The sequence below is a fragment of the Mus caroli genome, unplaced genomic scaffold (genome assembly GCF_978045245.1).
Source record: "Mus caroli unplaced genomic scaffold, Mus_caroli_1 scaffold_8, whole genome shotgun sequence".
In the NCBI taxonomy this organism is placed as follows: Eukaryota; Metazoa; Chordata; class Mammalia; order Rodentia; family Muridae; genus Mus; species Mus caroli.
The window spans coordinates 121,263,757-121,406,332 of NW_028227263.1; the positions used below are offsets into that span (position 1 = coordinate 121,263,757).

General features: G+C 44.7%; 5 protein-coding genes and 1 pseudogene across 17 annotated transcripts in view; 2 read left to right on the forward strand and 4 right to left on the reverse strand.

The window, feature by feature from the left end:
- The first annotated feature begins 24,519 nt into the window (after nucleotides 1–24,519).
- On the forward strand, nucleotides 24,520–46,360 carry LOC110298163 (uncharacterized). 5 transcript variants are annotated; one of them, XR_015048000.1, is made up of 5 exons: nucleotides 25,566–25,641; nucleotides 29,169–29,295; nucleotides 32,609–34,623; nucleotides 45,134–45,191; nucleotides 45,373–45,958. XR_015048000.1 is itself a non-coding variant. In XM_085842037.1 (5 exons), exons 1-4 carry the CDS (start codon nucleotides 25,627–25,629, stop codon nucleotides 45,178–45,180), a joined length of 1,839 nt encoding a protein of 612 aa, XP_085698163.1. In that variant the 5' UTR covers nucleotides 25,566–25,626; the 3' UTR covers nucleotides 45,181–45,191; nucleotides 46,322–46,360. The 5 variants fall into 5 exon arrangements, 4 of the variants coding, with proteins under 4 accessions (XP_021022877.1, XP_085698163.1, XP_085698162.1 ...); XM_085842037.1 differs by lacking the exon at nucleotides 45,373–45,958 and adding an exon at nucleotides 46,322–46,360 and having other exon boundaries at nucleotides 32,609–34,258; XM_085842036.1 differs by having other exon boundaries at nucleotides 32,609–34,258.
- A 1,750-nt stretch (nucleotides 46,361–48,110) lies between these two features.
- LOC110298634 (elongin-B pseudogene) lies at nucleotides 48,111–48,558 on the forward strand (annotated as a pseudogene).
- A 4,078-nt stretch (nucleotides 48,559–52,636) lies between these two features.
- Nucleotides 52,637–93,423, reverse strand: LOC115031517 (uncharacterized). 3 transcript variants are annotated; one of them, XM_085842040.1, is made up of 4 exons: nucleotides 93,170–93,423; nucleotides 58,853–58,910; nucleotides 57,151–57,277; nucleotides 52,637–54,554 (listed from the first exon to the last, which is right to left on the reverse strand). In XM_085842040.1, the coding sequence occupies exons 2-4, from the start codon at nucleotides 58,865–58,867 to the stop codon at nucleotides 52,858–52,860; spliced, it is 1,839 nt and encodes a 612-aa protein (XP_085698166.1). In that variant the 5' UTR covers nucleotides 58,868–58,910; nucleotides 93,170–93,423; the 3' UTR covers nucleotides 52,637–52,857. The 3 variants fall into 3 exon arrangements, with proteins under 3 accessions (XP_085698166.1, XP_029335301.1, XP_029335300.1); XM_029479441.2 differs by lacking the exon at nucleotides 93,170–93,423 and adding an exon at nucleotides 59,872–59,960; XM_029479440.2 differs by lacking the exon at nucleotides 93,170–93,423 and having other exon boundaries at nucleotides 58,853–59,256.
- Nucleotides 84,244–93,308, reverse strand: Znf235 (zinc finger protein 235). 2 transcript variants are annotated; one of them, XM_085842038.1, is made up of 5 exons: nucleotides 93,170–93,200; nucleotides 92,345–92,403; nucleotides 91,048–91,130; nucleotides 90,281–90,407; nucleotides 84,244–87,186 (listed from the first exon to the last, which is right to left on the reverse strand). In XM_085842038.1, the coding sequence occupies exons 3-5, from the start codon at nucleotides 91,105–91,107 to the stop codon at nucleotides 85,220–85,222; spliced, it is 2,154 nt and encodes a 717-aa protein (XP_085698164.1). In that variant the 5' UTR covers nucleotides 91,108–91,130; nucleotides 92,345–92,403; nucleotides 93,170–93,200; the 3' UTR covers nucleotides 84,244–85,219. The 2 variants fall into 2 exon arrangements, with proteins under 2 accessions (XP_085698164.1, XP_085698165.1); XM_085842039.1 differs by lacking the exon at nucleotides 91,048–91,130 and having other exon boundaries at nucleotides 93,170–93,308.
- An 11,161-nt stretch (nucleotides 93,424–104,584) lies between the features above and the next one.
- Nucleotides 104,585–119,328, reverse strand: Znf112 (zinc finger protein 112). 2 transcript variants are annotated; one of them, XM_029479258.2, is made up of 5 exons: nucleotides 118,604–119,328; nucleotides 112,749–112,797; nucleotides 109,924–110,050; nucleotides 108,429–108,524; nucleotides 104,585–107,609 (listed from the first exon to the last, which is right to left on the reverse strand). In XM_029479258.2, exons 2-5 carry the CDS (start codon nucleotides 112,761–112,763, stop codon nucleotides 105,217–105,219), a joined length of 2,631 nt encoding a protein of 876 aa, XP_029335118.2. In that variant the 5' UTR covers nucleotides 112,764–112,797; nucleotides 118,604–119,328; the 3' UTR covers nucleotides 104,585–105,216. The 2 variants fall into 2 exon arrangements, with proteins under 2 accessions (XP_029335118.2, XP_085698168.1); XM_085842042.1 differs by lacking the exons at nucleotides 112,749–112,797; nucleotides 118,604–119,328 and having other exon boundaries at nucleotides 109,924–110,068.
- Nucleotides 119,329–122,696: 3,368 nt separating this feature from the next.
- Znf180 (zinc finger protein 180) overlaps nucleotides 122,697–142,576 on the reverse strand; it is a 27,615-nt gene continuing 7,735 nt past the window's right edge. For 2 of the 5 annotated variants that reach the window (XM_029479438.2, XM_029479439.2), the window contains exons 3-5: nucleotides 133,195–133,269; nucleotides 129,115–129,235; nucleotides 122,698–126,135 (exon numbers count right to left, since the gene is read on the reverse strand). In XM_029479438.2, the coding sequence (XP_029335298.2) occupies nucleotides 124,415–126,135; nucleotides 129,115–129,235; nucleotides 133,195–133,269 (1,917 nt within the window). In that variant the 3' untranslated portion in view covers nucleotides 122,698–124,414. Of the gene's footprint in view, nucleotides 126,136–129,114; nucleotides 129,236–133,194; nucleotides 133,272–142,576 lie in introns of those variants that run through there. The other 3 variants (XM_085842044.1, XM_085842045.1, XM_085842046.1) reach the window with 3 other exon arrangements.

Below are 142,576 nucleotides of genomic sequence, written 5' to 3' on the forward strand. Positions count from 1 at the left end.
TAAGCCTCTACTTTCACAATACACAGAGACTAGACAGCAAATATTACAGCTAGCTCTCATAAGACTGGCCAATATCTCTACTTACTCGGGCCTCCAAGAAAGGAAAGTGATGTCATAGCCAGCAGAAATCCATTTTAAGAGAATGATGCCCCATTTCCCAAAATGTGGCATGGGTGGTTACTGTTCATTGGGTGATTGTCATCAAAAGGGGGTTGGTTACGAGTTGCTAATGACCTTGATCAGGGAGAAGACAGGTATGGGAGATTAGACTCCTTATTTTTCTTATCTAATGTTAAGGGGAAAGGGCAGAGAATGTTTGAGAATGGAGGATATAGGAATAGTATAGAAATGATAGTCTTGAGGGTAGATTATTGAATCTCTTCTTAGACCAGAGAGGTACTACTAGCCATGCAGGAAGAACTTCAGGGAGCTCCCTGGAGAAGGCCCTCCATCTTGCTCATCTTTGATGGGTGTGCCCTGGTGAGGCATTGCCCCAAAGACTTCGTCTTAGGATTACTTTTTGTTATTGTACATATGTACATACATATGTTGATATATGTATATAAGTATGCATGTGCACTTGTGAAAATGATGAAATTGGTAGTCAGGCTAGCCAAGTAAGGTGTGTGTGTGTGTGAGAGAGAGACTTTCTACCTTTTTCTTTCTTGCTAGCCTCCTAAGAGTTAAAAGAGTTCAGAGCTTCTCACCAAGCATTCTTGCTGGCCCCAGATAATTAAGTTTTGTTATATCAGCACTTCTGATCTCGCAAATCACCCACTGCTTTCAGTGAGTGGCCCCGTAGCCTGCTATTAGCACCAATCCCAATTACCAGCACCATACCCCTCACTGCCTTCCTCAGTGACCTGAATGCTGGGTGGGCCCGGGCACATTGGTATTGATCTTTCTATACTGATGTGAAAGTAAGGTTATGTTTGGTTACAACATAATATGTATATATGTTACAATTTTCATTTAAAGTCTAGAACCTATGCAATTTATTTAAAAATACAATGAGAAGTTCCAGTCCTTGAAGGCTGCCATCACAAAGTGTTCAGGATAATTAAGAAATGCAAGTTTGTTGACAATCAAACTAATGGTCATGCTAGATACTAATTAATTATAGAAAGATATTTTCAAAGCCAAATAGGTAATAAATAGATAGAAACAATCAATGCTTGCCTATTCAGATATATTATAGATAAATAGTTGGCCTTTGCAAACCTCAGAGATACACATATGGCATTGAAAGATTTTTTTTTTTTTAATAAAAGTCTTTTCTGGCAGTGAGATGTGTCTGCTCCTGAGAGCATCCCCACTCAAAGAAGATGCTGAGCACCAAGGTCCCCTCTATGGGGTTTGTTTCAAAAGTGGCAAGACAGCCACTGGGCAAGAATCTGCTCTTGCTTCAACTGCAGACGAAATGTTCTTCAAACTGGACAACCTGGACACAGTGTAGTCGGTTGCTGAGCTTTGTCAGAACAAGGTAGACGAGTCCTTCATAACTCATGTGTCACAAAAATGTCCGTCATAAACCAGGGTAGAAGGCCACCGATGATCCTGCATCATTATAGAGAACTTCATTAGCTCTTCAGAAAGCCAGCTTTCCAGGTCATTTTATAGTTTTCAAAGCTGCCTGCCTGCACTTCCTATATACTCAGGTAATATTGATTCTTCTCAAGTCTCTGATGGGGCTAAAGACTAGATAGTTATAGTCTCACAGTTAAGTTTAAGTTGTTTAGGATTTAAAAATAAATTAAAGATATTTTTAGATCCAAGTAGAATTTTTTTTAGGTTGAGAAATGCAAGCTATTATAGAAAATCATTTAAGTGCAGAACTCTGAACTCACCAAGATAGGACAGAGAGTTGAGTACTTTCTCCAAAGTTGCCAATTACAAATGGACTGGACATTATTAATGAAATTCTTACCTGATAGTTTTCATAATTGTTTAATATATTTTCTTATTGTATATAGCTTATTATTATAGGAAAATGAGCCTTTTATTGGACTAAAAGAGGGTGATGTTGGAGAAGGGTCTTGTACACTGTGTATTCAGATGCTGATTTCTATCAACTGAGATCTGATTACAGTCTGGACATGGACATTGTCATGAATATTGTACCATTTACTGTATCAGTGTTGTATAAAGAATGCTTGCGGGCTGGTGAAATGGCTCAGTGGGTAAGAGCACCCGACTGCTCTTCCGAAGGTCCAGAGTTCAAATCCCAGCAACCACATGGTGGCTCACAACCATCCGTAACGAGATCTGGCGCCCTCTTCTGGAGTGTCTGAAGACAGCTACAGTGTACTTACATATAATAAATAAATAAATCTTAAAAAAAAAAAAAAAAAAGAATGCTTGCCCATGATCTCTGGTTAATCAAAAGCTGAACAGCCAGTGACTGGGCAGAGGAGATAGGAAAGCTGGGCTTGCAATCTGTGCAAGGGGTCTGAGAGAAAGGAGAAAGAGGAAGAAGGGGCCCATGGAGTAGGTAAAGAAGGAGGTGAAGGAGGAGGAAGAGGAAGAAAAGGAGGAAGAGGAAGAGAGGGAAGTAATTTGCCATGAGGTTGAGCCATGCCCCTTGGCACTGGAGAGAAGACTCAGTGGCTTAGAGCTCTTGCTGCTCTCACAGAAGACCCAGGTTGGGTTCCCAGTGCCCACAGTTTGTGGCTCCCAAGTGCTTGTAAGTACAGTTCCAGGATCTTATGCTCTGCCCTCCCTTGGCCTCTGAAGGTACTTCATGGAAAGCAATTATAAAAAGAAAAAGGTTCTTTGACTTCTATTGGCATTTGGCAGGTTGTAATATAGTCTGAATTTTAGGAAGGGAATAACTCTCTGTAGGTGAGGATGGGAGGTCAGTACCTTTTGGTGGAAATTACAGAGCTAACCATTACAGCATCCAAATAAAATCTTAAATACTAATTAAGTAGGCTCAAAAATATATTGGTGGTGGAACAGAAAACAAATGAGCTGGCAAACAGCATGGTAGAAATTACTCTATCCAAACCACAAAGTATAGACTGAAAAAGCACTACCAAACAACAGGTGGTGGCACACACCTTTAATCTCAGCAGTCAGACATCAAATGTAATGTTAATGTAACTGTAAATAGTAAACTCATACAGCTGCCATTTTATTGTATCATAGTTAGTTTTGCAATAAGGACAAAAAGATGAGGATTTATTTAAGACTTTACTTAAATACTTGGGCAGTCATTTGATCTATTTGAATCTCCTAAACTAATCTGGGTACCTCCCAGCTAAAATCCCTATAATACTTGCATTTAGGGGCTCCCATTCTCCAGCTGAACTCTCAAGACCTCCTTCCTCCTTCCTCCTCATGGCTCAATCTGTATCTCTTCATCTCTCTCTCTCTCTCTTCCCCTGCCTGGCAGAATCACACCGTATTCTGTTTTCTGCCCAGCCATTGGGTGATCAGCTTTTATTGACAAGGCAGAGAATAAATGGTAAGCATTGTTCACACAATCATGAGACAGGAGACTCTTGACATAAGCATTGCAATTGAGTGTCTGTATTGAAACAAGATATGATGGCAAAGAAATTAGCATTTGAATAACACAAGTTGTGAGCATGTGGAGGTGAACCTGGTGGAGGAGGTAATGGGATGGAGAGTGAACTCCCAGAGGACTCCTGATCTATATCTTACACAAGCCTTTAATCCCAGCATTCAGGAGACAGAGCCATGCAGACCTCAAGGTCAGTCTACAGAGCAAGTTCCAGCACAGTCAAGCTTAGGCAATGAAGGATTAATAGAACAAGGGGGCCATGTTCCAGCTCCAGCAAACAATGGAAGATGCTACCTCAGGGAATGAAAAATATTCCTACCATTTGCCAGGCATATGTTATAGGAGGGAGGCCCTGCGATTTGTAATAGATGATTGCCTTGTCTTCCATTAGATGGATGATAGCCTTATGGGTCATGCTGAATCCAAAGAAAATGGACCACTGTTAGTGCCACCTTGCAAAAATCTGGGTTGTGCATAGCAGCAGAAATGGTACAAATTCAGGAACCTTACCTATTTCTGGGTCACACCATTACAGGTGATATTATTAAACCTCAAAAGCTTCATGTCCCCATAGCTGCTACTCTGGAATCTATACAGAGCTTTATGGGAAATCTGGTCTGGATCCAACCCAGTTTGCCTATCACATCTGGGCAATACCCCTTCCCCACCCCTTTCAGCTCATAATGGGACATAAAAAGAGGCTAGAGAGGCCCTCACTATAGTCAAGCATAGTCTCCAGGAGGCCTGCCTTCACAAATTTGACCCTGCTCTACAACTCTGGGGGCTGGTTTTTCCCACCAAAGTCCTCCCCACCAGATCTCTCTTTCAGCCCCCTGACAGGATCCTCTATTGGATTCATCTTGCTTGCTCCTCTGCACCCACAACACTATTTATAGATGATATTTTTGCTACAGATTTTAAGGTCCTGAAATGGTCCTTACAATTCTTAACAGATCTCAAATGATAGCATTGCCACTTTCCCAGGACCTTCTGGCCTGGTGTCTAAGCTCCTATCTGCTGACTCAGGTATTTTAAACAAATTATCAGGGAAGATTGGACAATCATTTTCCAAGACATAAAGTCTTTTCCATTTTGCCCATGATGGACATGTCTATACAACACCAACTGTCAGAAAAGGCTGAAGCAGCTGTTGACTTTACAGATGCCTCTAAGTCTCCATTTGGGGGTATTATTCACCCCACAGGGAGCAAAAGGCCCATAATATTTAAGCAAGCTTTCACGAGGTCCATGCAATTAGAAGAATTGCTAGCCACCCTCTCACTCTTGAGAGGTTATCCAGACCCCATTAACATACTTAGTAATCGTCAATATGCAATTAATGTGACTAAATAATTACCTTTTGCTTCCCTCAAACCTACTGAGGGTCTCTCACTTTATTTTTTTTTTTGGCCATGACTTGGCTAAAGACCTTAATTGAGATACTCTCTAAGCTATTTTATATACAACATGTCTGGTCCCATGTTTACCTCCCTGGATGCCTCATTGGGGCAATGAGGAAATAGACTACCTAATGGCATCCTTTCTAGCCTCACCACTGTATCAGGCTGGAGCGCTTCACTCTCAATTCCATAATTTTGCCATTTCCCTGCACTAACTTCAGCCTCATTCAAGCATTTGGTCCATTCTTACATGGCCTGTGGACCATTGCTACCCATGGGGTTCCTCCAGCCATTTGGAGCGAACTCCTGTGTCCTGAGACCAAATGCTCTATGGCAAATGGATGTGACACATATTCCAGAATTCAGCTACCTCAAATATGTGCATACATGCATTGATACCTATTCCTCTCACATCTTCACATGGCACAAGCCAATGAAAATATAAGAATGATCATTGCATCTATGAAAATGGTCATGCTAGTGATGGGTGTGCCCTATGCCATAAAAATAGACCATGGACCTGCATATGCCAGTGGCAAATTTGCCTCTTTCTACAAAGAATGGGGAATAAACCACTCTACTGGAATACCTCAGCGCCTCCAAGGACAAGGCATCATTGAAGAAGCCTACTCCTCCCTGAAAAAAAAAAAGCGGGGGAATACAGGGTGTCTAAGGGCTAAGACATCAGGAAAAATTAATAGATGCCTTATTTACACTTAACTGTGACAAGGCCTATCCTTTACCTATAAGCACTGGAGCTCCGTGCTGCAGCATATTACCCATGGTTTATTGGAAGGATCTCCTAGCCCACACCTGGGTGGGACCAGACCGCTGCCAACCATAGAACGAGGGTTTGTGTTTTCCCAGAAGGAGTAGAAAAACTCATCTGGGTTCCTGGAGGATCTATCCCACTCCATATTACTAATGACCCAGATGAGACCATTGGAGCCACTGAAGACCACACTGCAGAACCTCTCACTGAGTGAATTTGATGGGGAAGAGAAACAACTGTCAGTTACAGAGCAATGCTCTCCCAACTATGGACCGACAGGGGGAGGCCCACAGCAACAACTACAGAAAGAGGACATCTTCAGCTATCTCCCCAGTGACTTGGGGCACCCTAAAGATTCTTGTAAACTAAGCCCAGAGAATGTCCCCTGAAGAGGCAGAGACAGGACCCTATACCCTATTCTTGCTTATGGATGCCATTATAACAACCAATTCACAGACACATGCTGCTCCACTTTTATGGGCAGTGGTGAGAAACCCACTGATCCTACTTCCTGTGAGTTGGGATCCCAGACTCCCTGTAATGTACAGTGATAACCGCTGTATCATGGGAGAGATCCCTTTTCCAGTTCAGCCCACCGTAAAGGCAGCCTTTTATGGCTCATACTCTCTTATGGAGGGATTCTGTCTGAAAGAAACTGTCCACTAGACTTCATGACTCTTTCCACTAACAGGTGATTTCTCTAATTGGATTGTTTGGTACTGTGAACCCCAGGGATGCTGGACCATTCCCAGTTATACCCCTTCTATAGGCTATGACCCCATGACTCATTTTCAGTACACTTTTGTTGGGAACTAAGGGGGGTGGGGGAAGGGGGGTGGGACAGCCCACATCCGGCCAGAGTTTCTCCTATGCTCTGGGCAGGCAGACGAAGGAGGGCTGCCAGAAGCTTTCCACTCAGCCCCGGGTGGGCATCTAAGCCACTGACCCCATTGGACGGGGGGTGGACAAGGGGGAGCCCCCAATACCAGGGTCCCCGGGGTGACACCCTTGGCCCTAGGGTTATGGGAGAGAGGGCTGAGGGGGAGAGGTTCCCACACAGGCAAGAGTTCTTAGTCTGGGCCTTGACATAGGAAGGCCTACCAATGGGAGATTAGAAATGGCTCATTAGGAGAAAGCCTATCCAACTGTCAAAGGGCAGCAGGCCTTGATAAACAGAGACAGTCTATGGTTTTAGAGCTTTATTGTAGAAAGGCAGGGAGAAAGGAGAGAATGTGGAAAGAGAGAGAGACTGGACATGGCCAAGAGGAGAGAAGGGGGAAAAGAAGAGAGAAAAGAAAGGCTAGAGTAAGAGGGAGAGAGTAAGAGAGTGAGAGGAGGGGATAAGGAGAGCGAGAGGAGAGTAAGGGGAGTAAGAGAGTGAGGAGGGGCCAAACATCCCCTCTTATGGTGAGCTGTTATCTTGTCGTTGCTAGGTAACTGGGAAGAGTCTAGTCTGAAGGTCAGAAGCTTGGGATATTGTCTACATGACTACTAGCCACACTTCTTCTGTGGGGGCTGAGGGAACAGTAACTTCAACAGGAGACAGGATTCCAGGAGACGTGATCAAACGCCTGCCGTCCCATGTAGGTGGGAATTACCTCCCATCAGGTTCTCCTGGGGTTCAAGATCTAGCCTCGACTGGAAACCAGGCTGTCTGTACATAGCCCAATGCCCCACACACTTTTATAAAGGGTACCATGGTGTGCAGTAATGGAACTTTTCCACTCTCCCCAAGTAGGTAAACTAAGCCTAGCACTTGAGAGGTGGAACCAGAAGTACTAGGTGTTTAGAGCTTTTCTTAACGACAGAGCAAGTTTGATGCTAGCCTGTCTACATATCATCCTGTTGTAAATTTTCTTAAAAAAGAAATCTGAAAATGTCTGACAAAAATACACATCCAAGAGTATGATAACATGGAGTCTAATATAGGATGGTTAGAAACTCATGGTGGAAAGCAGAGAGAGAGAGAGACAGAGACAGACAGAGACAGACACAGAGAGACAGAAAGCAGAGATATGAAAAAGGTATCTAAGGAATAAAGGCAGCAAACTTTCCAAAAGCAATAAAAGACCTTGCCTGCAATACTCAAGTAGGACACAAGCATAACATCAGGGCATTGTGGTATCAGCATTGAGGAGATGGGGCTGGAATCATTAGGAGTCCAAGGTTATCGCTAGGTATACAATGAATTCTAGTCTTTTGCTCCTTCTTCTTTTTTTTTTTTTTTTTTTTTTAATCAAAACACTCTTTATGAGAGTGAACTTTAGTAATCACACAGAATTTATACCAGGCTAGTTTGAGACTTCCTTTGCTAATGCAATTAACCTCAATCTCTTTACTTTAGCCTCAGGTAGACGCTCTGAACAAGGGCAAAAAGCAGCCACATTCATCGCTTAAATATCACAACAGTCTCTAGGCCATATACTAGCATTCTTCTATGAAACCTCTTGAGCCTGACCCTCACAGTTCAAATCACCCTCAGCATCAAGATTTTCCATATTCCTATTAGGATGACCCATTAAGCCCAACTTGAAGCACTTCACTGCTTTCCAAAGCCCCCAAATCCACATTACTCCAAAGAAAAGCACAATCAGGCCTATCACAACAATACCCCACTCCTTGTACCAACTTCTGTCTTAGTGTTTCATTGCTGTAAAGAGACATCATGGGATTATGGCTGTGCACCACTACTATCTGCCTTAGTTAGGGTTTCTATTGTTGCAACAAAACACCATGACCAGAAAGCAAGTTGGGGGCAAAAGAGGTTATTTCTTTCACACTTCCATATTGTGGTCCCTCATTGAGGGAAATCAGGACAGAAACTCAAGCAGAGCAGAAAGCTGGAGGCAGAAGCTGATGCAGAGGGCATGGAGGGTTGCTGCCTACTGACTTGCTCCATATGGCTTGTTCAACCTGCTTTCTTATAGAATTCAGAACCACCTGCCCAGGGGTGACCCAAACCATAATGATCTGTGCCTTCTCCCATCAATCAAAATGAAGAAAATGCCTTAAAGCTGGATCTTATGGAGGCATTTCCTCTTTCTTTCTTTCTTTCTTTCTTTCCTTTCTTTCCTTCCTTCCTTCCTTCCTTTCCTTCCTTTCCTTCCTTTCTTTCTTTCTTTCTTTCTTTCTTTCTTTCTTTCTTTCTTTCTTTCTTTCTTTCTTTCTTTCTTTCTAATGGAGGCATTTTCTCATTTAGTTGTTTCGGGTTTTTGTTGTTGTTGTTGTTTTGTTTTTGTTTTTGTTTTTCCAAGACAGGGTTTCTCCATGTAGCCAAGGCTGTCCTAGAACTCTCTCTGTAGATGAGAATGGCCTTGAACCAACAGATATCCACCTGCCTCTGCCTCCTGAGTGCTGGGATTAGACGCGTACACCACCATCACCAAGTTTAGGAGGTTCTATAAATAAGCGGGCTGGGCAAGCCATAATGAGCAATCTAATAAGCAGCACCCCTACATGACCTCAGCATCAGCTTGTGCCTCTAGGGCCCAGCCCTTGAGTTCCCATCCCAACTTCCTTCAGTAATGAACAGGAATATGGAAGTATAAGCCAAATAAAACCTTTTCTCCCAAACTTGCCTTTTGGCATCTAAAATAAGTGCAGCAATATAATATCTTTGGCAGGAAGAGGGTATTAGCAACCCATTCCAAGATACATATAGCAGAATACACATACCAAAGTTGAGAAAAATTAACAGATAACAAACATAAGTTGTCTAACACATAATGAGGAAAAGCATCAGGAATCATACATAGCATCACACAGTTATCAAGTGGCGTTTTTACATAAAATTTTATATACAGACCCAGTTTTAGTAGTTTTTTTTATATCCCTTGTATCCCCTGTGTTGGTCTTTCTGCTTGGATGGGAAGATGACCTGGGACTCAGAAGTCCAGGAGCCACACAACTCTGAGGTGTGACAGTGTCCCAGTGGGAAGGCATCGTGAGACATGTGTGGAGAGCTTTCGGGCTACTTGGCAGGAATCAGACATTGGCCAAGGACAAGGAAATGGGCTTCAGGCAGGAATCCGACATTAGGCCATGACAAGGAAGTAAGCTCAGGCAGGAATCTAATTTTAGGGTAGAACAAAGAAGTAGGTTTCAGGCAAGAATCTTATTTTGGGCTTGGACAGGGAATTAGGCTCAGATATTTTGGTCATCCTGATAAGCCCTTAGACACAGCAATCTCGGGAGTGACCAGGGGACTTTGCTTATTGCCTTGTTTGTTCCTTGACTTTCATGTTAATTAGAATGGTATAAAAGTGGATTGGGAAAAAATAAACCATCCTCAGCCTCAGAACTGGCTGGGGTCATGCTACAATATTGTCTAATTGTCTTTTTTTTTTTTTTTTCCATTTTAATCTTCATTCCTGCACTAGAAAACCTGTTGACTGAGTGAGCTGGCTTGGTTAGACATGGGATTTCAGGAGCCACCCAGCTCTGAGGTGGGACAGTGTCCCATTGGAAAGGCATCCTGGAACATAGGAGCTCAGGAAGCCCACAGGAGAGGAAGCCTCCTCAGCAGAGATGCTGCAGCTCCCAGGGGAGGGCATACCCAGCTGAACTGAGGAGCTGAGCCTAAACCCTGTTCCTTCTTTTTTTTTTTTTATTTTTTTTTTTAATATTTTTATTACATATTTTCCTCAATTACATTTCCAATACTATCCCAAAAGTCCCCCATAGCGCCCCCCACTTCCCTACCCACCCATTCCCATTCTTTTGGCCCTGGCATTCCCCTATATTGGGGCATATAAAGTTTGCAAGTCCAATGGGCCTCTCTTTCCATTGATGGCCGACTAGGCCATCTTTCAATACATATGCAGCTAGAGACAAGAGCTCCAGGGTTCTGGTTAGTACATCATGTTGTTCCAAAAATAGGGTTGCAGATCCCTTTAGCTCCTTGGGTACTTTCTCTAGCTTCTCCATTGGGAGCCCTGTGATACATCCAATAGCTGACTGTGAACATCCACTCCTGTGTTTGCTAGGCCCCGGCATCGTCTCACAAGAGACAGCTATATTTGGGTCCTTTCAGCAAGATCTTACTAGTGTATGCAATGGTGTCAGTGTTTAGAAGCTGATTATGGGACGGATCCCTGGATACAGCAGTCTCTAAATGGTCCATCCTTTCATCACAGCTACGAACTTTGTCTCTGTAACTCCTTCCCTGGGTGTTTTGTTCCCAATTCTAAGAAGGTGCACAATGTCCACACTTTGGTCTTCATTCTTCTTGAGTTTCATGCGTTTATCAAATTGTATCTTATATCTTGGGTATCCTAAGTTTTGGGCTAATATCCACTTATCAATGAATACATATTGTGTGAGTTCTTTTGTGATTGTGTTACTTCACTCAAGATGATGCCCTCCAGGTCCATCCATTTGGCTAGGAATTTCATAAATTCATTCTTTTTAATAGCTGAGTAGTACTCCATTGTGTAAATGTACCATAATTTCTGTATCCATTCCTCTGTTGAGGGACATCTGGGTTCTTTCCAGCTTCTGGCTATTATAAATAGGGCTGCTATGAACATAGTGGAGCATGTGTCCTTTTTACCGGTTGGGACATCTTCTGGATATATGCCCAGGAGAGGTATTGCTGGATCCTCCGGTAGTACTATGTCCAATTTTCTGAGGAACCGCTAGACTGATTTCCAGAGTGGTTGTACAAGCTTGCAATCCCACCAACAATGGAGGAGTGTTCCACTTTCTCCACATCCTCGCCAGCATCTGCTGTCACCTGAATTTTTGATCTTAGCCATTCTGACTGGTGTGAGGTGGAATCTCAGGGTTGTTTTGATTTGCATTTCCCTGATGATTAAGGATGTTGAACATTTTTTCAGGTGCTTCTCTGCCATTCGGTATTCCTCAGGTGAGAATTCTTTGTTCAGTTCTGAGCCCCATTTTTTAATGGGGTTATTTGACTTTCTGGAGTCCACCTTCTTGAGTTCTTTATATATATTGGATATTAGTCCCTTATCTGATTTAGGATAGGTGAAGATCCTTTCCCAATCTGTTGGTGGTTTTTTTGTCTTATTGATGGTGTCTTTAGCCTTGCAGAAGCTTTGTAGTTTCATGAGGTCCCACTTGTCAATTCTCGATCTTACAGCACAAGCCATTACTGTTCTATTCAGGAATTTTTCCCCTGTGCCCATATCTTCAAGGCTTTTCCCCACTTTCTCCTCTATAAGTTTCAGTGTCTCTGGTTTTATGTGAAGTTCCTTGATCCACTTAGACTTGACCTTAGTACAAGGAGATAGGAATGGATCGATTCGCATTCTTCTACATGTTAACAACCAGTTGTGCCAGCACCATTTGTTGAAAATGCTGTCTTTCTTCCACTGGATGTTTTTAGCTCCCTTGTCGAAGATCAAGTGACCATAGGTGTGTGGATTCATTTCTGGGTCTTCAATTCTATTCCATTGGTCTATTTGTCTGTCACTATACCAGTACCATGCAGTTTTTATCACAATTGCTCTGTAGTAGAGCTTTAGGTCCGGCATGGTGATTCCACCAGAGGTTCTTTTATCCTTGAGGAGAGTTTTTGCTATCCTAGGTTTTTTGTTATTCCAGATGAATTTGCAGATTGCACTTTCTAATTCGTTGAAGAATTGATTTGGAATTTTGATGGGGATTGCATTGAATCTGTAGATTGCTTTTGGCAAGATAGCCATTTTTACAATGTTGATCCTGCCAATCCATGAGCATGGGAGATCTTTCCATCTTCTGAGATCTTCTATAATTTCTTTCTTCAGAGACTTGAAGTTTTTATTATACAGATCTTTCACTTCCTTAGTTAGAGTCACGCCAAGATATTTTATATTATTTGTGACTATTGAGAAGGGTGTTGTTTCCCTAATTTCTTTCTCAGCCAGTTTATTCTTTGTGTAGAGAAAGGCCATTGATTTGTTTGAGTTAATTTTATATCCAGCTACTTCACCGAAGCTGTTTATCAGGCTTAGGAGTTCTCTGGTGGAATTTTTAGGGTCACTTATATATACTATCATATCATCTGCAAAAAGTGATATTTTGACTTCATCTTTTCCAATTTGTATCCCTTTGATCTCCTTTTGTTGTCGAATTGCTCTGGCTAGGACTTCAAGTACAATGTTGAATAGGTATGGAGAAAGTGGACAGCCTTGTCTAGTCCCTGATTTTAGAGGGATTGCTTCAAGCTTCTCACCATTTACTTTGATGTTGGCTACTGGTTTGCTGTAGATTGCTTTTATCATGTTTAGGTATGGGCCTTGAATTCCTGATCTTTCCAAGACTTTTATCATGAATGGGTGTTGGATCTTGTCAAATGCTTTTTCCGCATCTAACGAGATGACCATGTGGTTTTTGTCTTTGAGTTTGTTTATATACTGGATTACGTTGATGGATTTCCGTATATTGAACCATCCCTGCATCCCTGGGATGAAACCTACTTGGTCAGGATGGATGATTGTTTTGATGTGTTCTTGGATTCGGTTAGCAAGAACTTTATTGAGGATTTTTGCATCAATATTCATAAGGGATATTGGTCTGAAGTTTTCTATCTTTGTTGGGTCTTTTTGTGGTTTAGGTATCAGAGTAATTGTGGCTTCATAGAATGAGTTGGGTAGAGTACCTTCTGTTTCTATTTTGTGGAATAGTTTGTGAAGAACTGGGATTAGATCTTCTTTGAAGGTCTGATAGAACTCTGCACTAAACCCATCTGGTCCTGGGCTTTTTTTAGTTGGGAGACTATTAATGACTGCTTCTATTTCTTTGGGGGATATAGGGCTGTTTAGATCATTAACCTGATCTTGATTCAACTTTGGTACCTGGTATCTGTCTAGGAACTTCTCCATTTCATCCAGGTTCTCCAGTTTTGTTGAGTATAGCCTTTGGTAGAAGGATCTGATGGTGTTTTGGATGTCTTCAGGATCTGTTGTTATGTCTCCTTTTTCATTTCTGATTTTGTTAATTAGGATGCTTTCCCTGTGCCCTCTAGTGAGTCTGGCTAAGGGTTTATCTATCTTGTTGATTTTCTCAAAGAACCAGCTCCTTGATTGGTTGATTCTTTGAATAGTTTTTCTTGTTTCCACTTGGTTGATTTCACCCCTGAGTTTGATTATTTCCTGCCGTCTACTCCTCTTGGGTGAATTTGCTTCCTTTTGTTCTAGTGCTTTTAGGTGTGTTGTCAAGCTGCTAATGTGTGCTCTCTCTAGTTTCCTTTTGGAGGCACTCAGAGCTATGAGTTTTCCTCTTAGAAATGCTTTCATTGCGTCCCATAAGTTTGGGTATGTTGTGGCTTCATTTTCATTGAACTCTAAAAAGTCCTTAATTTCTTTCTTTATTCCTTCCTTGACCAAGGTATCATTGAGAAGAGTGTTGTTCAGTTTCCACGTGAAGGTTGGCTTTCTATTATTTATTTTGTTATTGAAGATCAGCCTTAGTCCATGGTGATCTGATAGGATGCATGGGACAATTTCAATAGTTTTATATCTGTTGAGGCCTGTTTTGTGACCAATTATGTGGTCAATTTTTGAGAAGGTACCATGAGGTGCTGAGAAGAAGGTATATCCTTTTGTTTTAGGATAGAATGTTCTGTAGATATCTGCCAGATCCATTTGATTCATAATTTCTGTTAGTTTCACTGTGTCCCTGTTCAGTTTCTGTTTCCATGATCTGTCCATTGGTGAAAGTGGTGTGTTGAAGTCTCCCACTATTATTGTATGAGGTGCAATGTGTGCTTTGAGCTTTACTAAAGTTTCTTTAATGAATGTGGCTGCCTTTGTATTTGGAGCGTAGATATTCAGGATTGATAGTTCCTCTTGGAGGATTTTACCTTTGATGAGTATGAAGTGTCCCTCCCTGTCTTTTTTAATGACTTTGGGTTGGAAGTCAATCTTGTCAGATATTAGAATGGCTACTCCAGCTTGTTTCTTCATGCCATTTGCTTGGAAAATTGTTTTCCAGCCTTTCATTCTGAGGTAGTGTCTATCCTTTTCTCTGAGATGAGTTTCCTGTAAGCAGCAAAATGTTGGGTCTTGTTTGTGTAGCCAGTTTGTTAGTCTATGTCTTTTTATCGGGGAGTTGAGTCCATTGATATTAAGAGATATTAAGGAAAAGTAATTGTTGTTTCCTGTTATTTTTGATGTTAAAGTTGGCATTTTGTTCTTGTGGCTGTCTTCTTTTAGGTTTGTTGAGGGATTACCTTCTTGTTGTTTCTAGGGCGTGGTTCCTGTCCTTGTATTGGTTTTTTTCTGTTATTATCCTTTGAAGGGCTGGATTCGTGGAGAGATAATGTGTGAATTTGGTTTTGTCGTGGAATACTTTGGTTTCTCCATCTATGTTAATTGAGAGTTTGGCTGGGTATAGTAGCCTGGGCTGGAATTTGTGTTCTTTTAGTGTCTGTATAACATCCGTCCAGGATCTTCTGGCTTTCATAGTCTCTGGTGAAAAGTCTGGTGTAATTCTGATAGGCTTGCCTTTATATGTTACTTGGCCTTTTTCTCTTACTGCTTTTAGTATTCTATCTTTATTTAGAGCATTTGTTGCTCTGATTATTATGTGTCGGGAGGTATTTCTTTTCTGGTCCAGTCTATTTGGAGTTCTGTAGGCTTCTTGTATGTTCATGGGCATCTCTTTCTTTAGATTTGGGAAGTTTTCTTCTATAATTTTGTTGAAGATGTTTGCTGGTCCTTTGAGTTGAAAATCTTCATTCTCATCCACTCCTATTATCCGTAGGTTTGGTCTTCTCATTATGTCCTGTATTTCTTGGATGTTTTGAGTTAGGATCTTTTTGCATTTTACATTTTCCTTGATTGTTGTGCCGATGTTCTCTATGGAATCTTCTGCACCTGAGATTCTCTCTTCCATCTCTTGTATTCTGTTGCTGATGCTCGTATCTATGGTTCCAGATTTCTTTCCTAGGGTTTCTATCTCCAGTGTTGCCTCATTTTGGGTTTTCTTTATTGTGTCTACTTCCCTTTTTAGGTCTAGTATGGTTTTGTTCATTTCCATCATCTGTTTGGATGTGTTTTCCTGTTTTTCTGTAAGGACTTCTACCTGTTTGATTATGTTATCATGTTTTTCTTTAAGGATTTGTAACTCTTTAGCAGTGTTCTCCTGCAATTCTTTAAGGGATTTTTGTGCTTCCTCTTTATTGTCTTCTGCCTTTTTATCAGTGTTTTCCTGCATTTCTTTAAGTGTGTTATTAAAGTCCTTCTTGAAGTCCTCTATCATCATCAGGAGAAATGCTTTTAAATCCGTGTCTAGCTTTTCCGGTGTGTTGGGGTGCCCTGGACTGGGCGAAGTGGGGGTGCTGGGTTCTGATGATGGTGAGTGGTCTTGGTTCCTGTTAGTAAGATTATTACGTTTACCTTTCGCCATCTGGTAATCTCTGGGGTTAGTTGTTATCGTTGTCACTATTTAAAGATTGGAGCAGAAGCTGTGTTCCACTCACCAGCAGTCTCTAAATCCTGCGGCGGGGGTCGTGGGTAGCTGACGGTACCCCGGTGCTGGTCCAGCCGGAAGAGGCCTGTGGTCCTACTCAGGCCGTTTTTCTGCTTCCCTAACTAATGCAGTCTCTGGTCCCGCGTGCAATTGGATTGGAGCAGAAGCTGTGTTCCACTCTCCAGAAGTCTTAAGATCCTGTGGTGGGTGTTGTGGGTAGCTGGTGAGTGTCAGCTGACCCTGCGCCCCAGCTGCCCAGGTGCTTTTCTGACCGGAAGAGGGTTGTGGCCCTATGTAGGCCGGATTTCTCTCTCCCCAACCAGAGCAGTCTCAGGTCCCGCGTAATTGGACTGGAGCAGAAGCTGTGTTCCACTCACCAGCAGTCCCAAAATCCTGCGGCGGGGGTCTTGGGTAGCTGGCGGGTGTCAGGCAACCCTGCGCTCCCGCTACCCTGGCGCTGATCCGGCCGGGTGAGGCCTGTGCTCTACTCAGGCCGGTTTCTGCTTCCCTAACTAATGCAGTCTCAGGTCCCGCGCAATTGGATTGGAGCAGAAGCTGTGTTCCACTCACCAGCAGTCCCAAAATCCTGGGGCGGGGGTCGTGGGTAGCTGGCGGGTGTCAGGCAACCCTGCGCTCCCGCTACCCCGGCGCTGATCCAGCCGGATGAGGCCTGTGGTCCTACTCAGGCCGGTTTCTGCTTCCCTAACTAATGCAGTCTCAGGTCCCGCGCAATTGGATTGGAGCAGAAGCTGTGCTCCACTCACCAGACGTCTTAAGATCCTGTGGCGGGTGTTGTGGGTAGCTGGCGAGTGTCAGCAGACCCTGCGCCCCAGCTGCCCTGGTGCTTTTCTGACCGGAAGAGGGTTGTGGCCCTATGTAGGCCGGATTTCTCTCTCCCCAACCAGAGCAGTCTCAGGTCCCGCGTGATTGGACTGGAGCAGAAGCTGTGTTCCACTCACCAGCAGTCCCAAAATCCTGCGGAGGTGGTCGTGGGTAGCTGGCGGGTGTCAGGCAACCCTGCGCTCCTGCTACCCCGGCGCTGATCCAGCCGGATGAGGCCTGTGGTCCTACTCAGGCCGGTTTCTGCTTCCCTAACTAATGCAGTCTCAGGTCCCGCGCAATTGGATTGGAGCAGAAGCTGTGCTCCACTCACCAGACGTCTTAAGATCCTGTGGCGGGTGTTGTGGGTAGCTGGCGAGTGTCAGCAGACCCTGTGCCCCAGCTGCCCAGGTGCTTTTCTGACCGGAAGAGGGTTGTCACCCTGTTCCTTCTCTTTGCTTCTTTCCCATTTCTCTTCATTGCTCCTGGTCTTCTGATGAGAGTCACACCAGGCAACAGATATCAAAAAAGAGATTTACTGGAGGGTCCAGGGTGTGGAGGGACAAATCCAGGAGTGACTTCCTATGCTCCCAGGAGGGAGCAGACAGCAGCAGAGAATTGGACAAAGTACAGTGTTTATAGAAGGGTTCTTGGGGGTGGTGGGGTGGTGGGGTGGTGGGGTGGTGGGGGGTGGTGGTGGAGCTTTCTAGGGTGGAGATTTCCGGGGTGAGGACTGGTGGGGTATCAAGTCCTGAGCTGAGGGAACTCAGGGGTTGGTGGGGTTTTATGCTCAGGGATTGGTGTGGGAAATACAGGGATTGGCAGTTTTTCCTATTCAGGGATTGGTGGCTTTTGTTCAGACTTTTCATCTAAAGTTAGCATAATCTGGGAAGGGTCCCATTGAAGGGCTGGAGATGACCTTTGTGACAGTTATAAAAGGTCTGGAAGGAGGGGTCTGGCTGCTGGAGCTCCTTCTGGCAGGGGCCTGGTCACTTTCCTGCCTTGAGGGTTTGCAAAGTTTACAAAGTACAGAAAGTTTACAAAGGGAGTCCCCTGCAGTGAAAGCCTTTCCTGCCGCTTGAGTGGCGTGAATATTTAGCTTCCTGAGTATAGAGTAGCCAAAGGTGAAACAACACAGTATTAGAGCCCACGGGTGCATTGGGAACCGGGTCCTCAGTGTCTTCATTTGGTGAGGTGTCTGACAGGTGGAGAGTGTGGAGAGGTTGATGGCTGAGGTGGGCATGGAGGAAGCAGCAGGGGTGGAACTCTCTGCCTCTGTGTCAATGCGGGAAGTCCTGGCACAGTCAACTGGTCTGGAAGCCACAGAGGTGGATCAATATCCTGTGAAAACAGACAAGCAAAGCGTCTCCCAAAATATTCAGTCCTCTTTATTATCCAATTAGCAGGTCTTTTTATTTTATTAGAGGTTTGGAGTAATTGGACTTGGAAATGTTCAAAAATGGACTTATATTTTGTTTTGTAAAATATGAGGGGATGAGAATTTATAATCTGTAAGGTCTGATGGGCTCATTCCATAACAGTCTGTCCCTGTCAGTGGCGTGTGACATTTTAAAAGTCAGACACCAGTTATTTGAAGTATAAACAGGGGCATTGTCTGTTTTTAAAGCCCTTGACATCTCCAAAATTATAAAATAGTAAAATAAATGCTGTATCACATATTTTAAGCCTCCCCAGGATAACTTCTCCTCTTGCCCACCAGAGACAGTGGAAGAGAGATGTTATTAGGCTATGGGGGAAGTGGGTCTGTTTAGCAATACTTATTTGGGGGCAAGCTCGATCTTCTTTGTCAGCAGTACAGTCCTGTAGCAAACACCAAATATGATTCAGACACCATACACAAACCAGCAACTATAGTATGTCCTACCCGCAGGCAGACACCATGCATGAGCCGGCAGCTGTAGTTCAATCCTGAAGAAGCCGCCAGGCTGGCCAACTGGCCTGAGGGGAGGCCACAGAAGCTGCAGGAACCTCACAGGCAGTTCTTTGACAAGTTTCTCTCAATGGCTGTGTTACCACAAGTGGAGCTCAACAATGCTATGTAAGTTGAAACAATACTTGTGTGCTGTGCTGTTAGCGAAGAATAGCAAGGAAGATCAAACCAAACCAGTGCTCCTCTTCCACAGTCTGTGGGTCATATTTATATTCCTTCATCACGTATCTGCTTTAAGAAGCCATCCTTTCATCTGTGTCTGCTTCAGCAAAACACCATTTGACCTAGCTGATTTTCCAAACAAACCAGAAGTTTCCATTTCACTGTGGCCTCATAGCATGGATTTGGCAGTGTTCCATCTGTTTCTATTTTGTGGAATAGTTTCAGGGGTGTTCTTGTCAGCTCTTCTTTGAAAGTTGGGTAGAATTCTGCTGTAAAACAATCTGTCCCTAGGCTTTTCTTTTTTGTTTTTTTGTTTTTGTTTCGGAGACTTTTAATGACTATTTCTATTTCTTTAAGGGTTATAGGACTGTTTAGATAGTTTATGTGATCTTGATTTAACTTTGGTAATTGGTGTGTGTCCAGAAAATCATCTATTTTGTTTAGATTTTCAAATTTTGTGGAGTACAGGTGTTTGAAGTAAGCCCAATGATTTTTTTTTGAATTTCCTCCATTTCTGTTATGTCTTCCTTTCCATTTCTGATTTTGTTAGTTTGGATATTGTCTCTGCTTCTTGTTAGTTTGGCTAACGGTTTGTCTATCTTTTTGATTTTCTCAAAGAACCAGCTCTTGGTTTTGTTGATTCTTTGTATTGTTCTCTATGTTTCTAAACGATTAATTTCAGCCCTGAGTTTGACTATTTCTTGCACTCTATACCTCTTTGTTGTGTATGTTTCTTTGTGTTCTAGAGTTTTCAGGTGTGCTGTTAGGTTGCTTGTCTGAGATCTCTCCAATGTCTTTATGAAGGCGCTTAGTGCTATGAACTTTTCTCTGAGCACTGCTTTCATGGTGTCCCATAAGTTTGGGTATGCTGTGCCTTCATTGTCACCGAATTCTAGAAAGTCTTTAATTTCTTTTTTTTTTATTTTAAGAACTATTTATTTTATTTTATTTATTTATTTTTTTTTAAATCCTACTTATGTGGGATCTAGGAATCTTTTTTTTTTTTTTTTTATTTATTATATGTAAGTACACTATAGCTGTCTTCAGACACTCCAGAAGAGGGAGTCAGATCTCGTTACGGATGGTTGTGAGCCACCATGTGGTTGCTGGGATTTGAACTAGGGACCTTTGGAAGAGCAGTTGGGTGCTCTTAACCACTGAGCCATCTCACCAGCCCTTTATTTTATGTATATGAGTACACTGTAGCTGTCTTCAGACACACCAGAAGAGGGCATCAGATCCCATTACAGATGGTTGTGAGCCACCATGTGGTTGCTGAGAATTGAACTCAGGACCTCTAGAAGAACAGTCAGAACTCTTAACCACTGAGCCATCTCTCCAGCCCCAGAAAGTCTTTATTTTCTTTCTTCATTTTTTTCCCCTGACCAAGTGATTGACGAAGAAGTTTCTTGTTTCTTTAGAAACTCAATTGTGTCTCGTGGTGTTTTGCTGAAAGCTGTCTTGTGAGCGGACATGTGATGGTTTGCTAACAAAAGGCACTTGGATGGCATGTGATGTTTAGAAAGATGATAAACCTCACAGACAGTGAGAGGATGCTTTTGCATTGTGATGCTGTGCAATGCTTTGCCGGTCTTTGCTGGTTTTCACTTCATAGAAAGATGTGGGAAGCCACATACGCCATTATGTGCAGTAGAGTTTTTTGCCAAGTCACTGCCTGGCCTGAGGCATGCAAATGAGGTACTGAAAGCATAACCAATCGGGTGTAGACACGCCTCTCCTAGGCCTATATAAGCAGCGCCAGTTCTGGGGCTCAGGGTCTTTTCGCCTCTGCAATCAAGCTCTCCCAATAAATGCGTGCAGAAGGATCCTGTTGTGGCGTCTTTCTTGCTGGCGAGTCAGGCGCTCACAGAAAGAAACAAAAGATTAGCACAGCCATTAAACTCCTGTCAACTCCCCTGGTCGCCATGGAATGAACTTCTTTATCAACATTTTCATGAACACAGGTGAAGTGGAAACTTCTAGTTCTTTGGAAAGCCATTTATGTCAAATGATATTTTGCTGGGGCACACAGGTGAAAGGATATCTTGCTAAAGCAAACACGTGAAAGACTGTTTTCCTGAAGCAGACACAGGTGAGAGGATGTTTTGATATAGCAAACATGTAAAAGGATGTTTGAGGAAGGAGTATAAAGATGACCCCACAGAGACAGCGGGGGGGAAAAACTCTGAGCTTTGGTTTGGTTTTCTCTGCCTCGCTATTCTTTGCTAAAGGCACAGATACATTGGTTCACCTTATATAGCATTACTGAGCTCAACTTGTGATAACATAGCCATTGAGAGAAACTTGCTCAAGAACTGCTCATGAAGTTCCTGCAACAGCTTGCCATTTCAGCAGCCCTGCCTCAGGCTGGTTGGTGAGCCTGGCAGTTTCTTTAGGATTGAACTATGGCTGCCTGGTGTCTGCTTGCTGAGAGGACTGGACTGAAGTTGATAGTTTGTGCCTGGCATCTGCCTGCCTAGAGGACCGGTCTGAAGCTTTGATTCAATCAGGAATCTGTGTGTCCAAACCCTAAAGGTCCTTCTTCCCAATTGGTTTTTGATTGATCAATAATGATGCCAACAGCCAATGGCTGAGCATGGGGAAGGACCCCTTAGAGTTGAGGAATGAAGAGAATCTCCATGAAGAAGGATAGGACGCAGGAGCAGCAGGAAATAAAGCCAACCAGCTATGTGAGATTTCAGGTAAGTGGCCGCTGGCCAAATACCCTGATTGGGCCTGGGGTAACAGAGGAAGATTTAAAAGTGTCTAGCCTTTGAGGTAGCCAAGTCATTTTACAAATAAGCTAATATGTATGTGTTTTTCATTTGTGAATCCAAAAATAGCTCTTGGGTGGGTGCATGGGTGTGATCTGCCAGGAGTCAAAGTGGTGCAGCAAAAACTCATCACTACACTGAAAACATTTCCAAAAGTAGGAGAAAACTCCCTGTTCTAGATTGGTTCCTGTTACTGTGATAAAACACGGAGCAAAATCAATTCGGAGGAAGAAGGGTTTATTTGGATTATACCCGCCAATCACAATCAGTCACTGAGGGAAGCCAGAGTAGGCATTGAAGCTGGAACCACAGAGGAACACTGCCAACAGGCTTGTTGTCTATGGCTTGGTAGGTGTTTGTTTGTTTGTCTTTTCATGTGGGAGCTCACTATGTAGCCCTGGCTGTCCTGGAACTCACTATGTAGACCAGGCTGGACTCAAATGTATTGAGATCCTCCTACCTCCACCTCCTGAGAGATGATATCAAAGCCTCCAGACCTGGCTACTAAGCTTGCTGTTTTATACAACCTGGGAGCATTTGCTCAGGGATAGCAGCATTCACAGCGAGTGGGGCTCTCCTACACCAGCCATTAATAAAGAAAATGCCTCAAAATTGCCTACAGACCAGTCTCATGGAGGCATCTTTGTAGTTGAGGCTTCCTCTTCCCTGTTAGTGTCAAGTTGACAAACAGCCTGTAATTCCAGCCCCATGGGACCTGACACCCTTTTGTGCTCTCTCTCTCTCTCTCTCTCTCTCAAAAATGAATCTGGTTTTTAAAAGAATTGAATGGGTGTGTACCAGTAGATTAAATAGAGTTTATACTCTTCTCTCTGTGGCACACGGTTCTATATATACACCAATAACCTGAGCTACAGTTTACAGCAGATTTCGAGACTCAGGGCTCCTGCAACCACCCATGGTGAATGGACATGTTTTTGTTACGTCTTAGGGAGGAAGTGGGAATGAGAGTGTGACACTGAGTTGAGCAGTCCTTTGGGAAAGAGGCTTATTAGCATAATTACTGCAGCATGGTGGGCTCTGAAGTGGATTTTCAGTGAAACTGAGACAAAATAATAATCTTCTTATAATTTGTAGTAGTTTATTTTTATTAATTTACTAACTAATTAATTAATTAATTGTGTGTGAGTATGTGTGTGTGTGTGCATCAGTGTGCTACAGCAACTTTGGTGGAGGTCAAAGGAAATTTACAGGGGTCAGTTCCCTCTTTCCACTATGTGTGTTTCAAGGATTGAACTCAGGTCCTTGGATTTGGTTGGGCAAATGCCTTTATCTGCCAAGCAGTTTTGCTGGCCATAGCATTATGTTGTGTTTTGCTGGCCATAGGCATTATGTTGATTTTTGCTGGCCATAGCATTATGATGTTGTACCTATAACCCTATGGGGACTAGGGAGTGGAGTGTGGTGGTTTGAATAAGAGTAGCCTCTGCCCAAAGTTCAGATATTTGAATGGTTCTTCATAGCCTGGTGCCATGCTTCCTACTGTGACGATAATGCACTAAACAAGCCACCAAATAAAAGCTCTCTATCTTAAGAGTTGCCTTGGTCATGGTGTTTCTTCACAGCAACTTAACAGTGACAAAAATAGTCTGTATTCTACCACCAGGTCACTTTCCCAGCCCCTCTCTAGAAGATTCTAGGCAGGCGTCCCCTCACATCTCATGGGGATTCTGTAAAGGGATTCTGACTCTGATGCTCAGTCAAGCGCCTATAGCTTCACAGCTGAAGTTCTAGCTTTTATAATGCAGTATAATATGGGTGTTGGTATTCTGTCTAAACTCCACCCCCACAGTTACCTGGCAACAGCCAGGTAGGCCTGGCCCACTAGAAAAGGGGCTGCTTGCCCCCTCATCCCTCTCTTACTCTCCTACTCTTGCCTCTCTCTCTTGCCTCCTGCCCTCTTGCTCCCCTTCTCCCCATTTCCTTCCCTCTGCTCTCTCCACATGATCATGGCCAGCCTCTACTTCTCTACTCTCTCCTTCTCTCTGCCTTTCTCTGCCTCTACTACTCTCTTAACTCCCCTCCCTATGCCCTAAATAAACTCTATTCTATGCTATATCGTCATGTCACTGGTCCCTCTGAGGAAAGGGATGCCTTGGCTTGGGCTCGCTGAGGGACCCCCTCCCCCACACCTCACCACACCCCCATAGAACACATTTTTATACCTCTATATCTTATTATAATCACAACAATGGGACTTCAATGTTTTAAAAAGTATCCACAGCAGGACATGGTGTCCCATGCCCTTAATACCAGTACTTGGGAGGTAGAGGCAGGGAGGTTTATGAATTCGATGCCACCCTGGATTACAGAGGCAGTTCCAGGACAGCCAGGGCTACACAGAGAATCTCTGTCTGGGGCGGGGGTGGGGGGTGGGGGGAGAAAAAAGCGACCACCACCACCAACTTATCTACAAGTGTCTTTCATTGCATTTTATAAATGAAAAACAAACAAACAAAAACAAAAACAAAAAAACCAAAACTCCCAAATCCCGAAAAGCATCTCAGGAGAACAAACTCCCAAAAAAGCTATATCCAGGGACCTAACTACCTAACAGCTGTTAAAACAGCTAGGCGGTTAACCAAACTTTAGCATTCTGGGAAATGTAGTCCCAAAAGAGCACCAGAGCTATGCGCTTCCACTGAGGCATTCTGGGAATGGTAATTCCCGCTCCAGAGGCTGCCAAAGTCGCTTCCACTTCCGCAAACCAAGGCGGCCTGGTGGTGCTTCTGGTGAAGTGAGATCCTGGAGATTTTCTGTGGCCCTGCACGCTCTTGCTCCTGGTATGTCTCCTCGGGGACTGAGTCCATTGCTGGGGAGAAGTGAGAGGCGGAGGGATGGGGTGGGGGGCACTCCTCTCTATCTTGGACTCTTCCTGAAGTGGCGCTGCCCAGGACTCCTGGACCCGTCTCAGCTGCTTGTGGAGCCCCAGGGAGAGTCTAGCTTTCCACTGGAGTCTATCAGAGGAACGGTGATGGCAGATAGCAGTGCCCTAAAGCCTTAAGTAGTATGCAACTCTGGTTGTGATGTGATGTGATGTGATGTGATGTGATGTGATGTGATGTGGTGATGCGATGCGATGCGATGCGATACGATGCGATGCGATGCGATATAATATGATTTACTTACTTAGAGAGGTAGGCATGCCACAGCTTGTATACTGACAAGATCAGAAGGCAACTTTTGGAAGTTCAGTCACTTCTTCCACTGTGTGGGGTCCAGAGACTAGGCAGATCAGTTTCAGCGACAGTCGCCTTTACCTGGGATTTAGGTTTTTATAGGTTGTTATCTTTATGCACGTGGGAAAAGAGACTTTGTGGAGGTTCTTGCAAATGAGCAACGATTACTAGTAATTAAGCCTTTTACAGCAAGACAGAGGGATAATTTCACTCCCATGTATGCAAACAACAACATATAAGATAGCTGTCACAATTGACTGACCCTTCTGAGAGTGGTGGTCAGTCAAGACACAGCATGCATCAGCGTTTCGGGCTTCTTAAACATTTTTTTTTTTTTTTGGAAAACCCATCACCACAGCAGCCTTGTGAAGGTAAGAGTGCCCAGCACCCCTGAAGCTTCCAGAAATAGAGAATGTGGTGAGTGAGTCTGGTAACCTGGAGGCTTAGTAGGAAGTAGGCAGAAAAGCCTGGTCAGCGTGCACAGCCTTGGGGCTGATGGAGAAGCTGAGGAAGCCATGTGGACCAACTGTCCTAGCAGTGTTCTCACGAAGCCCCTCTTCCCCCAGCTTGCTTCCCAGAGCCCTGCCTTTTCTCAAAGAGAAGAGAACAATGACCAAGTTACAGGTAAGTCGGGTTGCTTCCACCATTCCTCACAGTGCTAGAGATTGGAAACAGGACCCCTGCATGCTGGGCAAGTGCTCCGCAGCCGAGCCATTCTGAACTGCATGAAGGAAGAGGGGAAGTTGCTGAGAAGAAAGGTCTAGAAGGAGGAGGGATAAGAGAGGACAGTGGGGACATGTGCTCAAAGTGCACTGCACACGGGAAAGTGTACAAGGATGAGTAAAATAAGTTGAACTAGAGAAAGTGGGCTGGAGAGATGGCTCAGTGGTTAAGGGCAGTTTGGTTCCCAGCACCCACATCTGATAGTTTACAACTGCCTGTAACTCCAACTCCAGGGTGTCTAGCGCCCTTTCCTAACTTCCCAGGGGTCTGCACACATATATACACACAGACACACATACATTTAAAAAACTGTTAAGTTCACTTATATTTTAAAGGTGACATCATTTTCCAAAGTTTGCCTAATTTTATTCTGCAAATAAATACAAGTCTTCCCTATTCATGTGATTTATGAATTTTTTCACTTTAAAATTTTGCATGATGATGATGATGAAATGAGGGAGTTATAACCATGCCAAGGTCATCTTTTGGAAGTTGGGCTTTCTTCTTCTACCTTGCTGAAACAGGGTCTCCTGTTTCTGGGACTCTGTGGAGACAGGTCCTGGTGCTCATTGGCAGCCATCCTACCTTTTTTTTTTTTTTGGCAAGTTCTAAGCCACAGAAAGACCCTGACTCTAAAACAACAGCAACAAAAACGGTGGTTAGTACCCGAGGAAGAGCATCAGAGACTGCCCTCCAACCTCTACATGCTATACATCAATATACGTGCATGCATGCAGACATGTGGGCACACACACACAGACCTCTGCTCGCCCTCACTTCCTGCACGGGGTGTCCTGAGCATTCATTTCCTGAGCAACCAGGGAGAGTGTACGGCTGCCATGGTGATGAAGAAAGGACAGACACACAGACACGTGTACAGACAAGCTGGGATCGAATGAGCTGTGTGCTCTGATGGAGACACACCAGCAGCCCTGAAACTCAGTGCATTTTTAGACACCGCTGAGCACCCAGGAGCCATGATTCAGGAAACTGCAGCATGAATACTAATGCACAGGGGTATTTTACATGGAGTTCAGCCAAGCTCTCCAGCTACACAGTGCCCTCAGCTCCAGGGAGTAGATGCTTGTTTTGCTTACAACAGTGGTGATTTTCCCAGGTAATTTCTGGGCAGCAAGTATCCCTGATTTTCTGTATTCTGATCTAAGCTGGACACTTTAAAATTTGGGGGTACTTTGGTAACTGATTAAAAATGGCAGTTTTCTCAACTTTCCTTAATGAGGTTGTGTGTTTCGCATTTATTGTAAGTATATGTATGGTGAATTACACACATGCTCGCGTGTGCGCTCTCTCTCTCTCTTTCTCTCTCTCTCTCTCACACACACACACACACACACACACACACACACACAGTGTAGCCTTTATGGAACACTGTGTGGCCATGATTGGCTTAATACAGACAACAATGATAGTATTGTTGGGGACATATTGGCTGCTTGATGCATATCACACTGTGTTCTAGGTCCCTTCTGTGGTCTCATTTAATCCCTTCAGGCACATTGATATGGAGGGACTGTTATGCAGATGGTAACTACCAATAAAATCAGGCTGGAGCCTTAAAGTGTGAACCAAGGTCCTTAAGCTTTACCGAGCTGGTGCTCACAAAATTGTCCCCGAATGAAACTACTGTTGGCAGAGCTGTGTTCCTGAGAGCACGGAATGAGCTGCATGGCTCTTCCAGAAGGTTTCGGAAGGCTGGTATCATATTCTCTCCCCTGACCCCCAAGATAGTTTGTGTAGCCTAAGCTGCCCTAGAACTCACTCTGTAAACCAGGCTGGCCTGGAACTTGGAAATCCTCCAGCCTCTGCCTGCTGAATGCTGGGATTAAAGCCATGGCCCAACCACAGTCTGCCTTAGTTTCTCTATTGATGCAACAAAACACCATGACCAAAAAGCAAGTTGGGAAGGAAAGGGTTTATTTGCCTTATACTTCCACATTGCTGTTCATCATCGAAGGAAGTCTGGACAGGAATTCAAACGGAGCAGAAACCTGGAGACAGGAGCTGATGCAGAGGCCATGGAGGAGTGCTGCTTACTGCCTTGTTCCCTATGGCTTGCTCAGCCTGCTTTCTTATACAACCCAGGATTGCCAGCCCAGGATTGGCCCCACCCACAATGGGTTGGGGCCTCCCCCATCAATCACTAAGAAAATACTTACATCTAGATCCTATGGAGGCATTTTCTTTTTTTGTTGGTCTTTTGAGTCAGGGTTTCTCTCTATAGTCCTGGCTGTTGTCTCTGTAGACTAGCCTGGCTTCAAATCCACAGAGAACAGTCTGCCTCTTCCCAAGTGCTGAGATTAAAGAGGTGCACCACTGTCACTCAGTTTCGGAGGTATTTTCGTAATTGAGGGTTCCTCCTTTTAGATAACACTAGCTTGCATGAAGTTGACACAAAACCAGCCAGTACAGCCTTTTAGATCGACAGGCCTCAGGACTTAATGAGTGATTCAAACTTGAGTGCCATTCACCAGATATTTCTGAACACACAAGCATTCCATAAGTTGGAGAATTTTTTGATCTGGGAATATTTGCATAGTCTTTCTAATAAAGAATTCTGAATCTGAAATTCATAATCTTGCTCAACACAAAAAATTTTAAAGGATGTCATCACTCATGAAATGGTTTCAGAGCATTTTGGATTTGGGGATGAAAATACACCTGAGCTGTACTACGCAAGAGGATCTGGGCATCATGAGTGTAGGAGGAGCCGGGCATCATGGGTATAAGAGGAGCTGGGCATTGCCAGCTGTCTCCAGCACGTTGCTCCCGACATGGGTTGGTGCTTTCCAATTCTGAAATCTGTGACTTCCCAGTTAATGTCCCGGACCTAGTGACCTAGCTGTGGCAATAACACCAAGTTTCTTGCATAGCATTTTTTCTCTTTGCTGCCGCCATGGAAATGGGTGAAGAGGTATACTGGCTGGTGATGTGTGTCAAGTTAACACTAGCTAGAGTCATCAAAGAGGCAGAAGCCTCAGTTAAGGAAATGCCTCCATAGAATCCAGCTGTAGGGCATTTTCTTAACGAGTGAGTGATGTGGGAGGGCCCAGCCCACTTTGGTGGGGCCATCCCTGGGCTGATATCAGGTCCTGGGTTCTATAAGAAAGCAGGCTGAGCAAGCCATGATACGCAAGCCAGTAAGCAGCACCTCCCCTTAACCTCCGCATCAGCTCTGTCCTCCAGGGCCCAGCCCTGCTTGAGTTCCCATCCTGACTTCCTGCAATAATGAACAGGAATATGGAAGTGTAGCCTAATAAATAAACTTTTTCTTCCCAACTTGCCTTTTGGTCATGGTGTTTTGTCCCAGCAATAGAAACCCTAAGACAACAGGTTCTGTGTAAGCAGATGTTCAGGTCCTAGTGGCATTGGGAATGAATCTGAGGTGGCATGTGTGCTTGCCGTCACAGGAGGCAGTGACCTTCAGGGACGTGGCTGTGGTCTTCAGTGAGGAGGAGCTGGGGCTGCTGGACGCTGCTCAGAGGAAGCTGTACCACGATGTGATGCTGGAGAACTTCAGGAACCTCCTGGCAGTGGGTGAGGACGGGGCCCTGTGTCCTTGGTGATGTCAGAAGTTCACACCCCTGTGTCTGTTGCACTCCACTGCTTCCCTTTTAGGTTTACTTAATTTGTATTTTATGTACATGTGACTGTTTTGTCAGCATGTGTGTCTGTGCCACATTCACTCATGATGCCCACAGAGGCCAGAAGAGGGCATTAGATCCCCTGGAACTGGAGTTACAGATAGTTGTGAGCCACCATGTGCATGCTGCAAACACACCCTGGGTCCTGTGGAAGAGCAGCCAGAGCTCTGTATGGCTGCCACATCTCCAGCCTCCACTTTATTTTTTAAAACTGCATTTTACATATAGAAGCTGGTCTTTAAATATTTTAACATTTCTTGTGTGTGTGTGTGTATGTGTGTGTATTTATGGCTATGTCTTAGTTAATGCCATGACCATAAAGGAAATCATTTAATTGGGGCTTGTTTACTGTTTCTGAGGTTTAGTCCACTGTCATCATGGTGGGGAGCAGAGCAGCATTCAGGCAGATATAGTAGCAGAAATGTAGGCAGCAGGGAGAGAGAGATACTGGGCTTGGCTAGAGTATTTAAAACTACAAAGCCCACCCCAGTGACAACCTTCATCTTACAAGGCCACATCTTCTGATCCCTTTGAGGCTTGCCGCTTCCTAACACGAGTCTATGCAGGCCATACCTATCCACACCACCACATTGCGCTCCCTGGCCCCCATAGGCTTGTAGCTATAGCAGAATGCAAAATTCGTTCAGTCCAACCACGAAAGTCCCCAGAGTCTATCACAGTCTCAGGTTTATTTTGAAGTTCAAAGTTCAAGTTCTCTTGTGAGACTCATGCAATCTCTTAACTGTAACCCCCTGTAAAATCAAAATTAAAAAGCAGATCACAGAATCTGTCATACAGGGAGGAAAGGGAGCCCGGTGAGCAAAGACTGAACCAAAGCAAGAACAGAAACCAGGAGAGCAAACCCCAAACTCTGCATCTCTGTGATGTCACAGCGTCCTGCAGCTCTCCAACTCCTCCTAGCTCTGTTGACTGCAACACACTTCTTTCCCTTAGGCTGGTTCTCCTCCCTGTTAGAGGCTTTCCTTGGAGGTATTCCATTCCTCTGGCATCTCTGACCTCTTGGGGTCTCCAAGGCAATCCAGGCTACACCTTCACAGCTTCACACAATGGCCTCTCAGGGCCTCCATGCAGGGACACCCCTGCTACACATCTGGCCTTGGTGGCTTTCCTTAGTTTTAGGGAGTTTCCACAACTCCTCTCTTATGTCCTTGTCCCAGACAGGTAAGTACAGCCACCAAGTACCCCGGGACTGCTTCTGGTCTTGTGCAGGGTGCTTCCTTCTCCACACAACTAAAGAATCCTGTTGCATTGCTCCCTGTCTCGGACCATTGGCCTCCCATTTTACTCAGTAAAATCAAGTTGTTGCCATGTTATTGTTTTGTGGAACAGTTTTGCTATGTATCCAGGCTTGGCCAGAAATTTGTGATCCTCCTGCCTCAGCTTCCCAAGCACGAGGGTTACAGGTTTAGTTCACTGTGCCTGACTGGAACTCCATCTTCCTAGTTCCTTACACTCCAGTTTTACTGACCCCCCCTCAAACACCCCCCCCTCCTTGCTTCTTGTTTAGGTTTGGTCTCACTGTCTATTGTAATGCTAAGTGTGCTCCCCCTAGACCTGGAGTTTTCACTTAGACTCAAGTAACCTGGCTCCCAAGTTATTTCTGATCGATAAATATAGATGCCAACAGCTAAAAGCTAGGCAGAAGAGACATAGGTGAGGGCTAGGATACCTGGGCTTGGGGGTCAGAGAGAACCATGATGGGGAGAAGAAGGTGAAGGAGGAAGTAGAAGTGGCTATGGGTTAGGTGAGTTGAAGAGAACATGGCCCTGAGGGCTGGCTGACTGGACATAAGAGCAGCCCAGATGAAACATGGTAAGTAATAACTCAGGGTTATTGATAGGAAAGTAGGTTCTAATAGCATCTTGTGCTTTTTAAGGCTTATTGAAATATAAAGGTTGTTTATGTCTTTTATCAAGGAAAAAAATGGCCCAAGGCAGGGTAGAAACCCCAGGTCTGGATTAAATAATTTCTTCAATGGTTTTGGTCTTTGGTCTCAGCTGTTGTTACTTTCTTCCCCGTTGGAGTGCCATGACCTCCCCGTCCCTGCATTGGTCTTCTCAGCAGACCCTTCTCTGAGAGGCAGCTTTAAATGTGTCTCTCTCTCAGTCTCTCCATTCTGCACGTGCCTCCGCTGGTGTCTGAGCACCACCACCCCTGTTAGCACAGAGTAAGTTTTAGCTGTGGTGATGTACACCAAGACTGGAGTGGTTGCACACTTTGAGCAACAACAGCTCCACGAAGGTTGTACCCCTTGTGAGGCTGCAGCAACATCTATCCCCACAAAGCCTCCCTCTCCCAACCCGTAACCCCAGTCCTCAGCTTCTTTCTCTCTGTGACACTAACCGCTCCTAACGTGTTCTACAAGATACTAAGCTGCATCCCGGGAGCTGCATATCTGGAACACCGATCTTCTAATTCATTTGTTTCTTTTTTAAGGTTCAGAAGTTGTCCCATTCACCATAGTTGTTTCCTGTCCTTAGAGTTTGATCTTGGTTTATATTCTTGTTTCCTTAGTATACCTCTCAGATAGTGTTACAATCTTTGTTATTCTGCCAGGATGTCTGCATTAGGTTGGCAGCTGAGATATCCCTTCTTTATTTAGCCCCTTCCCCCTGCTCCTTTGTGAGCCTGGCATTCTTAGGTTGGAGAGATGGCATTTAAGGAAACCCACTTGCTCATGCCCTTGCAGTCTGCCTTTTTTCCTAGAGAAGCCCTCCTCTAACAGCAAGCGTATTTTGAGTCTTGCCATCTAAAAGCTGTAGCTCTCTTCTCATAGTTTCTAAGTATGCTTGTGAGATGAAGTTATTCCAGTCTTCTCCTATATGTATTCTCTGAAACACAGTAACTTCCTCAAACTGGACATCATCATTTGTGACTTAGCTGTTCCAAGCTATCCTTGTACACTCTCTCTTTTCCTTAGCCTCCAAAGCTCACTGTGATTTCCCATTACACTCTCATAACTTGGATGAGTCAGGTTAGGACCAGGCAGGTCTGGTTTTCTCTGCTCCCTACAGTCTCCTGGTCAATTGTGGATGTCTCTTGAATGTGCATTCTGTTTGCTGTAGATCTTTCTTCTTCAGAACTTTTGTATGTTCATCTTTGGTGCTGGTCTCTAGGTAATGTGTCCAGAGAGAAATAATGCCCCCATCCTTGCTGATATTACCTTCTATTATTTGTTCTTTCAGGAGGCCAGAGTCCAAATAAGATGGAGATTGTTGACGCAACAGGATTAAGGTGCCTTTCACTGGGGAAGCTTCTCTGCTGGGGAATAACAAGCCATAATATCAACAAACTAGCCAGAGCTCCAGAAGCTGTAATCAACACTCAGGGAAAGTGTTCTCACTCATTGGAGCAGTGCCACTCCTCCTGCCACAGGGTATCAGAAGAGCCTCCCCGGGCTTCTGAGGATGACAGTTCTCCTGATGATCTGACAAATGGCCATTCCAGCATTACTGAAAATCAGGAATTTCTGTCTGGGAGAGCCCAGGGTTCTTGGAGTAAAAGACGTCTTAGGAAAGGACAGAACCATCAGAAAAACTGTCTGCAGACTCTGATAAAAAACAAGCCACAGCTGTTGGCTCAGCATTCTCCTGTACATAGTACACAGGAGGACACCAGGCATAGCTTCAGTAGTGTACCAGTTCAACAAAGCATTCATCCAGGAAGAAAGCGCTACAGGTGTCAAGAGTGTGGCAAGGCTTTCAGTCACAGCTCAGCACTTCAGACTCACCAGAGAGTGCACACAGGGGAGAAACCCTACAGGGGCAACAGCTGTGGGAAAAGCTTCGGTCGTAGCTCGGATCTCAACATCCACTGCCAAGTGCACACTAGAGAGAAACCTTACACATGTAAAGTGTGTAAGAAGCGCTTCATGCAGTGTTCACATCTCCAGGCTCACAAGAGAATTCACACAGGAGAGAAGCCATATAAGTGTGGCGACTGTGGCAAACGCTTCAGCTGTATCTCGAACTTTCACATCCACCAGAGAGTCCACACTAAGAGCAAACTGTCCAAGTGTGATTATGGGAAGTCCTTCGGCTTGAGATGCAACTTCCACAGCCACCAGCGGGTCCACACAGGAGAGAAGCCATATAAATGTGAAGAGTGTGGGAAGGGGTTCAGTTCAGCCTCAAGCTTCCAAAGCCACCAGCGGGTCCACACAGGAGAGAAGCCATTTGTCTGCAGTGTGTGTGGAAAGGGCTTCAGTCGGAGCTCATACCTTCAGACTCATCAGAGAGTGCACACAGGGGACAAGCCCTATCAGTGCGACAGCTGTGGGAAGGGCTTCACACAGAAGTCACACCTCCAGGCCCACGAGAGAATTCACACAGATCAGAAGCCATATAAGTGTGGAGACTGTGGCAAACGCTTCAGCTGCAGCTCAAACCTTCACACCCACCAGAGAGTCCACACAGGAGAGAAACCCTATAAATGTGAGGAGTGTGGGAAAGGGTTCAGTCTTGTCTCTGGGCTACAGGCTCATCAAAGAGTCGAAACTGGCAAGAAGCCATTCAAATGCAATGCATGCCAGAAGCGATTCAGTCAGGCCTGGAACCTCCATGCCCACCAGAGGGTGCACACAGGGGAGAAGCCCTACAAATGTGACACGTGTGGGAAAGCCTTTGGCCAGAGGTCTGGTCTCCAAATCCATCAGAGAATTCACACTGGGGAGAAGCCGTTCAAGTGTGAGGAGTGTGGGAAGGAATTCAGCTTGAATTCTGGGCTTATTGCTCACCGGAGAGTCCACACAGGAGAGAAACCCTATGAGTGCCAGGACTGTGGGAAAGGCTTCAGTCTTGCCTCAAGTCTACGGACTCATCAGAGAGTTCACACTGGTGAGAAGCCCTTCCAATGCAATGAGTGCCAGAAGCGGTTCAGTCAGGTCTCACACCTCCAGTCCCACCAGAGAGTGCACACTGGGGAGAAGCCCTACAAATGTGACCGGTGTGGGAAAGCTTTCAGCCAGAAGTCTGGGCTCCAAGTCCATAAGAGAATTCACACTGGGGAGAAGCCGTTCAAGTGTGAGGAGTGTGGGAAGGAATTCATCTGGAGCTCAGGGCTTAGTGCTCACCGGAAGGTTCACACAGGAGAGAAAGCCTACAGACGTCGTCAGCAGTATGGGAAGGGCCTCATCAGGCCTCACACTTCCGATTAACAGTCTGTTTCAGTGTAAACATAGCAGGAGCATTATATCAACCCTGTAAGAAAATAATTGGAAACAAAATATAAGTTAGCTATTATACAATGAGAAAAACCATTATGACACATGGCGAATTATATAGTCAAATAGCATTCTGATAGGAAATGATACATGTATATTTATATTTAACAATTTTATATACCCTGGATATAGAATTAGAAGTCCAATCAGATGCAATTAGGGACCATGTTTCCAGTATCTTCTTTTGATTCGGTCTCTGGCATGGTGGAGAGTCTCCAGATGATGATGGCTGAAGTGGTCATGGAGGAAGTGGCAGGTATCCAAGTCTCTGTCCATAGAGAAGACGTGGCACAATCAAGTGGTCTGGCATCTATAGGGTCCTATAAATATATAAACAGAACTTCTTCTGAAAAAAACATCTAGTCTTTTTTATTGTCCAATTAGTAGGTCTTCATTAGAGGCTTGAGATTTTCAAAGGGCGACTTATTTTTTGTTCTATGATAACAGTATGTGTGGCATGAATTAGTTAAACTGCTCTATGCTTCCAACAGGCTGCACATGCACACCTGCCCAAGAGCTCTCTGGATTCATAAATGAAAGATGCATGCACATACTAGTTAATTTTGATATGCCTTGGCTGGCTTAAAGGCTGGGCACTTCTAATCCTTCCCAAGGCTAGCAAACACTACCCTCCAATATTCCAGAGCTAACATTCTTTAATATCTATATTTCATCTCTGTTACCCCGGACCCAATCAGGGAAGTGGCCACTAGGGCCACTTACCTGAATTTTTACATGACTGGTCCATCCTATACCCCTCCAATGGAGATTCTGCTTCTTCCCCTCCCTTCTAAGCCCTGGGATCCTAAAAGTCCCGCCTTTGTCTGTCCTGCCTAGCCATTGACTGCTGGGATCTTTATTTACCAATCAGAACCAACTGAGGGCAAGCTCCCTCAGTGTCTTATGTGCAGACACTCCTGTAAGCAGTTTTGGAGACCAAAGTTAACATAACACAAGCAGCCTGAAGCCAAACCCACTTCAGGGATGAGTAATTGTGATCTTATATTGTAATGTATGTGTCTGTCTTTTAAGGTCCAATGAGCTCATTCCATAATAGCTCGTCCCTGTGAATTGTAGGAAATGTCCGTGGAGTATGAGAAATTAAGACTCAAACACCAATTTTTAAAAAGCTTTTTAACTTCAAACAAGGGTGTTGTCTGGTTTTTAAAAGCCCTTGGCATATCCAAGATTATAAAATAATGAAACAAATGCTGTATCATATCTTTGAAAGTTTTCCCAGGTTAGGCAAAGGCATAAATATCAATGAGAAAGAACTAAGTGTCCATACATATAAGAATAAAGGCTAACTTTCCAAAAGGCAGGACAGAGGTACCGTTTGTTTTAAATCACAGAGACTCCGGTTTATCAGGGATTAACTCCCAGGAGGAGCTAGCAGGAATGCAGGAGCAGTTTAACCGAGTGCTGTAAGATTTTGCTAAGTTGCCTTTGTAGGGAAAGCAACTTTTTGCCAAGGAACTAATTTAATCCTTACCTTCATGCATAGGGCCATGAAGCAGAGAATGAGCTTGGACGTGTCCAATAGAGAAAGGCAATTTCTAAATTGAAGCAAGACTTGTAATTCTGCAAATTGGGCCTAGAATCACGAAATAGTTATAAAACAGCGAAGCAGTTTTTAAAAGGGCTTGTCTTGAGTATTTAAAAGACAGTAACTATTGCCATTGGCTCCATTTGCTATACAAAGGTTTCTTGTGTGAGGAAAATTTCTTTAAGATCTTTAATAGTTAAGGTTGCCTGGAGTCAGTCAGTCTCTCTCCCTCCCTCCCTCCCTCCCTCCCTCTCCCTCCCTCCCTCCCTCTATCCCTCTCTTTTCTTTCTTTCCTTCTTTCTGTCCATTCATCTGTCTGTCACTGTATCCACTGGCCAGCCTGCCTGCCTCCCTCCCTCCCTGCCTTCCTTCTTCGTTTCTTTCTTTTGGATATTTGGGCCCAGATTTTGTTGATGTTTAATATAACAAAGAACAATTGATTATTTTTCTCTGCTTCAGTTTTATCGATTTCTGCTTTGAATTTTTGTTTAATTTTTTTCTGTTTAATTTTTTTTTTTTTTTTTTTTTTGCTGTCTACTGAATTTGGATTTGGATTGTTGTTGTTCAAAACTCCTGAATTACATTTTGAAGTCATTTATTTGTGCTCTCTCTGGTTTTTAAATCTATGTATTTAAAGCTTTAGATTTCTAGGACATTTACTAATCTGTCTCGGGATTTGTATTACACTTGAATTTAAATCTATTTCAAGCAGGACATATAATTTTGATTTCTTGATTTTTTTTAAATCGTTCATCATTAGTAATATGTTCTTTAGTTTTCATGAGATGGTTTAATTGCTAGAGATTTGTTGTTGATTTAAAGTTTTATAATATTGTAGTCAGATAAGATATCTGGAGATATTGCAAATTTGGGAATTTGAAAGGTTTCAAAAGTTCATGCCTGACTTGGTGCCAAGTGTCTCTCCCTCTGGTATTTTTTTGTTGAGTTATTTCTTCAAACCATTCCCCAATTCCCATAAACATTTCACATGTTAACTCTTTCATTCCCCTCTTTTTTTTTTTTTCCAGACATCTTAGATAACTCTTTTTGAGCCAAGTTCTTATGTATATCCATCTACAGTAAAAACCCTTCTTTAGTTAGGGAGGCTCTGGCCATTTTAAACCAATCACGAGGAGTCCCAAGCAATTTAAATTGCAAAGGTTCCTTTAAGTGATCCTAATCCATACCTAAAGATTCTCCCAGTTAAAACAAAAACAAAACAGTTTTAGAGGCAGGCAGATTTCTGAGTTCTAGGCCAGCCTGGTCTACAGAGTGAGTTCCAGGACAGCCAGGGCTACACAGAGAAACCCTGTTTCAAAAAAACAAAAACAAAAAACCCAACCAAAGATTCCCCTATAGCTGAGGGTGGCTTGTGGCATCAGCATGCCCAATAGGCCCCTTCCATTTCTTATGTTTTTCAGGGGGTCTTGTGGAATTGCTTACATTTAAATGCTGCATGGTAGGCCAGTTATATTTATGATATTTTGTTAGTTTCCTTTCTGAGTTAGATTACTCATCTGATGTTCATTTTTCCTCTTCTGATGCATCACTGCCCTCTCCTGAGCTCTTCTCAGACGTTTCTGTAGAGGGATAAACATTGTTCTTAGATCCTGAGTGAAACTGTAGTAACGGAGGTGAAGCTAATATCTCCTGAGCACCTATGACTTTTTGTCATCCACCAGTGCCTCCCTAAGCGTATTCCAAATAGCAATGACTGTAAGGGGCATGCCGAATCCTCCAGTCTCTGTAAACCAGTTCTCCCACGGATGCACATCTACAGTTAACCCTTCTGAAAACCAAGGACTGACTACAAAGTGAAGAAAGGCAGTCAGCTGGCTAGTGCCAACCTTAATGCCTTTTCCTTTAAGAGTATGATTAATACCATCTGTAAAGAACTCTCTGTAGATTTTACTTTGTCCCATCCTGATTCAATTCAGTGCTTCCAGTAGTTGATGGAATCTCTGCTGGTAGCTACAAACTATTTTCACTTACGGGGTCAGTACCAGATAGCAGGCCAGTGCTTACTACTAGCCAATAAAACTCCCACTAAAAGTGACAAGCTGCTATGTATTTATCAATAACCTATTGGATGCCTTCTTTCAGGCTGAACACACAGATTCCATTTTGGAGCTTTATATTTAGCAGCAAGCAATCGGGGTGCCTTCTTTTCAGGTGGAAGGGGCATTGCCTTTTCAGGCAGGGGTGTCTTCTTTCAGGCCACACAGATTCAGATTACTTGCTGGACCTAAACTGATTTTCACTAAGCAGTGGGCTAGCTAGGCCCTAGATGAGATCCTAACTCTCTTGAGACACACACAGACTTTTGGGGCTTACCTCAAGAAGTCCCTGTTCAAGGTGTCATTAGTCATGCTGGAGGCCAGCCCTGGCTGGTCTTTCTTGTTCCTTCTTCTTGAGGTAGTGGAAAGAGAAGAACATCAGTGGGGGTTAAGTCTTAGTCTTATGAGATATTTAGGGTTGCTGTATAATAATAAAATGTTTACCTATCTTAAATCTAAGTCACTTTGCTTCAGTAGCTGGCCTGAAGTTCCTCTGAAGCAAGAAATTGTTTAGTACCTCATTGAAAAACAGCAGGGAAGCCGGGCGTGGTGGCGCACACCTTTGATCCCAGCACTGGGGAGGCAGAGGCAGGCAGATTTCTGAGTTCGAGGCCAGCCTGGTCTACAAAGTGAGATCCAGGACAGCCAGGGCTATACAGAGAAACCCTGTCTCAAAAAGCCAAAAAAAAAAAAAAAAAAAAAAGTATATAAAACAGCAGGGGATTAAATAAAGTAGCCTTTGTTTCTATCTCCACAGGAACTGCTCAGCTCTAACACCCAGCCTGCTAGTTGAAGTTGCAGGAAGAAAAAGGGACAGTTTGAGAAGTGATTTTAGCCTTTATTTCTAAGTTCTAAAAGGCTTTCTATGAAAGTTCTCTAAGAAAAAAGGGGGAAAGAGGGTTGTCTTGGCTCTTTGTCCTCAGCACTCAGACATCTTTTAGAATACATGATCACATGGTAAAAAGTTCATCACAAGTTTACACATAAATTCAAATCATTAATAAGAAATTTACAGCAGAGAATGTTTACATGCATATCCATGGGAGCAAGTATCTGGCTAAACATCCACTATCTGTCACTAGTTCTACAGGTTCATGGAGAGCTAAAAATCATAACTTTTGTGACTAGGTTATGGAGAAGTTTTGTATACGTAAACCCAGTCAATATTTTATCTTCCATCCTTGCACCTACAGTAAATCCTTAGTTCCCTTTTTATGACGCTTTGTTAATTGTTTTACAACCTCTTGGAATGTACTTCAAGTTGTAAATGTCTGCTTGCTATCTCAGAAGCAATTAACTGGTGACACTTGAAGGCTGACAGAGTTCTCATTGCAGTTTTGATAACAGAAAGGACTGAATGACAGTCCTATAATAAAAGAGCTTAATAATTACTAATATAATTTTAGAAATTCTTATAGGATCATCAAGAACTAAGAAATCATTTATTCATCTATATGGTATCACTTCTGATGTGATACATCTTTGTTGTTCTGCAGAAATCTGCTCAACAGGGTAGGCTAATAACTCGTGATTGTTATATATATTAATAATAACAGAAAAAATATTAATAGCAGGAATCTTTCCTAAAATGAAGTTCTCCTTGGCCTTGCCTAAATTGTAGGTTTTGATCCATGGAGGAACCATCTCAAGAAGATCACCTGCTAGCTTTTAGCTTCTCCTTGATGGCTCCTGGCAAACAGGAAATGTGCTAGAAGCTTCAGAATTTCACAAGAAACACCATGTTAACAGCAAAAATTTAAAAGGGGATTTTTCTGTCCCATGGCAACAAGCCAAAGGGGGAAAAATGGGAAAATGCCTTATTTGTCCTTTCATAACCAAACTCCATTATCTGAAGGGAGTAACCCAAAAGGTACACAAAGAAATGAAATTTGACAAATGGATGTATTTCATATGTGCGCCATAATGGTTTCTTTGTTAAAAATCAAATGTCCTTAGGCTTGTGGGTTTATTTCTGGGTATTTTATATTTGATTCTATTGATCAACCTGTCTGTTTCTGTACCAATACCCTGTAGTTTTTATTACTGCTGCTCTGGAGTACAGCTTAAAATCAGGGATTGTGATGGCTCCAGAAGTTCTTTTATTGTACAGGATTTTATAGAACAGAAAAATAGAACAGGTGATTCCACATCTCAGCATATTTTCATTGACTAGAATATGTTTAGTTATTTTTATAGAAATATAAGGACATCTTGTGGTATTTCTCATTTTGTTTAGTGTTATATCTCACCTTTCTTCACTCATTAGTAGGTTCATAGGCTATGGATCATAGCCTGGTTTCTTTATGCATATATATATATGCATATGTATATATATACACACACATATATGTATATACATATATGTATACACATATACACACACATATATGTATGTGTATATATGTATATATACATATTTCGCTGTGCCTCATAAAGCACTATCCCCAATAACAGTGCCTATTATTCCTTTAAAATGACAATCAAGCCAGTGATTTTGTTCTCTGTAACTTAAAATGCTACAGCTTTACCTGGAACTTTGTACATACTAAGTAATTGCTCAAGCATGCAGTTTGCATGTCAACCTCAGCAGAAATGCCTTTCTATGCAAATAGCTCAATGTTTAGTAGTAGTGGACAAACCACTACTGTACCAACATCAATATTCACAGGACACCTGGAATGCCTTTCTACTTTAGGCCACCATATTCTTTCATCCTGAAGTTCAACCATTTATAGCATCTGCTGTATTGTTAACTTTTGTAGTGTTTGTCAAATGCCTAACAGTCATTTGCTTCTTTGCTCTAATGGTATAGTTTAATCCTTCCCATGGCCCCATAGTGGTGTTCATCTCTCTCCTCAATGTGTATATGTCATCTTCAGGTAATCTTGCCATGTCGTAACTGAGGAGATAATGATTTCTGTAGTTTGTGTCACCAAGGAAAATTCTCATTCTGATATTCCAATCTAGGTTAGCTGTAGGTGTCTTTTACGTAATTAATACATAGACATAGACTAGATGATTCTGACTTCCTTGTGTTTACAGTTTACACTGAGGATTCCGCTCTTACTGTGATGCATTTGTTTAAATTTGCTTCTCCCTGGCTGTGATAAAGCACTGAGCAAAAGGCAGTTGGAGGAGGAAATGGTGTCTTTCATCTTCTACTTTACAGCCATTGTCTTAGGAAGCTAAGACAGGTGATCAAATAGGACCACGAGGCAGGAATGGAAGCAGAGACCAGAGTGGAATGTTGCTAATTGACATGCTCCCCTAAATTGCTCACTTACCTTTCTTATGTCAACCATGCTGACCTGATGAAGTATATATAGTACTACCTATAGTGGGCAGGACTATTCTGTAGCAATGATTAGGAACAGTAATATGCCACTGAAATTCTCATATGCTAATATTATGGAGGCAATTCTTGTATTAACATTTCTTTTTACCAGGTGTCTTAGGTTGTGTCAAAATGGCTATTTGCAGTGGTTTTTTTTTTTTCTGTAGTTAATATGGTTTCTTTATTCTGTCTTTGTAATGTTTGATGTAACCTCCCTTGAGAAGACTCTTTTCTATCTTAGGAGTGTGACTATCTCCATTTTCTGTGATTGCAATTAATATCAGGAACTGGAAGATGGCAGAGGATTGAGAGAAGTTATTGATAGAAGAGTGTTTTTGGGGACAGTATATGATATCCAGTTCCCAGATAACCCAAGCAAAAATGCTTGAATCTTACTCAGAAGGGGACATAAAATAGACATTAGAGATGGATGGAAGGGGGAACAGTGTAGGAGAGGGGATGGAAAGGGGAAATGGGGGGATCAGCTATAGGGAGAGCTGGGGAGAGAGAATAGAAATAAATTACAGGCAAGGGGACATCTCTAGGATGTGCCAGAGACCTAGGATGGGGAGGCACCAGAGATTCTATGGGTGTGGCTTTAGCTGAGACTCCTAGCAGTAGGGAATATGGAGCTTGAAGTGGCCATGTCCTGAAGCCAGGCAGAACTCTCAGTGGAAAACAAAAACTTCAACCCAAAATGTGTCTTGGGGACAAATATGGAATAGAGGCAGAGGGAATGGCCAACCAATGACTGGCCCAACTTGAGATCTATCCTATAGGCAAGAATTAATCCCTAACACTATTAATGATACTCTGCTATGCTTGTGACAGTAGACTAGAGTAATTGTCCTCTAAGAGCTCCATGCATTAGCAGATGGAAATAGATGCAGAGCCCCACAGCCAAACATTAGACAGAGCTTAGGGAGTCTTGTGGAAGAGTTGGGGGAAAGAATGATGGAATTGAAGAACATAGGAACTCCACAAGAAGACCAACAGAGTCAACTAACCTGGATCCCGAGGGCTCCTAGAGACTGAATCACCAACCAAACATCGAGGTCCAATCCCCAGAACCAATGTGGAAGAAAAGACAAATTCCTGCACATTGTCTTCTGACTGCCACAGGAGGGCCACAGACCACACATTCACACACACACACACACACACACACACACACACACACACACACACACATTTTAAAAATTCCTTTAAAAACTCTGTAGCTAGTCAGTAGTGGTATACATCTTTATTCCCTGCTCTCAGAAGGGAATATGTAACTACGATGGCCTGGCTACTTCCTAGCCATGTGCCCTATAACTTAATCATGACCTGGCTGCTCCTGCTCCACGTAAGTCCTCATAGTGGTCCTGCATGGCGACCTCCTCACAGCCTTCTCCTCAAAGCCACCTTCTCATGGCATCCTTCTTTCCTTGACTTTCTCCACTCCACCAGGGACCCCCTACATTGGGATCAGAAGTCCTGCCTCAACTCTCCTTTACTACCAAACGATTGGCTATTGAGCCTTTAGTAATCAATCAGAGATGATGGAGAACAATTTTTACCCAACTTTAAGACAGGACATGTTTCATAGGGATGGCAATATCCATGGCTAGACTGCAACCAGATCCCTGAACCCAGAAACCAGCATCTGAATACACTGTGCACAAAACTATTCCCCAACACTGGGGTATCAGGGACTCATCATGTAGCACAGGCTTGCCTCAAGTTTGCTGTGTGAGGATAGCTATGAGTGATCGCTACTGTAGCCTCCACCAGCATTGAGCAGGCTGGCTCAGACCTGCTCTGCCACTATGAGACCACCTAGGGTGGAGCTTTCTACCTAGATAGGTCTATTGTTCTGCCACGTGTGCTCTTCTCCAAGATGCAGCTACCTCGGAGTGGCTGAACCTGTCATTCTTAGACATTCCTGAGATAAGCTGACAACCTGGTGACTGGCGACCGAGTGCTAACAACTCTGGGAGAGCCAGTGCTGACAGGCTGGTGGCAAAGCATTAGAGCCTGACATGGTGGGGAATGAGCCTTCCCCTGTTATAAGCTCAGACTCTTAAGTAAATATTGGGTCTTGATCAGAATCTGTCTTGGTCTCGCTATTTCTCCTGCCATTTCCTCCCATGCAGCTCCAGCCTCCCACTCAGGAACCCAGTTTGTATGGCTGTGAACCGCTACAGTTATGCCCTGGCTCTAGGAAAAGACAGTGTTATTACCCATGAGCAGTCAGGAGAGTCCCATGGAAGTTGGTAGAAGCAACAGGGAGAGTCCAGAACAGAAAACTTATAAGGAATGCTTCTGGATGGGCTGTGGTGGCACAGGCCTTCAATCCCAGTGCTCAGGAAGCAGAGGCAAGTAGATCTTTGAGTTTGAAGACAACCTACAGAGACAGTCTCAAACAGCCAAAACTACACAAAGAAACCCTGTCTCAGGAGAAAAAGATACACCATGGGCTGGAGTATTGCTGTGACAAGCCTGACCATGCTGTTTGTTGAAAGAATATGGAAGACTTTAGGACTTTGGACTAGGCTAGTGATTAGATGCCTTAATTACAACTTAATAATCTATCTACTCAAGTAGGAGCACAGAAAACAGTGCCGAGGGCAGTTTGAACTGTAGGGGCCCAGCTCAAGAACTTTCAGAAGCGAAGCATATTTGGAAGCGGCCTAGAGACTATTATGTGATTTTTGGAAAAAAAATGTGTATTATTTTTGCCCTTGTCATAAAAATATCTGCCTGAAATTGAATTTCCATGAGTTTTGAATTGATGGTATAAGCAGAGGAGATTTCAAGACAGCCTAGTACTGAGCATCCTGTAGCCCTTCATGTCTGCTCTTGCTCCGGATGGGTCCTCTCTGGGACCAAGTCTGCAGCCTGGGAAGAGGCAGGCATCTGTAGCAGTAGACTTTGTCTCAGGCAGCACTGTCTGGGCTTCCTGGACCCATCTCAGCTGCTTGTGGAGCCCCCCAGAGAGTCTAGCTCCCCATGGGAGTGTGGCAGAGGAGCTGTGATGACAGATGGCAGTGTCCTGAAGCCTCAAGTGGCATTTAATCCTGATTATTAAATGTGATTTTTTGCGTTTATTTACTTACTTAGAGTAGGGTGTGCCACAGTGTGTGCAGAATCGGTCAGAAGAAAACTTGTGGGGGTCCAGTCTCTCCTTCCATGGTGTGAGGTTCAGAGACTCAAACTCAGGCAGTCAGGCTCAATGGCAGTCACCTTTACAAGCTGAACCATCTTGTAGTGACAAATTTTTCCTTTAGGTTTTTGTTGGCCATTATCTTCATGGCAAAAGGGACTTTGTGGAAATGTTTACTGTAATTAAACCTTTTAAGTGAGACTCAGAGGGACATATTTTCACTGCTACCCTTGAAACAATTATATATGTAAGATAGCTGTCACAATCGACAGACCCTTCTGAGAGTGGTGGTCAGTTATTATATAGCATTCATCGGAGTTTGGGGCTTCTTAAACATTTTTTTTTTCTGGGAAGCCATGTGGACCAACTGTCCTAGCAGTGTTCTCATGAAGCCCTTCCTTCCCCAGCTTGCTTCTCAGAGCCCTGCCTTGTCTCAAAGAGAAGAGAACAATGACCAAGTTACAGGTAAGTCGGGTTGCTTCTCCCATTCCCCACAGTGCTAGTGATTGGAAACAGGACCCCTGCATGGCGGGCAAGTGCTCTGCGGCTGAGCCTCTCTGAACTGCATGAAGGAAGAGGGGAAGTTGCTGAGAAGAAAGGTCTGGAAGGACCTTGCTGAAACAGTCTCCTGTTTCTGTGTCTATAGACTCCGTAGACACACTCAGATGCCCTGGTGCTCATCAACAGTCATCTTAGACGATTTGGCAAGTTCCAGGACAGTGAAAGGCTCTGACGCAAAAACAACAAAAAACGGTGGCCTGCACCAGAGGTTGTCTTCTCGCCTCTATCTGTATGTGTACCCTCATGTACATAAATACAGATACATGCAAGGCATACATGTGTGGACACTTGCACGCAGAACACTGGACACCCTCATTTCCTGCATATGGCCTTATGAGAGTTCATATCCTGAGCAACCAGGAAGTGTCTGGCTACTGCCATCTGCACAGCTTCCATGGTTGACCTAACATGGGTGTACTGGTTTAAATATGCCTGGCCCAGGGAATGGCACTATTAGGAGGTGTGGCCTGGTTGGAGTAAGTGTGCCACTATGAGCATGAGCTTTAAGACCCTTGTCCTAGCTGCCTGAATGCCAGTCTTCTCCTAGCAGCCTTCAGATGAAGATGTAGAACTCTAGGCTCCTCCTGCACCATACTTGCCTGGATGCTGACATATTCCTTTCATGATGATAATGGACTGAACCTCTCAACCTGTACGCTAGCCCCAATTAAATGTTGTCCTTATAAGAGTCTCCTTGGTCATGGTGTCTGTTCACAGCCGTAAAACCCTAAGACACTGGGTGATGAAGGAATGAAGAAAGGACAGACACACAGACACATGTACAGACAAGCTGGGATCAAATGAGCCGTGTGCTCTGATGGAGACACACCAGCAGCCTAGAAACTCAATGTACTTATTAGACACCACTGAGCACCAGGAAGCATGATTCAGGAATTTTAACATGGATACCAATGCCAAAGGGTGTACTTTACATGGTGTTCAGTCAAGTTCTTCACCTAGCCAATAGTGTTAGTACTAAGTAGTAAATGCTTGTTTTGCTAACAACAGTGGTGATTTTCTCACTTAATTTGTAGGCATTAAGTATCCTTGATTCTCTATATTCTGGCCTAAACTGGACACTTTTTAAAGTCTTGGATACTTTGGTAAGTGATAAAAATAGCAGTTTTTCTGAATCTGTTCTTACTTAATGCAGTTTAGTTATATATTCATTGTGCATACATGGATGGTGCATATTAAATGGCATAACCCAGACAATGATGATAGTGTTGTTGGCTTAATGCATGCCATACAAGCGTCCTAGTTTCTTTCTGTGGTCTCACTTAATTCCTTCCAGGACATTTTGATGGAGGTACTGTTATTCAGATGGGGAAACTGAGGCACTGAGAAGTTGTCCAAGGTCATCAGGCCAGAGCCTTGAAGTGTGAACTGAGGTCCTTCAGGTTTGCAGAGCCTGTGCTCACTCACACCACTGACCCTGATGCCATGATATTCACAGAGATATGTTTCTGAGAACACACTACACTTCACACTACAGGTGTGAGTGGGAGCGCTATGCCCCAGGAAGCTGACTACAGGGCTTGTACAGGATTGCTGAGGATTACAAGTATGAAGGCAGGGGTGAGGTTGGTGAGCACTTTCAAATAGTCTTACAGGGAGGGCCCTTCTCCATTTGCTTAGGGAATAGCTGAGACCTAAGCCATGTGAACCTCTGCCCAGCAGATACAGAGACCACTTCCTGTGAGGAAATGATGCTTCAGTCAACATTACTTCTCACAGTCATCCACTTTGGTTAAAGCCTTTCCCACAGCCTCTTTGTGAAGACTTGGATAGATGGTGAGAGCTCCCAGCCATGGTATCCCAAAGGTAGAAACCTTGAAAATCTTGTACATGGTAACGATATATTTATAGAACAATTTTCTGCTCATCTGTGGTTTCTGACATTTGTAAAGAATTGATCTCTCAGCCAGGAGGTAATGGCACAAATCTTTAATTCAGGAACTCCAGAAGTAAAGGCAGATGGATCTCTGGGTTTAAGGCCAGACTGGTCTACAGAGCAAGTTGCAGGATAGTCAGGTCTACACAGACAAACCCTGTCTCAATAAACAAAACAAAACAAACAAACAAACAAAAAGAAACAAACAATCTTCCAAACATGAATGCTCCTGTAGGATGAAATTTAAAAGTGTCAGTTTTTTCCTAACTGGGCTCTCTCCCAAATAATTGAGACAGACATTTATAGATTTATTCACCAAGCTTTAGGCACAATAACTGAGCAGAATTCCTAACCCTCTATGTTATCTAAACTACTTACTAGCCACATGCCCTGAGCAACTTGCATTTAGTCTTGTCTCAGCTACCTCTGCGACACCTGTTTATTCTCAAGCAGAACTCCGGAGCTTGGCGATTCCACACAATGCCTGTCCTCATGGCAACCCGGTACTTCTTCACCCGTCCTGTGACCCCATTCTTTCTCTTTCTCTTCTCTCTCAACCCCCTGGCTCAGATCAGAAGTCCAGCCTTTCTATCTCCTCTGCCCAGTCATTGGCTGTTTAGCTTTTTAATAACACACCAGAGATAAATGGAGAGCATTGATACAAGAGATGGTCCAATATTCATGACAATGCCAGTGTCTGCACTATAACCAGTTCTGAGGCACAGAAATCAACATCTGAATTTATAGTGCACAAGACCCTCCTCCAACATCTCCCCTTTCAGTGCATTGAAAAGCTCTTTTCCTTATAATAATAACAATTATGAAACAATTATGAAAACTATCAGGTAAGAATTCCATTCACGGGGGTGGGGAGGGGCGCGGGGCCGGGGGCGGCGGGGGCTCCGGGGCCACGCCGGGGGCCGCGGGCTAACGCTGACGCGGGCCGCCGTCCTCAGGACGTGTTTCTCATGATCCGGCGCCACAAGACCACCATCTTTACGGATGCCAAGGAGTCGAGCACCATGTTTGAACTGAAGCGCATCGTCGAGGGCATCCTCAAGCGGCCGCGGGAGGAGCAGCGGCTTTACAAGGATGACCAGCTCCTTGATGATGGCAAAACTCTGGGCGAGTGTGGCTTCACTAGCCAGACAGCAGCACGGCCACAGGCCCCAGCCACAGTGGGCCTGGCCTTCCGAGCAGATGACACCTTCGAAGCTCTCCGCATTGAGCCCTTCTCCAGCCCTCCAGAGCTTCCAGATGTGATGAAGCCACAGGATTCTGGAGGCAGTGCCAATGAACAAGCTGTGCAGGGAGGGCCTAGGCCTACCCCCTAGAGACCCATTCCCCCAATAAAAAAAATTTGGCTGTCAAAAAACAAAACAAAACAAAACAAAAAAACAAAAAACAAACAAACAAACAAAAACAAACAAAAAAAAGAATTCCATTCACAATGTCCAGTCCATTTGTAATTGGCAACTTTGGAGAAAGTACTCAACTATTTATATTATCCGGTTGAGTTCAGAGTTCTGCGCTTAAATTGTTTTCTATCATACCTTGCATTTATCAACTTAAAAAAAATCTACTTAGACATAAAAATATCTTTTAAAAACATTTTCTTAAATCCTAAACACTTTAAGCTTCGTTGAAGATTATAAGAATTTAGCCTTCAACCCAATCAGAATCTTGAGAAAGAATAAATATTACCCGAGGACGCAGGAAGTGCAGAGCAGACAGCTTCTCTCCTCTCCCCTCCCCTCCCCTCCCCTCCCCTCCCCTCCCCTCCCCTCCCCTCCCCTCCCCTCCCCTCCCCTCCCCTCCCCTCCCCTCCCCTCCCCTCCCCTCCCCTCCCCTCCCCTCTTCTTTTCTTTCTTTTCTCTCTTTCTCTCTTTCTTTCTTTTTCTTCTTCTCCTCCTACACCCAGGAGAGGGCATCAGATCCCACTACAGATGGTTGTGAGCCACCCCATGTGGTTGCTGGGATTTGAACTCAGGGCCTCTGGAAGAGCAAGTAATGCTCTTAACTGCTGAGCCATCTCTCCAGCCCCAGCTTACCAATTCAAAAGCAAACTCCATATGGAGGTTCTTGGATGCTCAGCATCTTTTTAAAAGTAGAACAGGGGTGCTTCCAGGAGCTGACATGTCTAGAAAAGCCTTTTATTAATAAAATATCTTTAAATGCCATAATCTGTGGATCTCTGAGGTTTTGGAAGACCAGCTCTCTAACTATAGTATATCTGAATAGGCATACATTCTTTGTTTCTAGATATTTACTATCTGTTCCACTTTGAAAACATCTTTCTGTAATTAACTAGACTACTATCTACATGAATTTGATTATTTGACTATCAACTAACATTTCTTAATTATCCTAAATATTTTGTAATAGCAGATTTCAAGGTCTAGAACTCCACATTGTATTTTAAAATGAACTGCATAGGTTCAATATCTTAAATAGAAATTGTAACTTACATACATACTATATTTTAAGCAAATATAACCTTAATTTCATATCAATATACAATGATCTATACCAATATAAGATTTTTGGCTAAAAATAACTCTATAGTTTAAGAGTAGATTCAAGCCGGGCGTGGTGGCGCACACCTTTAGTCCCAGCATTCGGGAGGCAGAGGCAGGCGGATTTCTGAGTTCGAGGCCAGCCTGGTCTACAAAGTGAGTTCCAGGACAGCCAGGGCTATACAGAGAAACCCTGTCTCAAAAAAAAAAAAAAAAGAGTAGATTCAATAACCTAACCATATGTCTATTATTATATTATATTAATATATTATTCCTATATTCTGCCAACACTTTTCAACCCTTCTCCCCATTAACACCTGACAAGAAAGGACAGAGGAAAGAAAAAGGAAGAGAGAAATCCCTGAGTCTAATCACCTATACCTTGTTTCCTCCTTGATCAAGACCATTAACAACTTGTAACCAACGTCCTTTTAAGAACGATCACCACCCAACAAATGAGCAAAACCACCCACCCTCCATTTTGAGAGTTAGAGAGTCATTAAAATTGCTTCTTGATGTCCGAGGCATCTTTTTTCCATTGAGGGTAGGGCAAGAAAATTGAGATACTGGCCAGTCTTAAGAAAGCTCGCTGTAACAATTGCTGTCCATCTTTGTGTGTCACAAAAGTGCAGGCTTAAATGAAGTCCTGACTGAAACAGTCTGTGAGGCTGGATCATTTGGGGTCTTCTGATGTCAGCACCTTTCTTTGAAGCTTTCCTTGAAGCAAGTTTGGATAAAACAGCTATTAAGGCAGTCTAAGGTTGGATCAAGATGGATGCTGGCATAAACAGTCTCAGTATCTCAGCATCCTTCTCAGAATCCTGTCAGGGCTGCTCCAACTCACTGGTATCTGGATGTCTTCCTCTGTAAAAATATAACTTTCAGAGGTAGTTCTATTTTTGTATTAATACATGTATGGAATATGAAATATACACAGATCTGTGAAATATGATTCTCCGCTCTTTGTATGACCAGGTGAAAGGTACCTGTCTTCTTTACAAGTTTAGTTTGGACTGCATAACTGTCTTAGGCTGGGTTTCATTGCTGCTAAGAGACACGACAACAAAGGCAACTCTTATAAAAGAAAGCATTTAATTAGAGTTCGTTTGTAGTTTCAGAGGTTCAGTTCATCATCACAGCAGGAAGCATGGCATCCTGCCAGCAAACACGATGCTGGAGGAAGACTTTCAAGTCGCAGGCAGTCTCAGAGATGTTCCCTTGGAGAGGGATCAGCACTATGTTATCTGGTATTGGCCATCAGGATTTCTTTCTTTCTGTCTGTAGCCAAGACCTTCAGGGGTCTCCCCTGATCAAATTTGGGTATTATACATTTCAGTGGAACCCACAGTTTGCTTTCTCCTGTTGAAACCAATACAAAACCTCTTCCCCTGCATGACACACATTTCCTGTCTTCCATTCTGAAGGTAGGACATTCTTTTGGTTGTTTTATTAATTATTATTATTATTTTTTCCGAGACAGGGTTTCTCTGTGTAGCCCTGGCTGTCCTGGAACTCACTTTGTAGACCAGGCTGGCCTCAAACTCAGAAATCCACCTGCCTCTGCCTCCCAAGTGCTGGGATTAAAGGTGTGCACCACTACTGCCCAGCTAGGACATTCTTAATATGAGCAGACTGATCTAGTTGTTTTTTTCTATAATCCAGTGTCTCTCAGGAGCTATCGTTTTTCTTCTCAGTAGCATTTAAGAATTTCAAAGTTAATAAGGCCTTATGTCTTCTATCTGTGGGAGTATTTGTAACCCCTTTCTGTTTGTTAGACATCTCTCTAAAGCATGACTAGATTCTCTACAACTGCTTGTCCTCTAGGATTGTGTGGTAAACCTATAATGTTTCATATTATGACATGCAAAAATGGCTTCCCTTTAGTAGGGACATAGACTGGGGCATTTCCAGTTTTAATCTATACAGGTATACCCATGAATTCCATAACTTCCAAAAGTGTGTAATTACAGAATCAGCTTTTCTTAGAACGTAAAGCAGTAGTCCATTAAAATCCTGAATATGTGTTTATGGAATGGTACACATATTTTAAATTTCCAAACTCTGCAAACTGAAATATATCCATTTGCCTAAATTTCATTTCTTTGAGTACTTTTTTGGGGAATGGAGTTTGGTTATAGAAAGAACAAGTAAGGCATTTTGTTATAATTTCCTTGACTTGATGCCAAGAGACAGAAAATTTTCTTAAACCTTTCCTGTTGGGCTGAAGAGATGGTTCATGGATTAAGAGCACTGGTTGCTCTTCCAGAGGACCAGGGTTCAATTCCCAGCGTCCATATGGAAGCTCACATCTGCCTGTGACTCCAGTTCAAGGGGATCTTATACCCTTACACAGACATACATGCAATCAAAACACCAATGCACATAAAATAAATAAATTACAAAAAAAAGCCTTTCCTGTTAACATGGTATCTCTTATGGAATTCTAAAGCTTCTAGCACATTTCTTATCAATAGCTGATCATTTTCATGATTTCCTTGCCTTTAGAAGCCTGGGTAGATCAGTATGTGATCTGATATGTATTGTATACAATAGAGGGTTTCTATAACTGTTGTATTTGAATAAAAATTCGAAGTTAATTTTGAATCATCCTGAATAAGTTCAGGAGTTACTAGATGCAGAACAACTCCTGCATATTGAAAGTCAGTAACTATGTTAGGACACTCAGAAAAATCAAATAATACCATATGAGTAGCAGGCAACTCTAATGTGTAAACTGAGGCACACGGGACTTCGAATCACGTTATTTTTTGGTGACTTGTAACCAGCCACTCCCACCATTCTCGCATCAGCATGAAACGGAAGCATTTCAGGAATTTGTATTCTTTTTTTTCTTTATATGAACAGAAGTCACCTGCTTTTTGGATATTTGTTGTTAATTTCTCACATATAGCTGTGACAAGCTCTTTGCCAATCTTCATTAACTACCCATACTATCAAATCTTAGCGCAAGTATGAGGCTGTTCCTGGCAGTTGTCTGTTCCTGACAACTGACAATTCTTCCTTTTATAATTAAATAAGGAACTTTTCATAATGATCCCAGTAGGAGAATGAGTTGAGGGTTAATCTCTGAGTCCTCTGGGTTTGGGGGCAATTTTAACCATCAGGAGGAGCATGGAGTCCATCTGATGGCAGAACACATCTAGCGATCCCTTGCACTGTGGACCCTCTGGTGGTAGACGAGATGCGATCTCTGACTGAAGCCCTTACAGCAGATGCTGCAGATATAGGGCTTCTCCCTGGTGTGGACCCTCTGGTGTCTTTGGAAGTGTGAGGCCTGACTGAAGCCCTTCCCACACTGCTGACACGTGTAGGGTTTCTCTCCTGTGTGGACCCTCTGGTGAATACTAAGCCCTGTGCTCTGGGTGAATTCCTTCCCACACTCCTCACACTTGAACGGCTTCTCTCCAGTGTGAATTATCTGATGGACTAGGAGATGGGATTTCTGGCTAAAGGCTTTCCCACAGCTGTTGCACTGATAGGGCTTGTCCCCTGTGTGCACTCTCTGATGAGTCTGAAGATATGAGCTCCGACTGAAGCCTTTCCCACAGACATTGCAGACAAATGGCTTCTCTCCTGTATGGCCCCGCTGATGGCTTTGGAAGCTTGAGACTGAACTGAACCCCTTCCCACACTCTTCACATTTATATGGCTTCTCTCCTGTGTGGACCCGCTGATGGCTGTTAAGATTGAATCTGAATCTGAAGCGCTTCCCACACTCATTGCATTTGTACGGTTTCTCCTCAGTGTGGACTCTCTGGTGGGTGTGGAGGTTCGAGCTGCAGCTGAAGCGTTTGCCACAGTCTCCACACTTATATGGCTTCTCTCCTGTGTGAATTCTCTCGTGGGCCTGGAGGTGTGACAACTTTGTAAAGCCCTTTCCACACACCTCACACTTGTGAGGCTTCTCTTCAGTGTGCACCCGGCAGTGGATGTTGAGATCTGAGGTGCGGCTGAAGCCCTTCCCACAGCAGTGGGAGGGCTTCTCCCTTGTGTGCATCCTCTGGCGAGTCTGAAGATGTGAGCTCTGACTAAATCCTTTCCCACAGCTGTCGCAGTGGGAGGGCTTCTTGCCCGTTTGCACTCTCTGGTTAGTCTGAAGATGTGAGTTCTTGCTGAAGCCTGTGCCACACTTGTGACATGAGTATTGCTTTTTTCCTGGATGAACACTTTGTTGAATGGGGGCGTCCTCATGTGTACTATGTACAGGGGACTTTTTCCCTACTAGGACAGGCTGATAAAGTTCATGATTGGGTCTGTCAATGAAGGCTTCTTGGCCCTTGCTGCATTGGTAGACCTTCCTTTCTATGTAAACATGATGCTGGGTGCTGGGTGACCCAGGAAAGATACCGTTACTACAGTCACCACTGATGTGGGCTTTGTCTCTTTTATGCAGTGCATTGTTATGGTGGGAAATGCAACCCAGCATGTCAACACCTGGAAGCAGCTGCCGAGGCTCTGTTTTCACCAGAGTCTTCGGACACGGCTTCTGATGCTTCTGTTTCTTGCTAAGATGTGTCTTACCCCAAGAACTCTGAGCCCTCCCAGACAGAAATTCCTGATTTTCAATCATGCTGGAATGGCTGTTTGTGGGACTCTCCAGACAGCTGGCATCCTCGGAGGCCTGGGGAAGCTGCTCTGCTCCCCAGTGGCAGGAGAAGTGGCAGTGCTCCAGGAGGTGAGGACCCTTCCCCTGAATGCTGATGACAGCTTCTGGAGCTCCGGCCAGTTTGTTGGCATCATGGCTTGTCACTTGCCAGCATGGAAGCCGCCCCCCCAGTGAAAGAAACCTCAGTCCTGTTGTGTGAAGATTAGTCGTCTTGCCTGGACTCTGGCCTCCTGAAATAATAGAGAGAAGGTGTTATCAGCAAGAATGGGGGCATCGAAGGTCCTAGTCCTCACTGCTCTCTGGAAACATCAACTAGAGACCAGCATCAAAGGTGAATGTCTGAGACCTCTGAGGAACAAGGTCTACAGGGAGAGCATCCACTCAAAAGAAGGCCACTGTCAACCATAGTGAGAAATTTAGGATGAGCTCAGAAGCGAAGAAGGTTCAAGTCACCTTCAACCTCTGCTGAGCACCTGACTCACAGAGCCTGTGTGTAGCCGTGCAGAAGGATAATGGGAAGGAAGCACTAACTCTGAGGTAACTGAAGAGCCTGTATGTAGCCGTGCAGAAGGATAATGGGAAGGAAGCACTAACTCTGAGGTAACCGAAGAGCCTGTGTGTAGCCGTGCAGAAGGATAATGGGAAGGAAGCACTAACTCTGAGGTAACTGAAGAGCCTGTGTGTAGCCGTGCAGAAGGATAATGGGAAGGAAGCACTAACTCTGAGGTAACAGGGGTGGTGGTGCTCAGACACCAGCGGAGGCAGGTGCAGAATGGAGAGAGCGAGGGTGAGACACATGAAAAGCAGGGTCTGTGAGGGCTCCCAAGCAGATGAATGCAGAGAGGGAGGGAGGGAGAGAGGGAGGGAGGGAGGGAGAGAGAGGGAGGGCGAGATAGAGAGAGGGAGACAGAGAGAGACACACACACACCGAGACAGAGAGACAGAGGGGGGTGCACACAGCACTCTACCAGGAAGAGAATTCTGGGCAGAGAGAAGTAAGCCCTAACAGCTAAGACACAAAGACAGAAGCAGGAAAAAAAAAAAAAGAGATAGGCAGAGTTGGAGTGTGAGGGCCTAGGAAGGTGAGGTTCCAGTCAGACACAGGGGATGAAGCCTGTCACCCAAACTCTTGGGAAGCTGAGGCAAGAGGATCACAAATTCAGGGCAAGCCCAGGCTACATAGCAAGACCTTGCCAGAAAACAAAAAACTGAAAACAACAAGAGTTTACTGAGTGAAATGGGTTGGGGCGTCTGGAGGTGGCACTTATCGGTCTGGGTCGAGGACACAGAAAGGGGCTGTGGAAACTCCCTGGAAAGCCACTGAGGTCAGGCATGTTGGGGGAGGAGGGTGTCCCTGCATGGAGGTCCCGGAGAGGCCATTGTGTGAAGCTGTGAAGGTGAAGCCTGGATTGCCTTGGAGACCCCAAGAGGTCAGAGATGTGATCGCCATGGGATGCCTGCCCATGGGATGCCTGCTGAGGAGAGCTACTAACAGGGGGTGGAAAGCAGCCTCCCCACCCCTCACATAAATGTGTTACAGTCCACAGAGCTGAAGGGAGGAGGTGGAGATCTCAAGGGCACTTAGATGTCAGATGTGAGGATGCAGGGTTTAGAGTTTGCTATCATGTTTTTGTTTTTTAAGATTTATTTTATGTCTGTGAGCACACTCTTGCTGTCTTCAGACACACCAGAAGAGGGCATCAGACCCCATTACAGATGGTTGTGAGCCACTATGTGGTTTCCAGGAATGAACTCAGGACCTCTGGCAGAGCAGTCAGTGCTCTTAACCGCTGAGCCAGCTCCCCAGCCCCTGCTTCCATCGGTTTTGTTCTATTTCTGGTTCAGTCTTTCCTCACTAAGCCCCACCTCCTCTGCTTTAGAATGATGCTTTATTATGTGCCACTGTATGTTGGATTATCTGGGGTTTTTTTATCTTTTATTTTTTTTTATGGAAAGTTACACTTAAGAGATTGCATGCGTCTCAGAAGAGACTTTAAACAGTGGACTTCTAAACAGTGTTAAGACTATAACAGACGATGGGGATTTTGTGGTTAGTCTGAATGCATTTTGCATTCTGCTATGGCTACAAGCCTATGGGGGCCAAGGCGTGTGTGGTGGTTTGAATAGGTATGGCTGCCACAGGCTCGTGTGTTTGAATGCTTAGCGCACAGGGAATGCCAAGGCTTGACAGAGATCAGGAGATGTGGCCTTGTTTGAGGCAGTGTGTCAATGGGAGTGTGCTTTGAAGTTTCAAATCCTCAAGCCAGAACCAGTGTCTCTCTTCCTGATGCCTTTAGATCCAAATATAAAACCTCTGCTACCGTTCAATCCCACCATGATAATGAACTAAATCTCAGAAACGGCGGTATCAAGCCTCAGTAAAATTCTTTCCTTTTTAAGGAAACACACACACACACACACACGTGCACACACATGGAAACTCATACTCAAAAAGAGATATTTTTAAAATTTTATTTAAATCACAGCATCTATTTGTAAAATGCAGTTGTAAAAAATGAAGTGGACGCTGGAGAGATGCCTCAGTGATTCAGAGCACTGACAGCTCTTCCACAGGACCCAGAGTGGGTTTGCAACACCCACATGCTGGCTCACAACCATCTGTAACTCCAGGTCCAGGGGATCTAATGCCCTCTTCTGGCCTCTGTGGGTATCATGAGTGAATGTGGTACAGACACACATGCTGACAAAACAGTCACATGTACATAAAATACAAAATAAGTAAACCTAAAAGGGAAGCAGTGGAGTGCAACAGACACACGGGTGTGAACTTCTGACATCACCAAGGACACAGGGCCCCGTCCTCACCCACTGAGAGCAGCATCCTGAAGTTCTCCAGCATCACATCGTGGTACAGCTTCCTCTGAGCAGCGTCCAGCAGCCCCAGCTCCTCCTCACTGAAGACCACAGCCACGTCCCTGAAGGTCACTGCCTCCTGTGACAGCAAACACATTCCATGTTTCAGAAAAACTGCTATTTTTAATCAATTATCAAAGTACCCAAGATTTTAAAAAGTGTCCAGTTTAGGCCAGAGAATAGAGAATCAGGAATACTTACTGCCTACCAATTAACTGGGGATATAGTCACTGTTATTAGCAAAACACACATTAACTCCTTGGAGTTGATGGTTCTAGGTAGCTGGAGAGCTTGGCTGAACTCCATGTAAAATACCCCTGTGCATTAGTATTCATGCTGCAGTTTCCTGAATCATGGCTCCTGGGTGCTCAGCGGTGTCTAATAAATGCGCTGAGTTTCAGGGCTGCTGGTGTGTCTCCATCAGAGCACATGGCTTTTGCTCTCAGCTTGTCTGTACACGTGTCTGTGTGTCTGTCCTTCCTTCGTTCCTTCATCGATTGCTTTGGATCAACTACGGAAGCCGTGCACTTGGTGGCAGCCATACACTTTCCCTGGTTGTTCAGGAAATAAATGCTCAGGACGCCCCGTGCAGGAAGTGAGGGTGGCCAGAGGTCTGTGTGCATGTGTGTACACATGTGTGCATACATGTCAGTGTACTATGTACATGAGGGTGCACATGAATGAACAGGATGAAGGAGAACCCCTGGTGCTGGCAACCTTTCTTTTTGTTGTTTTTGAATCATCAGGGTCTTTCCATGCCTTAGAACTTGCCAAATAGGCTAGGATGGATGCTAATGAGCACCAGGGATCTGCCTGTCTCCACAGAGTCCCAGAAACAGGAGACACGCTTCAGTGAGGTGGAAGAAGAAAGCCCAACTTTGAAAATATGTCCTCTGATGTCTACATACATGCTTTTGCATGTCCACAACCAACATCCTCACACAATAATAATAATACAAAAATTTACAATGATCAAAATTCATGAACCACACCAATAGGGAGAATTTATATGTATTTGCAAGATAAAATTAGGTGAGCCGTGGAAAATGATGTCACTTTTGAAATGTAGGAAAACTTAAATGACTTTTTAAAAATGTATATGCATGCCCTGTGTGTACATGTGTGTAGGTGCCCTGAGAGACCAGAAGAGGGCGCTGGACACCCTGGAGTTGGAGTTACAGGCAGTTGTAAGTATCAGGTGTGGGTGCTGGGAACTGAGCCAGTGACCTTAACTACTGAGCCATCTCTCCAGCCCACTTTTTAAAATTCTTTTTAGTCATCCTTTTACACTTTCCTGTGTGCACTGCACTGTGAGGACATGTTCCCACTGTCCTTTTTTTTGCTTTTGTTCCAGACAGGGTTTCTCTGTGTAGCCTTGGCTGTCCTGGAACTCACGTTGTAGACCAGGCTGGCCTCGAACTCAGAAATTCGCCTGCCTCTGCCTCCCAAGTGCTGGGATTAAAGGCATATGCCACCATGCCCGACTCCCACCATCCTCTCTTATCCCTCCTCCTTCCAGACCTTTCTTCTCAGTAACTTTCGCTCTTCCTTCATGCAGTTCAGAGAGGCTCAGCTGCAGAGCACTTGCCCAGCATGCAGGGGTCCTGTTTCCAATCCCTAGCACTGTGGGGATGGGGGAAGCAACCCGACTTACCTGTAACTTGGTCATTGTTCTCTTCTCTTTGAGACAAGGCAGGGCTCTGGGAAGCAAGCTGGGGGAGGAGGGGCTTCGTGAGAACACTGCTAGGACAGTTGGTCCACATGGCTTCCTCAACTTCTCCATCAGCCCCAAGGGCTGTGCGGGCTGACCAGGCTTTTCTTTCTAGTTTCTACTCATAGGTAGTGCCATGCCTCACCTTGCTCACAGCAGGGGGGTTAGAAAAGGCAACATTCTCTATCTCTGGGTGCTGGGCACTATTGCCTTCACAAATCTGGCTGTGTTGATGGGCTTCCCAGAAAAACAAATCTTTAAGAAGCTCTGAACTCTGACGAATACTGCGTCATGACTGATCTCTGCTCTCGGAAGGGTCTGTTAATATGACAGCTCTCTTACACACAATTGTTTCCATACATAGGAATGATAGTCCCCCCCCACCCCCCGCTCTGTCTCTCACACTAAAAGGTTTAAATACTAGTAAATTAAATGTTGTTTATCTGCAAGAGCCCCCACAAAGTCTCTGTTTCCGTGTGCATGCAAATAATGAGATATAAAAACCCTCTCTAAGGAAAAGGGAGTTTGTCACTGGGAAATGGCTCATCAGATAATGGTGACTACAGACAAGGGAGAGACCACCTGAGTTCCAGTCTCTGAACCCCACATGGTGGAAGGAGAGACCGGACTCCCACAAGGTATTTCCTGACCTCCTTCATACACAAGCTGTGGCATGTCCCACTAAGGAAATAAGTAAGTAAATTAAAAAATGCAAAAAAAAAAAATCGCATAAAAACCAGTTGCAAACAACTTAAGGCTTCAGGCCGCCTCTCATCACAACTCCTCCCCCATGCTCCCTTGGGATGCTAGATTCTTCCCTCGGACTCTCTCCGGAAGCAGGGGAAGTAGGACCAGGTAGCACTGCCTCGGGCTGAGCCCAGCAAGAGAGGACTCTGCCACCGCCATCGCCATCGGTGCCCCAGTTCTCCCTGTCCGCGGACTTGTTTCTCAAAGGGACACACCGTTAGCACGAGCACACACGAAGGGCCGCAGGACGCTCCAAGTTTTCACATTTCCAGAAGCACTACAGCCCGCCCGGCTCCGCTTGCAGAAGAGGTTGACCGCCTGGAGTGGGAACTACAATTCCCAGAATGCTTCAGTAGAAGCGCCAAACTATAGTGCGCTTCTATAATGACATTCCCCAGCTCTTTAAAACCATCAATAAGTTCCAAGCTGTTTTCACTACAGTGGGCCCCCGGAAATAGTTTTTATTTGGGGGGGGGTTGCTTTTCGATTTATTCATTTCTGAAACGCCACTGTCAGGGCCCGTTGTTTGTAGACTCAAATAGTATGCAAAAGCAAAGAGTGTTTTATTCAGCAGAAGACCAGCGGGGATCCCTTGTTTCAAAAAGGAGAGAACCCAAAGTGAGATTGTAAGCCCAATTTGAAGCACATTAGGGGAGGTCCAGGATAGGTGCGCTTTGTCTTACTCCACCTTTAGGTATTCTAGAACCATCACCAGGGCGTGGAGGGCCCGAAACTATTGCTGAGGAATCCCAGGATAAGTGGGCTTTGTCTTACTCTATCTCCACGGAAATTCCAGAACCATTACTGAGACATGGGGCTGGAAACTGTTGCTGACCCACTGTCCTAGATTCAGGCTATATGGCTGGGCACCTTCTAGTTTCTGACTAGCTGCCTGACCTGTTTGTTTGTTTGTTTTTCTAACTTGCATGGGCTTTCCTGGACTTGCCCAGTTCTTAGGCCTAGTCTCTTGACTACTGATTTGAAACCTATCATGGAGTCATCACGAAAGACAAATATGGATATTTTGTTTTTGTCGTTTTGATTCCCCCACCCCCAACCCTCCCCGGAGACACAGCATCTCTCTGTATGTAGACTTGACTGTTCTGGAACTCCCCACCCCCTCCCGTAAACAATGGTGGCCTCTAAGGCATAGATCTGCCTGCCTCTGCCTCCCTAGTGTTGGGATGAAATGTGTGGGCCATCACACACTGCTATTGATACTTTTGAAAAACAATGAAGTCCCATATTATATTTCTATATAAATGTTAAAACTTCAACTGTGAAGCTATAGGAACCTGATCTGGCAACAGAGTTAGAGCCCCTTCATAGACTCCCTCTGTAAGGCGTTGGGGAAAGGCTCAGTGGTAGAGCTCTGCCTAAAATCTTCTAGTGAGGGGTTGGGATCATAGCTTGATGGTAGAGCCCCTGCCTAGAATCCCCCAGTGAGGAGCTGGGGGTGTGGCTCAGTGGTAGAGCCCCTGCCTAGAATCCCCCAGTAGGGAGCTGGGGGCGTGGCTTAGTGGCAGAACCCCTGCCTAGAATCCCCCAGTGAGGGGCTTGGGATGTGGCTCAGTGGTAGAGCCCCTGCCTAGAATCCCCCATTGAGGGTATGGGGGTGTGGCTCAGTGGTAGAGCCCCTGCCTAGAATCCCCCAGTGAGGGGCTGGGGGCGTGGCTCAGTGGTAGAGCCCTGCCTAGAATCCCCCAGTGAGGGACTGGGGGCGTGGCTCAGTGGTAGAGCCCTACCCAGAATCCCCCAGTGAGGGGCTGGGGGTGTGGCTCAGTGGCAGAGCCCCTGCCTAGAATCCTCCAGTGAGGGGCTGGGGGTGTGGCTCAGTGGCAGAGCCCCTGCCTAGAATCCTCCAGTGAGGGGCTGGGGGTGTGACCTGGTAGTAGAACACAGACGATCTGGGTCACTATTCTATTGCTGTGAAGAAACACCGTGACCAAGGCAACTCTTACAAAAGAAAGCATGTAACTTGGGGCTGGCTTATACTTTCAGAGCTTTAGTCCATTATCCTGTCAGGAGCTTAACAGCAGGCTGGCATGGTGCTGAAGAAGTGGCTGAGACCTATATATTGATCCATACACAGAAGGCAAGAAAAAGAGACATTGGGCCTAAGGCCATAGCTATATCCTCATCCTCCTAATCTTTTAAAAGAGTTCCACTCGCAGGTGCCTAAGCATTTAATATATGAGCTTACGGAGGCTTTCTCACTCAATCCACAACCTGCTCAATTCCCTAGGGAGGGGCTGGGATCATAGCTTGGTGGTAGAGCCCCTGCCTTAGAATCCCTCAGTGTGTGTGTGTGTGTGTGCGTGTGTGTGTGTGTGGTGCCTCAGTGGTAGTACTGACACCTGACATGCATCCTGTGTTTGTGCCATAATTCTTCCTCATCCAAACACACACCCATTAGTTGGGAACAAAGGGTAAGCTAAAACTGGAAAACTTGAGTTCTTGGTACGATATTTAAGGAACACTGGATTCAACTTATATCTAATACTGTGTTCCAAAGTATTCAACACTAATACAACCTACAGACACGACAAAAACACTCTTTCTGGCTTCTAACAATGAAGAAGGATTACACCCTGACAGTTCACACTGTACTCAAGCAAACTGTCCGAATGCAACAGGCAACTGGACTCCATGCCAGCTAGTCTGGAGGCTCAGAATGGCAGAAACAAGAGATGCTGCCTGTGGCCAGCAAATGTCTTGGCAGGTACAGGCCTGAGGACCTGAGATCAATCCTTGAAATATACACAGTGGAAGAAGAGAAGTGACTCCATGTAGTTTACATCTGCCTCTACCACAGGTGCTACTGCACACACACACTCAGAGAGAGAGAGAGAGAGAGAGAGAATTCATGAATAAAAATAAACTACAAATCGTAGAAACACAACTTGTCTTCTTTTGTCTGTCTCGGCGTGGCTGAAACACTGCTTCCGACTCCACCACGCTGCAGCAATGTGTCAATAAGCTTCTTGCCTGAAGGACGTTCAACAGAGTTGCACCCTCTTATTCCCACATCCTCCCTAAAACATAACAAAAACATGTTATATAACCGGATTTGCTTGGACCTGCCTGCAGTATAAATAAAGAGGCTGAGACTTTTATACAGTTTAAAGCTTAGGTCTTTTGCCAGGGCAGTCTCTCAGCTAGGGTTTAGACTTAATTTGACTATTTTAGCCTACAACCTGACCCACCATGTGGCTGGCCCTTTACCTCTCTGCTCCTTTCCCCACCCATCTATATTTCCTTCTGTGTATTCCTCCTAATCTTCTGCATCTGTCTCTTCCTCCCCGCCCTGCCCCCGTCCCAGAGTCACTTTCTGTAGCCAGGGGTTTGGCTACTTTACCACCCTTGTCTATACCAATCCCTCCCAACCCCTTAACACTAGGGAAAAGAGAAAAATTTAGTGGGGACAGGGGATGTTGAGATCTTTTTAGAGTACTTCCTGCACCTGTCTGACTCTTCATAGGTTGAACAGGGCACCTGCGTCCTTGGGGACAATATGATTTTTCTCATAAATCCTGAGCCCCCAGGTTTTTCTCAACTCCCAGTCTGCAGCCTTTTTTCCCAAGTCTGTAACCTAATTAAGATGGGGTTATATTTACCAGCGTCCATCACTGGATGGCAAGGGGATCTAACACCCATAGAGATTATCCGGTCATCAGACTTTTGGCTCACTTGAACGAAGTCCACTTTGACAAGGGGATCCCACCAATTGTGTCATGCAATCCCAGAAGAAGCAGAAGAAAGATTCTGTTCCTCCACACTGCTGTCGCCAGGCCTTGTCATTGGTTTTGCATCGGGGCAAACAAAAAAGTGATGGGTACTCAGGAATCCCACAGCCCTGGTGAGTGTAAGCAGATCATTTAAGTCAAAGATTAAATAGGGAAACCAGGTACCTGCTGGGGCAGCTTTGTGCCGCTGCTGGAGTCCAGGTTAGGTTCCAGGGTCTCTGAGGGTTTTGTTCCTTCACAAGGGCCTGTGCTCTGAGTTTAAGCCTCCCAGGAGAGCCCGCCCACTGGGAATGAGGAGCAGGGCAGTTTTAGTTTTAGTTGGTTGCTTGGATTTTTGGAAACTTGCCATCTGGGTAGAGATAAGGGTCTGATAAGTGACCATTCATGTGGTGAATCCAGGCGGCAATTCCAATAACTTTGAGATCTATGGGGTTGGTTAGCCCAACATCTTCAATAACTGGTACAGATCTAACTGGAAGTTTACATGTAGAAAAGTGCAAATGAATCCATATTTATTACCTTGCACAAAACTCAAGTACAAATAGATCAAGGATATCAACATAAAACTGGATACACTAAATTTCATAGAAGAGAAAGTGGGAAATACTCTTGAATGCATTGGTACAGGAAACAATGGTCCAGGCTCTGAGATCAACAATTGATCGATGGACCTCATGAAACTGCAAAGCATTTATAATGCAAAGGACACTGTTAATAGGCCCACCAAATTTATTTCCAAAGTGGTTGTATAAGTTTGCACTCCCACCAGCAATGAAGAAGTGTTCCCCTCAACCTATATCCTCACCAGCATGTGCTGTCTCTTGGGTTTTTGATCTTAGCCATTCTGATGGGTGTAAGATGGAACCTCCAAATTGCTTTATTTTTCATTTTCCTGATGATTAAGGACTTTGAACATTTCTTTAAGTGCTTCTTGGCCATTAGAGATTCATTTGTTGAGTATTCTCTGTTTAGCTCTGTACCCCATTTTTAATGGAAGTAATCAATTTATAGCTAATCTTATTTCTTCCATTTGTCCAACCATATCACTTATTTATTTATTTATTTATTTATTTATTTATTATTAGATATTTTCTTTATAAACATTTCAAATGCTATCCTGAAAGTTCCCTATACCCTCCCTCTGCCCTGCTCCCCTACCCACCCACTCCTGCTTCTTGGCCCTGGCATTCCCCTGTACTGGGGTATATGAAGTTTGCAATACCAAGGGGCCTCTCTTCCCAGTGATGGCTGACTAGGCCATCTTCTGCTACATATGCAGCTAGAGATACAAGCTCTGGGGGTACTGGTTAGTTCATATTGTTGTTCCACCTATAGGGTTGCAGACCCCTTCAGCTCCTTGGGTACTTTCTCTAGGTCCTTCATTGGGGACCCGGTGCTCTGTCCAATGGATGACTGTGAGCATCCACTTCTGTGTTTGCCAGGCACTGGCAGAGTCTCATACAAGACAGCTATAACAGGGTCCCTTCAGCAAAATCTGGGTTTGGTGGCTGATTATGGAATGGATCCCCAGGTGGGGTAGTTTCTGGATAGTCCATCCTTTCGTCTTAGCTCCAAACTTTGTCTCTGTAACCCCTTTCATGAGTATTTTGTTCCCTATTGTAAGGAGGAATGAAGTATCCACCCATTGACCTTCCCTCTTCTTGATTTTCTTGTGTTTTGCAAATTGTATCTTGTGTACCCCATTTTTTTTCTTTTTCTTTTTTTTTTTCTCAGACTAAATAGGTATGCAAGTTTATTTAGTATAATTGTATTGTGGCCAGTTGCCACGCAAAGCGGGGAGGTGGTGTAAGGTATAAAGATAAACACAGCAGTTCAGGCTTCTTCAGAAGTAGCTTAATGCAACGAAGTGTCGAAGTGGCAGTGAAGTGGCGCCTAGTTGCAGGACTTCCCTAAGAACTATTGAAATGCACCCGCTTAGGCCACACTCTCACATGTAAATTCCTAGAGAGACAAATTTTGATTTCCCACAATGGCTATTCAGATTAAGTAAGTTCAGGGGCAGGAGAGATGGCCCAGTGGTTAAGGGCACTTGATGCTCTTGCAGAGGACTGGGGTTTGATTCCCATCACCTACATAGAGGCTCACAACCATCTAAAGCTCCAGTTCCAGGGGACCTAATGCCTTCTTCTGACCTCTGCAGGCACCAGGCATGAATGTTGGTGCACAGGTATACAGACAGGAAGAACACTCATGCACATAAAATCAAATAAACACATCTATAAAAGAAAAACATTTTAATTAAGTAACTTCAGTTTTATGTAATATCTACCTTCCTTCAATGGTTAACTATTAAACGAATGAGGTCAAATGTTCTTCTAGGACAAGCTACAGGAGAGCCAGGCTTTGGAGGATTTTAGGAAGGGCTGTTCAGAGGGCTTATGTAGAACTAACCCACGCCTGCCACGATTCTCCGAAAGTAGGGGTCCATCAGCACAGGACTGTCTTCCCTACTCTCCAGGCCTGTACGAACCTGCCTGCTCTCCAAGTGATGCATTAAGGATGAGAGGCCCCTTTCTCCACAGTTCTCCACTTCCACAAACGCCCTCTGCATAGAACAAGCTGTGGCCTCCAGAATGCTGGTGACCCATTCCAAGTCAAGACCAGTAGGCTTGCTGGCAAATGGAACTTGAGGAAAAACCAGCCTGTGTAAACAAACTGGATGCCCAGTCTGGATAAAGCTAGGATCCCTTTTTTTTTTTTTTTTTTTTTTGGTTTTTTGAGACAGGGTTTCTCTGTGTAGCCCTGGCTGTCCTGGAACTCACTCTGTAGACCAGGCTGGCCTCGAACTCAGAAATCTGCCTGCTTCTGCCTCCCAAGTGCTGGGATTAAAGGCGTGCGCCACCACCGCCCCGGCGCTAGGATCCTCCTAGAGTAAAAATAAAAAGGCTTAAGGTCACCTCACCTCCCACCTCCTTGGGAGTCAATACTGCAAGGCTCAAGGGAGGCTGTATTTCACCCTCACAGAACCCCCCCATTATAGAGAAGAGGGCTTGCCAAGACAGCATCCTTCCCGCTATAGGAAGCACCTGAAGGGCTGTCTGAAGCCCCAGGCTACACCTCCCCAAGAGCACAGGTGAAGCCATCTTTCAACCTCCCATCTGGCTTAGGGGAACCGGGAGCCGGAGCGGGAGCTGGGCAGGTGATCTTCAGGGAGTGAAGTCACCAAGCTGGTTATTATGGTGTCTCTCTGAGGCACCTTTGATTTTGACTGACTACAGGAAGCCGAATTTGGCACTGGTTAGAAGGTTAGGTCTTTTGGGATCTTGGGAGAGAGTTGTTGGGTTTCTCTTCAAGTTAGTGATGTCGGGTTTCCAGGGGACCCTTCTGTGGTCCAATGCTCTGTTCCGCCCACAACATCTTTAGTTCTGAGGCTTCTTTTCTGCTGCTTCTCCCTGGTTGTCTGTACGTGTTACCACAGAGTTTGAGACCCTCTGGCCCTGGTTAGCCGTATCTGTTAGAGTTTGAAACCATCTGGCCCTGGGAGCTGGCTCCAAATAGATTGTTCGAAGATCAATTGAAATTCGCCACCAGATGACCACGAAAGCTTATTTAGCTGCCATCCTCATTCCCGCAGAAGAACATTTTGGTCTAAATGCGCCCTTCAAAGGCTGGCACTGGGAGGTGGGGTCAGCTGAGGATGCTGGGAGGTCACAGGGTTCCTCTGGCCACTGCGTGGAGCCCACGTCGGGGGTGGGGGAAGGGGGCAAGGAAGGGGAAGGGAAGGGACCAGGCTCCAAAGAGCGGACTCCTGCTGGGAGTTCGCTCGTCCCAGGTCCCAGCCACGAGGGGGATCCTGCACCTCCCGACCCAGTCGAGAGGGGAGGGAGGGAGGGAAGTGTGTACCCCATTTTTAAATTGGTCTATAGAGTGAGTTCCAGGACAGCCAGGGCTACACAGAGAAACCCTGTCTCAAAAAAACAAAACAAAAACAAAAACAAAAACAAAAAATCGTGTTATTTTGATCATTGGTGCCTAACTTCTTGAGTTCTTTGTATACTTTGTATATTAGCCCTCTGTCAGATGTAGGGTTAGTGAAGATCCTTTCCCAATCTTGCCATTTTGTCCTGTTGTGGGAGAGAGTGACCTCAAGGGAAACAGTGAGTGGGGTGTAAATGAAAAAGTAAGAATCTTTGAATCAAAATAGGAAACCCTCAAAGAAATCCAATCTGGAACTTACAATAACATAAAAAAAATGTAGTTCCAGACAAAAGGTTACACAGGATTTTGAGAAACTAGAGTGGCAGCCCGTAGAGATACAATATATTGAATTAAGAATCCAGATTTTACTTATTGATGCTAATTTAAAAGTAATGCCGCACAATGGGTTGTGTGCTCCATTTTATAGAGCTTGGAGAATTGAGATATGTACATATGTTGATACGTTATACAGAGTTCCAATGGATTTCTGACTTGAGTTCTGAGGGGGATGATTCTGAGATTGCACATTTATTAGAGATCATGGCAGTTTTGGAAATGTCTTTACAGAGTAAAAACAATGATTTTTCAGACATATATGTCCATTAAAATACAACACTTTTATAGACATCATGTCAGGAAGCCTATTCAGGATATAACATACAGTCCAACAGGTCAAGCCATTATAAAAAGACTAACAGGACTTTGAAGGAAATGTTCATTGACCAGAATAATATCTCCCAAAGATGGTTTAAAAATGGGCTTTGCTGACTTTCATTCTTTTTTAAAGTCAATGAGACAAACAGCACAACTGCTAAGATACACAGGACTTTAGAAAGAATGCTGAGTTAGCTTAGCCCATGCAAGTCCTAATTTCAAAATGGAAGAAAGGAAGTATGTTACATTAGGCAAGAGATTTTACATTTGTTTCAACAGTTAAAGAAAAGCTATATCTTCCATCCAAATGATTGAAAATAAGACTTGACTGGGGAAGACCCCCTCAAGATCTTGGCTACAAACAAAAAGAGGGAGATTGTCAACATCAACAAGACAGGTAATGTATGCACTGATCCTGCAACTTGAGAACAGCTCTGAGACTGACTGAGACATTTAAAAAACATGTCTTTACATAGCCAATAGACCTTATTGACCATAAAATCCTTAAGACTTTTCATACCATTCTTTTAAATGGTATAGATTAAAAATTGATACAATCTGATATATTCCAAACTAACTGTTATGGAATGTGCAGCACGCACAGAACAATTAAGGATGTTTCCCTGCTCTTGGAACAGAAAAAAAGACAATTCTCTTTCTTTAAAAGTTAGTTTGCAGCACTCGGGAGGCAGAGGCAGGCAGATTTCTGAGTTCGAAGCCAGCCTGGTCTACAAAGTGAGTTCCAGGACAGCCAGGGATACACAGAGAAACCCTGTCTTGAAAACCAAAAAAAAAAAAAAAAAAAAAAAAAAAAAAAAAAAGTTAGTTTGGATTTCTATCTTTCTTTTTAGTAAAAAAAAGGTAAGGAAAAGGGGGTTGAAAAGAAAACATGGGGGCTGGTGAGATGGCTCAGTGGGTAAGAGCACCCGACTGCTCTTCCAAAGGTCCGAAGTTCAAATCCCAGCAACCACATGGTGGCTCACAACCACCCGTAATGAGATCTGATGCCCTCTTCTGGTGCGTCTGAAAACAGCTACAGTGTACTTACATATAATAAATAAATAAAATAAATCTTTAAAAAAAAAAAAAAAGAAAAGAAAACATGGATATAGAAATAGTATAAGAAATTAGACAAATAGGTGTAGATTATTGAATCTACTCTTAAAACAACAGCATTTTATAGCCATAATCTTATATTGGTACAGAATTTTGTATATTGGTACAAAAACAAGGTTATATTTTGTTTCATTAGTTCAGAATTTTGTATATCGATAACAGGTTTAAGGTTTTCATTGGTATAAATCTTTGTATATTGAGACAAAATTTAAGATTAATTTTGTTATAACCTAACATATGTATGTTTCAACTCACAGAATATGGCATTTAAAAAAATTTTTTTTTGTTAGTTTAAGGCCTTTTTTTCTGACATTGAGCGTGCCCTTCCCCAAGCCTTGAGTTGGCTAAACAAACCTCCTTAGACACTGGAGCCAGGCATCTGGCCTTGCTACATTTACATCTTCCTGCCAGAGAACTGAGAACTGCCTGCCCTCAGAGCTGCTGAAGAGCCTACTTTGTAACTCTATCCAGCTGAAACTAGCAACAGAACGAGCTGAAACAAAGAGATGGGTCCTTGGGTTTCCCCATATATATTCAGTGCCGTACACTAAAGATTGATCAGAGGACTTTGTCTTGGCTCGTCATTTTTCTTGCCACCTTTCCCATCCAACCCCAGCTTTCCTTTCAGGAACCCAGGAACCCATGGCTGCTAGTGGCTACACTTGAGACATGTCAGGTCCTGGCAGCACCCCATTCAACTTGGAAGATGATGAGCATCAAAAGGCCTCCATATGGAGTTGCTTCAATTGTAGCAAGCTAGTCACTGGGCAAAGAAAATGCTCTAACTTTACCTGTGGACAGACTGCCAACCAGAAAGGACAAACAGATGCAGAGAAGTTGACTGACTGCCAAGCTCTGCCAAGACAGGGTAAGCAAGTTATTCATAATTCCTGCTTTACAAAAGGCCTGAAGGCTGAAGACAGATGCTTTACCATTGTAGAGAATACTGAGGACTGTCCAGGCAGCCAGTGGTCTCTGTCATTTCTGTACTTTTGGAAGCTGTGTCCTAGTGCTTCCTGAATCATCAGGTAATATTTATTTCCTTCTCGGTTCTCTGAAGGGGTTGAAGACTAGATAGTCATAGTCTTACTATAAGCTTAAGTTGTTTAGGATTTATAAGGATGTTCTATGTCTAAGAAGATAATTTTCAGATGGTAATACAAGTCAGGATAAAAATTGATTTAGATAAAGAACTCTGAACTCACCAGGTTAGGATAGATAATAGAATACTTTCTCCTGGGTTGCCAAATACAAACAGTCTGGATTTTTAAATGTAAATTTTACTTAATAATTTTCATAATAATTTCATAATTGTTCCTGGGGTATGTCATTTATTATTATAAGAGAAAGAGCCTTCTTATTTAGACATTAAGGGAAAATTGTTGAGGTTTGGGCTGCTGTTAAGTATTGTAATGCTAAATTCTATACCTGAAGGTCTAGGCCTACAAGTGACTTCTCACATTTACAATCTTTTGTTGTACAAACCTTGCTCTTTGATTAAAATTACTGGTTAAATAAAATTGGCTACAGCCAATTACTGGAGGGTTTAGAGGTAAGTGGGTTTGGAGTGACTTAGTTGGAGAAGGACGAAGAAGAGAGGGGAAGTGGCCATGAGGAGAGCTGGACCATGAGTACATGGACATGGGAAACAGCAAGTATCTGAGGAACATCACTGGGCTGGTAGTCAGGCCAGCTGTGAGAAGAGTCGATTAGGGTTACCACTCCCCAGTAGTTGTCAAAGCCAAATAAAATAACAATAGTCTAAGTTGACCAAGCCTGCTCAGTCAGTCAACAGGGTCTCAAGGGAGGGAGGGAAGATTAAAGAAAAAGAGACAATTAGACAACATTATTGTAACCTCCCCTCCCCAGCCTGAAACCTGTTTGCTCAGGTTTCAGTGTTAGAGAGTATGGGGCGGAGCTTGCCTCCCTATCATCCTGCCACTCCCATTGCCTGCCTCCTAGATCTTCCAGAGCCATCACGTGTTCATCTGCAACCTTACTCCAAGATGATTTGGCAGAATTGGGCGCCTTCCCCTCCTTCATAACTCGGTGCACGAATTAGTAAAATTGAGCTTTGATCAGAATTTTGTCTTAGCTACGTCTTTCTCTCGTCTGCCTAGCTCCCTCTTCTCTTCCAGATTCCAAGATGCCTTTCCAGAATAGAACCCAGACATGTGAGCCGCTGGATGGACACAACACATTATAACATGTTTCCAGCAAGTGCTGAGGTAGGTTTAATTTTTTCCAGTGTGCTTTTATATTATCCTAGGTACATGCAAAGAATATGGACAGTTTTAAGGCATAAACAAAAAAGTCAAGGAACAAACAAAGCATAAACAAAGGTCCCATGGTATTCAGAGACTTATCATGATGATCAAGATCTTGAGCCTGCTTCCTTGTCTTAGCCCAAAGTTAAATTCTTGTTGTGGGAAATATTAAAAAACAAACTGGCACATTCCTACGCTTGTGCCTCTGCCCCAGTGGCCCGGACAGCCAAGCACGGGTGGGCAATGACTGAACTGTTTTATCTCATGGAGACTCTCTGGCCAGGAGCTCCTGAAACATCTCCACCCAGCTCACTAGGTTCCCACTGGCGGGTCACTACCATGCCTACCCTGTGCTTCAAATCGCCCATGACCTTTGTGGTGACCCTCTGGCAAACCCATGCTTTGCCACCAAACCTTTCTCTCTTGAACCCAGATGAGCCACTGTGTGAAGAAAAACACAACACAAACTTAGTTCAGAAACAATGCTAACTCAATCTCTGGGTGCAACAACTAAAACCTAATCTTTTAAGTCTTATTAAAATATGATTTCTTCAGTGGCGAATTCTTGCAGATTTATCATGATACCAAGAAACTCTAGCAGCTACATCTTATCCCTCTGCTGTCCCATTCCAAAAGGACTGTAACTCTCTCCTGCTTCCTCTCTTCCTCCATCTGTCCCAGAAGTCCCACCTACTCACCCAGTGATTGGCTCCTTTATTCATTAGGGGATTGGTTCACAAGAACAGCACCAGGCCAATCCCCAACAAATTCTTGCCAATATCCTTGAAGCGGCACCAAGGGATCTCCACACTAAGTCTCATTTATTTGTGAGCAGATCAAGGATAAGCGTAAATTAGTTGTACTACAGTATTAGATCAGCTTATATTCCTAATTGCAGAATGGAAGAAAGGAAATGCTTTATTTTGGGGAGAAGATCCTGCATTTGTTTCAACAGGAGAAGAAATACTGCTGATTCCATCAAAATTAATGAAAATTAGATCTGACAAGGGAAACCTCCTGAAGATGGTTTTAGGTTAGTAATCCAAGCTATGATTTAAGTACAGAACTGTAAACTCACCAAGATAAAATAGCTAATAAAATACTTTCTCTAAAGTTGCCAAATACATATGGACTGGACGTTGTGAATATAAATCTACTTGATTGTTTCATAATTGTTATTAGTGTTTATATATTGTATATATAATTGTATATTGTCTTATTATTATAAGAGCTTTTTGAAATGTAGAGCAAGTCTCTTGTACTGTATGGAAGCATTACCTCTCAATAAAAATGCTCTTGGTATATTTGCTTAGGCAGGAAATAGGGAAGTGGAAATTGTAGTACAAAGAGAATATTTCTGGAATAGAGACAAGTGCAGTAAGAAGATTTGGCTTCAGACACAGTGGAAGATAGTCATATGTAACTGTGGATCAGATAACCAAACAGGTGGCAAAATTTAGATAGAATAATGGGATGATTAAGTCATGTGCTAGCCAGGGAAGGATTCCAAGCATTTGGCCAAGTAATTTGTAAATATATTTTAGTCTCAGGGTCATTATTCTGGTAGCTTGGAGCCAGGTGGAAAATTTTGAGATTGAGAAAATACTACAAGAGGAGATGAGGCTGTTCCTCTTTCTGGTTCCTGCTCCTGTTGCTGCTATTGCTCATTTGTCAAGTTGTGAAAAAGTAACAAGAAGAAGAAATTGGAGATATCCTGATTAGACAAATATTGGGTTTGCCCCTAGGAACTCGATACCCTTATTCAGGAGAAAGTAATCTAAAGAGGTCTGGTGTTGGGTGTCAGAAGGAATCAGGATGGAGAAGTGTGTTAGATATAAGAACCCAAATAAAAGGCAAAGGCAAGGCAAAATGGGAAACTTTGTTTCTAATGTTATAGAAGAGACAGCAGGGTACAAAAAAATGAATATAGTATTTCAGACTGTCAGCAAAAGGTTTATTGTGGCTACTGTCACTGGGTTCTCTCCCATTTTGATTCCAGAGGGAATTTTCTGTTCTGCTTCTTCTTTGTCTTCCTATATTGAGTGAGGAAGGCAGCTGGGAGTGAGAAGCAATGCCTGTTGACAGGACAGACTCCATTGTAGAGCAGGCTCCATGTTAGATTTAGGCCTGACCTAAGCCTGAATTCAGTTACTTGAAAAGCCACAACCTGATCCCCCCCAAAGCTTATAGAGGGGGGAGGGGGTCCCAAGAATCTCTTTACCCCTAAATGGAGACAATCGGCTCTTAGGAGGAAAGTACCTAAAGTTTCAGATGGTCATAGATAGATTGCCCAGGCTTACTAAGCTCACTGCTAGCCACTGATACATGACATGTTTATAGTTTTAAATGCCAACCAATTATGTAATCACCAAGTTGGAAAGCCCCTTACCCTGCTGCAACTGCAATAAAAAGCCTGGATCATAGGTGCTCAGGGCCTTCTGCACTATCTTGCTGCACCAAATGAACCTGAGGGTCCAAGCACAAGCTTGAATATTCTTTGCTTTTGCATGTGAGTTTGACTCCTGGTGGTCCTGGGAACTCTTGGATCTGGGCATAACATTTGGGGGCTCATCTGGGATCCTCAAGTTCTGCCCCCAGGGTCCCCGAATTGAGTCAACTGCCAGCTGATGTCTATTTGTCTCATCCTTGTCCCAACATTTTGGCACTCATTCTTTTTCTGTACAAGTTGCCCATTGGAGGTCTAGGCAGATGCACTTGATGACCCTAGGCTGCAGGTTTAGGGAGAGGCTCCCAACCTACCACCTCATTGGCTTGGATTCCCCTCTTAGATCTGAAGAGATTAAGCAGGTCACTCCCACATGGCCAACAAGAGACACACTTTGCAAAGATCCTCTTGGCCCGGGCAGCTAACTCATAAGGCAAGAAATGACAATTGTGCCACCTGGAGGCTGGAAAAGGTAAGCTTCCCCAACAAGAGGAGACGCTGAGACTTCAGAAGAACAAATGTGCTTACTATACGGAAATGGGACATTGGGTCAAGGACTGTTTCAAGAAACCCCCAGAGAAGGACCAAGTCCAGGAACACTTGCAGGTCCTTGAGCTAGAATAACTTAGTGACTTGAGGGGAAGGGGTTCGGACCCATTTCCTGATCCCAGGGTAACCCTTTAAGTGAAGAGGAAACCTGTTGATTTCCTAGCAGATACAGGAGCACAACATTCAGTCCTGATCCAATCTCATGGTGAATTGTCCTCAAACAAATTATGGGTACAAGGGCCACTGGAATGAACCATTATGCACGGAGTACCTGAAAAGCTGTGGATCTTTTTTTTTTTTTTAAGATTTATTTATTTTTATTATATGTAAATACACTGCAGCTGTCTTCAGACACTCCAGAAGAGGGCGCCAGATCTCGTTATGGATGGTTGTGAGCCACCATGTGGTTGCTGGGATTTGAACCTCGGACCTTCAGAAGAGCAGTCGGGTGCTCTTACACACTGAGCCATCTCACCAGCCCCGAGCTGTGGATCTTAGGATGGGAGGAGTATGCCACTCTTTTATGATCATTTCAGACTGCCCTTACCCACTTCTGGGGAGAGACTTACTAACTAAAATAGGAGTCCAGATTTCCTTCAACCAAAAAGGGACCTCTATCATGAATCATGAGGGGTGTTCTATACACGTCCTCATTATATCTTTGGAAGATGAATATAGACTACATCAAAAGCCTATTTCTCTCCCAAATGAGGTATTAACTTGGTTAACCAAATTTCCCTTGCTTTGGGCAGAAACTGGAGGAATGGGTTTGTAGACCCATAGGGTTTCCATTTGAATGAAACTAAAACCAGGTGCAATGCCTGCCAGGTAAGATAGTACCCAATACCCCAAGAAGCCAAAATGGGTATTACTCTCCACATCAGAAGGTTCAGAGACTTGGGCATAGTAGGACCTTGCCAATCCCCATGGAACATGCCTCTCCTCCCAGTTAGAAAGCCCAATTCCAATGACTATAGACCACTCCAGGACCTCAGAGAGCTGAACAAATGGATTATGGATATCCATTCTAAGCCCTTCCTTCTAAGCCCTAGATCTGAAAGATGCCTTCTTCAGCCTGCCCCTAGTCCCCCAAAGCCAACTCCTTTCGCCTTTGAATGGCATGCCTTTGAGAAGGGGTTCAATGGACAGGTAACTTGGACTAGACTGCCACAGAGATTCAAAAACTCACCAATCTTCTCTTCTCTTCTCTTCTCTTCTCTTCTCTTCTCTTCTCTTCTCTTCTCTTCTCTTCTCTTCTCTTCTCTTCTCTTCTCTTCTCCTCTTTTCTCTTTTCTCTTTTCTCTTTTCTCTTTTCTCTTCTTTCTTTTCTCTTTTCTCTTCTTTCTTTTCCCTTCCCTTCCCTTCCCTTCCCTTCCCTTCCCTTCCCTTCCCTTCCCTTCCCTTCCCTTCCCTTCCCTTCCCTTCCCTTCCCTTCCCTTCCTTTTCTTTTTCTTTTTCTTTTTTTTTAAGATTTATTTATTTATTTCATGTATGTGGGTGCACTGTTGCTGTCTTCACACACACCAGAAGAGGGCATTGGATCCCATTACAGATGGTTGTGAGACACATGTGGTTGCTGGAAATTGAACTCAGGACCTCTAGCACTGACTGCTCTTAACTGCTGAGCCATCTCTCCAGCCCCTTACAAAACATTCTCAATGAGGCCCTACATGAGTACTTGGGTGAGTATCGGTGGAACTACCACCCTCCTGCAACATCCAGATGACCTCTTGGCAGAAACCAAGGGAAAATGTCATACGAGCGCTGAAGATTTACTGACAGCACTGGGGAATTTAGGCTGTCAGGTGGCTAAGAAAGCCCAGATCTGTCAACAAAAGGTAAGGTACCTGGAATATATCTTCAAAGGAGACCAACAAAGGCTATCAGAGGCTAGGAAAGAGAGTATCTTAAAAATCCCAACCCCAGCCTCTAGGAGAGAGGTCAGGGAGTTCCTAGGATCAGCAGGATATTGCCACCTCTGGATTCCAAACTTTGCTGAATTGGCCAAGCCTCTTCACAAGACCACAAAGGAGAAAGAAACCTTTCAATGGGTAAAAGCCCAAGAGGACTCCTTCAACAGGTTCAAGCAGGCCCTACTGCAGGCTCCAGCCCTGAGGTTACCTGACATTACCAAACCCTTTCATCTATACATAGAAGAAAACAAAGGAGTAGCTAAAGGTGTCTCCACACAATTATTAGGCCCCTGGAATCGGCCAGTGACATACCTATCCATGATGTTAGATTCAGTAGCCGGTGGGTGGCCACTCTGACTACAAGTCATTGCTGCCATGGCCCTGCTTATTAAAGATGCAGACAAATCGACTCTGGGGCAGGAACTCACTGTTACCACCCACTATGCCATTGAGAGGATCCTCAGACAGTCCCCTGACCGATGGAAGATTACTGCCTGTACGAGTCATTATCAGAACCGGCTGCTAACCCTCCAAAGCATACATTTTCTACCCAATGCCACTTTAAACCCTGCCTCCCTGCTCCTGGATCCAGACCTAGAAGTCCTATGGCATGGCTGTGTGGCTCAAGTACACAGGCTCAAAAGGACCTGATAGATCAATCAGTCTCTGATGCGGAGGACACCTGGTATATGGACCGCAGCAGTTTTGTGTACAGGGGTGGTTGTGGTGTCCAGTTCAGAGACTACTTGGGCATCGACTCTACCCACTGGGACTTTGGCCTAGCGAGCCGAACACGTAGCCTTGATGGAGTCTTTAAAATTAGAAAAGGACAAGAAGCTCAGCATTTATACAAACAACAGGCATGGCATTGCAATGGCCCATGTCCATAGGGTCATTTACCAAGAAAAGGGCCTCGTAACAGCCGTAGAAAGCCATTAAAAACAAACAAGAGATCTTAAACTTGTTGGAGGCTCTCTGGCTCCCAAAGATTAGCTATTATATATACATTGCCTGGGCCACCAGAAGGCTACTACACTTGAGGCCAGGGGCAAACAGAGAGCAAACATGACAGCCAAAGGAGCAGTCCTCCACTTCAGCACATTATTGACTTTTCAATTACCTGACTCTGGGGCCCCAATTCTGCCAGATAAACCTAAGGACATTGCTTACATCAGAAATAAATTGCTTATGGCCCACAAGCCTAGAGACTGGTGGTTAACTGAAGACTGTAAGCTGATTCTACCTGAGGACATCACTAGGAAATTGCTCCAGCATATCTACCAGACCACAAGGCAGACAGGAGATTTGATCCAGTGTGCCTCCAAATGTTTGAACTGCAAGCTCACAAATGAAGATAATCTTTCAAAAGAAAAGGGGTTCAATCTGGGTGCCCACTGGGAGAGGGACTTCATGGAGGTAAAAGCAGGGGAATAGATCTCTTTGTGCTTGTAGACACCTTTTCATGTTGGGCTGAGGCCTTCCCCACCAAGCATGAGATGGCACAGATGGTGATCAAGATATTGATGGAGGAAATGTTTCCAAGGTATGGCATTTCAGCTCTCCTAAGCTCTGACAATGGACCAGCTTTCACTGCTCAGGTAACACAGGGAATGGTCAAAGCCATAGGGGCAGATTGGAAATTATATTGTGCTTACCGGCCCCAAAGTTCAGGGCAGGTAAAAAGGATAAATAGGACTCTAAGAGAGACCTATTAACTGTAGAGATGGACAGGGACTGGGTGTCTCTCCTCCCCTAACACACCCTACACTTTGTGATTGACCCCTTTTGAGATCGTGTATAGGAAGGAGACCCCCTCCTAACCTAAAAGCTGATAAATTTACTGAGATTTCTAACAAAGATATTCTTGATTTCTCTTGAGACTCCTGCCCATACCCCAAAACCCACAATCTCCTCCACTTACACCACATAACTATTGGCCCAGAGATTAGGTATTCATTAAGAGACACCAGAAGCAGTCCCTGGAGCCACATTGTTTGCTTCCCTACTTCATCATGATGGATGAGGTTTTTGATGTGTTCCTGGACTTGGTTTGTGAGTATTTTATTGAGCATTTTTGATTCAATGTTCATAAGAGAAATGGGTCTAAAGTTCTTTTTCTTTGTTAAGTTTTTGTGTGGTTTAGGTATCAGGGTCACTATAGCCTCATAGAATGAGTTTGGCAGTTTTCCTTCTGTTTCTATTTTGTGGAACAGTTTAGGAAGTATTGGTATTAGCTCTTCTTTTTAAGTCTGGTAGAATTATGCACTAAAACCATCTGGCCCTGATTTTTGTTTGTTTGTTTGTTTGGTTTTTGTTTGGGGTGGGGGTTGAGGCTTTTAATGACTGCTTCTATTTCTTTAGGAGTTTTAGGGCTGTTTAAATAGCTTACCTGATGTTGATTTAACTTTGGTAAGTTGTATCTGTCTAGAAAATCTCTGTTTCTGTTAAGATTTTCCAATTTTGTTGGTTTAGGCTTTTGAAGTAAGACCTAATGATTCTTTGGATTTCTTCAATGTCTGTTGTTATGTCTCTCTTTTAATTTCTGATTATTTTTTAAAATTTGGATTCTGTCTCTATGTCTTTTGGTTGGTTTGGTTAAGGGTTTGTCTATCTTGTTGATTTTCTCAAACAACCAGTTCTTGATTTCTTTGATTCTTTGTATTGTTTTCTTTGTTTCTAACTGATTTCAGCCCTGATTTTGATTAATTCCTGCCTTCAACAACTCCTCCTCCTCCTCTTCTTCTTCTTTTCTTCTTCTTCTTCTTCTTCTTCTTCTTCTTCTTCTTCTTCTTCTTCTTCTTCTTCTTCTTCTTCTTCTTCTTCTTCTTCTTCTTCTTCTTCTTCTCCTTCTTCTCCTTCTTCTCCTTCTTCTCCTTCTTCTCCTTCTTCTCCTTCTTCTCCTTCTTCTTCTTCTTCTTCTTTTCTTCTTCTTCCTCCTCCTCTTCCTCCTCCTCCTCTTCTTCCTCCTCCTTCTTTTTTCTAGTGCTTTCAGGTGCACTTTTAAATTGCTGGTATGAGAACTTTCTAATTTCTTTGGGAGGCACTTAGTGTTATAAACTTTCCTCTTAGCATTGTTTTCATTGTGTTCCATAAATTTGGGTATGCTGTGCCTTCCTTTTCATTGAATTCTAGAAAGCCTTCCTTTATTTCTTTACTGACCTGGAGATCATTGAATAGTTTCCGTAAGTGTGTAGGCTTTCTGGTGTTTTTGCTGTTATTAAAGTTCAGCATTAATCCATGGTGGTCTGATAAGATACAAGGTGCTATTTCAATTTTCTTATATCTGTTGCGGCTTGCTTGTGATGACTATATGGTCAATTTTAGAGAAGGGTCCATGAGATGCTGAAAAGAAGACATATTCTTTTGTGTTTGAGTGAAATGTTTTATATATATCTGTTAAGTCCATTTGATTCATAATGTCTGTTAGTTTAGTTATGTCTCTGTTTTGTTTTAGTCTGGATGACCTGTCAGTTGGTGAGAGTGGATTCTATACATCTCTAAGTCTACTATATTTTGAACACTTCAACCTCCCTTTTGGCCCACTGACCAGAGGTAGGGGAAAAGAAGGTTTATAGGAAAAGGGGGGTGTAGAGCTGGTTAGAAGTAGTTCTTTGGGGGTGATTTCACTCTTCATTGTCAGTCCAATACAATAGTAAACACCAAACATGAATCAGTAGCGATGACTTGATTCAACAGAAAGTCATAAGTCAGCAGGAGTGGCACGAATCGGCCAGAATACCATGTGAAGTTCTTTGGCGTGTTTCTCTCTACAAAGTGAAGACCAGTGGAGATCAGCAAAGCATTGCATGACCAGTGAAGTCCAGTGAAGTACTGCAAAGTTGAGTAATGCAAGAGCATCTTTCCACTGTCTTGGGATTCTACTTCTATTCTTTTCAAACATCATCACCCCCTCAAGTGCCTGCTTCAGCAAAACATCCTTTCTGGTGTCCGTTTGAACAAAACATCTTCTCACAAGACAGCTTCCAGAAAAACACCATGTACCCTCTCACAAGACAGCCTCCAGAAAAACGTCACAGGGACACAATTTAGTTTCCAAAGAAACCAGAAATTTCTGCTTCAGGGTGCCATTTGTTGTGAACTGGTTTTGCTAAGCTCACGGTTTTCCTCAAGCTTCCAGAATAATGATGATGACACTTAAATATATTTACAAATGCCTTGGCCAAAGGCTTTGGGCCATTTCCTGACTAACTCTGTGCTGCTACAGAAATAACAAAGAGAATACAACAACACACAATGTGAAGGAAAATTACTACCCCAATGTCCCACTCACCACAGATAGCTGCAGAAAACCTGATCTCAGAATCTGCTCTAACTTGTACCTCAGGTTACTGAGCAAACTCTAGAATATTGTGTCACAGAGATAAGAGTATAAACCATATTTATTCCATTTCTATACACCCATTCAATTCATTTAAAACTAGATTCATTTTTACTTGTTTATTTGTGTGTGAGTGTGTGTGTGTGTGCATGTGGGCTCCTGTGCAGGCGCAGGTGCCCTGGGAGATCACAAAGGGCTGGAGTTACATGTGGTTTGTCAACTTGACACTAGCAGAGAAGATGAGCCTTAACTGAGAAGGTGCCTCCATGAGGTCAAAGTTTATATGAAAGCAAGTTTATCAGGTATTTTCTTTATTAATGGTTGACATGGGAAGGCCCAACTCTCTGTGTGAATGGTGCAAACAGTCCTGGGTTCTATAAAACAACAAGCTAAGCAGCCATGCCTGGCGGCTTTTGATCCCAGCATACAGGAGGGTAGAAGTTGGTTGATTTCTGTGAATTTTAGTCCAGCCTGGTTTACATAGTGAGTTTCAAGACAGCCAGAGGTACATAGTGAGACCCTATCTCAAAAAACAGAAAAAAACCCAAAGAAACAAACATTTACCAAGCCAAGGACAGCAAGACTCTAGGCAGTGTTCCCCTGTGGTTCCTGCTTCAATTCCTGCTGACTTCCCTCAGTGATTGACTGTGATTGGCACGTTCAATCCAAATAAACCCTTTCTTCCCCAATTTGGTTTTGTTCAGTGTTTTATCACAGTAACAGAAACCAAACTAGAAGAGGATGCTCTTTCCTACTTTTGAAAATGTATTCATTAAACATCAAATTTAAAGTATCTTCAACCCCAAACATCCACTTCTCAAATTTTCCTCAGTAGACAGGAGCCTGTGACTCATTTCTGTGGGAATTACTAAGGAAGGCTGACATTCACCAGTCCACTATATGTATTGACAATAAACTTGATACACACACACACACACACACACACACACACACACACACACACACACACACAATGTGGCTTCCTAGAATCACATTAAGTCAGCAAGTACCTCTTTATCCCTGTGAGCATTAACAAAAATACAAAGATACAATATCCACATCTGGCATGTAGCAAGCTGGACTGCTACATGCATTGTGGTGTGGCCAGTGATGGCTGTTCATCTGAAGCAAATGACGCCCAGTATAGAACTACAAAGGGCTTTGTCATTGGTGGCTTCCTAAATGGAAGTGCTATGATGTGATTTGCGGATATGGCGACATATTACTGCCCAAAATACATTCCAGGGTGGGATGAAGACATCAGGAGTCTATTTATGGAGTTGCTGAGTCAGCTTACACCTGCTTGCGACTTTTGCCTTTGAATCATTAACGATCTCTGTCTGTGAGAACCATGACTCATGGGAACCCACTATAACAATAGATTATTTTCTGTTCCTTTAGGAATTAATAAAATTAAAATGTGCCGGGTGGTGGTGGCGCACACCTTTAATCCTAGCACTTGGGAGGCAGAGGCAGGTGGATTTCTGAGTTCGAGGCCAGCCTGGTCTACAGAGTGAGTTCCAGGCTACACAGAGAAACCCTGTCTCGAAAAATCAAAAACAAACAAAAAAATTTAAAATGTATATAAACTTTAAAAAATTTAAATTGGTATAGATGGAATAGATGGTTTACCAGTTAAGGAGTCATGCTGTTCTTACAGAGGACCCAGGTTTTGCTTCTAAATTCCACACTGGATAGCTCACATCCACATATAACTTTAGTTCTGGGGACTCCAGTTCCCTCTGGCCTCCCTTCTGAAGCAACTGCATATATATACATGTGCGCACACACTCACACTCACACTCACACACACACACACACACACACACACACACACACACACACACACACACGGGGAAGGGGAGTTAATAAATATTAACAAAAGATATTAAAACTAGTATACAAAGTATTGGTACATTGCATAAAATGCTCTCTCAAGAATAAAAAGATGACTCAACAGTTAAGAGCACTGGCTGCTTTTCTAGGAGACCAAGTTTCAGGTCCTAGCATTTACATGGTGGCTCAAAACTATCAAAATCTCCAGTCCCAGAAGATCCTATGCCCTCTTCTGGTTTCCATGGGCACCTCATCCAGACATATTGTTCAGGTTTAGATCAATCCAGGGCTTCCTTGGAGCCCCTGATAAAACTATGAAAGGAACCGAGGCCTGTGTCCTTGCTCAAGAGCAGAATTAGCAGGGAAGGTTTGGGGTTTCTATCCTGGGAACCTGGCTCTTCTCCTGGAAGAGCCTGGAGTTGTCAGCCCAAAGGTGCAATGCTCTTTACACACCATGTCCCCCTGTGCAGCGCTGCTGCATTTGTTTCCTGCTGACGCCGACCCAGTCCCCTCTGGAAATAGCTCATAAGATGCTGCACAACCACCACCACCTTTTGTTTGTTTTATTTTATTTTATTTATTTATTTTGGTTTTTTGAGACAGGGTTTCTCTGTATAGCCCTGGCTGTCCTGGAACTCACTTTGTAGACCAGGCTGGCCTCGACCTCAGAAATCCTCCTGCCTCTGCCTCCCGAGTGCTGGGATTAAAGGCGTGTGTCACCATGCCCGGCTTGTTTATTTTTATTTGGCTTTTAGAGACAGGGTTTCTCTATGTAGCTCTGTGTGTCCTGGAGATCACTGTAGGCACAAGGCTGGCCTTGAACCCACAGATTCACCAGCCTCTGCCTCTTGAGTGCCAGGACTAAAGGGTTATTGTACTACACCTGACTATGGGGATGAGGTTGGGTTTTTTTTTTTTTTTTTTTGGTAGGATCTCCTTTAAATTCAGGCTGGACTAGAAATCATTGTGTACCTAGAGACTACCTGGTAGTCCTGGTCCTCATCTCTCTAAAGCCTATGCCACCATTTTAATATTTTTAGAAAGTTCTCAGCCTTCAGATACCTTGTTTTTCCTGTCTCCCACTTCTATCCTCTCCACCATGATTTTCTAACTATCCAAACATTATACTCCATGGCATCCTACTCTAGGATGCTTATTTTCTTCAGTTTTGGGGTTTTACTTTTTAAAAAAGACAGAAAATCATGTAGCCCAGGCTAGCCTCAAACTTGCTCTTAAGTTGAGAAGTCTTGAACTATTAACCCTTCTGGTTTTGCCTTTCAAGTGCTGGAATTGCAGGCATATAGCTCCTTGCCTGGCTTAGTTTGAGTTCTTTCTATTGACCTACAATTGAAAGTCTCTGATACAGTTTTCAACTATGTTGAGCATAATCTTTTACAGTTGTTGAGCCAGAGTCTCACTTTGACGCCCAGGCTGGCCTCAAATTCATGACCCTCCTGCCTTTTCTTTCACCTGTGGCAGGGTTTCTCTGTGTAGCCCTGGCTGTCCTGGAACTCACTGTGTGGACACCGGGATGTCTAGGCCTTCCTGCATCATTCCTGCACACCCCTTGCTATCAGATGACACAGTAGCAGCCTCCTGGACCCTTGCTCTTCAGAGCTCTGGAGGTGTAAACAATGTCTCTGTTCTTTATCTGAAATACAACCTTGGAGAACCCGTGGGAGCAGCACAGATAAGTCTAAAAATTCAGGGCAGAAGATGAGAGCAACTCTGGTCAGGGAGGACAATCTGACCCAAGATTGGAGGGAAAGGATGAGAAACAACTCATTAATAATTCAAGTTTACTAAGAACCTTTTTGTCACCAGCAAATACTTTGTAAAACCATTTGCAGTAGTGATTACAGTAAAAAGCTCTTTCCTCAATGAATTCAGGGCCCAAAATTCCAATCGCATAAGTTTCAGTTCACCTTATTGGGTTGATAAATAATGGGATTTTCAAACAGAGCATGGTTTTAGTCTATTAAGTACAAATACTAAAACTCATCCAGTACAGAGTTGCTATGCCATGCAAAGCACCATGCTAGAGAGGCAGGTCACACACTGCAGCCTTGACTGGGTAGCACTATGCCTCAAGGGAGCTGACGAATGGTCCCTTACACGATTACTGGGGAATACGAATCAATATGAATGCAGGGTTGAAGGTTGACAAGTGTTTTCAAATTTGAGCCTTACTTGCAGTGGCTTTTCTAACTTGCTCCAGGAATGGCTGGGTCCTGAGCCACATGCAGCTCTGCACAGCAGATACAGAGAGGAGCTTCCTATGAGGAAGTGATGCTTCAGTCAACGGCAGTTCTGCCAGTCACCAGCTGTGGTTAAAGTACTTCCTGCAGCCTTTCTGGAGACTTGGATGGATTCGGAGATTTCCTGCTCCGTCATATCCTGAGGGTGGCAACCTTACAACTCTTGTACATGGTAACAATACATTTATAGAGCAATGATCTTCTTATACGTAATTTCTGACCTTTATAAGGAACTGATCTCCCAGCTGGGCACACACCTTTAATCCCAGCACTCAGGAGTCGAAAGCAGGTGGATCTCTGTGAGTTCAAGGCTAGCCAGGTCTACAGAGCAAGTTCTATGACAGCCAAAGAAATCTGGTCTTAAAAAAATTAAAATAAATAAAAAAAAAACAAAAACAAAAACAAAAAGATCTCCCAAAGAAAAGAGATAATTCCGGTGAAGTCTCCTGAAGCCTCTGGGTTTGAGGAAAGCAGCATGGAGCCCACCTAATAGAACAAACCTAGGGATTCCCTGCACTGTGGACCCTCTGGTGGTAGACCAGATGTGATCTCTGACTGAAGCCCTTAGAGCAAATGCTGCAGATGTAGGGCCTTTCCCCAGTGTGGACCCTCTGGTGAGTGTGGAAGTGTGAGGCCTGACTGAAGCCCTTCCCACACTGCTGACATGTGTAGGGTTTCTCTCCTGTGTGGACCCTCTGGTGAGCAGTAAGTCCTGCACTCCAGCTGAATTCCTTCCCACACTCCTCACACTTGAACGGCTTCTCCCCGGTGTGAATTATCTGATGGACTTGGAGATTGGATCTCTGGCTGAAGGCTTTCCCACATGTGTCACATTTGTAGGGCCTCTCCCCTGTGTGCACTCTCTGATGGGCTTGGAGGTGCGAGGCCTGACTGAATCGCTTCTGGCACGCATTGCATCCGAATGGCTTCTCACCAGTGTGGACACTCTGATGGGCCTGCAGATTTGAGGCCTGACTGAAGCCTTTTCCACATTCCTCACATTTATATGGTCTCTCTCCAGTGTGGACTCTCTGGTGATTGTGAAGGTTCAAGCTCCAGTTGAAGCGCTTCCCACACACATCACACCTGTATGGTTTTTCCCCAGTGTGAACTCTCTGATGGGCTTGAAAATAAGAGCTCTGACTGAAGCCCTTTCCACACACACTGCAGCAAAATGGCTTCTCTCCTGTATGGACCCTCTGGTGGCTTTGGAAGCTTGAGGCTGAACTGAAACCCTTCCCACACTCTTCACATTTATATGGCTTCTCTCCTGTGTGGACCCGCTGATGGCTGTGGAGGTTGAAGCTCAAGCTGAAGCGCTTCCCACACTCGTCACACTTGTATGGTTTCTCTTCAGTGTGGACTCTCTGGTGGGTGTGAAGGTTTGAGCTACAGCTGAAGCGTTTGCCACAGTCTCCACACTTATATGGCTTCTCTCCTGTGTGAATTCTCTCGTGGGCCTGGAGGTGTGACCTCTGCGTGAAGCCCTTCCCACACACCTCACACTTGTAAGGTTTCTCTCCAGTGTGTACTCGGCAGTGAATGTTGAGATCTGTGCTTCGGCTGAAGCCCTTCCCACAGTTGTCACAGCAGTAGGGCTTCTCACCTGTGTGGATGGGCAGGTGAGCATACAGGTGTGAGCTCTGGTTAAAGCTCTTCCCACACTCAGGGCAGGTATAGGGTTTCTCCCCCGTGTGCACTCTCTGGTGAGTCTGCAGATTTGAGCTCTGACTGAAAGCCTTGCCACACTCTTGACACCAGTAACGCTTTCTTCCTGGATGGACACTTTGTTGAATGACACTGGAGGTATAACTAGTGTCCTCATATGTACCATGTACAGGGGACTTATTTCCTAAGAGAACCTGCTGAGTCTCCTGACTGGGGCTGTCAATGAAGGCTTCTTGGCCTGTGTTGCACTGGTAGGCTTTCTGTTCTGTGTAAACAGGAGACTGGGTGAGGGATGACATAGGGAAAATGACTTTATCACAGTCACCACTGCTGTGGACTTTGTCTCTTTTATGCAGTATATTGTTATCTTGATGGGAAATGCAATTCAGAATGTCAACACCCAGAGCCAACAGCTGAGACTTAGTTTTCACCAGAGTCTGAGGACAGTGTTTCTCATGGTTCCATCTCTCACTAAAGTGTGCTTTACTCCAAGAACTCTGAGCCCTCCCAGACAGAAATTCCTGATTTTCGGTAATGCTGGAATGATCGCTTGTGAGACTCTCCAGACAGCCATCATCCTCGGAGACCTGGAGAGGCTCTTCTGTTCCCCCATGGCAGGAGGAGTGACAGTGCTCCAGGAAGTGAGAACTCTTTCCTTGAATGTTTACTACAACATCTGGAGTGCTGGCCAGTTTCTTGACATCATGGCCTGTCATATGCCAGCATGGAAGCCACCCCAGTGAAAGGTGCCTTAATCCTGTTGAGTCAAGAGTGTCCATCTTGTTTGGACTCTGACTTCCTAAAGAATAGAGAATAGAAGGTGATCTCAGCGAGGGATGGGGGCTTCGAAGATCTGAGTCCTCACTTCTCTCTGGGAACATTAGCTAAATACCAGCATCACATAGAGTGCAGACTCACAAGAGCAAGCCACAGTTGACCATGGTAGGAAATTTGTGGTGAACCCAGGAGGGAAGTCTCAGGGCACCTTCAGCATCTACTGAGTACCTGCCTCACAAGGTCCATGTGTAGCTGTGCAGATGGATAATGGGAAGAAAGAACTTTTCAGCATTTTTGGCATTTTTATTTGAGCAATGGTATGGGCTAGAATACACATGAATCTTAACTCCTCCTGAGACTGAAGGGAACAGAGAAAACTAGAGTGACCTGGTCCTACGCTGTCTGATCAGGGGCACCTGACTGGGAGCCAAGGTGAGAGAGTGTAATGGGAAGGCACGGAAGCTTCAGAGGTGGAGGGAAAAAAGAGGTGTACAGGGGTCACAGGCACAGCAAAGGCCCGGTGTCCAGCTTGAGGAGGCCACTGTGTTGGAGAGAACACGTGTATAAGAAGAGACTGAAATAACCTCAGCATACAAGCTCACTTGGAAAATAGGAGAAGAGAGATAAAGCATTAAGATTGAAAGATTTAAAATACTCAAAACACACTGCTGATTAGGAAAGGGATTTTCTGGGGTGAAAAAGGCAGGCTGCAAGGGCAGGAGCGAGTAGGTTTCTTTAAATGCCTGCTCTGCAACCTAAGATCACGAGGCTCACAAAGGAGCAGGAAGAAGGGCTCAAAAAAGAAGGGAGATCTCAGCTGCCAACCTAACAAAGCAGATGTCATGATGGAATAACAAGGGTTGCTACACTATCATATAGGTCCCCTAAGGAAATGAGAAAATGACCTGAGAGCAAACTATCAGGACAGGAAACAACAACAGTGAAAGGGACAATTTCTGAAGCTGAAAACAGAAACAAGTGAAGTAGAAGACCAGTGTTCCCAGGATGCAGCTCAGTAGCTTACATGACACATCAGAATAGTTAGTATAAGTGGGAGAAAAGTAGAGGAATGAAGTTGCGTGTGTGTGTATGTGTGGGTGGGGTGATGGTGGTGGGGGATGCTCTTGTGAGGAACATGAAAGGCTTTCTAGGGATGGCTGTTGCTGTTGCTGCAGCTGCACAAGGGGCACAGGCTTCATGGAACCCCTGCTTACACGTGTGCAAACACTCAGGATTTTGGCGTGTCACCGCAACCAAAATCTGTGGTAACAAGTCTGGTGGTACTCAGACACTCAGAGGCAAGTGCAGACTATGGAGATTGAGCAGTAGACACATGGAAAGCAGCTCCTCAGAGATGATCTGTGAGGACTTCTCAGCAGACAAATACAGAGAAAGAGGAGGCTGCCATTCTACCTGGAAAGAGAATACTAAGCAGAGAAAAGCAAGCAACAGCAGCTTAGACACAAAGACAGAAGTAGGGGGAAAAAATGGAGATCAGCAGAGCTGGAGTGTGAGGCCCTAGGAAGATGGGGTACCAGTCAGGCACAGTGGACCAAGCCCGTTACCCTAGTGGTTGGGACACTGAGGCAGGAGAATCACAAAATTCTGGGCAAGCCTAGGCTACATAGCTACATCTTGCCACAAAACATTGAAAAGCAACTTGATTTTACTGAGGGAAAATGGAGGCCAACAGTCTGAGGTAGGGAAGAATACACAGGAATCTTCAGTTGGGGGGAGGGGAAGCACCCTCAGAAGAGCAGAAGAAGGGCTGGGCATCCGCTGGCTGTACTTACCTGTTTGAGTCAAGGACACATGAAAGAAGCTGTGGAAATTCCCTGCAGCTAATGAAAGCCTCAAAGGCCAGGCGTGTGGGTGGACTATCCTTGTATTGTGTGAAGCTTTGGAGGTGAAGCCTGGATTGCCTTGGAGACCATAAGAGGTCAGAGGTGCCAGAGCTGTGGGATACCTGCTGAGGAAAGCTGCTAACAGGGAGTGGGAAAGAAGGGAAAGAAGTCTGTTGCAGCCAGTGGAGCTGAAGATCCGAAGAGTGCTGTGACATCACAGAGATGCAGAGTTTGGGGTTTGCTCTCCTGGTTTCTGTTCTTGCTTTGGTTCAGTCTTTCCTCACCGGGCTCCCTTTCCTCCCTTTTAGAAAAGTATATTCCGTGCCATCGGATGTTGGATTATGTGGTCTGCCTTTTGATTTTGATTTTATAGAAGGATATACTTGAGAGATTTCATGAGTCTCAGAAGAGAATTTGAACTCTGGACTTTTAAACAGGGTTGAGAATGTGATAGACTCTGGGGACTTTTGTGGTTGGACTGAACGCATTTTGCATTCTGCTATGGCTACAAGCCTATGGGGGTCAGGGAGTAGAATGTGGTGGTGTGGATAGGTATGGCCTCCATAAACTCGTGTGTTAGAATGTTTGGTCCACAAGGAATGTGGAGGATTGACAGATATCAGAGGGTGTGGCCTTGTTGGAAAAAAATGTGTCAGAGCGGGTGGACTTTGGAGCTTCAAATACTCAAGTCAGGCCCAGTGTCTCTGTCTTCTTGTTCCCTTTAGATCTGAATATAGAACACTCTGCTACCATGACTGACTGAATGCTGCTATTCTTCCTACCATGGTGACAGTGGACTAAACCTCAGAAACAATAAACAAGCCCCAATTAAATGCTTTCCTTTTAAGACTTGCCATGGTCATGGCATTGACTAAAATGCACACACACTCTCACATTCACAACGAAATGCTTACAATTTTTATTTAAAGCACAGCATCTATGTGTAAAATTCAGTTGTAAAAAATAAAGTAGAAGCCAGAGAGATGGTTCAGTGATACAGAGCTCTGGCTGCCCTTCCAGAGGACCCAGGGTGTGTGTGCAACACCCACATGCTGGCTCACAACCATCTGTAACTCCAGGTCCAGGGGATCTAATGCCCTCTTCTGGCCTCTGTGGGCATCATAAAGGAATGTGACACAGACACACACACAGACAAAACACTCACATGTATATAAAATACAAAATAAGTAAACTTAAAAGGGAAGCAGTGGCATACAACAGACACACGGGATGTGAACTGACATCACCAAGGACACAGGGCCCCGTCCTCACCCACTGCCAGGAGGTTCAGGAAGTTCTCCAGCATCACATCGTGGTACAGCTTCCTCTGAGCAGCATTCAGCAGCCCCATCTCCTCTTCACTGAAGACCACGGCCACATCCCTGAACGTCACTGCCTCCTGTGACAGCAAGCACATGCCACCTCAGATTCATTCCTGATGTCACTGGGTCTGAACAACTGTTTATACAGTGTCTGTTGTCTTAGTTAGGGCTTCTATTGCTGGGACAAATCACCAGGAACAAAAAGGCAAGTTGGGAAGAAAAGGGTTTACTAGGCTTACACCTCCATATTCCTGTTCATTATTGAAGGAAGTCAGGACAGGAACTCAGGCAGGGGCAGGAAGCTGGAGAAAGGAGCTAATGCAGAAGCCATGGAGTGGTGCTATATACTGGCTTGCTCAGCATGTTTTTTTATAGAACCCAGGACCATCAGACTGGGGATGGCACCACATGCATTGGGCTGGGCCCTCTAACACCGATGATTAAGAAAAGGCCTTACAGCTGGATCCTATGGTGGCATTTCCTCAACTGAGGCTCCTTCCTCTTTGATGACTCTAGCTGGTGTCAACTTGACATGTAACACCAGCCAGTACACCTATTCACCCCTTTCTATAGCTACAGAGGGGATAGAGGCAAAAAGAGAAAACACGGTACAAGGAACTAGGTGCCATTTCCACAGCTGGGTCAGTAGGTCCACCACTGGAATGGTGGGGATGGGAAGTCACGGATTCCAACCCATGTCGGGGGTAATGTACTAACTCTGTACTGGGAACAGCTGACGATGCCCGGCTCCTTCTGGGCAGTACAGTTCAGGGGCATCTTCAGTCCCAATCCAAACTGCTCTGGATGAGAGTCCAAGAGGGATAACATCCTTTAAAATGTTTTATGTTGTGCAACATTATGAATTTTACATTCAGAATACTTCATTAGTAAAAATCTGTTCTTTCTTGATGCCTTCATTGCCCAAGGTGGGCCAACCCCAGAAGGTTTGCAAATGGTGGTAGCCAGAAGCTCCTTGGTTATTCAGGATATGAATTTCAAATGCAGGAAATGAGGGTGACCAGTGATCTGTGTGCACACGTATGCATACATGCCAGTGTACCTATGTACATGAGGGTGCACATGCATGTAGAAACTAGAAGACAGCCTCTGGTGCAGGTCATCATTTTTTTGGGGGGGGGGCGGGGGGGGATAGGGCCTTTCACTGGCCTGGAACTTGCCAAATAGGCTACGATGGCTGCCAGTGAGCACCAGGGATCTTCTTGCCTCCAGAGTCCCAGAAACAGGAGACCTGTTTTGGCAAGGTGGAAGAAAAAAGCTGGACTCCCAAAATGTATCCTGTGAGATCTACATGCACTCCTTGGCATGCTTACAACCAACCCCCTCACACAGTAATGGTAATACAAAATTTTAAAGTAAAAATATAATTCATAACCCACACGAGTATGGCGACCTCATACTGAATTGCAAAATAAAATTAGGCAAATAGTGGAGAATGTCATTTTTTTTTTAAATGTACGTGAACTAAAGGGATTTTTTTTAATGTATGTGTACACCATCTGTTTGTGTGTAGATGTGTGTGTGCAGGTGCCCTGGGAGGCTAGAAGAGAGCGTTGAATATCCTCTAATTACATATAATTGAAGTTATGGGCAGTTGTAAGCTATCAGGTGTGAGTGCTGGGAACCAAACTGAGCCAGTGCTCTTAACTACTGAGCCATTTCTCCAGGCCACTTTTTCACATTTTTTTTTCCAGAGCTGAGGACCGAACCCAGGGCCTTGCGCTTGCTAGGCAAGCACTCTACCACTGAGCTAAATCCCCAACCCCTTCAAATTCTTTTTATTCATCCTTTTACACTTTCCTGTGTGGAGTGCACTTTGAGCACATGTCCCCACGGTCCTCTCTTATCCCTCCTCCTTCCAGGCCTTTCTTCTCAGCAACTTCCCCTCTTCCTTCATGCAGTTCAGAGAGGCTCTGTGCAGAGCACTTGCACAGCATGCAGGGGTCCTGTTTCCAATCCCTAGCACTGTGGGGATGGGGGAAGCAACCCGACTTACCTGCAACTTGGTCATTGTTCTCTTCTCTTTTGAGACAAGGCAGGGCTCTGGGAAGCAAGCTGGGGGAAGAGGGGCTTCGTGAGAACACTGCTAGGACAGTTGATCCACATGGCTTCCTCAGTTTCTCCATCAGCCCCAAGGGCTGTGCAGGTTGACCAGGCTTTTCTACCTGCTTCCTGCTAATCAGTAGTGTAAGGCTCCAGGTTACCAGGTCATGGGTGCCTCACTTCACTCACAGCAAAGGGTTAGACAAGCCCACATTCTCTATTTCCGGCAGCTTCAGGGATGTGGTGCACTCCCACCTTCACAATGCTGCCTGTAGTGATGGGCTTTCCATAAAAACAAATGTTTAAGAAGCCCCGAGCTCTCTAACGAACGCTGTGTCATAACTGACCACCACTATCTAAGGGTCTGTTAATGTGACAGCTATCTTACATATAATTATTTCCTTACACAGTAGTGAAATCCCCACCCCCTATTCTCTCCTAAAAATTTTAAATTCTAGTAAACGTTGCTCATCTGCAAGAGCCCCCACAAAGTTTCTTTTCCCACATGCATGAAGATAATCACCAATAAAAAGCTAAACCCTCTCTAAGGAAAGGGGAATTTGGCCCTGAGATATGGCTCAAAGGGTATGAGCGACTGCTGCTGAGGCTGACCACCTGAGTTCAAGACTCTGAAGCCCACGTGGTGGAAGGAGTGACCCTACTCCCACAGGTAGTTTTCTGACCTATTCCTTTTATAAGCTGTGGAACGTCCCACTCTTTAAGTATATAAACAATGAAATATATGCAAAAAGGTCACATCAAAACCGGAGTTGCATACCACTTAAGGCTTTAGGACACTGCTATCTGTCATCACAGCTCCACTGACAGACTCCCTGGGAAGCTCGACTCTCTCCAGGGCTCCACAAGCAGCTGAGACGGGTCCAGGAATCCTGGGCAGCGCCGTCTCAAGCAGAGCCCAGATAGAGAGGACCGGCCGACGCCAGCGGTGCCCCTCTTCTCCCCGGAGATGCAGACTCAGTCCCTGAGAAGACACACCGAAACACCAGCGCACAGACGGGTCGCGGAACGCTGCAGGATGTCACCTCATCAGAAGTACTGCCAGGGAGCCTGGCCTTGCGGCAGCGGAAGTCACCTCAGCCGTCGCTGGCGCTGGAACTACAATTCCCAGAATGCGTCAGCGGAAGCGCCTAGCTCTGTGCTTTTCCGGGACTACATTCCCCAGACTGCTAAAGCCTCCATATGTCCCAAGCTCTTTTAACTGGCATGTGAGCCTTAGAAATCGCTTTTTGGGAGCTCGCTCACCTGGGGTGCTTTTCTGTTTCTTCATTTTTGAAATGCCATGTAAGACATCTATGGATACTTTTTTATTTCTGTTTTGTTTTGTTTTTTCCCGGAGACAGTTTCTCTGCGTAGCCCTGGATCTCCTGGAACTCTGTTTGTACATCAGGCTGGCCTCAAACTCAAGAGATCCCTCTGTCTCTCTCTCCCCGGTGCTGGGATAAGAGATAAGCACCACCATGCCCAGCTGTGGGTCCTTTTTAAGAACATTGAAGTCCCATTTTATATTACATTATAAAAGCTAAAACTTCAACTGCTCAGCTATAGGAGCCTGATTCAGCAGCAGAGGCAGAGTCCCTGAATAGAATCCTCCAGTCACAGGCTGTGGGAGTGATGGCAGACCACAGGGTGTCTGGGTCACTATTCTACTGCTATGAAGAGACACCATGATCAAAGCTTGTTTCAGAGGCTTAGTCCATTAACATGGCAGAAAGCATGGCTCCCTGCTATTTCCAATCATTCAAATACATAGATGTATGGGGGCCACTGTTAGTCAAACCATCACACTCTGCTACTTGTCCCAATAAGCCTTTGCCCATATCATAATGCCAAATGCATTCAGCCCAACTTCAAAAGTCCCCACCATCTATCGCAGTCTCAATATTGTTTAAAAATCTAAATGTCAAACTTTTATGATACTCATGACAATCTCTTCATTGTAATTCCCTGTAAAATCAAAATCAAAAAGCAGATCACATAATCCAATGTGTTATGGCATAAAATATACTTTACCATTTCTTAATGGGAAGGCAGTATAGTGAGGAAACACTGGACCATAGCAAGACTGAAAACCAAAGGTGGAGGCCAAACTCTGCATCTCCATGCTGATGTCAAAGCACTCTTCAGATGTTTTACTCTTTCGGCTATGTTGGCTGTAACACGCTTGTCTCTCTCAGGCTGGTTTCACCTCAGTCTGCAGCTCTCCTCAGCTGGGATCCCATAGTTCTGGCATCTTCAACATCTTGTGGTCTCCGACATAATCCAGGCTCACAGCCTCACTCAATGCCCTCTCTTGGCTGCTATGCAGGAACTCTCCTCTACTACAACTGCCTTCAGGGCATTTCCTTCATTACTAAGGGAGGCTCAAGAACCCTTTTCTTGTATCCTTGACTCTAAAGCCAGAACCAAGTGGCCAAAGCTACCATGTTCTGCTGCTCGATGGTCTGGACCTTGGCCCCATCCGATTCTATGTCCACCATCTTTCTGGAACTGATGGCCTCCCTCATGCTGAAGCTGTAACTGATGGCCTCCGTCATGCTGAAGCTTTTCCTCTTCCTTCTCACAGGCTGGAGGCTTCGCTGGGTGGGTGTTGCCCTGAGGTCAGCACTCCCTTTATAGTATTCAGAATCAGGCTTTTCCTTAAGCCTTCACGGTGCTCCTTTTCTCCTCACACTCTGCATTGCATACTTCTTTCTGTCTGGCTTGCTCCTCCTCATGCTGGATCTCCATGAGAGCGACTGCTAATAACCACAAGAGACAGTCAACACAAGGCTGTCTGGAAATCTCCCCTGCTTATGCCAGTAATACAAAACTCATCAACTTAGCTTCAGGCAGATTTTTAGGATGAGGACAAAAATCACCCACTTAATTTTTTTTCCTCAGTATATGACTAGAATGGTTTAGGCCATGTACTGTTTGCCTCTGAAACTTCTTGAGCTGCCCCCCACCCCCAGCTCAAATTGCCCTTGTCTTGCATTCTCCTCCTAGGATGACCCACTAAGCTCTACTAATCAAAAAGCATTTAATAATTTTTGTAGTGGAAAGTCCTAAAGTCTTCCATATTCCTTCAACAAACAGCATGGTCAGGCTTGTCACAGCAATACTCCAGTCCCTGGTACCGACTTCTGTGTTGGTCACTGTTCTATGGCTTTGAAGAGATAGCAAGTCCAAGCAACTCTTAGCAAAGGAAGCATTTAACTGGGGGCTGGCTTACACTTTCAGAGGCTTAGTCCATTATCAGAGCAGGAACATGGCAGCAGACAGGCATGGTGCTGAAGAAGTCGTTGAGACTTATATCCTGATCCATATGCAGAGAGGCAGAGAAAGAGAAATGGACTCACATGTGCTTTTAAAATCTTGGTGCTCATACACAGTGATATACTTTCTCCAAGAAGGCCACACCTGCTCATCTTTTTATTCCTTTCATGGAGTTCCACTCCCTGAAGACTAAGCATTCAAATATATGAGCTATGGGGGCATTCTCAGTCAAACCACAACCTGCCTAGAATCCCCCAGTGAGGGGCTGGGGGCGTGGCTCAGTGGTAGAGCCCCTGCCTAGAATCCCCCAGTGAGGGGCTGGGGGCGTGGCTCAGTGGTAGAGCCCCTGCCTAGAATCCCCAGTGAGGGGCTGGGGGCGTGGCTCAGTGGTAGAGCCCCTACCTAGAATCCCCCAGTGAGGGGCTGGGGGTGTGGCTCAGTGGTAGAGCCCCTACCTAGAATCCCCCAGTGAGGGGCTGGGGGTGTGGCTCAGTGGTAGAGCCCCTGCCTAGAATCCCCCAGTGAGGGGCTGGGGGCGTGGCTCAGTGGTAGAGCCCCTGCCTAGAATCCCCCAGTGAGGGGCTGGGGGCGTGGCTCAGTGGTGGAGCCCCTGCCTAGAATCCCCCAGTGAGGGGCTGGGGGCGTGGCTCAGTGGTAGAGCCCCTGCCTAGAATCCCCCAGTGAAGGGCTGGGAGCCTGGCTCAGTGGTAGTACTGACACCTGACGTATGTGATTCCTGTATTTGTGCCATAATTACTCTTCTTCTTCCAAACACACACACACACACACACACACACACACACACACACACAAACACACACTGGAAGCAAAGGGTAAGTAAAACTGGAAAAGCTGTTTTCTTGAGTGCACCAGATGCTAGGTTTGAGAAACACTGGATTCAACTCATAGCCAATGCTGTGTCCTTGGATATTCACCACCCATACAACCTACAGATACAACAAAAAAGAAAACCATTGATTGATTCTCACAATAAAAGCAAAGTGTCATATTGAAGCCGGCAAGAAGACTCCATACCAGTGTTAGATCTAGTGGGGAAACCCTCACCCAATTCCTGATTCGGCGTGCACCCAAAAAATCACGAAGGACCATCTCTTGATGTAATTACGAGGACGTTTAATTACTGAGCTCCGGACCAACATGCATGCATCCCACACAGGAGATAACAGATGTCGGCCACGAGGCTTGAAAGCTAGGGGTTTTTATGGGGTAAGGGGCTTAGGGGTGTGGAATTCAGCATAGCGACACACTATTGGCTTATTTAAACATTAACAGAAAGGGCATCAGGACTTTGTTCCTGTGGGCTGGGGGCTTATCTTTGTTCACATAGCAACCAGTTGATGTATGACTTTACCCGGCACCAAGGGGCAATAGACAGAGGGGAGGTTCTGGCCAGATGGTGTTGACTTGGATAATATAGCCCTGCTGGTCCTTGCATACCTTTTTATCTTTACAGTCAAGATGTTCTTAGGAATGCCTTAACAACAGCCTTGCCCTGGCATGCCTGGGGGCTGCTCTGCTTTGTTCTCAGTCCCAGGCCGGGGCCGTGGGCTCCTAAACTCACAAGTTACAATATTTTATCTTCCTTCATTAGCTAGCCTGACCTCTTAGTGTGGCAGAAACAAGAGACCCTGCCCGTGGCCTGCAAATGCCTTGGCAGGTACAGGCCTGGGGACCTGAGTTCAATCCTTGAAACACACATAGTGCAAGGAGAGAGCTGACTCTCTGTAATTTACATCTGACTCTACCACAGGTGCTGCAGCACACTGGTGTACACACACACACAGGCATGCAAACACAAATTAATAAATAAATACATAAATAAAGTAAACGACATATTACAGGAAGACGTCTTACTTTGTCTCAGCGAGGCTGACAATCCACTTCAGAGCCAACCATGCTGCAGCCACGTGTCAGCTTCTTACTTGCAGGACAGTTCAACTCAGTGCTACTCTCTTGTTCCATCTCCCTCCCTAAAACATAACAAAACCATGTCCATTTACCATGGAGTCTCAGAATCTGCTCTAGCTTGTAGTTCAGGTTATTGAGCTAAGTCTAGAATACTGTGTCAGAGACAAGAGTATGGACTGTGTTTACTCCACTGTTATACAGCCATTCAATCCTTAAACAGGTTCAGTGTGTGTGTCTGTGTCTGTCTGTCTGTCTGTGTCTGTGGGTACAGGTGCCCTTGGAGGCTACAAGTGGATGCCAGATCCCCTTGGGCTAAAGTTACATGTGATTTGTCAACTTGCAGGGAAGAGGGAGCCTCAGCTGAGGAGATGCCTCCATGAGACTGGGCTGTATGCAAGTTTATGAAGCATTTTCATTGTTACTGGTTGATGTGGGAGGGGCCCAACTCATTGTAAACTGTTGCGGCCTGCCCGCAGTTTACAACACGAACGGTTCAACTGAGAATGGCAGTTCGAACTGAAAAGAGAGGAATCTAGACGGGGCGGAAGAATGAATGGAGCCAAGACAACATACATTCTGTTCAAGGCTCAATTTTACTATTTTCAGACACTCAGTTATAAAGGAAGGGGGAGGGAACCCAATATCCCGCCAAGTAACTCAGGGTCCAGTAGCAGGACGAACACGTGTGTGCCTCCAGGCAGCAAAGGCAGGTTCCAGCAGTGGGAGTGGCAGGACGAATGAGCCGGTAGCTCCACCCTTGAGCAAGCAGGTTCCAGGCTGGGGGAAGGGAGGCCACATTTTCTCCCATTAGTTAACAAAACAAAAATAAAAAAGGGGGTGGCCTGAGGCAGAAAAATTATCTATGTTCAATAGTTCTGCCTGAGTTCTTAGGGCTAAAGAAAAAACCTGTTTCTGTGGGATTCCCTAACTTTTCTAATGGTAAACTGTATTTGGCTAAGACTGTCTTTATTATCCTAGTAAACCACTTAACAGAATAGGCTCTGACTTTATAATGCTAATTAGTGCTGAATAGGTAGCTACCTGTTTGCATTTTAAGTAGGGCGTTGGAACCCTGGCTGAGTTTAACTAAACAAATTTAGAATAACACTGAGCTGATAATCCTCCGCAATTTTGGGTGACAGGCAGGGGAAACAGTGAGAAGGGGGTAAGACCAGCTCTTTAGTACAAGGCCAGTTGGCTTTTTTATTTGGGTGGGAGGCAGTGAAGGGCCTGCCCTTACGACAGCAAGGTCTCCAACCTCTCTCCCCCCTATTAATTAAGTTTAAATAGGCAATGCTTAACAGAGGTGATCAAATGATTCTTTTCATCCATAGATGAGTGGGCCTTTAACCTTGACTTGGGTGGACATTGACCTGATTTCTCCCGTGAGCATTATAACAACTTACATCTGTGGCTCTTGGTATCTTTTGGGGAGGGGAGGCAGAGCCTTAAGTATTTTTGGTTTTTAGCTGGAGTCAGATACCAATCTCTTTTAAATCAGGTGTGTCGCACAGGGAACTCAGAAACGGTCAAGCTGGACCTTCCCTCCGCAGTAATCTCCTGCGCCAAGCGGTACCCATACTGTATTCATATGATTATGAATCAGTGGCGCAGTTCTGAGTTTATGCGCGGTCTCTATATGAGACTTGTCAACCTCAGATTTAGCAAGGCCTAGACAAAAATTATGTCAGTATTAACATCACTAATTTTGGTTAAAATAGGAGCTGAAGGTCTTTCCTCTTCATCTCTGTTATTCTCAATAGCCTGAGGAACTAAGGACACCTTGCAGTAACAGCAAGGGTGAAAAGCCAGAGGCAAGCTAAGGGACTAAGCCCATCTCTATCAAAATAAGAACTAATCTCTGTAAATATATATGAAATTTCTACTTCCCTAGCTCTCCTGGTAAATCTAAATCTTATCTTAGACTGAAAAGCCACATGCTGGGATGTCCTTGGAAGGGAGATTAGCAGTACCACCTGTTTGCTCTTAGGGGAGGAGAACCGGAGAATGTAGATTGACCTGTTTGAGAAAAGGAAGAATTTTAAACAATGAGAGTGTAGCAATGTAAATTTTCTGTTTGGAGAAGTCAAGGTACTTTATTTAGATGTAAATTGTAAAGCTAAAGCTAATCCGGCCTCCTGTAGGGGATTTGGCTCAGAGGAAAACAGTGTTTTTGAGAGCTTCCACTCCCAGCTGAACTCTAAGCACAAGAAGAATTCTAGTCTTTAGAATGATACTTACGAGAAGAGACAGAATCTGTGTTTACCTGACGAATTAATCTCTCTGGTAGCCACCGTGCTTCATCTTCATCTCATGAAAAAACACAAACCGAGCCTCTTTTCCAGATTAGAACTGGATCTGGACCCTTCCATTTATTAGTCAGGGCGTCCTTCCATTTTACCAATGCATAAGAATTAGAAGTAACTGGGTGCCAGTGGCGTTCCGCTGCAGACTGACCTTTAATGTCAGTTTGCAAAAAGTTTAGGACAAATAAGGTGAAGGCAAGATGAGCCTTTGGTGACCTTGGGGGAAATGCTCTGAATTAACTTTGCTAGGTAATTTAGAATATAGAAATCTCTAATAATTGAACTGAATATTAGACCAGTCTAAGATTGAGTTAGAATGGCTGGTCACACTGAAGAAGAGTGAAAAATTATTATGACTCTATTAAATGACTAATTTTACTAAGTCTGAATATACAGTCTCTGATGTACTATTGCCATAAAGTTAAAAGGTTAGAAGCTAGTCTAAACTGGAAAAATGACAAGCAAGGATTTAAGGTAAACTTTCCTTGAGAAGCATTAGTTAATAAAATACTTTCCACTTAGGAAACAATATATACTGAAAGATTAAAACTTTTGGCTTCTTGTAAAGAAGCAGAAACAATAAACATTTTTCTTACATAATGTAAAGCTATATTAGCCATACGTAGAGGCAAAATTTTCTAGTGATTACCAGTTTACTAGAAGCAAAAAACTTTGAATTTAAGCATTATTTTAAACATCTGAATAGATCTGTAACACTGTTAAAAAGAAATTTTCTTGAACACAGGGAAAAACTTTTTTAGGCATTGTTTGCAAAACAAAAGAAAGGGCCACAAGCCGCTCTGGGACTGCCCAGAGCCCTGTATTGACTCAAAGGTAAAATACTTTTTAATCTGAGCATTAATCTTAAATTTGCAATCAAACTGCAAGCTGCAGTCAATGGAACAATGGCAGTTTTAACCATAATTTTTAAGTTTTTGTGCAAGGTTAGGATAATATCTACAACTTTGGGAAAGCAAAACCTATGTTTAAAACAATTTATCACCTTTAAAATCAATATTAGAAGCATTACTATCATATTACGAAGTTTGGCTATCAATTAATACCTATGAATACCTATTAAAGCAAGCTTTAATGCTTTAATAAAGAGGCATTGCTTTATATCTTATCTTAAATTTTACTATTTAGGATAGGAACCACATTTATCAATTTTTGAGTTAAGAAGATCTTTTTCTGAGGAGGCCTTCTCTGATAGGCACTCCTCCTGAAATACCACAAGTTCCGCCTGAGGGCGATTTAGCCCTGGAAAAGTTGCATCTTTTATAGCATCATTTATAAGCGCCCAGAGACCTAGGGTAAAATTATCTGTCTGAGCGATATTCAGGGCCTCACCAACTTTCTCCCAGGTTCCACAATCTATCGTTTCTTCTTCTTTGAACCATGGACAACAGCTATCTATTTTATCTAAAAGATCCATGACTTTGAACCCTTCCTTCTTCCACCTAAGCAGCTTTCTAAAAAGCTGTGGCACACCGCCTGTCTCCGTAACTAGTTCTGATTAACGAACTACTGACCCCAAGCAGAAACAGTGTTGGGTCAGCACTGATTCAAACTTGATTCGTATCCTACCGCATCCTCAGCAACACTTTACAAAACTGAAATTTTAGGCTAGCGCTAGCATGTGTACCTGTCCGTTGCTCCGATGCTCCTCCGATACGAAGATCCTTTCCTTTCTTGTGGAGCTCCACACAGCAGTCGTTTCTCTTAGCATCCCTCTGCCATTCTTCAGGTCCCTGTTCTGGCACCAACTGTTGCGGCCTGCCCGCAGTCTACAACACGAACGGTTCAACTGAGAATGGCAGTTCGAACTGAAAAGAGAGGAATCTAGATGGGGCAGAAGAATGAATGGAGCCAAGACAACATACATTCTGTTCAAGGCTCAATTTTACTATTTTCAGACACTCAGTTATAAAGGAAGGGGGAGGGAACCCAATATCCCGCCAAGTAACTCAGGGTCCAGTAGCAGGACGAACACGTGTGTGCCTCCAGGCAACAAAGGCAGGTTCCAGCAGTGGGCGTGGCAAGACGAATGAGCCGGTAGCTCCACCCTTGAGCAAGCAGGTTCCAGGCTGGGGGAAGAGGGGCCACAGTAAACGGTGCCACCCCTGGGCAAATGATCCCCAGGTATACAAAAAGGCAAGCTGAGCAGTCAGGACTGGCTTTTGATCCCAGCACTCTGGAGGCAGAGGATGGAGGAATCTGTGAATTTGAGCCCAGACTGGTTTACACAGTGAATTCCAGGACAGCCAAAGCTCTATCTCAACAAACAAACAAACAAACAAACAAACAAACAAACAAACAAACACCTAGCAAGCCATGGACAGCAATAAGCCTGTTGGCAGTGTTCCCCCATGGTTCCTACTCAGGCTTCCTTCAGAGATTGACTGTGATTGGCAGGTCCAACCCAAGATAGTTTTGTTCAGTGTTTATCACAGTAACAGAAAACAAACCAGAACTGGAAGTTCTCTTTTCCATTTGGAAATGTGTCCAATAAACATCAAATTTAATGACTCCAGTCATCCCTGATCTCAAGTTTTCCTCAGTAGCAAGGAGCCTGTGAGTTGTTTGTGTGGGGGTTTCTAAGGACAGGTGACATGTAGCTCTCCATAGAAACATGTATGAAATTATATATATATTTATACAATATAGCTTGCGGGCATCACACAAAGTCAGCAAAGTAACCTCTGAAAGTGTAATGAAATTACAAAGATACAAAATTCACACATGGCTTGCAGTGAGCTAGCCCACCACGGAAGTTGTGGCATGGTCAGTGACAGCTGTGCATCTGAAATTAAATTTTTAAATTAAAACTAGGTAGACCAGGCTAGCCTCAAACTTGCTCTGTGGTTGAGAAAAGCTCTGAACTCCTAAACCTTCTTGTTCCACCTTCCAAGTGCTGGGATCGAATGCATGCACCTACATTCCTGGACTAGTTGGGTTGTTCCTATTGGCCTCTAGTGAAGTTCTCTGATAACCTTTTTCAGCTATGTTAAGCATAATTTTTGTAGTTGTTGAGACAGAGTCTCACTTTGAAGCCCAAGCTGGCCTGGAATTCATGATCTTCCTGCCTAAACCTCTAAATTGTATGTATACCACCATATCAGACTTAGATTTTTTTAAAAAACCGAGATAGGGTTTCTCTGTGTAGCCCTGGCTGTCCTAGAACTCACTCTGTAGACCAGGCTGGCCTGGAATTCATAGAGATCCACCTGCCTCTGCCTCCTGAGTGCTGGGACTAAAGACTTATACCACCACTGCCCAGGCTTTTCCTAGAGCCTTGAGTACAGTGATTAGTCATAGCTAATCTCATACAGCAAGTTTGAAGCAAGCCTGAGCTACACAATTCCCCGATCATGCCAGAACACAGTCTTTCCCAATTGTCATTGTAGTTATTTGCCTGCTGTCTCCTAGCAATAGATCGTCCTCACTTCTCAAGCAAAGGCTACATAGCTCGGAGACAGCTACGAGACAGAATTGGTGCTTTTGCCTGGAAATGGGTGCACCTGCTTTGCCAGAGTATTGTAATGGATCTGGCCAGGAATTAGGCTGGAATTGGGTCTAGATAGATAGATAGATAAATAAATAGATAGATAGATAGAGAGCGAGATAGATAGATAGGGATAGAATATAATTGCATGACAGGGTTTCTTTGTGTAATTCTGGATGTCCTGGAACTCTAGCTGTAAACCAGGCTTGCCTCAAACTTAAGATATGCACCTGCCACTGCCTCCTGAATGCTGGGATTAAAGGCGTGCGCCACCACCTCCTGGTTTTCATTACTCTCTTGTAGTCATTATCTTAAGAATATCACTGTTATGGTCAGAATGGGAGTGCTTAGGGACTTTTTTTCAAGTGTCCCTGATGTTCCTTTAATTTGGGGCCATTGCTGTATATATATATATATATATATATATATATATATATATATATATATATATACCACAGAAGGATTCTCTGACTGTAGGTTTCCATTTTCTCAGGATAACTCCCCATTGTTTGTACCAGGGTCAGTCTAGTTGTCCGAAGGTCCAGCAATGGTTTCCCTTTTTGCCTCTTTGGTCTGTTTTGACTGAAGGTCAGAGAGGCCTACTCAGCCACACACCATTGAGACAGCATTCGTACTTTGGTTGGGAGGGCAGGGGCGGGGCACACAATTCTGCCATTTCATAAGCAACTGGAAGACAAGAGCTTGCACGAAGAGAGCCATGTGAGAGAACTAAGAGAACAACAGGAAGGCCAGAGCCTGACCCAGCCCAAGCCTTGCCCTCTCTTATTGTTGCATTTGTACAAATACTGTGACTAGTCCAAATAGTCCTGAACTTTCTGTTACTCAGAACTCAGAGCACCCTGGCTGATGAAACCACCACAAGCTTGCGCAATACTCTCCCGAGAGTGGTGGCTGACAAGAAATGCATGAGCAAGAGGAGAGATGCCAGCAACTAAAAGCATCCGCTGACCTTGCAGAGGACCAGAGCTCGGTTCTTAACACAACTCACTTCTAGGGGATCCAAAACGCTCTTCTGTCCTCCATAGACATTGCATTCATGTGCAGGCACATGTGCACACACATAGCCAGCCTTAACAGTACACCCTATAGAAGAAGGAATTGTGCACCTGTCTGCTTAGGACAAGACAAGGGGATGCTAACTAGCCAAACTGTGGTTATTGCAGATGAAAATATTCCTGAAGGTCCTATGTTTCAAATGGAACTCATTTATTTGCACTGATATAAGATATCTTTCATATCTTGATAAGATCTCTCCTAATCCATTCTGAAATAAATTTAATAGTTTCAGATGTTGTTTCTTTGCATATTTTTACTCATAGAGCAAAGAGCGCTGAGTGATACATTAAGTTATAAAGGAGCAGCATGGGTCCATTTTATGGATTTATTTTTCTGTGAGTGCTTTGCCTGCACATACGTCTGGGCACCAGGAAGGTGTCAGACAGCTGCCATGTAGTGGTCCTCTTCAAAAGCAGCCAGTGTTCGTTCGTCACTGCTGAGCCATCTCTCCAGTCATGCTCCCGCAGCCTTGGCAGCGGGCATGTTCCTCTATCACCAAGCTTATGTTCTAGCAGTCATAGATATCATTCTTTTGTTAATCCCCGCTGAACTGTGCGGCGATGGGAAGTTCTTGGTTCTCCGCCATAGCTTGTTGAGGTTTCAAAATCTCAGTAGAGCCCTTTCATTAGAGCTCTCTGCTGTGTCTGTTCCCAACCACTGTCAGTGTTCATGGTGGGTACAAACAGTATGTCTCCATTAAGAAGAAAAAAAAAAAACCACCAGAAAGGCATCTTACAGGTCTTCATTTCTGCATAGGTTCCCAGGTGGATAACTGCTCTCACACTCTTCACTCCTGTAGAATGTATCACGGCTATGGGCCCTTTGATGGATCAGAAGGCCTGAGCTCCAACGGAAACCCTTACCACACGCATCACATGTGTAAGGTTTCTCTCCTGTGTGCACGCGCTGATGAGCTTGGAGATTCGATCTCTGACTGAAGCCCTTCCCACACACCTCACATTTGTATGGCTTCTCCCCAGTGTGGACTCGGTGATGGGCTTGGAGACTGGAATAGCCACTGAAGCCCTTACCGCACTGGTCACATTTGTAGGGTCTTCCTTCCGCATGGATCCTCTGATGTGCCTGGAGGCGGGAACTCTCACTGAATCCCTTTGTGCAGGTCTCACATTTGAATGGTTTCCCCCCTGTGTGGACCCTCCGGTGTGCTTCAAGGCGTGAACCCTGACTGAAGCCCTTCCCACACACCTCACATTTGTAGGGTTTTACTCGAGTGTGGACTCTCAGGTGACCTTGTAGATAGGCTCTCTGACTGAAGCCCTTCCCACACACCTCACATATATATGGTCTCTCTCCAGAGTGGACACTCTGATGGCTTTGAAGGTAGGATTTCTGACTAAAGTTCTTGCCGCACTCATGACACTGGTAAGGTTTCTCTCCTGTGTGGACTCTCTCATGGGCCAGGAGAGTTGAGGCCTTACTGAAGCCTTTGCCACACTCTCCACATTTATAGGGTTTCTCTCCAGTGTGAACCCGCTGATGGATTTGAAGGTTAAAGCTCCAGCTGAAGCCCTTCCCACACTCCTCACACTTGTATGGTTTCTCTCCTGTGTGAACTCTCTGGTGGCCTTGCAGGTGTGAACTCCGGCTGAAGCCCTTCCCACACTCCTCACACTTGTATGGTTTCTCTCCTGTGTGAACTCTCTGGTGGCCTTGAAGGTATGCACTCCGGCTGAAGCCCTTCCCACACTCCTCACACTTGTATGGCTTCTCTCCTGTGTGGATTCTGTGGTGAATGTCAAGAACTGATCTGTGACTGAAGCCCTTCCCACAGGCATTGCATTTGTGCAGTTTCTGTTTCCGAGGATCCTTGGGGGTGGAACTCCAGTTACAGTCACTTCCACCCTCTCTATGAGAAGGCTTTTCTCGAATGTAGAGTTTCTGATGGCCTTGAAGGCACAAAGTTTGACTGAAGCTGGTACGGCACAAACGATTGTATGGTTGTTCCCTGGCATGCACTCCTGGAAAGTCCTGAAAATGTGGGGGCAAACTGAAGTGGTTATCACAATCAGGGTTACACAGAGTCTCCTCCACATGGACTCTGTGTGGAATGTTCACACTTGAGCAGTGTGTGAAATTTTTTCTACACTCCACACCTTGACATAGCTTCTCTTCAGCACCGATTTTCTGACTAACTTGAAGACATGAACTCTGATTAAAAACATTCCCATTCTCCTCATAATTATTGGGCTCTTCCCTAGGATGAGCCCTAAAGGTATTATTGCGGTGGACAGGACTACCAATAGCTTGCTTGGGGATGCTGCATTTCTGGGAGGTGTTGCCTTGGTGGGCACACCCACAAGTGTTAAGAGGGGAACCATAGTGGACATTCCCACTGCACTCGCGTGGCACTTGCTCCATACACACTCTTGGAGAAGACTGCAGAGGTGGGCTCCCATCAGCACCTTCATCTCCTGCCTCAAGACCTGGATGACCATGGAGGGCTGACCTATCACCACAGCCCTCTCCACACAGACTCCGTGTACACGGCTTCCCTCTTGAGTGGCACTGCTGATGTGTGTGAGAGCTGTGGTCATTGTCGTCATGGCCCCAGGCTTCTCTGTACTTGGTACGTGGGCAGGGCTCTGGCCCTAATTCAATAAAGTCCTGGTTAAGTAACGATACCTTCACCGTCTTTCCTCTGTGGTCATGGAAACTATAGCTTTTTCCTTTGCTGTATAGCTCCTCATTGTCACTGTGATAGGAGGAACAGCGGACACTGCCATACCTACAGAAGTGATTTCTTATGGATGTTTGCTGACCTTTCCACTGGCATGTCACACATGGCCTGCCAAGATATGGTTTCCCCCAAGACTGCTGGGATCTCAGAGAAGGAAACTCTTGATTTTTCATTGAAGCAGAGCCTTCGAGTGCAGGAGGCAACCCGTAATTCCCGTCTTCAGAAATCTGCATGGGCATTCCTGCCCACACCAGGCGAGGGGAAGCTTCTTGGCTCTGAGATTCACCATTACTCCCTTGGCATCTTTTTATGAACTCTTGACCACTGGATAATGTGCCTGCATCCCACAGCCAGGTCTGACAGAAGGAGAGTTCCTTGGGACAAAGGGAGTTTACTTCCACGTCTTCAGCGTTCTCCACAGCATGTCCTATGAGGAGAAAGAGAATCCAGACAAATGCACAAGTGAGCACCTCACTGCGAGCCTGCCGCATCTCACACTGCTCATAGTGGGACACTGGCATGTCATGCTGTTTCTATGAGTTCTTTCAAAGTCTCTGATACACACATAGGAGCTACAAAACTGAGGTTCTCTGGGTACCTTAAGTTCTGGGTTTTCTAATAGAATCTGGATATTAAATATGGCCCCATTCAAAAGATCTAGCGAACTTTATGCATGCCACTATGGCTTTACCATGGGTTGTCAGGTGACCCAGTGGACAAAAGAAAAGGACATTCCCAAAGTTTTTTGTCTTCTCTCTGTGTGCATGTGTGTGTGCATATGTGTTCGTATGTGAGTATGTGTGCATGTGTGTCTGTATATATGTGTGTGCATGAGTGTGTGCATGATGTGTGTGCATGTGTGTGTGTATGTGTGTTTGTGTGTGTGTGTGTATGTGTGTTCATGTGTGTGTGTGAATGTGTGTGCATGTGTGTAGTGCATGTGTGTGTGTGCCTGTGCATGCATGTTTGTATGTGCCTGTGTGTGTACTCAAGCCATGGCATGTCAGTGGAGGTCAGAGGACAACTTGGGGGAGTCAGTTCACTCCTTCCTTCTACCACATGGGCTCTAGGAAAGTAACACAGGTCCTCAGGCTTGGTGCTAAGCACCTTTACTCCAGAGCCATCTGATCAGCCTGCTTAATCTAAACACTTTAAAATTAATTATACCATTTATGAAATGGGGAGCAGGGGAGCTGGTATGTTCTGGAAAGCACCCCACCTACTCTCCCCAATGCACCATTCTCACCTGAAAGTCCACCTGCATGGGCTTCAGCCTCCACCATCCAAAGCTGCTCTCTACTCTCCAGCTGGGCTATCAGACCCGGTGTGAAGGGCTGATGTGCTATGTAAAAAAAAAAAAAAAAAAAAAAAGCAAGAGTTTGATGATGTCTTCCTTGTCAAAATTAAATAAATAAATAAAAAAAAAAAACCACCTAGGTATGGAGGTGTATGTCTGTCGTACCAGCAGAGGTTCAAGGTCATCCTCGGCTATACAGTAAGTCTGAGACAGTCTAGCCTGGGCAATATGAGACCCTGACTCAAAGAAACAAAAATAAATAAAAAGAAAAAAATAAAGGAAGGAAGGAAGGAAGGAAGGAAGGAAGGAAGGAAGGAAGGAAGGAAGGAAGGAAGCCTCCAGAGCTGGAGAGATGGTTCAGCAATAAAAAGCACTGGCTGCTCTTCCAGAGGATTCAGGGTTTGACTCCCAGAACTACATGGTGGTTCACAACTATCTGTAACTCCAGTTCTAGAAAATCTGATGCCCTCTCTGGCCTTTGTGGTGGTTTGAATATGCTTGGCCCAGGGAATGGCACTGTTAGGAGGTGTGGCCTTGTTGGAGGAAGTGTGTCACTGTGGGGGTGGGCTTGGAGATCTTCTTCCTAGCTGCCTGAGGATGCCAACCTTCTTGATGTCTTCGGATCAAGATATAGAACTCTCAGCTCCTCCTGCACCATGCCTGCCTGGATGATACCAGACAGAACCTCTGAACCTGTAAGGCAGCCCCAATTAAATGTTTTCCCTTATAAGAGTTGCCTTGGTCATGGTGTCTGTTCACAGCAGTAAAACCCTAACTACAACACACACTAAATATATTTTTAAAACAACTCCTAGAGGCTTTCTCTAGGCAAATAGTCACTGCTATACGTCCTATAAAACAAAGCAAGCTGGGCAGCATGCTGAATGGGTTTCCATAAACCAATGCTGAAGGGCCCAGTGTGCCCACTGCCCTAGTTTGCTCCCTGTTGCCATAATAAACATGATGATTGGGGAGGAAAGGGTTTATTTCATCTTCCAGGGTATAGACAATCATGAAGGGAAGCCAGGGCAGGAACTCATGGCAGGAACTTGGAGGCAGGGACTGATGCAGAGCCATGGAGGGATGCTGCTCAATGGCTTGTTCCTTATAACTTGCTCAGCTTGCCTCCTTATGCCACTCACAGGGGTGGCTCAGGGGTGGCACTGCCCACAGTGGGCTGGGTCCTTTTGTAGCAGTAACTAATGAAGGAAATGCCACCCAGGCTTGCCTACAGGCCAGCCATTCTGATGCGTGCATTTTTTCAAGTGAGGTTTCTCCTCCCACACTACACTAGCTTGTGTCAAGCCGGCAAAACAACAGCAACAACAACAACAACAACAAACCAAAGTTTGCCTGGAAGGAGCCATGAGAACCTTCTGTGCTTCCAGCCAGACAGCCAAGCACAGAGAATAACTTAAGGTGCTCCCAAGCTCCTAGTCCTCACCCACTGAGAGCAGCATCCTGAAGTTCTCCAGCATCACCTCTTGGTACAGCTTCCACTGGGCAGCGTCCAGCAGCCCCAGCTCCTCCTCGCTGAAGACTACGGCCACATCCCTGAAGGTCACCATCTCCTGTGACAGCAAGCACATGTAGGCTGTGACTACAGAAGATGTGGTGCTGGGGAGACATGAAGCGAGAAGCCGGGGGGAACTCTGAGCCTCTCAGGTTGAATTTCTTGCTTTTGCCTGTCCTCTACTTAGCTAGATCCACCCACCATAAGGGCCAAACAGCAAAGGAAATCCATGTGCATGTGAGCATGTGTGTGTGTGTGTGTGTGTGTGTGTGTGTGCACTGCATGTGTGTGGATGCACATTCATGTGTGTGTGGCATATTGATGGTTTGTATATGCTTGGCCCAGGGACTGGCACTATTAGAAGGTGTGGCCCTGTTAGAGTAGGTGTGTCACTGTGGGCATGGGCTTTAAAACCCTCATCCTAGCTATCTGGAAGCCAGTATTCTCCTATCAGCCTTCAGATGAAGATGTAAAATGCTCAGCTCCTCCTGCACCATGCTTGCCTGGATGCTGCCATGCCTTGATGACAATGGACTGAACCTCTGAACCTGTAAACCAGCCCCAATTAAATGTTGTCCTTATAGGAGTTGACTTGGTCATGGTGTCTGTTCACAGCAGTAAAACCCTAAGTCACGCGTGCATGTGGATGTACACACGTCTGTGAGGGTGCATGTGCACATGTCCACACCTGTGCACGAGCGTCTGGAGGCCAGAAGCTGACACCACTGTCTTTCTCTATTCTCTGCATCTTACAAAAGAATTATGATTATCATTTTGTGTGCATACATAGGTATGTCTCCTGGAAGTGCATGGCACGGCCTGTACGTGGAGGTCTTTTGGGAGCTGGCTCCGGCCATAAGCCTTACAGAAGAACGGAGCAGCATGCAGTCTTTCTTGTACCGTGTACTCTGGGCCAGGTTGCTTGCTGGATTCCTGCTGGTTCTCCTGTACCCTCCTACCATCTCACCACAGGAATGCTGGGGTTACAGATGGACACCACCACATCTGGCTTTGTACACAGATCCCAAGGGTTGAACTCAAGGCCGTGTGGCAAATGTTTTTATCTGCTGAACGAACCATCTCCCCTCCTTCTCCTCCCATAAGACAGTATATTCTCACTGAACCTGGAGCTCTCGGATTAAATCACATAAGTAGTACATATTCTCTCTCTATGTTTACTATTTCTCCTTTCTCAGTGTCATTATTCAACTGATTTGTGTGTGGCAGGGAGCTCCTGCATCCCATGGAGCACTTGTGGAGGACAGAGAACAACTTGGGGAGTCAGTATCTCGCCTATGGTGTGTGTCCCATAGATTAAGCTCAGCCATCAGCCTTGGCGGCAAGCTCCTTTACCCTCCGAGCCATCTCACTGGCTCTTGCTCACCATGACAATTTCTTCTTCTGTAGTACCCACCCACTGGTCAGACATGACTGTTCTCACTTCCTTTTACATTGTAAACATTTGCATACTGGTTTGCTCTAAGGAAATCTAAATGTTTATACTGCAGGTCTATTCAAGCCTGCACCAGCTCTGAAGGAGTTTCTGAGCATCTTGCTCTTGGCTATGGAGGGAGAGCTCTGCCCCTGCCCTGCTCTGCCCTGCTCTGCCCTGCTCTGCCCTGCTCTGCCCTGCTCTCCTCTCCTCTGCTCTGCTCTGCTCTCCTCTGCTCTGCTCTCCTCTCCTCTGCTCTGTTCTCCTTTCCTCTGCCCTGCTCTCCTCTGCTCTGTTCTCTCCTCTGCTGTTCTCTTCTCCTCTTCCCTGCTCTACTCTCCTCTGTTTTCCTCTGCTTTGTGCTCTGTCTTTCACTGAGCCTTTCCACGCAAACAAGCCTGTCTCTCTTGACCCAGAAAGCAAGGCCCTCAGAGCTGCCTGAACACTCCTCCTCCATGTGAACATGGAACAGAGTGAACACTCCTCCTCCTGTGTGAACAGGAGTCACTCATCTCATGGAGAAGTGTGAAGGATCCAGGCCTCACTTCATTGTTCAGACTTGTGAATGAGGTAATGGATGGAGAGTGACCATGCCCTGAAGTACTAAGAACTTTTACATTCAATTAGGCATAAATGGTGAACATGTGCACACACATGTGCATACATGCACACATGTACATACATGCACTTATGAACACTCCAGAGTGCCAGAGACTATAATCAAAGAACCTAGGGGCTCAGTGGGGGGTGATGCTGTAAGTAACATAGTGATGTGTGTGTTTTTTAAACTTTTCTCTTTTACATTGTTTATTTACAAAATTAAAATGATGTGTCTGTCTTCACAGCACTCAGGCATATGAGGCAGATGATGGGGCTAGCCCAGGCTGCATGGAAAGACCCTAGTTCAAAAAGAAAAAAGCAAAAGAAGGAAGGAAGGAAGGAAGGAAGGAAGGAAGGAAGGAAGGAAGGAAGATTAACTTAATCCCCATAGAGGGAGCGACTCAAACTGAACAGAAAAGAGCAGAGAAGGTGGCTGGGCAGGTAAAGGCACCTGCCCTAAGCCTGGCTACCTGCATTCAATCCCAGAACCAACATGGCAGAAGCCAGGGACTAGGCTCCCGGAAGTTGTCCTCTAACTTCAACAAGCACACCATGGCATGAGTGTTCACGAATAAACAAATATGTTTTACAATAAACAAAAGAAGAATTTTCTTTGCACCTAATACATACACAGCCCAGTACCTGCTGCCATTTCTCACGGGGGAACAGTGTGACCACTCTGAGGCATGAGGGAACATAACAGCAGAAATGAAAATCAACTCACCTGCAATTTGGTCATTTTCTCCTCCCTTTTTCTAGGAAATGATGGAGACCTGGGAAGGCAGGGCAGAGTGACAGACGCCATGAGAGAGGGAAAACACACCTTTGTCCAGGTGAGATCAAGATGCCTCTCCCCTCTGCATGCAGCCACATGCACGTGCTGCACAGTGGGGCATGCGCACACATTCTACACACCCCGGAAGCCCAGGCATGCGCACCACATCCTAGGAGTCCCAGGGTGTCCCGCCATAGGCTGTAAGCAGGACCAGCCTTCCCAGCTGCCCTTAGTACATGCTGGCCATCTCCCAGCGTGTTCACTCTTGTCCTAGGAAATGTGGTGAAGGAGGGTGGAGAAATATATTGCTTCCAAGTAGCAGCAATGGACAAAATGCCTGTGTTCAGAACCTGGTGCTGGGCTGTGATGGCTCAGCAGGTAGGGTTGTTTGCTGCCAAGTTTGACGACCTGAGCTTAACCTCCAGGACCCACATGGAAGGAGAGGACTGTCTCCTGCAGGTTGTCCTCTGATTGTGCTTATGTACACACACACTGCTGGACACGGCCTAGAGCTGCACAGGGAGTTTGTGCTCATCCCATGCCACCACCAGGGCGGGTGTTGGGCTGCTTGGAAGCGCTGCTTCAGGGGTAGGAAAGCAGAGTCTGAGATGTGGGAAAGCAGGAGCTGGTTCGGGGATCCCCAGGCTTACTATGAGACCAGGGCCGTGGGTTCTCAGACTCTAGCAGCTAGCCCAGGGCAGAGGGAAAGGGGAGTTCTGGCTAGTCCCAGTGGTGATTGTCCTTAGCTTGGCAGAGGCAGGCTTGGTGGCAGCTGTGGCTGGGAGCGCAGAGAGGCCTGCTACTGGAGAATTAAGCTGTTGTGGCTCCGTAGTAGAATGCCTTCTCCATGGCTCCCCATGGTTCTAAACAGTTTATTAGCTGTTCATGGCAGAAAATGGATGCATAATGTACCATACCCACTTCTCAGGGTGGGACTGAGATTAAATACCTTTTGCAGGGAGGAATGTCTGGGAAATGACGCTTATTGGCTAAGCCCTCCAGGCCTCTAGGTACCACATTAGCATGGAGAACTCTGACCATAGGACACATTTCTTGTGTGTGAGGAGCATGGCACATACCTAAGTGGCTGGGGAGTAAGGGGGGGGGCAGCTCAGTGGTTAGGAGGTCTTGCTGCCCAAGCATAAGTACCCAAACTTAATCCTTAGCATCCCTGTGAAAAGAATTCCCTGACTGTATGCCTCTGGGAGGTGCAGGCAGGAGGACTGCTGGGGCTTGCTGGACACTAGCCTTGCTCCAAGTTCAGTGAGAGACTGTCTCAAGAGAATTAAGCAGGATAGAGCAGGACATCTGATGTTCTCCTCCTGCTCCTATCTCTGCACTTACATGGGTTTTTGTCCCCAAAATACATATGCATGCAATACACAAATATGCACACAAAAATACCGAGTCTGATTTGGAAGGAGAAACCAGGGCATGTGCACAATGTGTTAGAGATAGTGTATAATAAACATCAAATGTGTTAGCAACTGATAAAACCACGCTTGTCATCACTCAAGTTAACAGTGCACATACCAGCCTTTGTCTCTGAACAGTGTATTTATTTAGGTTAGTCATTACAAATCCATACACATCACCTTTTCTACTTTCTAACAAGGCTACATTCTCTAGCATCCCACCAAGACTGCCCAGGGACAGGGACAAGAGGGGGGCTTCAGTCACACCCATTTTCAAAGAAGTTGAATATATTTGAGTCAAAGGTCCCTGTTGAAGGGCACACCCATGACAAACAGGTGATGCTAATTTTTCTCTGCCCATCCCTGCACCAGGCAAGAGGCATGATGGGAACTCTATACAGTTCCTGTGCCCTAAAATGTGCAGCTTGGATGGGAGACAGGTCTGAGATCAGCATCAGAGACACCAGCAAATTTGGCCCAGCACAAACAATGAACCTGAAGATGTAAAGTTGGCAGTTTCTTGATGGAATGTTCTAGAAGTGTGGATGGGATCTAGCGGTTAACAGCATGGTTACAGCCATGGTATCCACACTGTTTTCAGTGCACTCTTGCGCTGTTCACTGAGAACAGTGCTGAGATCCCTCTGGTCTGTCCGTTGTCCTTCATGTGATGTTCTGTGATTATGGTCATGTCTAACAGGGCAAACTGTGCAATGGCAGCCACAGGTGACAACAGTCTTGAAGTCTCCTGTGCCTTATATTAACAAAACCACTCTGTGTTCTGCCTTTGTGTTGGTTCTTCTCTTTGTCTATAATGAAATACGGGGATACAAATGACTTACGAGCAGAGCAGAGACGCTGTATTTGAGCTCTGTCATGGAGAACTGTCAGGAAGACATAGTGGAGCACATGTGTGCAGATGCCTCATGTTAAGAGTGAACGGGTTTCAGAGTGTGCAATACAGACACACACACATACACATATATAATACAATATACAATATATACTGATATATTGGTTGGTTGGTTTTTATTTTGTTTAGTTTTGCGACAAAGTCTCACTATGGCTGGCCTAGAACTCACCATGTAGACCAAGCTGGTTTGTAATTCAGAGATCTGCCTGCCTATTCCAAGTACTGGAAATAAAAGGTGTATGCCACCATGACTAGTGCCAATCTGTAATCTTTTTAACCTATGTATTTGATTTATTAGTGTGATAGATAGCTTTAATTATCAACTAGAATCACCTGGAAACATAATCTCAATAATGAATCATCTGTCTTAGCACGTGGGCATTATCTATGTGGAATTGTCTTAACTACTTGATATGGGAAGACCCAGGCCACTGTAAGAGGCACGGCTCCCTAGGCAAGGGGTTCTGAACTGGACAAATGTAGAGAAACTAAGCTGAACACAAGCAAGCACGCACACACTCATGCAGGCATACATTTCTCTCTGCTCTTGATTCTGTGTGTGATGGATCAGCTGCTTCAAGTTCCTGACTTCCCCACAATGATGGACTATAACCTGGAACTCTAAGTTGAAATACATTTTTTTCCCCGTTGTATCCAGTAACTGCTGATGTGGATGGGGTCCAGACCACCACTGTATTCCTGTTCCATTTGTCCTCCCTGACTTTATTTCTCTCATTTCTTGACTGCTTCACTAGGGGAATCTATTTATTTATTTACTTATTTATTTTTACTATTTCCTTCATTTTATCTCTCTCTCTTTTAAAGATTTATTTATTTACTATATGTAAGTACACTGTAGCTGTCTTCAAACACTCCAGAAGAGGGTGTCAGATTTCATTATGGATGGTTGTGAGCCACCATGTGGTTGCCAGGAATTGAACTCAGGACCTTTGGAAGAGCAATCAGTGCTCTTAACCCTGTGAGCCATCTTTCCAGCCCTCATTTTATCTCGTAACTTCTTACTCTAGCTCCAGAATTTCTGTTTCTGCTTGGCCGTTGATCTTGCATTGTAACAAACATGTCTAATTTTTCACAGTATTTTAGTTTGTTAAAACTGAAAGAAGTTTTTTGTTCTGTTTTTTTCAAGACAGGGTTTCTCTGTGTAGCCTTGGCTGTCCTGGAACTCACTTTGTAGACCAGGCTGGCCTTGAACTCAGAGATCCGCCTGCCTCTGCCTCCCGAGTGCTGGGATTAAGGGCGTGTGCTACTACCACTCAGCTAAAGTTAAATTTTATTTTCTTACTACCTGGCCACATACACACTGCGGCATGTGTATGGGAGTTGGTTCTCTCCTTTCACCATGTGGGTCTTGGGGATTGAACTCGGGTCATCAGGCTTGGCAGCAGGCTCCTTTACCTGGAGCCATTTCTAGGGCCCCACGGCATGTTTACTATCACCATTTTAATACTGCTTGTGAAATCCAGAAGCCTTGGTGGGGGGCGGGGGGGGTTGTATGTGCTCTGCTATAGATAATAAAATCTCTACCTAAGAAAAATATGCATTTTATGCTTTTTCTTTCACACAGGACTGGGGATTGAACCTAGGGCCAGGCACATGTTTGGGGTTTTGTTGTTGTTGTTGTTTGTTTGTTTGTTTTAATATACAGGTTGAGGACTTCAACAGTGCACTTTATATCTTAATTTTTATTTACTTTTAAGTATCTGCCTGCTTGTCTATCTCCCCGGGAACTGTAGTTACAGGTAGCTACGAGTCACCTGTGGGTTCTGGGACTTGAACCTGGGGCCTCTGCAAGAGCAAAAACAGTGCTGATTGTTAATCACCTCTCCATTCCCAATTCCACTTTTTATTTTTTAAATCTATTTATTTGTGGGTGTGTGCATCTACAGCAATTCTCTTCTTCCACCATATGAGTCCTAAGGATCAAATTCAGGACGTCAGGCTTGGTGGCAAGTGCCTTTGCAGGCTGAGCCATTTCAGTATGTCTAGTGCAAATAAGATTGTAAAAATAATTCTGTAGTGTTATCTGCAAATATGATTGTAGAAGTGACTGTAGTGTATACTACTAAGAAAATAAGTAGACTATAAAGAAATATAATTACCTAGGAACACAGGATATAATGATAATAATTTTATATTTTTTGGTACAATCAGTAAATTTTTAACCTATGTTTTAAAAAACAAATTTTATTTTTTCCTTAAATAGAAGTGATAAAAATAACGATGACTCCACATCCAATAAAGCTCTTATAAGAGTTATATTTATTAATTTGGATAGAACCGGTACAGCATTTAGTTTTAAATGTTTATATTTCATACTTATTATTTATGTCCAAGCATTTCTCTATCCCGTCCAGAATTAATTTAAAAATATTAGGGTAATTTCATAACTGGATCTGCCAATGAGTAAAGAGAACCTCACTCCTCGGAACAGACGGATTGACGGAAGGATGCTAAGGTCTACCCTTGTGTATTAGTTACTTTTTGTTGCTGTGATCAAACACCATGAATAAGGTGTGGAAGAAAGCGTTTATTTTGGCTTTCAGTTCCATAATAGTAGGGACAGCATGGCAGGTGGCAGACTTGTCAACAGGAGCAAGAAGCTGAGAGCTCCCTTCTGAAACTAAAGCATAGCGAGTAAACGCCTTGGAGGCTGACCCCGCCCCATGACGTATTTCTCCAGCAAGGCCACCAAACCTCCAGAAACAGCACCCCGCCCTCTAAACTGTGGACCTGGCATCCAAAGGCTGGATCCTATGGGGTCATTTCTCATTCAGACGACCGCACCACTACCACGTTCTCTGATGCCTCTCTCCCCTGCAGCACTTTTTATATAAAGGATTAAGAAGCCAACTTGCTCGGAGAAACCGGACTTCAGCTAACACCTCTCCCCGCCCCCGTAAGGCACAGTGGACACTGCACACAAAGCTGGGAACGATTGTCTCAACAAAAACAAAGCAAGTCATTAAGGACTTTGATAATGGGGACAGGCTGGGTCCAGAGACCCTACAGCAGGAGATCTTCCGTGGGTCACTTAAGCGTCCAGCTTCTCTGAAATTTGGAAAGCATTTCCTACCGCGCGTCAGCAGTTTTGAGCCTTGCAGGAAACTCTAGATCACTCTTGGATAGGTACCAAGGCGTTGAGGAAAGCATGGAGGCAGAGATGGAGAGTCTGAACTCCACTGCTGGGAGATGGCATCGTGACTACAGCTAGGGAGGTGGCTGGGGATGCCCATCGCCCAGGAGACCCTCCATCCAGGTGACTGACAGCCCCGGGCCAGGCCTGAGTCAGTGTGTGCAATCGCAGCCCACTCGGGCATGCTCTTCCAAAGTAAGGTCACGGTCTACCTTTCTGAGGCAGATTTCCTTACCCAGGATACACGCCTGGTGGCTATCACCCAGGGCACCCTGAAAAGGATCGCTCAGACTCGGGAGGGGTCAGTAAAGGGGAGGGCTCACCTTTCTGAAAGGAACAGAACAAGGCCTCACACACCTGGGGCGGAAGTGACTCTTCCCGCATAGGCAGCCAGGACTACACTTCCCAGAATTCCCGAAGGTTGCGGGGAGAACAGTCTCCTGCAGAGGAAGTTATTCTTGCACACTGAGGATTCCCAAACTACATTTCCCACATTTCCCAACCGGAATGGGATGGCCTCTCAGCCCCCTGCAGCGGAAGTTATCTTATCATCCCGGGGATGAGAGCGTCATGAACTACATTTCCCAGAATTTTCAGAGTCCTTGCCTTCCCAGAGCGGAAGTGCCATGGAGTAAGGATACTGGACTTCAAACTTTGAAAGTCCTTGTCATACCCTAAGCCAAAAATCTTCCAATCACGATGCTTTCCCTGCTTTCTGTGGAAGATTGGTATAAACAGCGCTTTCCTAGAGCATGCCAGGGACTGCTTGGGTCTACAGTTCACGGGATCTGCAGGGCCATCCTTAACCCCAGCGGACCTCCCTTCCAGATCATTTGCATAGTCCTGAGTTTAGGGATTCCCCTTACTTAATTCTGCTGATCATCACAATTCACCTTCAGCTCTCCAACTTCCACTGTCTTTGTAAAAATCTTGGAAAAGAAAAGCTTTTCAAAAGTGACACTAGGACAAACTCAACATAACTAATCCCCACCCAGTTCAAGAAGCAATTCTATAAAAAGCATGGAAGCAGGAATGCAGAAAAGGGTAAATCAAGTACAAAGGAACTGAATTAATAATTTTAAATATTTAACGTATGTGTGCGTGTGTACACGTGCGTGCTTGGGCGCATGTATATGCACCATGTATGTGTGCGTGTGTGCACGTGCGTGCTTGGGCGCATGTATATGCACCATGTGCGTGTAGTGCCCAAGAAAACTAGAAGAGGACGTCTGTTTTCCACCTCCTTACCCCAAAACTTGACTTTACAAACCCGTTAGCCAACTGACGTGGGTGCCGGGTCCTCTGCAAAAGTGGTGTGTGCTTTTAACAGCAGAGTGATCCCATCAACAACCTAGGTTTGGATTTTCAAAAAGGATTTATATGTATGAATTTGCATGTATATGGAAGACAGAGGGCAGCTTGCAAAAGTCAGTTCTTTCTCTCCCACCATGTGGGTCATGGGGATCAAAATCAGATGGTCAGGACTGAAAGCAAACATCCTTAGCTGTTGAGCCATCTCACCAGTTCAAAATAAAGCTATTTAGCAAATGATAGAAATTACTCAACCATTTGCTTAATCAGTAATCTATTTTATAGTCTAACTCTTGGGACCCATCAACTACTACCCAGTAACATATGGGTTATTTATACATTCAACAAGGCTAAGTAGCCAAAACCAGATGCACATGGGCATATACCCACAGTCACTTAAATCCTCCAAAGTCTTTAAACTTTCATCAATTCCACTGCCAAACAACCATTTTCAGCATTTACTAAACAATTTCCTTTGCTCAACCAAACCTTGACGTCTTCAGAGGTCTAACTTATAGCCATTTCCACTTCATATTAATTTATACCAGCATGGTTTCTTCAAGATTTCAAGTGACCACTGAAATTCATACACTTAAGCAGATGTTGGGGCACACACACTTTTTTTTTTTTTTTTTTTTGAGACAGGGTTTCTCTGTATAGCCTTGGCTGCCCTGGAACTCACTCTGTAGACCAGGCTGGCCTCGAACTCAGAAATCTGCCTGCTTCTGCTTCCCAAGTGCTGGGATTAAAGGTGTGCGAACTGCTGCCCGGGGGGTACACACTTTTAAGCCCAGCACTTGGAAGGCTGAGTCAGGCAGACCTCTGTGAGTTCAAATCCAACCTGGTCTACATGGTGAATTCCAAACCACCCATGGCTACAGGGAGATTCTGAATCAAAGAATGACCAAAACCCAGACAAACCAACCCAACATAAGTTCTTCTTTCTAACACTGGTTTTGTATCTATAAATTAGTGGGGTGGGCAGCAAAGTCTATTTTATCCCAGACTTTCAAGTCTTCAACAAAGTCAAAGCGTGGAGAACCTTTGCTGTTTTCTGAATTCAGAATGATCCTGCTTCTGGACACAGCCCAGTTCAGAATGTCCCTCACTGCCAGGTATACTAAATTCTGTCAGAGGGCTCTTTAAGGCAGTGGTTCTCAACTTTTCTAATGCTGAGACCCTTTAATACAACCCCTCATGTTCTTTTTTCTGGTGACCTCCCAACTGTTGAGGTTTGGTCTGTTGCTATGTATTGTGATACTAAATTCTGTACCTGAAGGTCTGGTTGCTTATGAGTGAGTCCTCACGTTTACCAGCTTTTGTTGTGCAAGCCTTGTTCCCTAATTTAAAACTATTGGCTAAATAGAAATGGCACAGCCAATTACTGGAGAGATTAGAGGTAGGTGGCTTCTCAGTTACCTGGCTGGAGGTTGCAAAGGAGAGATAAAGAGAGGACATGGGTGGGAGATGGGGAGTAGGGGTGAGAAGGAAAGGAGATGGACCATGAGCAAGTATTTGTGGCATACCACTGGGGACATAGCCAGGCCAGCAGTTAGAAAAGTAGATTGGGGTAAACCATTTCCATTGCTATTTTATAACTTTACTATTATGAGTCATAAATGTGTTTTCCAATAGTCAGAGGTAACTCCCCTCCCCTGATGGGAGTCACGACTCACAGGTTGAGAACCACTTCTCTAGAGTCATCTCGTACCTTTAGCAGGTAGTACTCTCAGCTTCTTTCCCCTACTTCGGGGAATTCACGTCTAAGTTACAGTGCATGGTTTTCACCAGGTAGACTATGTCTTGCAGAAACCATGGTCATACAAATGAATGTAAAGCCAGACAAATTACAGATCAGAACTCTGATTACAAGGTTTTGAAATTGTTTCAAAGGAACTCTTCCCTGGCCCTTCATCTCAATTTTCAGTCTCCTTTAAAGAATGATCGTTCTAGCAGGGTGGTAGTTTTACATGCCTTTAATCCCAGCACTCAGAAGGCAGATCTTGCAGCCTGGTCTACTTAGGCACACTTGCTTTTGCAGAGGACCTGGACTCAATTCCTAGCCCTCACAAGGGAAGGATCACAATGATCTGTGATTGTCTGAGGGTATATGATACTCTCTTCTCACTTACATGGGTACCAGGCATATACATGATGCAAACATACCTGTGAGCAAAACACTTATACATGTAGGATAAGTACAGCTTTAAAAAAATTAGGCCATGTGTGGTAGCTCTGGCCATTAATTCTAGCAATTGGAAGGCAGAGATAGAGGCAGGTGGATCTTCAAGGCTATCGAGGCAGTCTGATCAACAGAGCGAGTTATAGGATAGTCAGGGCTATAAAATACTGCAGTGAGCATTATGGCTTCTTTGAACACAGAAATATGGGAATATGTTTTCATTTTAATCCAGGTGTGGGATATGGCGCTACTTCATATTGTCCATAGCAGCTGACTATGATTTGCCTCATGCTCTAGCAGGGGTGTGATTTTGCCAGCTGCAGATAGTTTTTGCAGTTGCATGAAATTTGGAATCTGGGAACTTCTCAGAGTGTATCCAAATGAATCAATCAGAGAACCAATTCCCATTAAGTTGCCCTATTAACTCCATAGATGTCCAACAGCATGTGTACTCCTCCACAATAAATAAAAAGGGAATGGACCACCTCAAAAGATAGCTGCAAAGCTTGCCTGAAGAATTTATTCCTGGATTTTAAATTTTTGTGTGTATGTAAGAGAGCTTTGCTTGCATGTAAGTCTGTGTACATGTGTACTTGATGCCCAAGGTCATCAGAAGAGTGCTGTATCCCCTAGAACTGCAGTTATGGTTGTGAGCCACCACGTGGGTGCTGGGTACTGAATCCAGCAAGAACAGCAAGTGCTCTTACCCACTGGGCCACCTTCCTAGCCCTCATTCTTACACTTAGGACAGCACCTCGCCAAAACATCAAGCTCACTCTGAAAACTCTACTTGAGGACACCAGAGGGGGCCATGGGAGGGGAGCAGGAAGCGGAACTGCACTGGGAGCACTCCTTCACACTGCTTTGGGAGTGAAGGAGCCACTTCCTCTCTCGTCCACAGAACCTCAGGCCTCAGATGTTTTCTGCTGTTAGTTCTCCTTGCTAATGAAACACTTTCACTTTCGGGATCCTCTACACTCTATTCTCAGGGGAGCGACTAGCCCAGGCTCAGCTTAGTGGAAATCACCGAGCCCCACAGGGCATCTAGTGGGCCATTCTTTAAAAGATCAAACAAGTGGGACATGTGTTTCTTTTTTTGCTTCTGATAAACTTTTATTCCTTGTACCATGTTATAGCACAACATGCATCTCTGAGAGATAACAACATAAACAACAGTATCAATAAATAGATTATTATCCCTTTTCAACTTCAGGCTATACATAAACATTTTCTCAGGTTCCAGAGAGTCTCTACACTCTTGGCATGTGTTTCATTTCAACTGGTCGTTAGCCTTAGTTGTAGAAAATCTTCACTTGTAACAGAAGTGTACAAAACAGATAACAAACTACCAATCAGGGCAACTGTGCATACTGACACGGTCAAATACCGTGATCCAGTGGAAGGTCTAAGATGAGTCAGCACAACACGTCCACCAGTCAACTGTTCACTTATGTCTTTTTTAGGAAAGGCCATTGGTTTTAGATTTAGGTTCTCTGAGATTCTGAAATCAGTGCTTTCTTTATACAGGGAAAAGAACCAGCATTTAATATGTGTGTGGGAGTACACATAGGACAAGCTTGTTTCCTTTCTTTTCTTTCTCTTTCTTTCAAGACAGTCTTGCTATGTAGCACAGGCTGGTCTTGAATAGTCCTTTAGCTTCACTCACTAGTGATGGGTTTTTAGCATGGGCTTACCTCCATGCTAGTCCAAGCTTGACTTTGCTTGTGGATTTCCTGAAACAGGCAGCTCATGGCCAGCATCTACAGGAACACTGTAGGGATCTTTGAGGGTTAAATAGGGAGTCCATTCCTTGGCTCAGAATGAGCTTAGTTTAGAGACTAGGGCCCTGACAACTCAATGGCGACCCGTCACTCTGCGGCAGTGGCTCCTATGTTGTCTCCTGATGGCACGGAATGACTAGTGAGGACAGCAGAAGAGCAAGCAAAGCTTTGAGATAGAAAAGCAGCTCTTTCAAGAGCAGTAAGATACTCCCAGGGGAGCTTACGTTTGGCTATGACTGGAACCTGATTGGTTAAGCCTGCATAAATGAGGGATTAAGGGGCTCATCTGCCTGCAGTGAGTAAGTCTGAAGACTCTGAAGGGGAGATGAGGTGGGAGGCCGTGGCTCAGCCACCTAGTAGCAGGAAGGAGAAGAGCCAAAGGCAGGAGAGCAAAGCTGATGGCCAGCAGTTACTTTCCTAAGTAAGAGCATTTTAGAACACATACCTCCTGAACTAAATTTACAGAGTGTCAGCTTTGCAACAGAGAAGCTGTGCTCTCAAAGACCAGGCCAGAACTCAAACTAGAGGGCTTCTGCACTAAACTTGCAGGATTTGATCTAACATTCAGTTTTTCTAAGTCTAGCTTCTGCCTTCTCTGTACGAAGTGCTTTGGGAAACAACTTCTGCCAGTCATTCAAGAACACACCCCTGCCCGTGTGTAACAGTTTTTCTTCTCCGGAGACCTCTTATCCACATCTGCCAAACTGAAGGCTTTACTCCTATCATCGACACAGGGGTAAGGAAAGGGTCTATGTGCATTCTTCTCACACTGCCACTTCCTGCCAAATGCATTCCTTCCCACATAACTTGAGAGGACTGGATCAGTCCAGGAGTCAGCATCAGCTCTGACTCTCAACTGGTCAGGACTTACAGGTCTCCTCACTGTGAGTAGCCTGGTGCCTACTGCGCTTAGAACTGCTAATAAAGGCTTTCCCACACTGGCTGCACTTGTAGGGCTTTTCCCCAGTGTGAGTTCGCTGGTGGACGATAAGCCGGGCACTTAGGCTGAATGTCTTCCCACACTGATTACACTCGTAGGGCTTCTCTCCAGTGTGAGTCCTCTGATGCTGAGTAAAGCAGGAGCTCTGCCTGAACGTCTTCCCGCACTGGCCGCACTCGTAGGGCTTTTCCCCAGTGTGTGTCCTCTGATGAACGACGAGAACGTAGCTCTGACTGAAGGATTTCCCGCACTGCTTGCACTGATACGGCTTCTCTCCAGTGTGAGTTCTCTGATGCATGACAAGGTGTGAGCTCCGGTTGAATGACTTCCCACACTCGTTACACTCGTACGGTTTCTCTCCTGTGTGGGTTCTCTGATGCGACACAAGCTGCGAGCTCCAGCTGAACGACTTCCCACAGTAATTACACTCGAAGGGCTTCTCGCCGGTGTGAGTCCTCTGATGTGCAACGAGTTTATAGCTTTGGCTGAAGGACTTGCCACAGTGACTGCACTCATAAGGTTTTTCTCCAGAATGAATTTTCTGGTGCGCGATGAGCTTGTAACTCTGGATGAACGACTTCCCACACTGGGTGCATTCGTATGGCTTTTCTCCTGTGTGGGTTCTTTGATGTGCGATGAGTTTGTAGCTCTGGCGGAACGACTTCCCACACTGGGTGCACTCATAAGGCCTCTCGCCAGTGTGAGTTCTTTGATGTACCACAAGAACATATCTCTGGGTAAAGGACTTCCCACACAGATTGCACCTGTACGGTTTCTCTCCGGTGTGAATCCTCTGATGAGAAACAACATGCGAGCTCCGGGTGAAGAACTTCCCACACAGGTTGCATTTGTAGGGCTTTTCCCCCGTGTGGGTTCTTTGGTGTGCAATGAGATGTGAGCTCCAGCTGAAGGACTTGCCGCAGTACTTACACTCAAAGCGCTTCTCCTCACAGTAGTTTCTCAGGCTTTGAGGGAGAGACGGACTTGGGGCAGTTTTACGTGTATCCTGACCCTCTTGAACAAGAAGCTTCTGAGGCCCACTGAGGACCACGTTATGGTTTAAAACTTGCCCGCGCCCTTTAAAGCCAAAGGTTTTACCTTCCAAACGAACTTTTTCATTTAGATTTAGGGGCGCACCTCGGCCAAAAGGTTGAACATGACCATTACGTTCATAGGCTTTCTCTCCTTGTGGGCTGCTTATGAACTGAGAGGGACGAATGTTCCGAGGAGCTTCCCCAGCTGTGTCATCTTCAAGGAGATCTGAGTTCTCGCTGACCTTTTGGTGACTGTTTGCAACGCCATCACCATGTAACTTTTTAACATGTGACGCCTGTTTATGGCAATGGTTTCTGAGGGGTATCATGGGGAATGAAGGCCGGCTGGTACTCGGGCAACTCCTGTCAAGGTCATGACCCCTGTAGACAGTATCAGGAGAACCAGCGCTACCCTGGGTAAAGGCCACCTCCTCTTGCTTGTTCGGTTGTTTCTCCAACTGCTCCTTACAGTCTCGGGCTTCTTCACATGATGACAGCCAAGGATCATCTCTTGCCAACCCCTCTAGCTTCAATCCATGGGATGGTTCTTCATCGAAGACTGTCTGCTTTGAGGTTGCTCCTTCTGTTCCATGTACAGCTGGCAAGTCTGGAAAACAGTACAGCAAGGCACCCACCCACATTAGTCACTTATCATACCATGACCAAATGCCCAACAGTAACAAGTCTACAGAAGGAAGCCTGCCTTTGGCATATGGCTTAGAAGGCTCAGACTAGAATTCCTTAGCCCCAGGGGCTTGTGCAGATCAGCTTGTCAAGCGGAGTGAGTGGAAAGTTCAATCTGTGATAGCGAGCAATCGGAGAAAGATCAGAGCACAGATATACCTAACCTGAGGGACACCGATGAAATGACCCCTTTCTTCAAACCAAACTCTACAGTCTTGTTTCTAGAACCTTTCAAAATAGTGCCATCTGCTAGAGAACATGCATTTAACACACGAGCCTGTGGAATATACTCCATATCCAAACCACAACGTCCTGAACATTCCAGCCCCCTGCCCCTGCCCCCAATTAGAGCTAGATAGTGGGATAAAGCTTACAAGAAACTAGAGAAAATGTTTTGACTTATGTACCTCTAATCTGGGTTGAGAAATGAAAGGAGAGAGGGCAGAGTTCAGAAGTGCCACATCCCTGGCCAGGTGGTGGAGGCAGAGGCAGAGGCAGAGGCAGAGGCAGAGGCAGAGGCAGAGGCAGAGGCAGAGGCAGAGGCAGAGGCAGAGGCAGAGGCAGAGGCAGAGGCAGAGGCAGAGGCAGAGGCAGAGGCAGAGGCAGAGGCAGAGGCAGAGGCAGAGGCAGAGGCAGAGGCAGAGGCAGAGACAGAGGCAGAGGATCATTGAGTTTGAGGCCAGCCTGGTCTACAGAGTGAGTTCTAGGACAGCCAGGGCTACACAGAGAAACCCTGTCTCAAGAAAAAGAAAACAAAGAAACAAAGTGCTACAGCCCAAAGGTACAACAGAATCTTCCACTCAAACTATCTGCACCTTAATTTTATCTAAATAAACAAGACTTTAAATGTCATGGACTTCCATGTCTCAAGATAAAAATCACCTATGCAGGGCCGGGAGAGATGACTCAGTGGTTAATAGCACTGGTTGCTCTTTCAGAGGACACACACTAGGGAGCTCATACCTGTCTGTATTCTCATTTCAAGTGACATGACATCCTCTTTTGCCTGGTAGCATCTGCTTGTTCATAGTGCACATACTCAGACCCACACATATATCCACATAGGAAAAATAACCTTTATGCAGAACATATAGAACCTCAAGCAAATTTAAAAATGTAAAATCAATAGGAATAAAACACAAAGTGCTAAAAACGGAAAGAGCCCCAAGAGAGGATATAAAGAGCCTTTTAGTCTGTGTCTGTGCTAGACACGTGACACTGAAATGCTGGTAGCTACATTTCTTAGAAAGTTCCAGAGGCATGAAACTGACTCGCACAGTGTGCATCAACAAGTCGTCAACACAGTAATATTTGTGAACACAGAAACTCAATGTTGTCCCAGTTCTCCAAACAAATGATGTGCCATGGACTCAGGATTCCTCTACAGAGATTAGAAGTACGTACACAACCTGCTCCTAAGTAACTGTTAGGTAATGCTTAAAGAGCCCATGTAGAAAAAGTGATTACCCACATAGTCTGTAAGACAGGGGAAACAGCAACTGGAAACCCCAGTGGGGTTTACAACCAGATCTTATGCCCAGGTAACGACCCCACGTATGTGGTTCTCGACTGGTGGAACTGGGCGGCTCACTCTGGGTACAGTGCAACACTGACCCATGATGCATGAGAGTTCTCATGGCTTCCAAAACACCTACATCTTAATGAGGGGTAACGAAACAGTGAATACAGCTACAGTGGGGTTGGTGGGCTCTGGTGTGAGTTAATGAAGATAAAGCCACAGTGGGCTCAATGTTACATTCTGGCAAAACAGAGAGGTGGGGAGAGTACCAGACTCTCAGAGTTCTGTCACTGCCCCAGCTATACGTGTCTTGAAGAGGTGCTAAATTAAAGTGAGAGGGCTTAGTGGGGCCTGGGCTTCTGTAAGTTTTCTCCATGCTGGGTGTGGTGAAGATATAGTTGCGTTCAGGTCACCTCTGTTCCTACAGTAATCTAGTAAACTTACTCGTTTACCAAGCTGGACTTGGATGTAAGTGTCTGTGGGCGTACTGTTGAGGGGACTAGACTTTTCTGTACACCTCCCTGGGAAAAGTCACACGAAAACTGGACAGATGCACTGATAAAGTGTTTATAACCTTTGCCTTGCCTCAGTGAGGGAACTGTGTGGTTTGGAAAGCTGTTGGAAGGAGAGACTGGACTTTGGATATTTATGCTGGAGACAGAAGAAAAACCCACTCAGTTTGATCTCAGGCTTTGGCTGTTAGGATCTGTGAAGACTGGACAACCTCAAACCCGATAAATTACATTTTATATAAATTTTCATTCCCAGGGTGGGGCAGAGTCACCTGTGTTAAAAATTCTGCAAGGCTGCAGAACAGACTGCAAGAGCATAGGAATGCCTGGTCTGTCAGTGCGCCGAGATCTCCAAGTACCACATTGTGCCTGCCTCCAACACCGCGTCCCCAGGCCTTCCAATGCAGCCAGGCTGCTAAGTTTCCCCATGTTCCTCACTCAGGTTCTGGGGGTCTCCCAGCCTTTCCAGTGTTGCTAGCAATCCCTCAACACTTCTAGGAGACACTTGCAGGAACGTGGTGAGGGTAGCTGGGTGGGCGCCGTGAGCTACAGAACACCCCCCAACATTTCTAAGAGCTACAGAAAGGACTGGCACGCAGCAGTGCCGGGTCCAGGTCTGTTCTGAGAATACCAGAATAGATCCTCTGGGCAGCATCTCCAAGAACGTGGAGAAAGACTCCAGGCGGGCATTGGCCAGGGAGCAGGTGCTGCAGGTAGACCTTTGACCTTCCTTCCCCTGCCCGCTATGGTGTGTTCCTGAGCACACAAAACAAAGGTTAAAAAAAGCAAACCTGGCTGCTGAGCCCCACAGCTTAACAGGAAAGAAGAGCATTGCTATGTAGTCCTCTGTTTAGAGCGGCTCAGTACTCACCCCACAGGTCCCTATGGCCTTCCAGGGTCACAGTTTTCTCTGGGGTTCTCTGGGCATTGTTCCACGTGCTCTGTGCCTCCTCTGTAAGGTCCACAGTCACAATCTTGAAGTCTGTGCTTTCCTAGAACAGCACACACATTCCTGCTTAGCTGGGCATGGGTAGTTTTTCCTCAGCGCCCCTGGACTCTAACCACCGGGCAGTTACATTAGAGGACCATCTGCATCCAAAGCATCCTAACCTGGGTCAAAAGCACTGCTGAGCTTCAGCTGCCAGGCCTGCTTTTAACCCTTAAAGAGGCACATCAAACAAGAGGTATATAGAGTCTCCTCTTCTTATTTACTTACTTATTACAGACTGAACCCAAACCCTCACACACATTAGGCAAGCGCTCTACCACTGAGCCATGTTACCAGCCTTTCAAAAGGTTGCTGAGGAGCTGCTGGAGAGATGGCTTAACTGTCACGATCACTTGTTGCTGCTGCAGAGGATCCAACATCCTCTTCTGACGTCTACAGGTAAGAGGCACACATGTGCTGTACACACATGAAGACAAAACACTCCTCTACATGAAATAATATAAATATTTTTAGTTATTATTTTATGTGAGTGGATGTTTTGCCTGCATTCATTTATCTGTACCATGTGTGTGCAGCAGAGGCTGGAAGAGGACATCAGATCCCCTGGGAATGGTGTTAAGGACTCTAGTGAGCTGCCATGTTAGGAGTTGAACCCAGGCTCTCCAGAAGAGCAGCTAGTGCTCTGAATCACTGGGCCATCTCTGCAGCTCCTAGATTTTTATCATTTGTTACCATCTGTGTCTGTGTGATAGAGGAGCAGGAGCCTGCATGTGCCACAGAGGTATGGTGAGGCCAGAGGAACAGGTCCAGGCGCTGACTCTTGCCTGCCCTCCTGTGGAGGCAGAGCTTGCTTGTTCCTGCCATGGTGCCTACTCCAGGCTACGGTAATTGGGCAGCTTCCTGGAACATCCCCTGGCCACTTGGTTACTGGGGCTTGTGAGATGGGTCAGAGGAGAAGGGCACTTGCCATTAAGTTTGACAACTTTGGGGCTCGCAGAGGAGGAGGAAAGAAATGACTCCAGGGAGTTTTCCTCTCCATCAAGGAGTCTAACCTCCACAAATATGCTGTGGCCAGAGTTTGTACACACACACACACACACACACACACAGACGAACTGACTCACATGCAGAAACAAAGTAATAACAGATTATCAACTGTATGTAACAAACAATTTCTCGTTCAGGAGTCAGCATGTGTGTAATGAGGCCTCTCAGGACTGTAGTTCTAACATACACCTGTTTTCCTTGGTAATTCGGCGCAGAGTTCATACAGGCCTCATGAGTTGTGAGGCAAGCTCTCCACGCAAACCACACCCAAGCCCCCAGCACATTCCCCTTTTTTGTTTGTTTGAGACGGGCTCTCACAAACCCCAGGTTGGCTTTAAACTCATGATGTAGCTGAGGCTGCCACATGCTCTCACACCTGGTTACATGCAGTGCTGGGGACTAGCCCGAGCTCTTCCACACATGCTAGGGAAGTGGTTTACTGACTGGCCAAACCCAGGCCCCATATATACTCCCTGTGGGTAAGAAAGCCCAATTCTCAGAGGCTGGGGAGACTGGTCAGTAAGTTAAGTAGTTGCCACACAAATGTGAGGACCAGAGTTCAAACCCCAGTAGCCGCATAAAAGCCAGATAGACATGATGGCTTATAATCTACCTCTTAGAGCATCTCCAGGGCAGGATGGCTACCTAAACTAGTTAAAATCAGCAAGATCCAGTTTAGCAAGCAACCTTTCCTCAATATATGAGGTGGAAATGGTGGTGAAAGGTACCTCATGTAAACCTCTGGTCCCCGAATGAATGTGCATGTGTATGTGCATGCATGCAGACACACACACAAGTCTCTTTGCCTTTGTAAACCTGAGCGCTCCACTAAGCTATATCTACTGCTGCCCACTGAGGTCTGCATTTCATCTTCTGCCTCAGACATTAGCAAAGTCTAGCTGTCAGGTGAATCTGACCCCATGCCTGGTTTTTTCTAGGTACGTGTTAAGTATAATTTAGCTCCCAGTGGCTACTGTATTTTAGGTGACTGGTCTATTTCTATAGAGCAGCAGCGTATAACTAGGAAGGAGACTGTAAAACCACAAACCCGAAATGCTTACTCTCTGACCATGGGCATAAAAACAAAAAATCCTATTATAGAAACATTATTGTTCTGTTTAGTTTTGGAGATTCTGCCTAGAATCCCTCAGTGAGGGTCTGGGGGCGTGGCTCAGTGGTAGAGCCCCTGCCTAGAATCCCCCAGTGAGGGTCTGGGGGCGTGGCTCAGGGGTAGAGCCCTTGCCTAGAATCCCCCAGTGAGGGTCTGGGGGCGTGGCTCAGGGGTAGAGCCCCTGCCTAGAATCCCCCAGTGAGGGTCTGGGGGCGTGGCTCAGGGGTAGAGCCCCTGCCTAGAATCCCCCAGTGAGGGTCTGGGGGTGTGGCTCAGGGGTAGAGCCCTTGCCTAGAATCCCCCAGTGAGGGGCTGGGGGCGTGGCTCAGGGGTAGAGCCCCTGCCTAGAATCCCCCAGTGAGGGTCTGGGGGCGTGGCTCAGTGGTAGAGCCCCTGCCTAGAATCCCCCAGTGAGGGGCTGGGGAAGTGGCTCAGTGGTAGAGCCCCTGCCTAGAATCCCCCAGTGAGGGTCTGGGGGCGTGGCTCAGGGGTAGAGCCCTTGCCTAGAATCCCCCAGTGAGGGTCTGGGGGCGTGGCTCAGTGGTAGAGCCCCTGTCTAGAATCCCCCAGTGAGGGGCTGGGGGCGTGGCTCAGTGGTAGAGCCCCTGCCTAGAATCCCCCAGTGAGGGGCTGGGGAAGTGGCTCAGTGGTAGAGCCCCTGCCTAGAATCCCCCAGTGAGGGGCTGGGGGCGTGGCTCAGGGGTAGAGCCCTTGCCTAGAATCCCCCAGTGAGGGTCTGGGGGCGTGGCTCAGGGGTAGAGCCCCTGCCTAGAATCCCCCAGTGAGGGTCTGGGGGCGTGGCTCAGGGGTAGAGCACTCATCTTCCACACAAGCCTCCTATGCCTACTCCCTGGCAACAATAGTTATAATGAAGATGTCAACATTACTCAGATATCAAGGAAGGGCCTGCAAGTTGGTTTAGCAGGTAAAGACGCTGCCAGCTTGCTGAGATGACACATGCTTTCATTTCAGCACTCAGTAAATAGTGAGTTTGAGGTCCTGGACAGTCAGGGATCATAAAGAGACCATGTCTTTTTTTAAAAAAAGGATGGGGGAGCCGGGCGTGGTGGCGCACGCCTTTAATCCCAGCACTCAGGAGGCAGAGGCAGGTGGATTTCTGAGTTCGAGGCCAGCCTGGTCTGCAGAGTGAGTTCCAGGACAGCCAGGGCTACACAGAGAAACCCTGTCTCGAAAAACCAAAAAAAAAAAAAAAAAAAAAAAGGATGGGGGATGGAAAGATGGCTCAGTGGTTCATCCAGAGGACCCAGGTTCAATTCCCAGCACCCATGTGGCAGCTCACAACGGTCTGTAACTCTAGCTTCAGGAGATCCACACCCTCACACAGATACACATGTAGGAGAAACACCCATGAGACAGAAAATAAACAGAAATCATTTATTTATAAAAAAGATACTTACTACAAAGCTTTACACCCTAAATTTGTTCCCCGAACTCCACATGGTGAAAAGTGAAAGCCGACTCTTACAAGTTGTCCTCAGGCACTGAGAGCTCTACATCTTTATGCAAAGGAAACCAGGAGCAGACTGTCTTCCAAGTGGCTAGGAGGAGGGTGTCAAAGCCACAGTGATGCACTTCCTCCAACAAAGCCACAGCTACTCCAACAAGGCCACACCCCTAATAGTGCTACTCCCTGGGCCAAGCATATTCAAACCACCACCTGTGGTTTTGCACTTGACCCTCAGGAACATACCACAAACACTTCACCAACTTCTGCCCCACCCGCCACTCTCGCTTCCATCCACTCTAGTTCCCTTCAGTGTGCTTTCACTACTCGCCACCATGCACATGGCCTCCAGGTGAAGGATGGGCCTCATCCAACTCACCTGAGGCATGATGTCCGGTGACCCAGCATCTTCTCCCTCCACTTCAATGATCATCTCTTGGGGTAGAACAAAGTTCTGGAGAAACACATGAGACAAAAGGAACCCATAAGAGAACAAAGCCAAGCCTGGAACCCCCATGGTGGGTAGGTCGAATCTGACCTGCACTAACACATCCACCTGCCAATCTCAGCTCCCTTCCATATAACCTCAAAGTCACCTGTGTAGAGAGAAGGGGCCTTCCAAGGAATGAGGCCTCACACACAGCACAAGACTACTGTGAGTGCTTCAGTGTGGCCCTGCTTGTCAGCTGAAGGTGGCTGAGTGAAGCCAGGATACATGTGCAACAAAAGAACTCACCTGGCCTGGCCTGGCTTGTCCACTGGGCCCTGCCTAAACTCCTGCACCATTCAGCAGTAAACAAGCAACTCAGTCTCTAGCATGACCTAAGCCAGAAGCAATTCAGAGTGACTAACAAATTAACTTCACAATAAGTCAGATATGGTGGCATATGACTGTCGCCGTAGCACTTGGGAGGCAGGAGGCTCATGAAGTTCAAGGGTATACTCAGCAACACAGCTTCTCATAGGCCAGCCTCTATTGGAGAGCTCCTACAGAAGAGGCTAGAAGACGACCCTGTGCTTAATGGACAGCCATGAGGATTAGAGCTTGGATCCAGCACCCAGGCTGTCCTGCCAATGTCTACAACTTGCTCTGAGTTGTGTAGAGGCAGGAGAATCGTTGGGCCTTCTGCCTCCCAATCTAGTCCCAGGTTCAGGGACAGCTCCTGTTTCAAAGGACACCTGTCAGAGGTGCACACACCTGCACACATAAACTCAGGCACAGCACACACACACACACACACACACACACACACACACACACACACACACGATCTTTTTAAACAGCACAAACAGTAAAGAAACTAGTGATGTATAAACAGCTGGGGCTGGATAGGGGGCTCAGCAGTCAGAGGACTGGCAGCTGAGATTCTAGGCATGGATAGTATGGAGTTAACCAATTGCTTTGTATTGGAGCTAAGGCCCACTCTCAAGGGAAAATGCATGCCTGGTACTTTAAAGTGGCTAAAAAGCATGTGGCTGTGGGGCCCACATACCCTAGCGGTGAACCTCTCACTATTATTTTTGTTGGATGGGCATTGTAACAACCTCCCCCCCCCCCCCCCAGTCTTCATCACTATGTCTTAGATTAGCACAGCTCTCAGACATCAACAAAGGTTTTTAGTTGTCTTTGTTTCCTGTGTGCCTGTGAGGTGACAGAGAAACCCACAACGGATCAATGTATACAGAACAGGTCTGTGGAATGCTCAGCCACAAATAAGGCTTATCTGTAACAGCCCTTCACGCCCCATCTCAAGGACCATTGATGAGTGACTGTAAGACAGTCTCTCCTGGGCTAGAGAGATGGCTCAGCGGTTAAGAGCACTGACTATACTCTTCCAGAGGTCCTGGGTTCAATTTTCAGCAACCACATGGTGGCTCACAAACATCTGTAATGGGATCCAATGCCTTCTTCTGGTGTGTCTGAGGACAACTACAGTGTACTCATATAAATAAAATAAATAAATCTTCAAAACAAACAAACAAACAAACAAACAAAACAGCCAGCTCCTGCCTGAGTTTCAGGGACTGAAAAGACTGTAAGAGCCACAGGTCAATGAGAACAGAAACAAACACTGTCTTCTGGTGAAGGCAAACTCTGTACTCAGGATGAGACCCGTATAACATCAAACCACCCAACAATCTAGCCTGGCTGGCTGGCTGGCTGATCGGCAGGGCACAGCTCAGGAGCCACTTCTACCTGAGGAATTACTGACAATAGGTATGTTCTAGGGGAGGGAAACTTAGTTTTCATTGAAGATGTAGTTTACAGTAGGTTCCCAATAGTACAGCGGATGCTGTGATAGTGGACCCAGAAGGAGTTAAGGGAACAGTGGGAGGTGAGTATGGCCAAAATGTGTTTTTTTTTTTTGTGTGTGTGTGTGTGTGTATAAAGCACTCAAAGAATAAAAACATTGTGGGCCTAGAGCAGATCCTGTGCCAGAGTTACATAAACAAATACCACTAGGAGAGAGCCGGTCTCCCAGAAGTGCCTACATACCTGTGAGCACAGGTAAGACCACTACTTCTCTTCAAACTCCTGGTCAAGAGGGACCCTCCCAAAGCCATCAGGACACAGGAACCAATGAACAGCCAAGGACAGGATCCTTAGGGTCTCTGTCTGAACCCCAGAGCTGACCCTGTACCACAGCTCTCCATACCCAAACTCCTCCCAGAGAGAACTGGTCTCCCGGGTGGACTGGCACACAGGCTTGCAGGACAGACAAGCCACAGTCAGAGACTGCAAGACCAGCTAATTCCAGAGATAACCAGATGGTGAAAGGCAAGCACAAGAACATAAGCAACAGAAACCAAGGCTACTTGTCATCATCAGGACCCAGTTCTCCTACCACAGCGATCCCTAGTTACCCCAATACACCAGAAAAGCAAGACTCTGAATTAAAATCACATATCATGATGATGATAAAGGAATTTAAGAAGGACATAAATAACTCCCTTAAAGAAATACAAGAGAACACAGGTAAACAGGTTGAAGACCTCAAAGAGTCAACACAAAAATTCCTTAAAGAATTACAGGAAAACACAACCAAACAGGTAAAGTAACTGAACAAAACCATCCAGGATCTAAGAAATGGAAATAGAAACAATAAAGAAATCACAAAAGGAGACAACCCTAGAGAAAGAAAACCTAGGAAAGCGATCAGGAGTCATAGATGTAAGCATCACCAACAGAACACAAGAGATGGAAGAGAGAATCTCAGGGGCAGAAGATACCATAGAAAACATTGACACGACAGTCAAAGAAAATGCAAAATGCAAAAAGATCCTAACCCAAACCATCCAGGAAATCCAGGACACAATGAGAAGACCAACCCTACGGATAATAGGTATAGAAGAGAGTGAAAATTCCCAAATTAAAGGGCCAGTAAATATCTTCAACAAAATTATAGAAGAAACCTTCTCTAACCTAAAGAAAGAGATGCCCATGAACATACAAAAAGCCTACAGAACTCCAAATAGACTGGACCAGAAAAGAAATTCCTCCTGTCACATGATAATCAAAACACCAAATGAACTAAACAAACAAACAAAAAATAGATTATTAAAAGTTGTAAGGGAAAAAAAGGTCAATTAACATATAAAGGCAGACCTATCAGAATTACACCAGGCTTCTCACCAGAGACTATGAAAGCCAGAAGATCCCGGGCAGATGTTATGCAGACCCTAAGAGAACACAAATGCCAGCCCAGGATGCTATACCCAGCAAAACTCTCAATTACCAAAGATAGAGAAACCAAGATATTCCATGACAAAATCAAATTCACACATTATTGTTCCACAAATCCAGCCTTACAAAGGATAATGGATGGACAACCCAACACAAGGAGAGAAACTACACCCCAGAAAAAGCAAGAAAGTAATCTTCTTTTAACAAACTCAAAAGAAGACAACCACAGAAACATAAAAATAACATTAAAAATAATAGGAAGCAACAATCACTACTCCTTAATATCTCTTAACGTCAGTGGATTCAAATCCCCAATAAAAAGACATAGACTAACAGACTGGATATGTAACCAGGACCCAGCCCTTTGCTGCATACAGGAAATGCACCTTAGTGTCAAAGACAAATACTATCTCAGAGTAAAGGGCTAGAAAACAATTTTCCAAACAAATGGCCCCAAGAAACATGTGGGAGTAGCCATTCTAATATTGGATAAAACCGACTTTCCACCAAAAGTCATCAAAGAAAGATAAGGAAGGACACTTCATACTCATCAAAGGATTCTGAATATCTATGCTCCAAATGCAAGGGCACTCACATCCATAAAAGAAACTTTACTAAAGCTAAAAGCAAACATTGCACCTCACACAATAATTGTGGGAGACATCAACACCCCACTCTCATCAATGGACAGATCAGGGAAACACAAACTAAACAGAGACACAGTGAAACTAACAAAAGTTATGGACCAAATGGATTTAACAGATATCTGTAGAACATTTCATCCTAAATCAAAAGCACCTCACGGTACCTTCTCCAAAATTGTCCATATAACCAGTCACAAAACAGGCCTCAACAGATACAAAAATATTGAAAGTATCCCATGCATACTAACAGAGCACCACGGACTAAGGTTGATCTTCAATAACAATATAAATAATAAAAAGCCAACATTCATGTAAAAGCTGAACAATACTCTACTCAATAACTTGGTTAAGGAAGAAATAAAGAAATAAATTAAAGACTTTTTAAAGTTTAAATTCACCCAAGAAGAGTAGATGGCAGGAAATAACCAAACTCAGGGCTGAAATCAACCAAGTGGAAACAAAAAGAACTATTCAAAGAATCAACCAAACCAGGAGCTGATTTTTTATGAAAATCAACAAGAGAGATAAACCCTTAGCAGACTAACCCTTAGCAGACTAACTAGAGGGCACAGGGACAGTATCCTAATCAACAAATTCAGAAATGAAAAGAGAGATAGTATAACAACAGACACTGAGGAAATTCAAAAAATAATCAGATCCTACTACAAAAGGCTATATTCAATACAACTGGAAAATCTGGATGAAATGAATAATTTTCTAGACAGATACCAAATACCAAAGTTAAATCAGGATCAGATAAACCATGTATACAGTCCCATAACCCCTAAAGAACTAGAAGTAGATCTTCAGCGCAAACCCAGCAGAGGGTCCCAAGGTCCCCAGAGGACTTTCTATGCCAAAAGCGCCTTAGCACACCCAGGATCTTGGGATCACTGGTGAGTGGAATGCAACATCTGTTCCCAAGAATCCTGGAGCGTCTTGTGCCAGCAGGAACAGGGACAAAGGAATCCCACCCAACCAGAGGTTTGGATTCCTTCTGGTGGCTCCAGCCCCGTGCCATATTGGACATGAACTGGGCAGGATCTTGAGATCACTGAGACCAGTCTACGCAGGAGAGCGCGTGGGTGGCAGAAGCAACAGAGCTTCTTGGACAGGGTCCCTTCCAGCCTTCATCCTCAACCAGGAGGCGGAGCTGAGACCCAGACCCCTGGGCACCTTCCTTGCCAGAGGAGAGTCGTCCTCCAGGGAGGGCTCTGACCCCAGGACTCAGGAGGTGGATCTGAGCTCCAGACTTCTGGACACCTGCCCTGCAAGAAGAGAGCTTGCCTAGAGAGTGCCCAAACCACTGGGACTCAGGAGAGAGTTGGACTCCCAGGAGTGCTGACAGAGGCTAACAGAACCACAGGAGGAACAAGCTCCAGCCAGAGACAGCTAGAACATCTAACACCAGAGATTACCAGATGGCGAAAGGCAAATGTAAGAATCTTACTAACAGAAACCAAGACCACTGGGCATCATCAGAACCCAGTACTCCCACTACAGTGAGTCGTGGATACCCAACACACCCAAAAATCAAGACTTGGATTTAAAATCATATCTCAAGATGCTGGCAGAGGATTTTAAGAAGGGCATTAATAAATCACTTAAAGAAATACAGGAGAACACTGCTAAACATGTAGAAGTTCTTAAGGAATTACAGGAAAAAACTGCTAAACAGGTAGAAGTCCTTAAAGAGGAAACACAAAAATCCCTTAAAGAATTAAAGGAAAACACAACCAAACAGGTGATGGAATTGAACAAAACCATCCAAGATCTAAAAATGGAAGTAGAAACAATAAAGAAAACCCAAAGGGAGACAATCCTGGAGATAGAAATCTGTCTATTTACTGCTGTGAACAGACAACATGACCAAGGCAAATCTTATAAAAAACAACATTTAACTGGGGCTGGCTTACAGATTCAGAGTTCAGTCCATTACCATCAAGGTGGGAGCATGGCAGCATCCAGGCAGGCATGGTGCAGGAGGAACTGAGAGTTCTATGTCTTCATCCAAAGGCTGCTAGTGGAAGACTGACTTCCAGGCAACTAGGGTGAGGATCTTATGCCCACACCCACAGTGACACAACTACTACAACAAGGCCACACCTCCAAATGGTGCCACTTCCTGGTCCAAGAACATACAAACTATCACAAAATCCTAGGAAAGGAATCAGGAACCATAGATGCGAGCATCAGCAACAGAATACAAGACATGGAAGAGAGAATCTCAGGTGCAGAAGATTCCATAGAAAACATGGACACAACAATCAAAGAAAATGCAAAATCCAAAAAGATACTAACTCAAAACATCCAGGAAATACAGGACACGACGAAAAGAACAAACCTAAGGATAACAGGTGTAGATGTGAATGAAGATTTTCAACTTAAAGGGCCAGTATGTATCTTCAACAAAGTTATAGAAGAAAACTTCCCTAATCTAAAGAGATGCCCATGAACATACAAGAAGCCTACAGAACTCCAAGTAGACTGGACCAGAAAAGAAATTCCTCCTGACACATAATAATCAGAACAACAAATGCACTAAATAAAGATAGAATATTAAAAGCAGTAAGGGAAAAAGGTCAAGTAACATATAAAGGCAGACCTATTAGAATTACACCAGAGACTATGAAAGCCAGAAGATCCTGGACAGATGTTATACAGACCCTCAGAGAACACAAATGCCAACCCAGACTACTATACCCAGCAAAACTCTCAATTACCATAGATGGAGAAACCAAGATATTCCATGACAAAACCAAATTCACACAATATCTTTCCACGAATCCAGCCTTTCAAAGGATAATAAAGGGAAAACTCCAACACAAGGATGAAAATTATGCCCTAGAAAAAGCAAGAAAGTAATCCTTCAACAAACCTAAAAGAAGACAGCTGCAAGAACAGAACCCCAACTCTAACAACAAAAATAACAGGAAGCAATAATTACTTTTCCTTAATATCTCTTAATATCAATGGATTCAATAAAAAGACATAGACTAACACACTGGCTACATAAACAGGACCCAACATTGCGCTGCATACCCGAAACCCACCTCAGGGACAAAGACAGACACTACCTCAGAGTGAAAGGTTGGAAAACAAATTTCCAAGCAAACGGTCTGAAGAAACAAGCTGGATTAGCCATTCTAATATCGAATAAAATCGACTTCCAACCCAAAGTCATCAAAAAAGACAAGGAGGGGCACTTCATACTCATCAAAGGTAAAATCTACCAAGATGAACTCTCAATTCTGAATAGCTATGCTCCAAATGCAAGGGCAGCCATATTCATTAAAGAAACTTTAGTAAAGCTCAAAGCACACATTGCACCTCAGACAGTAATAGTGGGAGACTTCAACACCCCACTCTCATCAATGGACAGATCCTAGAAACAGAAACTAAACAGAGACACATTGAAACTAACAGAAGTTATGAAATAAATGGATTGAACAGATATCTACAGAACATTTTATCCTAAAACAAAAGGATATACCTTCTTCTCAGCACCTCATGGCACCTTCTCCAAAATCGACCATATAATTGGTCACAGAACAGGCCTCAACAGATACAAAAATATTGAAATTGCCCCATGTATTCTATCAGATCACCACAGACTAAGGCTGATCTTCAATAACAACATAAATAATAGAAAGCCAACATTCACGTGGAAGCTGAACAACACTCTACTCAATGATAACTTGATCAAGGAAGAAATAAAGAAAGAATTTAAAGACTTTTTATAGTTTATTGAAAATGAAACCACAACATACCCAAACTTATGAGATACAATGAAAGCAGTCCTAAGAGGAAAACTCATAGCTCTGAGTACCTCCAAAAAGAAACTAGAGAGAGCACACATACACTAGTAGTCTGACAAAACACCTAAAAGGTCTAGAACAAAAGAAAGCAAATTCACCCAAGAGGAGTAGACAGCAGGAAATATGCAAACTCAGGGCTGAAATCAACCAAGTGGAAATGAAAAGAACTATACAAAGAATCAACCAAACCAGGAGCTGGTTCTTTGAGAAAATCAACAAGACAGATAAACCCTTAGCCAGACTAACTAGAGGGCACAGGGACAGTATCCTAATTAACAAAATCAGAAATGAAAAAGGAGACATAACAACAGAACCTGAGGAAATGCAAAACATCATCAGATCCTACTACAAAAGGCTATACTCAACAAAACTGGAAAACCTGGATGAAATGGACAACTTCCTAGACAGATACCAGGTACCAAAGTTAAATCAGGATCAGATTAACAATCTAAACAGCCCCATATCCCCTAAAGAAATAGAAGCAGTCATTAATAGTCTCCTAACAACAACAACAACAAAAAGCCCAGGAACAGATGGGTTTAGTGCAGAGTTCTATCAGACCTTCAAAGAAGACCTAATTCCAATTCTTCTCAAACTATTCCAAAAAATAGAAACAGAAGGTACTGTATCCAATTCATTCTATGAAGCCACAATTACTCTGATACCTAAACCACAAAAAGACCCAACATAGAAAGAGAACTTCAGACCAATTTCCTTTATGAATATTGATACAAAAATACTCAATAAAATCCTCGCTAACCAAATCCAAGAACACATCAAAACAATCATCCATCATGATCAAGTAGGCTTTATCCCAGGGATGCAGGGATGGTTTAATATATGGAAATCCATCAATGTAATCCACTATTTAAACAAACTCAAAGACCAAAACCACATGATCATCTCATTAGGTGCTGAGAAAGCATTTGACAAAATTCAATATCCCTTCATCTTAAAAGTCTTGAAAAGATCAGGAATTCAAGGCTCATACCTAAACATAATAAAAGCAATATACAGCAAACCAGTAGCCAACATCAAACTAAATGGAGAGAAACTTCAAGCAATCCCACTAAAATCAGGGACTAGACAAGGCTGCCCACTTTCTCCCTACCTATTCAATACAGCACTCGAAGTTCTAGCCAGAGCATTTAGACAACAAAAGGAGATCAAGGGGATACAAATTGGAAAGGAAAAATTCAAAATATCACAATTTGCAGATGATATGATAGTATATATAAGTGACCCTAAAAATTCCACCAGAGAACTCCTAAACTTGATGAACAGCTTTAGTGCAGTGGCTGGATATAAAATTAACTCAAACAAATCAGTGGCTTTTCTCTACACAAAGGATAAACAGGATGACTCCCAGGCTTTTTATGGTTGGGAGACTTAATGACCATTTCTATTTCTTTTCTTTTCTTTTCTTTCTTTTTTTTTTTAACTTTTTTTTTTTTTGTTTTTAATTAGAGTAAGAGGAACACCCCTCCATTGCTGGTGGGATTGCAAGCTGGTACAACCACTCTGGAAATCAGTATAGTGGTTCCTCAGAAAATTGGACATCGTACTATCAGCGGACACAGCTATACCACTCCTGTGCATATACCCAGAAGATGT

Excerpts from the sequence above, each read along its gene's own strand:
- LOC110298163 (XM_021167218.3), top strand. Across the intron at positions 29,296-32,608 it reads CAGGAACCTCCTGGCAGTGG|GAGGCCAGAGTCCAAATAAG; the intron begins GTGAGGACGGGG and ends TTGTTCTTTCAG.
- LOC115031517 (XM_029479440.2), bottom strand. The coding sequence starts at position 58,981 with ATGGAGAAGTTGAGGAAGCCATGTGGACCAACTGTCCTAGCAGTGTTC. Across the intron at positions 57,278-58,852 it reads GAACAATGACCAAGTTACAG|GAGGCAGTGACCTTCAGGGA; the intron begins GTAAGTCGGGTT and ends TTGCTGTCACAG. Across the intron at positions 54,555-57,150 it reads CAGGATGCTGCTCTCAGTGG|GAGGCCAGAGTCCAGGCAAG; the intron begins GTGAGGACGGGG and ends CTATTATTTCAG.
- Znf235 (XM_085842038.1), bottom strand. The coding sequence starts at position 91,107 with ATGCCCCTGAACTGTACTGCCCAGAAGGAGCCGGGCATCGTCAGCTGT. Across the intron at positions 90,408-91,047 it reads TCAGCTGTTCCCAGTACAGA|GAGGCAGTGACGTTCAGGGA; the intron begins GTTAGTACATTA and ends TTGCTGTCACAG. Across the intron at positions 87,187-90,280 it reads CCTGAACCTCCTGGCAGTGG|GAAGTCAGAGTCCAAACAAG; the intron begins GTGAGGACGGGG and ends TCTATTCTTTAG.
- Znf112 (XM_085842042.1), bottom strand. The coding sequence starts at position 110,068 with ATGTGCTTGCTGTCACAGGAGATGGTGACCTTCAGGGATGTGGCCGTA. Across the intron at positions 108,525-109,923 it reads CAGGATGCTGCTCTCAGTGG|CACATCAGCCCTTCACACCG; the intron begins GTGAGGACTAGG and ends TTTTTTACATAG. Across the intron at positions 107,610-108,428 it reads CCATGCAGGTGGACTTTCAG|GACATGCTGTGGAGAACGCT; the intron begins GTGAGAATGGTG and ends TTCTCCTCATAG.